Source organism: Tiliqua scincoides, chromosome 1 (genome assembly GCF_035046505.1).
Source record: "Tiliqua scincoides isolate rTilSci1 chromosome 1, rTilSci1.hap2, whole genome shotgun sequence".
Taxonomy (NCBI): domain Eukaryota; kingdom Metazoa; phylum Chordata; class Lepidosauria; order Squamata; family Scincidae; genus Tiliqua; species Tiliqua scincoides.
The window spans coordinates 125,912,305-126,056,483 of NC_089821.1; the positions used below are offsets into that span (position 1 = coordinate 125,912,305).

Below are 144,179 nucleotides of genomic sequence, written 5' to 3' on the forward strand. Positions count from 1 at the left end.
CTGCTCCAAATCACTCCCTCACAAAACCATTTTTCACTACCAAAAGTTGATTCGAATTCTCAAAATGTGAGCAGGAAAATGGAAAAATCAGAAATCTTCCAATTCCCCAATAAACAGTTCTAAAATCCTGGGTCAGGCCTCCCTGTAAATCTGGGTGATTCTTATGCCAAGAGAAGCACAAGATGCACCCTAGTATGGGCCCTCTTGCTTCTGATGTATGCCTTGATTTGGGACATAATAAGCAAACAGCCATCCTGTTGCAATGGGTGTACTCCAAGGGCACTGGAGCCCACTTCTTGCTTTGGTTGTCAACATGAAGAGTTAATAGGGCAACCCCCTGTTTTTCACAAGCTTTTGGTTTCAGCAGGGTCCTTCCCCCAGGCACCTGAGAGCATGCTGAGTGGGCTCATGTGGGCTGACTTCCCTTTCTTGTTTGATCTCCTTGCCTCGGGCAGTCTGAGAAGAAGATTGAACTCCATCAAGCAAACCATCTGTCCTTGTTTTGGTTGTACTTGAGGAGGCTTAAATGGTTGTTGCATGACTCAGAAAGGATCACTAGGACTAAGGTTGTGGCCCCTCCACCCTAAATGACCAAACTCCTTTACAAATTTGTTCAGGAGATGCCAGTTCAGCCCCACCTCATTTTAAACCATGGATAGAATCCCTGAGGCAATTCAAACCACTGGATAGAAGCCTAATCTATAAGTCCTTATGGCTTTCCCAGTGGGAACTGAAGCCAATGCTAATTACCACACTAATTACCATTACTAATTATAATTTAATTAGCATAGCATAAATTTTTGCAAAATGAGTTATTTTTGCAGCATGATAAAATGCAGAAGTGAAATTCACTGCAATTGGATCTCAAAATATGTAACATTATTACTACTGTGCTTGTAGACAGAGAGCCATAAGAAGGGCATAGTAGAGAAGCCATAGAAGGCAGCACTTGGCCAGGACTTTTGGAATTCTGTATGAATAATCCTATATTCTGAGACTTGAAAAGTTACCAGAATATGTGATGCAAATTAGAATAAACGGAGCAAATTACAGTTTTGCAAAAACGTATTTTGTTACGAATGCACAGCTTATTTGGGTTTCTTTGCAGAATTTGGAACAGTGGACTATGAAAGATGAGAGGGAATCATACCTCAGTGGGAGGTCAATAAAAGCTTATAGAAGCAGAAAGGGAGAGGATAAGGCTGTAGGAATGAGGATGAGAGCTGATACTGAATGAAAAGCATTGATCCTCTCCACAAATCATTCTTTCCACTTCATTCCCCCTCTAGTTCCCAAAATTGTCCATATGCTCTTAAGGGCCTCACTCATGACAGCTAGAAACCTGCTTTGGAAAACAAAAAGAAAATTCAGGTTACTGTGAACCCTTGAGTCAACAGGCCTCCATTAAACAGACATCAGAAATAATGAATGTTATCTGTACCATTAAAATTAGCCATATATGTTTTGTGCATGCACTGACACAAAGCAGGTATATTATCATATATTTTTATTTAATGGATTCTTGGGAGTAACAGACACCCCTTTCTTTTTATTAGTTCAGTTAAATTGAGGATTCGCTGAATTACAATTCTATGGCAGCTAGATTATGCGGTAGAAGCCTTACACTGTGGTCTTTGATAGCCAGGAAAATTTCTAGATGTCTTTGGGTGTCTTCCAGTTCCTACACCACAAATCAGTCATAAATTAGCCTAACCCATTTTCACTATTGAGCAGATATTGTGCTGTGCATGTTCAGTAAGTCCAGCAGGATGGCAGGAAGGTGTTACCAGTTACCAGGAGAATCTGGAGAAATCAACACCTCCAGTTAATCCTGTTAGGTCCGTTCTTGACCGAGACTGTTTTGGTTGTATGAACACTTCACTTGATTTTTGCATTCTGACCATTCTGTGGTCATGAGTTGATGTTCATTAGCAAAAAAGAAGGTAACTCTTTATACAAACATGCAATGTTTAAATCATTGCCTATAAATGTACTTCTCAGAGCAGAACTCTGGCTATAGCAGAAGATAATTTTCTCTTCTCATGCTGAAATGTTATCACCTCTGAGGTAGGAGGACAGTCCTAATGCTTTTGTACGTGACAAGATTCTCTTCAATTCAAATGCAGCCCCAATATACCTATATTTAGGTAAGACATCCTCCAGTGCAAAACAGGAGGTGAAAACGGAGGGACTGAGGTTTGTCTTTCCTCGTGATGACCTCAGGAATGATTTAATTAAACCCATATTTCAATCTCAATTTATATTCTGGAAAAGCACCCTGATGGCAGCTGCTCCTATGTGCTATGTTTTCCAAGAAGCTGAAATGCATTAAGTCACATTAAAATGCTGTTCTAGTTTCTACTGCTGCCATGAGATCATCCCTGACAACACATTTGCCTCTGAATCATTACTGGTAAAACATTCCTTTTAAAAAGTAAATTAATATTAACAGACTTTGCTATTGTAGTTTCCCTAATGATTTTTACTGAATACTTTGAAAGCAAACTCACCAAAGACCATGATTCAGAGACCATCAAACCCTTTATTTTATTTTCACTGTACAATTACTGACTTTATAAAGATGTTTTCATTGCCCCCATGAAAACCCTGGGGAAGGGGGGGGGTAGAGAGATGCAGTGTTAGCATAGTCATATTCCACATGCTGCATCATCTGATAATTAGCGACTGATTTGCTCTGATAGTACAGTGGTCATGAGTATGTCAGCAAGTCATAAACCTTCTGGCCATTACTGGCTTAGCTGCTCTGATATCATTGGACTTCTCAACAAACAGCTGTGAGTTAAAGGAATGGAGAGACTTTGAAACTTGAACTCTAAGGTCCATAAAAAGTCTTTGGAAAATTAAATCACACTCATCACCCCCTAACCACCCTCCAGATCACCACCACCCCAATTGCCCCCACTATCCCCAATCACGCCCACCACCACTCTTGGCCTCCAAATCAACCCCTACCACATTACCTAAAATGCATTGTTTGTGCCTTCCATGCTTTTTTTTTTTTTTTAAACAAAATAGCAAGTTTAGGAGGCCTGATCAGATTGAGATGCAACATGGGGGGAGCAGAAGGCTTTGCTCCACTGTGGTCTCAGTGTGGATCAGAGGTCCCAGCCATGCTATTTACTGAGGGAGAAAGCTCCCATTGGTGCATGCTATTTCTGCTTAAAAAAACAAGCACAGACAGCACAAACTACATACTTCAAGTAATTTGCCGCTTGACCCATAAGACTCAGGCAGTCTCCCTCACTTAAAGTCAACCAGGAAGATCTTGCAACTGAACACCATTTACTTCATTTCCTTTCCACACCTCCTGCTTTCAAGACCATCTATCAGTTCCACCATCCCAAATCTTGCCCCATAATAGCAACCAGGCATCAACTTCCCAAAACCTATTAAATCACCAAAACAAAACTGGATGTGTTTAGCTCACAGAAAATAAGATTAGAGAAGGACATGATAATGTTTTCAGCTATCTAAAAGGCATTGCAGCTGTTTATCTGGGCCACTGAGAGGAAGATAAGAAATAATGGGTTTAAGCTGCAGGGAAAGTTATTTTGCAAAGGAATAAGTTGACCAGGAAAGATCTCTTTCGCTGAAGGACTTTTAAAAGGAACCAATAAGAGTATCTGTCACGCCATCACAGACTATGTGCTTCTACAATGCTTAGAGTTGAAGAATAATATGATATAGTCTTGCAGGGACTTTATAACTTCAGATTACAGGTAGAAGACTTTTTTTTAAATGTAAGGATAATTAAAATGTAGACTCCTTGCATTTGGAAAACTAGCATGTCAGGGAAAGATTAAGTTAAAACCCCTTTTTCCAGAAAGAAGGCTAATTTAAACTTTTTCCACATGTCTTTTAAACAGAATTGTTGTTGGCAACCTTCAGTCTCGAAAGACTATGGTATCGCGCTCTGAATGGTGGTTTGAACCACCACCTTTCAAACAGAATTAGGGAATATTAAAATATGCAATCTCTCTGCAATCTGGTATATACAGTCCCAGCAGAGACACACCACATAATTATTCTGAGGGTATAACTTGGTTGTTACATTTGTCCTGCCCTGAGCATTAAAGGTTCATCGCAGATCCACATTGCAAACTGGGTATTGTTGGATGGAATTTTCCACCTTCTCTTTCCATAACTTTACATCAGCAGAACAGAGAGAAGGTTAAATGAGTGATGACACAGTGCCACATGAAACAAGTAAGAAAACATTCCTTGTAAATTACCGACCGAGCCCTGGTTACAGGCATTTAAAGTCAGCCCTAATGCTTCAGCTGAATAAGAGCTGGCACAGCTCCCTTTCAATGCACTGTTTTTATACAACATACTCAGGCTGCCCCTTAGTGTTCATCAGATAGAAGTGCACAGCTCAACAATACAGTACAAGACTTGAAATCAGAAACCTTTTTCAGAAAAGGTTCCTATTTACATTACTGTATTTCCAATAGAACTATGCAATGGGTAAATGGTGCCTGCATCCTCCTTTCAAAGAAAGAACAGAGCTTTAATGACTATTATACCTCAATCCTATACTCCGGGATCACTGTTCCAAGTGGCATAGGACATGGTGTATGCCCTTGAATGTTGGTGTAATGACAGCTCGGGCTTATGTTGGGCCTCTCCCCCATGACTGGTGGGTGGTGCCAGAGTTTCCAAAAATACTGGAGGGCTAAGCCACCATGGAGTTGTCCTGGTTCATGTTTCCCTCTCCCCCTTTGCGGTGAAGGGGGAGACAGATATGTCAGCAAGAACAGTTGTTGCGTGGACATTGCACCAGAACAGCAGAGTCACACTGCTGCTTGGGCACAGGATTGCAACGTTAGGCAGCAATCCTATACACACTTACCTAGGAGTAAATTCCATTCAACTAAATAGGACTTACTTCTGAGTAGACAGGACTAGGATTGTGCTTGTTCTCACTCAATCTTGATTATTCCCCCCTCCCTTTTTTCAGGCCTTTGCAGCTATTCCCCAGGCAGGCAAAGCCCCATGCTGTGTTCCTGGGTGCTCCAAAGCCTTCTGAGGTCTCCACAGTGCCCTTAAACGCTACTTCAGGTTTCATTGGAAACCTGGAAGTACTGTTTAATGGCACTCTGGAGGGCAGGCTTTCAGAGTGCTCAGGAACGTTGCACAAGGCTCTGTACAGCTGGGAGGGGCACAGTGTGTTGCAGGGAGGGCGGCATGTTGCGGTCCTATGCCCCGGGGCACCACAGGGGCCAGGTCTGCAACTGTAGATCACTGTCACAATACCAAGCTATGAGGAATGAGTACAGCCTAATTATATAGCAGAGGCTGTCATATATAGCAGAGGTTTTATATATTAATTATACAGCAGAGGTTTTCAGACTGGGGAGTCGCAACACCCCAGCCTGAGGGCCCTTGCCTCTGCCCCCTTAAGGGGCAGTGAGGAGGTGGCGGCGTGCTCAGGGGGCTGCAGGGCCATGGCTGCACTTACCAGAGCCTCCTGCAGCCTTCTGGGGGTGCAGAGAGCCCTGCGTGACCATCTGCAGGGCTCCCCAATGCTTTAGAAGTGAAAGTGGAGCAATCGTGCCCCACTTCCGCAAAACCGGAAGTGGAGCGCGATTGCTCCACTTTCACTTCTAACGGGGCTGCAGGGACTGGGGTGCACTCACCAGTCCCTGCAGCAGTCATCCTGGGGTGCAGGGAGCCTTGCGCGAGCATCTGCAGGGCTCCCCAGGTCAGCAGAATGCCACTTCCAGTTTTGCGGAGTTGGAGCGCGATCACTCCATTTTCACTTCTGCTGACCTGGGAAGCCCTGCATACGCTCGCGCAGGGCTCCCCGCACACAGGGATGGCTGCTGCAGGGACTGGAGAGTGCACTCCAGTCCCTGCAGCTCCCCTGAGCGGCACAATCCTAGGGATCACATCGCTGCCTTCCCTTGCCCCTGCTGCCTCCCCCCCGCCCCCGCAAGAACTTACTGCGGGTTTCAAACTCCCAGAAAGTTTGAAAACTGCAGTTATATAGGAACAGAATTATATATTATTAATTTGGGGCCTGTGCATCTGTTTTGATAATTTCCCCCCTTGTGTTTTATTTATAATGTTGATGCAAGGTATAAAGGACTGGTAGTTATGGTATAGGATGCTTACCTGAAATGTAAACAGCATGGTTTTTGATCTCTCTCTCTCTCTCTCTCTCTCTCTGAATGTTTACAGTAAAATGAAAGTCACGCTGGTGGCTGGACTTGGCAGCATGTTCAGTGTTCCCGGCACAACAGATAAGATGCAGGCACAATGAATAAGTCCTTTGTTTTCAAACCACAGAAAAAAAAATATATTCCAGCAGTTTGAACTTTTCGGTTTGAAGGCTTCTTCAGAGCACCACTTGCACACATAAATACTAGAAAGCAATATATACACCAGATCTCATATAGAAAGACACTAGTCAGCTTAGCTCTCTTATATTTTTCTTGTTCTTCATTTTAAAACCAGTTTTGGTGCATACACAAGTGTGACTAGCAAGTAGTAATATTTTAAGTTAGTAGTCTAACAGCATTAAAGGTTTAAGACAACATATCAAAGCTATTTTCTGGTTCACAGTAAAGTCATTTCTGGGTTAAACATTGCACAGGTCAAGTTCCCACAGAAAAGCAAAAGACAGCAGTTTTTCTGTTTCCAAAGACAATTATGTTGCATTTCACGGGCTACAAACGAAGGCCAGAAATAAGTCATGTGATGGTTATGGGTGAGGTCATTTTGAGCGAAACTGAAAGTGCAGTACCCATCTACTGCCTGCACAAAATCTGTATGATGTTATGCATGGAATCGCCTATTATGGAACACCTGGTGATTTGTAACCGACCAATGAATCGTCTCCAATGCGAAATGTATGTGTTTCAAGGAGGGAACCTCAGATTGTAATAAAAGTGAGCTGGAGGAGACGCACAGGGCTTCTTCCCTTCTCCCCACTTCTGATGCTCGCAGTCTCCTTTGGAGACGTTGATGGATTTTACAATAAAGGCCTGGGAATGATCACCACTTTTGCCTGCTGAGTTTGCTTTGGAACCTGGGAATACTTTGCAACATCTAGGAATATCCTGTTACATCTTGGATTACCTTGCAACATTGTTGGTGGCTTTATGTGTACTTCAAATAATTTTAATAAACAAACACATACAAAAAACAGAAGTCCTATGAGGAAGGTTCTGAAGGCAGGGCATGTTTTTATACTAGAAACTGGCAGATTAAGATATGACTTTAAAACACATCTCTGACAGGCAGAAACAATCTGGCTGTCCAGAACTGCACAGCCTCAACACTAAGCGCACTCTGTCTGAGAGGACTGAGGGGACTTTTCCCTCATCAGTTGGGGCAGTTATAACTCCCTGATGATGGACTGTTCAGGTCAACTGACTAAGGGCACAATCCTAACCAGGTCTACTCAGAAATAAGTCCTATTTTGTTCAATGCAGTGTTATAAGTGAAACTTGGCCTTGTTTGTCTGTGCTCAGTGCAAGCCCATAGTTACTGAGTTTGAGCCAATAGGCTAACTGTTGCTGAGCAAAGTAAACTGTATGACCCCTGGAGACAAGCCCTGAGATTTGGGAGGGGCTGAGCAGGAGGACTTGGGTGTCGAGTGCAAAAGTGCTATGTGCAAAAACTAGAGGACCACTGCAAAAATTGGTGCATGTGCAGAGTCACTGAGGCTATAAAAGGAGGCTGCCTCAGCAAGAGCTCTCAGACCGCCAGGGAAGCTTGACTGAGAAGGAGTTGGGAGCAAGCTTGGAGCAGTCCACCAGGGAAGCTCGACAGAGCTGAGGAGCGAGATTGGAAGAGCTGCTGAGAGGAGCTGGAGAAGCAAGCTTGGAAACCACAGAGAGAGCCTTTTGCTGGAGCTGACTTCCAAAGAGGGGAACCTCTGTCAAGTCTACAGCCCAGTTGCCTGCTTCAAATCCAGCCTTGCCTCCAGCCCACTGCCTGTCTCAGGTCCTGCTGTCTCAATTGGGTAATTCAGATAAGGTTCCTATTACATTTGGTTCAAGGTTCCATTCCTTTATATAAAGGGTCTTGAAACATATTTTGGTGTCAGTGGTCTCTCCTTTGATTCTGGTATAACACCTCCCATATCCATCAGGGTTCTGCTCCAGAACCCCCGTGGTTCCATGGATATGGATATGGAAACCATGGATATGGGCAAATGCCACCACTCACCCTCTGCAGGTGGGGACTCCAAAGGGTCCTCTGAGCCCAGTAGAAGCCGTGGAAGTCCTTCCATGGCCTCTGCCAATCTCAGACTGAGCTTAACAGCTAAAAACACATGACCTCTAGTTTCCCTGTGAAACTGGAAGTGATATTTTTAATGCTTTATAAGGCCCAGGGAAGCTTTGGAGAGGTGAGGGGGCGGGTGATGTGGACCCGATCCACCGATAACTGAATCAGTGGATACAGGATCCACAGATACCCCCTATATAAGGGAAAGGGGTGAGAGTTGGAATTTTGTGAAAGTGTTTTGTTTTTTATTACCTATACCTTCCCTGTCCTTATCCTTACTTTGTTTTGCTTGGGTTGAGTGAATAAAGATCTCTAAAGTTTTAATGCTCATCTGCGTCTGGTTCCTTCTTGTTCGGGATGTGGATGGCTCACATTGCACACACTCTCAGTTGCAATAGTCTCCTTGGGAGTAAGCAGGAGATTTGAGCAACACAAGTAAGGCTCTATCACACCAGCCTGCCTCTCCATGAAGGTACTCGTCTTGCAATGAGTGCTGTCAACAGCCCCAGTCAGCATCCCTATTGCTTCACCAGTCTCAAGCCTCATGGTCATATTGTTCACTCCTGGTTGCTGCTGCCCTTTCCATGCAAACATCCCATGCTGTTGAGAAAATGTATTTTGGGGTGGAGAGATCAGGTTCATTCCGTATTGTCCCCTATGGTGCCAGGGGACAGTGGGGAGCACAGCATTGATGTCACACACCCAGGAAAAAAAGAAAAGGATGAGAGGAACAGGAAGACATTCTAGGAAAGGAGAACTTTGGGTGGTGGAGAAAAGCAGTTGGAATGTTTGGAAAGAGCAGTTAAAAGAGGCATCTGGAAAAGAATGAAGGGGAGAGAGATAGTGGCCCTGGGGAGTAGCTGCTGAGCAGATGGTTGAGAAGGGCTGAGGTATAAGAGAAGCATTCCCTCAAGACCATCTGGAAAGTCCCACTGAGGAACAAACCCCCAGTAGAATATCTATTAATATTTACCTCGTTGTAGTAAAGTTTATAGTAAAATTCTTTAGAAGAAATCCTACTGTGTCAGTGTTTTGACGGGGATCAAGCGCTTAACCTGATAAATCCAGTGATATAGAAAGTGACCACAGTAACATTACCAGTGAAACTGAGTTTCGGGATCCCTTTGGCATGACACACGCCATCAAATCTCTGTCCTGGAGGTGGTTGAGGGTCTCTGTGAGCTCATCCCTCATTTCTCAGTTTGCCTGCAACAGCTCCCTGGAAAACTCAAAACATTGCCCCTTCTGCCCGTTCCTCAGATGCCACATCCACTCCACCTCGGTCATACGAGGTGCTCAATTTCATACGAAATTTGGTCAATTTCGTTAGGTCTTACGAGAAATTGGCTCAATTTCTGCAAAGAAAAGCGTAATTTCAACTAGTACAGCACCTGCCTGATTCTCACTGAAGTCAGTAGTAAAAGCATAGAACACATCACTCCCCTTCCAGCTGATCCTGCTCCTACTTGACTGGCACCCCTTCCACAAGTTTCCAATTTTTTGGTTTTAATTAGTTCAGAACTTTTCTGATCCTTACGGCGGTCAGCACCAAAGGAGGGAAAGGCATCAACACCTCCCTTTCAGCTCTCCCTGCTCCTACTAACTGCCCCCCCCAACAACTTTCCAAATTATTAGAGGATAGGAAGTAATTGCCTGCTTCTGAAGATGTCAAGGGTAAACAGCAGTAAGCTGGAACTCACAACTTGGGACTAATGACCCAGTGAAGAAGGTCCTATCTTCTTTAGGCTCAGTGGGAACCAGATTCAAGACTACTTCTTCCCTGCCATCCACTTCTTCCCCTGCATCCCTCACCATGGCAGTGCACCTCCTCTGCTGCATCACCTGAGTCGCTCATGTAGGATTACAACAGCCCCACACAGTCTGAGCCAAGGAACTTGGCTAGGATCAGAGAAGGGCATGCTTGTTCTAAAGCACCCAGAATGGCTACCGCTCTCCACCAGTTTGTAAATCCTCTTCACTTTCTTGGCTTTGCTTCTCCATGCATCAAGTTCCATCCAATAGCCCATGTTCTTGATCTTCTCTGAAACATAGCAGAACTGCTCCACATTTCAGTAATTTTTGACCAAAGCTGCCTGGAAAGCCTCCTCCCACAAAGCATCTATGAAGGCTGTCAACCTTCACAAAGAATTCCTCGGATAGTGAGGAAGCCCCTTGCTGCTGGCAAGATGTAGCTAGAACAGTTGGAACACCAGTTTCCTCCATCAGGGAGTAACCAAAGATTCTGAGTCAAAATCCAAGTCAAGTTCGGCTTTTGTGCCTATCTCTCCTACTCGCCTCAAGCAAGGGGGAAGGAAATGACTGCTTTTTTAAAGCTGAAAACAAGAAGTAGATGAGCTGTGGAGAAGAAGAGTTCGACCAGGAGACAATCTAGGATGCAATCTCACCTCATCTAGTGACTCAAAACTCATGGATGTCAACCATCATGTGAGTTTTGCAATCGTACATTCAAAACCTACATAGAAGATTCAGAACTCATGGAATAAAAATTGAAAAGTAGTATTTGGTTTATTCCGTGGGAAAACACTCAGGGATAATGGAGCCCACATGGGTTTTGCATCCATTTTCAATGGGAAATGCTCCCATTTTCAATGGGAAATGCTTATTTCCATATGGATTTTTGCTCTATAGCTGGTGCAAGTCCATGTTGACCCATGAAGGTGAAGCAAGCCCAGGAAGGGGGTTAGGATTCATTGGGCACCACTGCCACTGAATCTGCCCCCTTCCCATGCCTGATCTCCCCTCCTCCCTGTCTCATCCCCTGCTGGTTCTACCCACCCTCACCCAGCTCCACTTCCTCCCTCCCTGCCTCCCTCCTACCACCAGTGTGGCTTAACCTGTAGCAGCAGACATCCCTAGTGTGCCGCTCACACCAGCAGCCAAGCCACATTCATCAGTGCTACTGCTTTTCTGGTGGTGTAAAGGCCCCCTTAGGATTGGTCTGTTAATTAGTTAACACTAATTAGTTAACAGTTACTCAAGGCCTAATTAGATAAGAACCATGATTGTATCTCCCATTTCTTTATATTTTAGCAAACAGCAACTGAGCTGGTGGCATTCAGATCAGTACTGTGGTGCTGGGAGCAGGGTCAATGAGAGGGGGGTGTAGTGGGTACATCATACCTGAGCCCAAGGTCAAAAAGGGGGCCTGGGAGCCAAAGGAGTGGAGCTAGAAATTTTCTGGGATCTCAGAACATGTTTTCATATATTGTGTGAAGACCAACATTTTCCTGTTGTGTAAGGGCCCAATCCTATCCAATTTTCCAGTGCCCGTACTGCTGTACCTATGGGGTATGCACTGCTTCCTATGTTGGGGAGACAGTCACAAAGACCTCCTCAAGATATGGGAACATTTGTTCCCTTAACTTCAGGCTTGCGTGGCGGCTGTACTGATGCTGGAAAGTCGGAAAGGATTGGGCCCTAAGTCTACATAATTTTATATATCATAATTCGCAGAAATGATGATCCAATGATTGTATGAAATTATGAACCAATGGAAAAGGGAAGGGGTCCAAAATAAACTTTGTACAAATTTTGTACCCCCTGATAAAATTCCTCTCAAGTCACGGGCTGGGAGGGTAGGGAATTAACCCTTTCCTTCAGCACCATTTTCCCCAGTGGTGGCACCAGGTTGCTGTGGACCCTGAGGTAAACTCTGGCCCTGGGTCTGCCCATGCCACGGCCAACTCCGTCACCAGTTATTGAGAAGACAAAGGAGATTATCCCATTATGTATCTCCACTAGCCACAGTGAGTTAGCTAAAGAAATGATGGAGACACAGGTACAGTGTGGAAAATAAGGTTACTCACAAATGGTAAGGGCAAACCCATGAAATACCCCATAGACTATCTACACTACAATAAGTAGGTGCCAATGAAACTACTATACGATTGTAAGTCACTTGAAAATTAGCACTTAAAGAGTCACAGATGAACTGTGCACAGGTATTTTGCCTCCTGTAATTCAGTCACTTTGGGTTGTACTTTTGTAGGATTTGCCACCACACCTCACCACCACCCCCATTAATGACTGTGTCTGTTTGGTTCTACATGCTTCCCTCTCCAAACGGATCCATATTTCAAGCAGCAGGGGTTCAGCAAAGCGACTAATTTCCTCTGACGAATCGAGCATGCAATTTGCCTGCTTGTATTTGGCCAAGAGGATTTATTACACTGAGCAACAATAAATGTTCCAAGCGCTGTTATGGGGTGGACCTGGGCCTCAGTTCATTAACTTAAAAGGGGGAGGTTGCTGAAGTACCATTTCTATTTCGGGCTACTTTGTTTCAAGTTCATTATGTATTTACAGCTCCCAAAGCAATAAAATGCCTGAGAAGTTTGCTGCAGAAACTAATTTTGCATGAGTGTTGCTAACTGCGTGGGAGGGTGTTTTTTTCCCCCATGTTCTCACCTTGAGAAGTTAGCAGCTCCTGCTGCACCTCAATACTGCTTTTTTCACAAAGGAACCTGTAATGTGAAATCTCAGGTTCACCACACTGAAAATGAATGCTCAAGATTGTGCTAATATTTTATTCTGGATCATGTAAACTAGAAGCATGTGGCTGAAAGAAATTGATTATTTTGTGTAGGCATGTTTTCATTTAAAATGTTTGGATCTAATTCAGGGGTGCCCAAACCCTGGCCCGCAGGCCATTTGTGGCCCTCAGGGATCCCAAATTCAGCCCACCAGGAGCCCCAAGTCTCCAACGAGCCTCTGGCCCTCCAAAGACTTACTGGAGCCTGCACTGGTCTGACACAACTGCCCAATGTGAACTGTGGGCCAAGTTTTCTCTCGCTGCTTTGCTGCTTCACGTCTGTGAAGCAGCAGTGGCAGCAAAGGAGAGGCAGGCCTTGCTTTGCACAAGGCCTTTTATAGGCCTTGAGCTATCAGGAGATTTTCAGGTCTCACAGGCCTATAAAAGGTCTTGCACAAAGCAAAGCCAGCCTTTCCTTTGCTGCCGCTTCACAGACATAAAACAGCAAGCAGCAGAGGGAGCCCTATACTGCCCCATTGCCAGCGCACCATCAGCCACAGATTCTCACCCACCACTGCCTCACGCCCCAAGTAGCGGGACTGAGCAGGAGTGTGAGAGCAGCAGGGGTGAGCCCTCCACTGTGGCTGCCACCTTGTGCTCTCTGTAGCTGCTGCTTCTAGCTCTATGGGGCCATTTGCATGCTCAACACCCTTAACTCTACCTACGGAGAAGAAGGGTGAATCTTGCTACTCTCGAAGCACATCCCTAATTGTCCCCCGACTGGCATTATTTTAACCACTCCCTTATCACATGTGCAGCATTGCCTCTGAACAATTAATGTTTTATTTCTGTGCAAGAGGTGTATAGTCGGGTGTTATGTTAACCCACCCCCCTTTTCTGGCTTAGTCTCCAGGGTTGGTAAAAGCACATCCTTGATTGTCCCATGTGCATCACTGCTTCAGTAAAATTCATTCATTCATATAGGTTCCATCTCTAATTTATTCATTTATGTAAATTTATTCAAATTTTAAATGTAATATAATTCTTTTTTTCCTGGCCCCCATCACAATGGCAGAAACATGATGTGATCCTCCTGCCAAAAAGTTTGGACACCCCTGATCTAATCATTCCATCTTTAAAACAGTGCCCAAGGTGGCTACAGTACCATACAAAAAAATCATTCATTCATTCCATTTTTATCCTGTCTTTCACCAAAAGATTCCAAAGCAACTAATATCTTATTGTAAAACAGAATAATACAGACATATTTTAAAAAATCAACATTGAAATTCTAAATACAAAACTGTGACAATAAGACTAGTATCAACCAGCAAAAAAAGCAACAGTAGTAGACCACCTCCAGGCTACTTTTCCTGTCATTATACACCTGAAACTGGAGGAAAGGAACTTCATGCATCTCCCACAGGAGGCATTCAGAACCCAGAGGCCACCAACCAGAAGGCCCTGTCTCACGTAAATTTGCATTCAGTGGACATCAGGGAGGACTGGCACATGGGAGTGCAGACTTCTTCAGTGACCTGAACAAAGAGGTAGACTTATATTGCAGTAGATGGTCCTTAAAGTATCCAGGGCCCAAATCATTTAGGGCTTTAAAGAACTGTGAATTGAACTCAGAAACCAATGGGTTTCTGGGCTAGAGTAATGCACAAAAGCTCAGTTATATGCTCTGAATGTAAGGCTCCCACTAGTAGTTATGGACCTGGTCCCTCTGGCACCCCGGGCGCAGGTCCATAATGCCACCCCCAGCATCATGCCGCCCCCACCCCACCCCCAGGATACTTATCTTGTTGCACTGAGCCTCGCGCAGCATTCAAGACCACTCTGAAAGTCTTCTGAGGCTTCTGATACAGTCTTAAACAGTACTTCTGGTTTCCTGGAAGTACTACTTAAGATTGTATTGCAAGCCTTTTGGAGTGGTCCTGAATGCCGTGCAGGGCTTCACCTACCCTCAACTATCACCATGAAAGCAAAAGTTAAAAGTTCAAAAAGACATCATGATTATGCCTCATCAGGCAATGACTTAACATAGACACAAAGATGCTTGAGGCTTATAAAACATGACATTCCAAAGATTAACAGGATAGTCCAGGCATCCCAGACCCATCTTATCAAGATGACTCTCACCTTATCAATAGTGTACCACAATGGTTTGTCACTACTTCAACAACTACTTTCAATTTTATGCTTAAGGAAATTACAAAAATTTGGTATGCCATATCTTGGTATACACTGCCCTCTGGTGATAATATGGTATGAATCAAAAAAGCTATTACTGTACCTTTAAAATTCATCTTTGACAGCAGACAAATGCAGGACCAGTCCATCATCCAAACATACCCCATACAACAAAATCAAATCAATCTTAAATTAAACGTTTACAATACATTAACAAATTTATTTAAGAGTTAGAACCCTCCTAACTCTCCAAGCAGTTGCTTATCAGTTAAAAAAAAGTCCCCAAACAGCCCAAAGGGTGCAATACTAGCCACACTTACCCAGGAGTAAGCCCCATTGACTATCATTGTTAAAACATAAACATAGTCACCTGTTAAAGCACAGATCTGTATTGCTTCCCAAATGCAGTCACATACCGCATACTATCAAGTCTAATATTAAAAATAAAATGCACATTGAAATGAATGGGGACCCACCTGAAACTGGCTCGTGACCCACCTAGTGGGTCCTGACCCACAGTTTGAGGAACACTGAAGTAGAGCAAGTATTGAGAAGAACGGTAAGCTCAAGCACAGGTGCACTACTCCATCACTTTCCTCTTCTTTGCTGACCTACATGGTCCTTTTGTAACTCATTGCTTAGCATGCTGAGTTGTGGGAAAATTCAGCATCTACACACTTGCTCTCACTTTTCTTTCAGGCTGTATACAGGGCAAAATGCACAATTTATGCAGAGTGGTTTGGGGTCAGAGTTTCCTACAAAACAGCAATTGCTTCAAACACTAGAGATAAGTGCATTGCAGATGCCACAAAGGGCCTAGCAGGCACAGAGGTAGGGCCAGCCCATCCAAGAGGTCAACTGAGGCAGTTGCCTCAGCCAGCAGATTAGTAACAGGCACCCACCTCTGTTTATCCACTTAAATCCATTGCTTCTCCTCCAACACTCTAGACTGAAAAAGAGGGGGATGGATCAAAAGAGGAAGTATGGAGGACAGTGATGGGTTACTAACCATTGAAATCACTCTAGCCCAGTGTTTCTCAACATTTGTCCTCCATTGTACTACTTCATATGGTCCACCTATTCAAAGTACCACCAAAACGGGAAGCCGAGCACGATCGCCCCACTCTCACTTTCCCTGACCCGAGGAGCCCTGCAGGTGCTCATGCCCAGCTCCCCACAACCAGGGATGGCTGCTGCAGGGACTGGAGGGTGCACCCCAGTCCCTGCAGCCCAGTCAAAAGGGAAAATGGGGCAATCGCGCACCACTTCTGGTTTAGCAGAGTGGGGCGCGATCGCTCTGCTGACACCTTCCCTGACCCGGGGAGCCCTGCCGAAAGTCGCACAGGGCTCCCCGGACCCCCGGGGGGCTGCAGGGGGCTTGGGCAAGTGCACCAAGCCCCTGCAGCCCCCCTGAGCGGCACGATCCTGGGGGTCGCGCCGCTGCCTCCTCCCTGCCTCCTGGCTGCCCCCGTCCCTTAAGGGGAAAGGGACCAGGACCCTCAGGCTGGGGCGTCACGACGCCCCAGTTTGAATACCACTGCTATACATGACTACACAGAAGTCACAGTCTGTTCCATAGGGCTTACTTCCAGGAAAGTGTGTGAAGAATTGCATCCTCAGTTTCTCAAGTCCAGTAAGAAGGCCTTGCAAGGCCTAGAAAAGACCCGGCCTGAGGGGCAGTGGAGTGGCAGGTCTTGGCAAGAGAGCTGAACCAGGATCTTAAAAGAGCTGAAATGCTCTTTCCATTTTGAAGGAAACAGCCTGAGATCCAACTTGTTTTTTGATCCAGCCTTTTAGCAAGGCCTCCGACAGCTTGAGCTGCACCACTCTATCCCTGGGCCTGTTTGTTCTATAACTTCATCCTGAGCAGCTGCTGATGGGACTATGGATGATAGCTTGTAGCTAGCATAGCTGAGACCATCTTTTGAGATTCGATCTGGAAGGGTAATGTACTAAAGTTCTTTAGATCTTCTTTTCTAGTTAATACACTTTTCCATCTATTGCTGTTAACCTTATGTCAGTGCAGTTCTTGTTGTTCCGCGTTGCTCATGAGCCTATCTATTCTGGGATGACCCAAATCTTCCCGACACAAGTGACTAAATACAATGGAGGACAGAATGCCTATACCTTTAACCATTGCATAAAAGAGGGAATTTTGGCAGGTGCAACTTTTTAAACCCTTCCATGTTGAGCTGTACCTTCCAAAAATCCCTCTTCTGTACAATGGTTAAAGGAATAAGCACTCTGTTCTCCACTGTATCTGGTCACCGTGCATTAGAGGAACTGCACTGAAAGTGGAATAAAGCTGTAGCGGAAATGCAGCCCAGGTCTTCCCCATAAGCACCAATATGTATTAATTCAAACATGGGAAAGGAAACTTACACCTTCAGACCACAACTACCAGGCCCCAGAAGTAGTTCACTGAATTACTAGACCCCCAATAGTCAGCTCCATCCCTTCTCCTAGTGTGTGTCTAGAACATATGGCCTTGAATAAAGTCTGCATGTATTTTGGCATTGTTTAAAGATGAAAGTAACAGTATGGAGTATAAATATAAGTCTGGAGCACAGAAAAGAAAAAAAGGGGAAAAAAGAAAAATCAAAGAACAGGCAAATTTATTTTACCCAAGGCCTGTTTCAAAAATTATCACACAGTAATGAGAGAGATAGTGAAAGTCAGTCCTCAGATGCCCCTTCATTATTAGACTTTGCTGAGGTAGAAGAGGTATCCCCCGGGGGATGGGGACAAGAATAGGCCCTCAATTTGGCTGTACTTGTCGTAAGAGGCAACCAAACAGCACCGGGTAGATGGGACTTGTCAGCCTGGGAAGGCAGCTCATCTAAGAGAAGGAAAACTCTGACCTCAAACCTCCACTGCCTTGTGACTATATCCAGTTGTGGAAAAGGCTTCAGAAGTCAACCTCGAGGTAAAATCCAGAGCCGGAGACCCTGAGGCTGTTCACGGCTGTACACAGTCACGCTCTGGCAACTCCTGTGATGCCGCTCTAACCAACCGTATTGGCTTCTGCCTTTCCATTGGACCATTCCAGCGATGTGGAGAGGGGGGATTTGCTGCATGGGTAACAGCTTATCCTCCATACCTTCTTTATCCAGGCTTCACGCACTGGAGAGGACACTCCAACTTTGTCATACGGCATTGGCACAACACGGGAAGCAGCAGTTTGCCAGTTATAAGTCTTCGCTCGATTGGCGTAGAGCATGATGCCAGGGGCTGCTTCCGATGGTGGGAGAGATCATTGCATCTCAATGGGCAGCTACCACCCGCCTTAAGCTGGGCAGTCCCCAGCCAGTAAGGTGTTGCCTCGCCATAGTCTGTTAACCTCACGGGGTGCATGGGCTTTAGGGTGAAAACCAACAAGCGGATCGACAACTCTGCACCATGCAACAGAAAACAGAAAACTCATGCCCTAAAGCTGGGCACCTGGAACATAAGGACATGACACCTGGCTTCTCTGATGACCTGCAAGAAATAGACGATGCACACAAAACAGCTGTCATTGACATGGAGCTGAGCAGACTGCAGATGGACATCGTCGCCCTTCAAGAGACAAGGCTGCCAGATTCCGGATCTGTCAAGGAAAGAAATTTCTCATTTTTCTGGCAGGGAAAACCACCAAACGAAACCAGGGAACATGGCGTTGGCTTTGCGGTCAGAAATACTCTGCTGGAATCCATCATCCCACCTACTGTGGGAAGTGAAAGAATTTTGTCCCTGCAGCTCCAGTCATCAGCAGGACCTGTCACTCTCATCAGTGCTTATGCACGACTCTGTCGTCTCCAGCAGAAGCCAAAGACAAATGCTATGATGACCTGGCCACCACTATCAAGAAGATCCCCGTAAAAGAGCCATTGTTCATCTTCGGCAATTTCAATGCTAGAGTTGGTGCTGATCACAGTTCGTGGCCCACTTGCTTAGGTCAGTTCGGCACTGGGAAGATGAACGAAAATGGCCAACACCTGCTAGAGTTTTGCTGTCATCGTGGTCTCTGTGTCAGCAACACGTTCTTCAACACGAAGCCCCAACATAGAGTCTCTTGGAGACACCCAAGATCAAAGCACTGGCACCAGCTAACCTGATTCTCACCAGACGCTCCAGCCTTCCCAGCATCAAGATCACACACAGTTATCAGGGTGCTGCCTGCGACATTGACACTCCCTGGTGTGCAGCAGAGTGAAACTGCAAACAAAGCGACTGTATCACATGAAAAAGGAAGGAAGACCTCACATTGATACCAGCAAGACCCGGGATCAGAGAAAAGTGGAGGAATTTGCACGAGCACTTGAAGAATCTCTTCCAGGCCCGGCCGATGCAAATGCATCCAACAGATGGGAACATTTCAAGAATGCTGTTTACAACACTGCCTTGTCCATATTCAGCAAGAAGACCAACAAGGCGGCAGACTGGTTTAAAACCCACTCTGAGGAGTTGACACCAGTCATTGAGGAAAAGAGGAGAGCTCAAGCAGCATACAAGGCCTGTCCCAGTGAGCGCAACCTGCAGGTCCTCCAAGCTGCTCGCAGCAAAGTACAGCAGACTGCCAGGAGATGTGCTAACGACTGCTGGCTCCAACTCTGTTCCCAGATACAGATAGCAGCTGACACGGGCAACATCAAGGGGATGTATGATGGTATCAAGCAGGCCCTAGGTCCAACAGAAAAAAATTGCCCCTCTGAAGTCTGCCGCAGGCAAGGTCATCCAGGATCAGGCGCAGCAGATGGAACGCTGGGTGCAGCACTACTCTGAACTATATTCCAGAGAAAATGTCACCGAAGAAGCGCTGAGCAACATTGAGTGCCTGCCTGTGCTGGAGGAGCTTGACAGTGAACCAACCCTAGAAGAACTTCACGTGGCCCTGGACTCCCTTGCCTTTGGCAAGGCACCTGGAAAAGACAGCATCCCTGCTGAAGTCCTAAAGTGCTGTGAAGAGATCATCGTCACTGAGCTGCATGAAATCCTCTGTCTCTGCTGGAGAGAAGGTGGAATACCTCAAGACATGAGGGATGCAAACATCATCACACTGTATAAGAACAAAGGCAACAGGGGTGACTGCAACAACTACTGGGGCATCTCCCTCCTTAGCGTTGTAGGAAAGCTGTTTGCCCGAGTTGCACTAAAGAGGCTCCAGGTACTTGCAGAGAGTATCTATCCAGAATCGCAGTGCGGATTCCGAGCCAAGAGGTCCACCACCGATATGGTATTCTCCCTTAGACAGCTGCAGGAGAAATGCAGGGAACAACGACAGCCACTCTTTATAGCCTTCATAGATCTCATGAAGGCTTTCAACCTGGTCAGCAGGGATGGCCTCTTCAAGATTCTTCCCAAGATCGGATGTCCACCCAGGCTCCTCAGCATCATCAGATCTTTCCACAAGGACATGAAGGGCACTGTTGTCTTCGATGGCTCCACATCAGACCCCTTTGACATCTGAAGAGGTGTGAAGCAGGCCTGTGTTCTTGCGCCAACCTTGTTTGGGATTTTCTTTGCTGTCCTGCTGAAGCATGCCTTTGGAACTGCAACAGAAGGCATCTATCTCCGGACCAGATCAGACGGAAAGCTATTCAACCTCTCCAGATTCCAGACCTCTCCAGAGAGCAAAGTCCAAAGTCCAGCTGAAATGTCTGCATGACTTCCTCTTTGCCGATGATGCAGCTGTCACTACCCACTCTGCCAGAGATCTCCAGCAGCTCATGGATCGTTTTAGCAAGGCCTGCCAAGATTTTGGACTATCAGCCTTAAGAATACACAGGTCATGGTTCAGGATGTGGACTCACCTCCCTGCATTACAATCTCTGCGCATGAACTGGAGGTTGTCCATGACTTTGTGTACCTTGGCTCAACGATCTCTGACACTCTTTCTCTCGCTACCGAGCTAAACAAACGCATTGGTAAAGCAGCTACAATGTTTTCCAGACTCACAAAGAGAGTCTGGTCCAACAAGAAGCTGATGGAACATACCAAGATCCAGGTCTACAGAGCTTGCATCCTGAGTACACTTCTGTACTACAGCGAGTCATGGACTCTTCGCTCACAACAGGAGAGAAAACTGAATGCTTTCCATATACACTGCCTCCGACGCATCCTTGGCATCACCTGGCAGGACAAAGTTCCAAACAACACAGTCCTGGAACGTGCTGGAATCCCTAGCATGTATGCACTGCTGAAACAGAGACGCCTGCGTTGGCTCGGTCATGTCGTGAGAATGGATGATGGCTGGATCCCAAAGGATCTCCTCTATGGAGAACTCGTGCAAGGAAAGCGCCCTACAGGTAGGCCACAGCTGCGATACAAGGACATCTGCAAGAGGGATCTGAAGGCCTTAGGAGTGGACCTCAACAGGTGGGAAACCCTGGCCTCTGAGCGACCCGCTTGGAGGTAGGCAGTGCAGCATGGCCTTTCCCAGTTTGAAGAGACACTTGGCCAACAGACTGAGGCAAAGAGGCAAAGAAGGAAGGCCCATAGCCAGAGAGACAGACCAGGGACAGACTGCACTTGCTCCCAGTGTGGAAGGGATTGTCACTCCCAAATCGGCCTTTTCAGTCTCACTAGACGCTGTTCCAGAACCACCAGAGCACGATACCGTAGTCTTTTGAGACTGAAGGTTGCCAACTCATGAGGTAGAAGAAAAGAAACACAGTAGCACTACTCAAGGTAAGGAAATTATCCCATTCTGATAAATGTTTTCATTTACTGTAGTTTCAATCTTGCTCATGCTAAGTTAAAACTGTTGATTAAAAACGTGTTTAAAAAATTTAATAACATCTGGTTTGAAGGAAAATTTAGGAAGGGGGGCCTAACCAAGCATCTTGCCATGGGCCCAATGCCAACTCTCAGTGGCCCTGTTTATACAGCACAAGAAGGTAGTACATCCTTCTGACTTTAATTCTGCTTCTTAGCTGTCACAGGCTATTAGGGATTCACAGTACAATTCTATCCATGTCTACTCAGAAGTAAGTTCTATTGTGTTCAACTGGACTAACTCCCAGGTAAATGTGGATAAGATTGCAGCCTTAATTAGATAAGTTCCTCCCCCTTTTCCTTTTCCTTGAGCACACTGACAGTGCAAACCATTGGTGGTCTGCAAAAAAAGTTACACTACAAAATTCAACCTCGAACAGGAATGTTCTTCCTTAGTGTTCCAACCAAAGTGGAATAAGAGTCCCAAGCTCGCGGTGGGTCGCATGTGGCCCCCAGGCCGGGGTTTGGAGACCCCTGCTCTAAAGTAAACTGCATTTCTCAAACTGTGGGTTGGGACCCAGTAGGTTGTGAGCAAATTTCAGGTTGGTTGCGTAGCATCTAACTCAGCCTCCATTGAAAATACAGAGCTGAAAATACAGGGCAGAGAGCTGCTGTGCAGGATGGGATCCCGATGGAAGAGAGGCATGGTGCTTTGCCCTGAAGAGGTGGAAAGGGGGGAAGGCTGTGTAGTTGGAGAAGGATCCAAGTCTGTGTTCTGCTTTGACTCTGTATCTGGAGTGTTTGAACTCCAAGCTATGCAAAATAACAGCATGAGAACACTGTTAATGAAAACTTTAACTGATTGCGGCTTAGGTTTGAAGCCTAAATTGATGTCACTTCCAGTCATGACATCATTTACAGGTTAATGACATCACTTCTAGTGGGTTCCAACAGACTGTCATTCTAAGAAATCAGTTCCGGTGCTAAAAAGCTTGAGAACCACTGCTCTAAACCGGTGATTCTCAAACTTTCACACCCCGCAACCTACCTTCAGTGTGGAACTTGGGAACCCAGAAGTGTTGGCAGTGATGTGATGACATCATCCTGTCACTGCCAGGAACACGTCCTGGTTGCCAAGCGTTCACACTTTTTAATGCGAAAAGACGGCCTCTGGAGCATGTTCTTACTGACAAACGCATATTCATCAGCAAGAACATGACGCAACTTGTCCTGGAGTAGGCCAATGACTGCCAGGGAGAGGCCGCTCCAAGGCTCCAAAGGTCAGCTTTTCACATTATAAAAATGTGAAAGTTTGGCAACCTGGAAGTGTTGATGATTCTGGGTGGCATTCCAGAACCCACCAGATATGGGATTGCAACCCACAATTTGAGAAACACTGCTCTAAACAGTTCAGAAAATGGTACAGGGATGTTAAGTGTGGTTCCAAAACACAAGTGCTCATAGCTCTTCTGCAACCACATGCTGCATAATAATAATGATGTATGGGGGGGAGGTATTTCAGAATGATCAAGGGGATAGTGCTGCCAAAAAATCTACCCTTAGCTCAGAGTAATCTTGGATAGGCAGAGCTAGGATTGTTAGCTGGGTGAAGTTTGGTCCACAGTGACTTTTGAAGGACACGAGCTTTTGCTACCTTTTTAACCAGGAGAATTCCTTTCCAAATTCAGAAAATCTTACTCTTTCAATGGAAGCCATCATTATCACAGACTAAAGCTGTAAGGCAGGGGTCTCCAAAATCTGGCCTGCTGCAAGATTTTATCCGGCCCGTAGCATGTTCCTGTAGAAGCCTTAAACTTGCAGCCCACATCAACCTGCTAATGATCTGGGTAACCGCAGAGCTTTGCATCAGGGAGATGATTCTGCTGAAGATTGTCCCAGAAGGTTTTATTCCTGCAGGGATTCCCTTAAGTCAGGGATTCCCAAATTTGTAAAAGCCATGGTAGGTATGTGCAAGGTAGAGGCAGGCTGCCTCAGAGTGCCAGATGCAGGGCAGGGCACTGGGATACAGGTTGTGACTGTTGTCTTGTGAGCTCGCTCAGGCATTTGGTGGGCCACTGTGAGATACAGGAAGCTGGACTAGATAGACCTTTGGCCTGATTCAGTGGGGTTCTTCTTGTGTTCTTATTATGCTGATTACAAAAAAAATCCTGCTAAAACTCGCTCACTCACTTAAATTTTCAGGGGCCTGCAGAGTGGATTAAGCCCATCAACAGCCTTTTGTCTTCCTGAGTTTTTGTAATCTCACCTGGGAAGACCAGCCCCCCTTCAATCAGCAAGGAGGGAGGGAGGAGGAGCTAGCTAGGGGTATAAAGCTAGTGCCTGCCACCGCGTGAGCCTCGCTGCAGAAGCATGTGTGGCCTTTGGGACACCCAGTGCCTCTGAGAACAAAGTGCCAGGTAAGGCAGCGCGAGTTTAGCATCTGGGCAAGTTCAGCAGCCGAGTGAGGACGCCAGGGCCCCAGACACCTCTTCCCTTGAGAAGAGGGGAGCAAACCAGTGTAGGGTTTTTTAAGTACCCCTAAATAAAAACAACAAAAAAAGCTATGCAGTCAGACAGCCAGCAGCAGGACGGGGGCTATCCAGTGTTTTGCATCAAGTGCCACATGTATGACTATATGCCTCTGAGGCATAAGTCATGGGTGTGTCCTCGGTGCAAGGAGCTCCAGGGTCTCAGGGAATGCATCCACTCCCTTGAAGCCTTCATGGCCGACCTGGAGAAGCAGAGGCAGGCAGCTCCTCAGCTGCCCGGGTGGGAAGTCTCGGGGCTGGAGGATGTCATCCTGGAGAGGAGGGAAACAATCCCCTAGGGGGACCCTTTCTCCAGGGGACAGGCCAGTATCTGAACACACTCAGGATACTCCTCGGCGGGAGAGGAGTCGGGGGCTTCTTGTAGTGGGGGATTCAATTATTAGAAACATAGAGCGGGGGGTTTGCGACGGATGTGAGGACCACATGGTGACTTGCCTGCCTGGTGCGAAGGTTGCGGACATAACTTCCCCTCTAGACAGGCTGGTAGACAGTGCTGGGGAGGAGGTAGCGGTTGTGGTGCATGTCGGCACCAACGATGTGGGCAAGTGTAGCCGGGAGGTCCTGGAGGCCAAATTTAGGCTTTTAGGTAGGAAGCTGAAAGCCAGGATCTCAAAGGTAGCGTTCTCGGAAGTGCTGTCTGTTCCACGCGCAGGGCCAGCTAGGCAGGCAGAGATCAGGGGTCTCAATGCATGGATGAGATGGTGGTGTAGGGAGGAGGGGTTTAGATTCGTTAGGCACTGGGGAACTTTTGGGACAAGCGGGGCTGTACAAGAGGGACAGGCTTCACTTGAACCAGAATGGAACCAGACTGCTGGAGCATAACATTAAAAAGGTGGCAGAGCAGCTTTTAAACTGATCCCTGGAGGAAGGCAGACAGGAGCTGAGGGGCATCTGGTTCGGGACTCCTCGGATGAGGATGGGGAGGTTAGAGAACAACAAGACAGAGTAAGAGAAGAAATTGGGAATGGTAGTGTGATGGGATGGGATAGACGGTTTGGCACAATAAGAGGATGCAGAGACAAAGGAGCAAATAAGCAGCCCATCCTGGGGCATTCCATGTAAAAATGCTTTTATGCAAATACCCGAAGTCTCCAAGCGAAGATGGGAGAACTGGAATGTCTGGTGACAAGGGAAAACATTGACAGAGTGGGCATAACGGAAACCTGGTAGAATGCGGAGAATCAGTGGGATACCGCAATCCCGGGCTATACACTCTACAGGAGGGACAGGGAGGGGCGTGTTGGAGGTGGGGTGGCCGTTTACGTTAAGGAAGGGATAGAATCCAGCAAAGTAGAGATTGAAGGTGGGTTCGATTCCATCGTAGAATCTCTGTGGGTTAAATTACCAGGCCTGTGGAGCGATGTAATACTGGGGGCGTACTATCGTCCTCCAGACCAGAAACTGGAAGGGGACCTTGAAATGAGGAAACAGATCAGGGAGGTGACAAGGAGGGACAGGGTTGTAATCATGGGGGACTTCAATTATCCTCATATTGACTGGGTCAATTTGTGTTCTGGTCACGAAAAGGAGACCGGATTCCTTGACATGCTAAATGACCATGCCTTAGAGCAGCTAGTCATGGAGCCCACCAGAGGACAGGTGACTCTGGATTTAATACTGTGCAGTACTCAGGACCTGGTTAGAGATATCAATGTTATGGAGCCATTGAGGAACAGTGATCATGCTGTGATCCGTTTCGACATGCACGTCGGGGGAAGAATACCGGGCAAATCTCTCACAAAAACCCTTGACTTCCGATGAGCGGACTTCCCTCAAATGAGGAGGCTGGTTAGAAGGAGGTTGAAAGGGAAGGTAAAAAGAGTCCAATCTCTCCAGAGTGCATGGAGGCTGCTTAAAACAACAGTAATAGAGGCCCAGCAGAGGTGTATACCGCAAAGGAAGAAGGGCTCCACTAGATCCAGGAGGGTGCCCGCATGGCTAACGAGCCGAGTTAGAGAGGCCGTAAAGGGCAAGGAAGCTTCCTTCCATAAATGGAAGTCTTTTCCTAATGAGGAGAATAAAAAGGAACATAAACTGTGGCAAAAGAAATGTAAGAAGGTGATACGGGAGGCCAAGAGAGACTATGAGGAACGCATGGCCAGCAACGTTAAGGGGAATAATAAAAGCTTCTTCAAATATGTTAGAAGCAGGAAACCCGCCAGAGAAGCGGTTAGCCCTCTGGATGGTAAGGGAGGGAAAGGGGAGATAAAAGGAGACTTAGAGATGGCAGAGAAATTAAATGAGTTCTTTGTACCTGTCTTCACGGCAGAAGATCTCGGGCAGATACCGCTGCCCGAACGGCCCCTCCTGATTGAGGAATTAAGTCAGATAGAGGTTAGAAGATGTTTCAGACCTAATTGATAAATTAAAGATGAATAAGTCGCCGGGCCCTGATGGCATTCACTCAAGCGTTATTAAGGAATTGAAGAATGAAGTTGCTGGTCTCTTGACTAAAATATGCAACTTGTCCCTCAAAACAGCCACGGTGCCAGAGGATTGGAGGATAGCAAATGTCACACCGATCTTTAAAAAGGGAAAGAGGGGGGACGCGGGAAACTATAGGCCAGTCAGCCTAACATCTATACCGGGTAAAATGGTGGAACGCCTCATCAAAGATAGAATCTCAAAACACATAGATGAACAGGCCTTGCTGAGGGAGAATCAGCATAGCTTCTGTAAGGGTAAGTCTTGCCTCGCGAACCTTATAGAATTCTTTGAAAAGGTCAACAGGCATGTGGATGCGGGAGAACCCATGAATATACATCTGGACGTTCAGAAGGCGTTCAACACGGTCCCTCACCAAAGGCTACTGAAAAAACTCCACAGTCAGGGAATTAGAGGACAGGTCCTCTCATGGATTGAGAACTGGTTGAAGACCAGGAAACAGAGAGTGGGTGTCAATGGGCAATTTTCACAATGGAAAGAGGTGAAAAGTGGTGTACCCCAAGGATCTGTCCTGGGGCCGGTGCTTTTCAACCTCTTCATAAATGACCTGGGGACAGGGGTGAGCAGTGAGGTGGCAAAGTTTGCAGACGACACCAAACTTTTCCAAGTGGTGAAGACCAGAAGTGATTGTGAGGAGCTCCAGAAGGATCTCTCCAAACTGGCAGAATGGGCAGCAAAATGGCAGATGCGTTTCAATGCAAGTAAGCGTAAGGTCATGCACATTGGGGCAAAAAATCAAAACTTCACATATAGGCTGATGGGTTCTGAGCTGCCTGTGACAGTTCAGGAGAGAGATCTTGGGGTGGTGGTGGACAGGTCGATGAAAGTGTCGACCCAATGTGCAGTGGCAGTAAAGAAGGCCAATTCTATGCTTGGGATCATTAGAAAAGGTATTGAGAACAAAACGGCTAATATTATAATGCCATTGTACAAATCGATGGTAAGGCCACACCTGGAGTATTGTGTCCAGTTGTTGTCGCCACATCTCAAAAAAGACATAGTGGAGATGGAAAAGGTGTAAAAGAGAGCGACTAAGGTGATTACTGGCCTGCGGCACCTTCCTTATGAGGAAAGGCTACGGCGTTTGGGCCTCTTCAGCCTAGAAAAGAGACGCCTGAGGGGGTACATGATTGAGACATATAAAATTATGCATGGGAAGGATAAAGTGGATAGAGAGATGCTCTTTATGCTCTCACATAACACCAGAACCAGGGGACATCCACCAAAATTGAGTGTTGGGAGGGTTAGAACAGACAAAAGAAAGTATTTATTTACTCAGTGTGTGGTTGGTCTGTGGAACTCCTTGCCGCAGGATGTGGTGACGGCATCTAGCCTGGATGCCTTTAAAAGGGGATTGGACAAGTTTCTGGAGGAAAAATCCATGACAGGTTACAAGCCATGATGTGTATGTGCAACCTCCTGATTTTAGAAATGGGCTATGTCAGAATGCCAATGCAAGGGAGGGCACCAGGATGCAGGTTTCTTGTTATCTGGGGCAAATGCCCTGGGGCATTTGGTGGGCCACTGTGAGATACAGGAAGCTGGACTAGATGGGCCTGTGGCCTGATCCAGTGGGGCTGTTCTTATGTTCTGAGCGGCCAGGCAGAGGACGGGAGCTGCTACAGAGAGGTTTCAATAAGGAAACTGCACGTGCTGCTTCGAATGGGGGAGGGGCAGGCAGGGCAGGACGGAGGCGCTTCATGTCAACAACCAGTAGTAGCAATGAGCACGAAGCTCCCGACTCGAACAGCCACTGCTCGGAAGCGCGCCTCAGTCCGCGCGCGGCCGTCGCTGCGCCCCTGTGGGCAGCAGCGCGCGACCCCCGCGGAGGCTTCCTTTTGAACGAGGCCGAGGGGGGAGGCGGCTGCGAGCAGCCCGCTCTTGGCGCCGGGACCCGCTCTCCCCAGAGGCTTCTACCCCGCCCGCAGCCGGGCGTGCCGGGGCATGAGCGCCCCTGGCCGGCCCTCGTCGCTGGGCGCGCGGCTCCCCTGAGGAAAAGGAGGACGCGGCCCGTCGGCTCGCGCTCGCTCGCTGTCCGGCTGTGGCGCGAGCACAGCGCCCGCGCGCCTCCCGGCCAGGCTGGGCGCGCTCCGCGTCCCGCCGCCTGGGCGTCCTTCGGGCGTTTCCGCGGAGCCGCTCGGCTGTTTCCGCGCGGCCGGGAGGGGGCGGGGGTGGGCCGGGCATGCTCGGCGCTCGCTCGCTCCCTGGCTGGCTCCTCGCAGTCGGCCGCCGCTGCCTGCCTGTCGCCGGGCTGGGAGAGCCGCGAGGAGAGCGTTATGTGAGTGACGCGGCGGAGGTGTAGTTTGACGCGGTGTGTTACGTGGGGGAGAGAATAAAACTGCGGCGAGAGGCTCGGCGCGAACGAAAGCAGTGACGGAGCAGCCCGTGGCCGGTAAGGGGAGAGGAGGGCGCAGAGAGCAGCTCGCACACCGGCCGCGGACGGCGAGCGGGGCGCGCGGGCAGGAGCAGGGCAGGCGCGGGCGAGGGGGCCCCGCCGAGGCGCGGCTGCTCGCCTGCTTGGCGGGCGGGCGGCGGTGGGGCGACGGGGGGAGAAGCCGGGCCCGGCCTGGCGCCTCCTCCCGCCCCCCATTATTTTAAAGATGGAGCCTCCTTCTCCTCGCCCTCGGCCCCGCTTTCCCGCTCCGCCGCCCCCCGCAGGCTCTGCACGGCCCGCCGGTGGCGCCGCCGTACCCGGCCGCGATCGCCGCTGGCGCGCGTAACGAACAAAGAATAATGGCGGATGCAGGCGGCGGCGGCGGGGCCAGGCGAGCCGCCGAGCGCTTCTGTCTCCGCCGCCGCAGGGAGGGGGCGGCTCGGCTGCCGGCCGCCGTTCTGGGGGGCGCCCGCACACGGCCGCCCTCACCCGCCGCCGCGCAAGCGGGGACACGGCCTCGGCGGGGCTCCCGCGGCTCGTGACCGGGCCCTTCGCCGCCGCGGATGAGGACGAGGCGCTTGACCTGAATCGTGATCTGCAACATGGCGGGGGGACCGCGACCCGCAGAGCGGGAAGCCCCTTTGCTGGGGGGGGAGAAGCGGCACCTCTTCCACCCCCCCTGCCCGCTGCCCCAGGGCCAGAGGCCTGCCTATGCCCCTCCTCCGTCCCCATGTGCAGAGCGGCCCCTTCCCCTTCTTCGCCTCCGGCCGAGGAACGACTTAGCCGCCCCACCCCGCTCTACCCCAGTGGTAGAGGCGCTCGTTTCCCGCCCCTCTCGAAGCAGGGAGTTCCCTGGCACTGTCGGCGGAAGGACTGCGCGGCCCAGCCTCTGCTGCTGACAAGCGGCCCAGTCCCAGCCATGCTTTCCCGGGAGCAAGCCCCGCGGCTCTGCCGGGACTGACTTCTGAGCAAGAGCCTCCTAGGAAGCACACGCGCCCCATGTCCACCATCTCCCTGCCCCACTCTTCCTCCACCCAGTCCAGTGCTTTGGCTTGTCTGTGGTGTGCTTTGAAAAGAAGAAAAAAAAGCTTTTGTAGTTTTTTTTCTTTGAAGTGCTGCTTGAAAAGCATATTGAGGTTCAAAGGCCTTTAAGGTTCCCAACAATAAAGTACTTTCGATTAAAACTGTGTTCTCCAACACTTTGTTTTCCTATCAACTGTGCTTGGATATTGTGAAGGCCTCCACACACCGAAGACTACATTTCCCATGCACCACTCCAGTTGCACTTTCTGCAGTTCATTTACTCAGCAATGTTTTGTACATGATCACAGTGCTTCTGATGATAGTTCTATTAAATGAAGCAGTTCTTCCTTTATGATTAACTACGATGTGTACAGTTATTCTTAGGTTGTAAGAACTGAGCATGACTCACTGCAGGCAGCAAAAATGAGAGACCCCTTGCCATCAAAGGGCAATATTAAACCTGTGGGGAGGGGGAATAAGGGGAGATACATGGGTTAGCCAGAGATAATTACATTGGTTTTCACTCATACAGGGCCCAATCCTATCCAACTTTCCAGTGCTGGTGTAGGCACAGTGCAGCCCTGAGGAAAGGGAACAAACATTCTACATGGAGGCCTCTGTGGCTATCCGCCTACCACGGGATGCAGTGCGTGTCTCATTGGCATGGCTGCACCAGTGCTGGAAGGTTGGTTAGGATTTGGTCCACAGTTTCAGTTGAAGATAAGAACTAAGGAATTAAGCCAGAGGCTTCATGGAAGAAATGGATTTTGAACTGGGGTTTGATTTTTTAGGCTTCTTTGTTTGGTGGTACAGTTTGGTGGTACAGTTAATACAGATATTTCACAGAATTGCCGAAAGTGAAATGGCTAGGTTGTTTCCCTGGTTGCAATATCCCATCGTATTGGCTTTCAGGAGGATCTTGATATTGAAAACACTACTTTAACCATTTCTGCCCAGCATTGTATATACGCAACAGGGATCAAATGTGTACACCTGTGGGCCAGGCAAAAATGGGTTAAAGGCTTGATAAGACATAATACTAAATCATTGTTTTCTACAACATGAACAAGTAAAGGGGACCTGTGGGTTAATGCTTTCCTCTTGAAAGTATTCCATTAGAATTCTCATTTAATGGAGGGGGGAGTTGCAACACACTTTCAGTATAGTTGTAAGCAGCATGCCTGCCCATATGCATTCTTGCCCATATCCATAACAGCGAAAAGTAAGTTTTATCATCTTATAGTGGAGAACTGATAGTAGAAGCTTCTATAAAATATCATAATATCATGTAGAAATTCTAGTTTTCAAGATTGTGCTTCAGATTATATCCAAAATACAATTATTTCATGTAACTTTAACTTAAAAAAAAGTTTTCTTATTTTTGGCATTTTGAAGACTTACATACATTGTGGCATAGGCATTCTTGGGTCAGATCCTACTTCATCAGATGCATGTAGTGCTGTAACCCTCCCCTGGTAGATACATAGATATAGACAAAAATTCTAAACAGACTCTTGTGATATTTCTGAACTAATTTTTAAAATATCATTTTTCCTTATTTTACAATATGCACATCACATGTTCACCTCCTCCAAAATCAGTTTCTCCAAAAATCAGCTATTTGGAAGAAGGTTGTTTTTTTTTTTGGGGGGGGGGGGGGGTATCTGTTTCAAGGTTTTTAAATGCTTTGTAAACATGTTGTATAATGAGAGGGGGAAGTGCTTTTCTTCCATCACTGCAGTAGTTGAAGGGCCCAAACCTATACAATTTTCCAGTGCTGGTGCACTTGTACCAGTGGGGTGTGCACTGCATCCTGTGGTGGAGGGGCAGTCACTGGGGCCTTCTCAAGGTATGGGAACATGTGTTGTTTTACCATGGGGCTACATTGTGGCTACACTGGAGCTAGAAAGTTGACTAGGATTGGGCCTGAAATCTCTTACAAATTCTGATAGAGAAGGACAATAGTTTTGGAGTTTGCATCTTAGATCAGTTTGATGCCTCTATCAAGAAGGTATGTCCTGTATGGTTGTATTTGGATATATTTCTTGCATCGTTCAAACCCAACGTTTGGAAGAGGTTTGTCCTCAACCAAAGGAATCCAAGCACCAGACACTCAGGATGCATTCAGTTGTGGTTTTTCTCCTCTCGCACAGTAACTTGCTTTTAATTGTGCCTTGATGAGATATATGGGAATTTGGCTGTGTGATACATCCAACAACAGTTAACAAATTTTCAATACTTAACAGATCTTGTTTCCCAGTATGTAGCTGAAGAAACTTGAACAGATCTTGCACATAGATCTCATCAGGGTGACTAGAAAAAATAGTTGTGGAAATCCTCCATTTTGCCAGAATGAAATTTTGCTTATAATCCAACCATTTGGATTGTTTCCTCTGAACATACACAGCCAAGAGTTGGTTTCAAGTTACTTTTACTTTAGGGTATGTTTCGTATAAAATGGCAACCCAGATTACTGGCAGATTAGCAAAATAGCAAGTGCAGTGTCGAGAAGCCCCATTGTGGGGCTTGGGGCTTTCCCTGGGGCAAGGGGGCAAAAGTCCCCTTCCCCTTTAGGAGTCCGCCAGCAGTCTTGGTGGTGCCACTGGATGTACTGGATCTGTTTTGGTGTCTCTGCGCCCAGTGGCACTGCCAGCTTTAGGATTGGTTGACTTTGCACGTGTGCTTTAAACCACAGTATGTTAGCTTTATGGCAGCAAAGTGTGATATCTTGGCTTCGCTGTATTTTTGGCTGACTGATATAAAAATCAGATACAGGGGGCCCCCATATCTGTGGATTCACATATCCACAGATCGGGTCCGGGTGCATCCACGTGTGCACTCCTTCTGGAGGCGAGGGGGGCAGAGCTGGAGGGGCCTCTGAACTCAGCAGATGCCAATGACATCTGTCCCTGAAACCGGGACAAAGTGAAACCAGAGGTCACATTTTTTTTAGCTTTAGAGCTCAATCTGAGCTTGGCAGAGACTGAGACGGATGTCCTTGGCCTCTGCTGAGCTTAGAGACCCCCCCCCCACAGGTGAGGGGAGCCCTTGCCTCTGGATGGGGGAGGCCGGGATCGTGGGGATGGGCATTCGCCTGTATCCAGTGTCAACTATCTGAGGGGGGTTTCAAAATGGAACCCCCACAGATAGGTGGGCACACCTGTATCTGTTTTTTTTGAAAATCTTCTCATTTGCTTAGAACCCTACAAATTTTTTATCTGGGATTTCCAGTAACAACTTAAAACATTCAACTTGCTGTCTATCAGTGGAAAACATGCAAGAACTAACTAAAATTTGTTTAAAATGTGAACAACACAGTTAAAATGTGATTAATAATAGTAGTCAATTCTACAAATTTTACTTAGCCGTGTCATTATATAGAAGAAAAGGAAGAATCTTTGAGCATATTTACACTGGCTGTTTTTCTTCTGGAACTAGCTATTGGTGCTTGTACCCTATTCATCCTTCTTTTGGAATTCTGTTCTTGCTCTTTGCATATGTGCAGTTTGCACCAGTGGAAAGCATGGTATGAATTACTTAGGAGTAGGCACCCCAGCCTTCCGTTTGTAATGGTAGAATTGGGTGCGTACTTGGGTTTAGATTTGCTGGCAGGGAGAGCTTGAAGCTGAGCGTTTCTAGACATTCTGTTGCTAGATCTCATTGAATACCAAGTTGGTGGTTAGGAAGGCCTCTAGCATGCAATTTCAAGTAGCAAGCATCCTTCCTGCCACCTGATTTGTTCATGATTAAGGACTCACACTTTCTACTTAAAACATATGCATGCTAGAATGCTTACTTGTGAGCAAACCTTATAGTCTTCATGATGTTTCGATAGACATCATGGGGTATAGATTATTCTTGAACAAAGCTCTTCTCTCTTTGTACTCAAAGTGGAGTACTAAGCAATGACTCCATCCTGGGTTTGGTGCAAAGGGTACAACAGTTTTCCGGGACAAGCTGCAATCCTAACCACACTTTGCTGAGAGTAAGCCCCATTGAACATGATAGGACTTACTTCTGAGTAGACCTGGTTAGGCTTGTGCCCCAAGTAGAATAGAATATTACAAAAGATATGAATTAAAATTATTCTGCCAATATAAGTGCATCAAGATAAAGACTCAGTTATGTTTTTAAATGCTCACCTCTGGAAAAAAACAAAACAAGACAAGGCTTAATGCAGTGTGATAAGTCTGTAAGCAATACTGCTTTTTACAACTTGCATTTGTCCTTTATTCCACCCTACTGTTCATTTCATATTACATTAGAATCAGTTATTAACCCTGGCTTCATCTAAACAGCAACTTGACTGATTTGGATTGCGGTCCTGTGCATGTGTTCCCTGGAATAAGTCCCATTGAATTCACTGAAACTTGTTTCTAAATAGAGTAGGATTGGGCTGTTAATGCTATTAAGCATTTAACAAGTAGGAAAAGGTACCACAAGGAAGAGAGGAACACTAGTGCAGAAATTTTGCATGGTAGTAACTATTTTGGAATGTGTTGCCCATGTTGATTCTGAACCATAGTCTGCCTTTTTGGACTAGCAGGGGTCAACATGGAGATCAGTACATTCTTTGTATGACTCATCAGTATGCTTGCCACTCAAAAAAAGCTTCCATCTGGCAGCAAGATTATGTCAAGGGGTGATGAAATGCTCCTTCAGTTTGTAGCATAGCACTTATGATGATTGGGAATAAGGCAGCACCCTAAATCTCAGGAATAAGGCAAGTGAAAGATTCAGATACAAAATGTGTTTGTTTTTTTTAATTTTTGAGTAGCCTACTAACAAGAAATAGCTGTGTGAACCTTGTAATCTAGTCATGTCATGCTCCTTTAGCCAGCAGCTGTAGTTCTTGCTTTTAATAGCTATTAAGACAATTTGGGAACATATCAGCATATGGATACAGTGTTTTAGGGCTGTAAACCCATTTACCTATATATAAAAACCACTTCTGCCTTCTCTCTCAGCATTCTATCCTGCTCCAGTGTGAACAAAAGATGAATTCAGGATGGGAGTCATAAGTTAGTAAGGCTTGGTTTGTAATGAATGTGATCACCAGACCCCTACCCTAATTGTGTCCTTGGGTGCCCATTTGCTGTCCTCTTGTAGCGGTTGCCATTCATTCCAGTGAAGAAAATTAAAGCACTGCCTCTGGTGTTCTATGACATTGCCTATCACATTTGATACTGACTTGTTCTACTGCCACCAATAGAAACATGGGGTAGAGTGGGGTGGGAGAGCCATGTTCCTCTTTTAGTTCCAGGACTGTGAGGCAGTTTTCAAAACTACCTTTTCCCTCCAAAAGAAGTCAGATTAGGGAGAAGGAAGAGGCAATGCAAAACATTGCTTTCTTCCACTGCAGCCTGAATTTGGCCATGTCTCATTTGAAGGAATGGGAAATGGCAGATTTACAACTGTTTCCTGGAGCAACTGCCAACATGGATGAGGAAGAGTAGAGGAACAGGATTGGAGGAAAGACTGAGGCTCTCCATCTCTTCCCAACCTTTTACCATCATTTGATGGGTTTTCTGCTAGTGTACAGAAAAAAAGCTGATTTGAGGTTCCATCAGTCTTTAGTGTGACCAATAAATGGACAGTTGAGTGTGTTGGTGTAGATGAGAAGATGAGGCTGTGCAGAGCCAGTCAAGTTCAGTTTCCAACAGCCATTGAGAACTGTGAACAAAATAAGCAAATTGCAATCTGGGATGCAGGCGATAGGGAGCAGTACAGCTATGTAACAGGGCTAACCACAAGTGCACCCCAGATTAAACTCTGCAGCAGTGAATGTAAAAGTGGAGTGATCACGCCCTATCTCCGCTAAAGTGGAAGTGGAGCATGATCTCTCCACTTTCACTGCTGCAGGGAGCCCTAGCAAAGGTTCGCACCGGGCTCCCCGCACCCTGGGGAGGCTGCAAGAGGCTTGGGTAAGTGCTCCCAAGCCCCTGCAGCCCTCTGAGCAGTACAATCCTGCAGATCGCACCGCTGCCTCCTGCCTCCAGGAGGAGGCCTCCTGCCTCCTTAAGGGGTCAGAGGCCAGGGCCCACAGGCTGGGGCGTTGTGACACCCCATTTTGAAAAGCCCTGGTTTAAAGAATGGCCGCCATTCTCTCCTGAATTATTAAAGCACAGTGTCTATGGGATCAAAAGCTGTCCCTCAACTCAACACCAGAGCCTGGGTTCCACCAAGAACCTTATAAAGGGAGCAAGGTGCGTCTTTGAGATCCCAAATGTAACCCCATCACTATATGCAGTTCAAAGTCATGGGTAACCTATCTACAAGAAGTATCTTGGTATATAAAACAGACTTGTCACCCACACTGCCACAACACGTAGATATAAAATTAAACATTGTCAAGCATTGTGGACCAATTTAATGAAAGTTGTATAAGCAATAGAGTATTTTAATATGTAAGGGTTTATGTCATCCCTAATACTAGACATAATAACCACGTGTGGAATTTCATGTAGAGTTTGATTCCTCATGTGAATTCTCAGCCCTTTAAAAATATTACCCTTATAGGAGTAAGTTCAAAAAACTTATTGCAGGTAGTGTCTGAGAAAGACTTGACTGTTCAGGAAGTTTTTAACCCTTCATGATGAAAACATGATGCCAACCAACTGTAACTGTAAAGAAGCACTGAGGGTTGAGAAATGGGACTCTCACATGCCCATCCACCGAATGCCTACTGTCTCAAATGCAAATTCTCCTATCTCATTTTTTCTTTCTGTAGCCAGCTTCCAAACTGGAGTTCAGATTCTAGATTTTAAGAACAAACCCTGGTTTATTTTAGCTATGGTTCACATGAGATGTGAAACTGATCTAAGGGGAGAAGTAAAAACAGTACACTGCAAATGGCAAGAGAAACTTTTTATAATGGGAAGGTGCTGAAGAAAAAAGCATGCAATCCCATAGGCAAATTCTGATAAGCAATAAATGAATGGTGAACTTCAAGCAGACACCAAAGGAAAATTTAATACAAATGCACTGGATGTTTCAACAAATGTCATCTTCAGGTGTAATTGGAAATATAATTAAAGGTAAAATTTCTGTAAAAAACAGCAACCAAGAAAAACATATAAGAGACTTGACATTCATAAGAGAACCATCAAAGTAATAAAGAAAACTTGATAAAACCAAAGACTGATATTATGCAACACATAGCTATCTTGATACTAACATACGGCAACAATATCTGGATTCCCTTGAAAAGAGCAGATGTATAAAAGGAGTAATTGCCAAATAGCGTTCCAAATTTTGGTCCAAATTCATGTATGTATGATGTATAAAAGACTAACAGTGCAATCCTATATATGATTATCCAGAAGTAAGTCCTGCTATAGACAGTAAAACTTAGTCCCAGCTAAGCATGCACTTGATTGTAGCCTTTTGGACTAAAATCTCTGGATATACTCAAAATAATCCTTTCCACCACACTTCAGAGACACAAAATACTGATTTCCACCTCACTCCAGATACAAACCAAAACATAATATATAATGCTAACTATACAATGCAAACATTGTAAAGGCTAGCACAAAAGCTCAAGCAGGCAGAAACATTTCTAGTCCATTATGTTAAATAACAGTTGTTGTTGTTGTTGTTGTTGTTGTTGTTGTTGTTGTTGTTGTTGTTGTTGTTGTTGTTGTTGTTGTTAATAATAATAATATTATTATTATTATTATTATTATTATTATTAACAGTATTTATATACCGCTTTTCAACTAAAAGTTCACAAAGCGGTTTACAGAGAAAAATAAAATAACTAATAAAATAACTAAGTTAAAACTGCAAGGGTTAGTTCAAACTCTAAAAGCTCATCCAAAATCCTTTTATACTTCTTAAAACTATAAACCCATCACTTATTCATGCTTCTCCCCATCATGCCACTAAAAAAAAATTTACAAATAGTACAGACTTGTGTAGGATTAAAGAACTGAAAAGACAAACTTCTGCACAAAACAAGCAAGGTTCATATACTGATATTCATACTTTGTTTTAAGAGTTTTGAGTTCCTGTATGTAGAATTTTCATTGACTACAGTGTAAAAATATAGTAAAGGCACATTTATGCCATGGCTTTGTTTATAAGATGTATGCTGAATATCTGATACTGTAAAATCACATGACTGCCTGTGAATAGTAATATGTTGGGGAGGGGATTCCCTTAATGTTGTTTAAATTAATGTAAACTGAATATATATAAATAAGCTTCAATATGTAATTCCTTTGTTATAACAGTTGATAGCAAACAGGAATCTGGGATTCCAGAAGCCATCTGAGTGTTTCCATTGGCAGACGTACAGTAATAGCTCTGCCTCGTGTCCTCTTCCAATGATATACTCATCTTGGCCCCACAAACTTTTCAAGTTCCATTCTTGAACCTCACTGTTGCTCAACCTCACAGGAATATTCTGGAACCATGGCAATGCCACCTAAGAAAAACATGAGAGAGAAGGTGAGGTTAAACACAGCAAGAAGTGGCTCTGTAGTTATTCCAGTTACCTTGTTGATAATGCCAACAGAGGATGAATTCCCTTCCAAGTAGGCACTATAGAAAGAGAACAACCACACAAGCAGTTTGGACTATGTCATGATAGTTAAAATTTTGATTCCTGATACACAATGCAGTCCTAACTTGCGCCAGTACAGTCAGGCCACACGGCACTGTATACAAGGCAAGTTTGAAAGAGTCTGGTGGTCACCTCGGGATAAGGCATTATAATTATTATCCTGAGTAGCACCCCAGCCTATCCTATAGGGCTGCTTGGATCTGTGCCAGCTATTTAGCTGGCACATATCTGAGAAGCCCATGTAGGGTTACCCAGGAGTGAGTGTTAGGATACGGCATGTGCTGTTGCTGCTGATCCTACCCACCTCCCAAGCCCAGTTGTCTCCCCATTCTGCCCTCCTCATTCAGAAATATTCCATGTTACCATCCCACCACCGTCTCCTACCGCTCATGCCACCCGGTGTACAGTTACCTGTGTCAGCTGGCACAGGGACTGGATCTGGTGCCGAGAGTCTGGCGCTCATCTTTGTGTAGGTGCTGCCAACTCTTGAGTAGCTGGAAGCATGCTTTTTGGCATGTTTGTAACACTTGGAACCAGCACAGGGAGACCCACACAATGAAACATTTTGATTGGGCTGACAGTCTTACCATTTATAGTTTTCATATCCTTAGCATTTCATTTCAGTACTAAGTAAAAGCATTCTACACAGTACAAATCACCTCATTGTTTAACAGAGTTAAACAAAATTCATTTCTAGACTTCTATCTTTGTAAAATATGCAATAATGACAATTTTTACCGACCCATTATTTGTTTTCTACTTGCAAGTACTGTTTAGCTTTTAAAGTAAGCTTAACCTGTTGTCAAAATTATGACACTTCAATAGCAATTTTAAAAAGTAACTAGGTTTGGTAGAATAAGTAGCTGACATGCTTTGTAAAGTTGTAACAAAGTGGTTTGAAGTCATACTGCTAAATCTAGGTCATTGTTTCTCAACCAGTGGTAGTTATACCACTGGTGGTACTTGAGGTGATGTCCACTAGTACTCATGGGACCCCCAGGCCCCTTTCCACCTGGTAGTGAGATAGGAGACTGTGGTAGGAGGCTCAACTTGGCTGGCAGAGCTCCAGTGTGGCCTTTCGCTTGCTCAGAAAAGCCCTCCCATCCACCCTAAGCCATTTACCGGTATTTATTCCCTTGCATCTGGCCTCCCAATCTGAAAGTGACTGGTGATGACATCATCACCAGTTATTTCTGATGGTACTTTCAGTAGGTGGACCATGCAAAGTGGTATGATGGAAGACAAACGTTGAGAAATGCTGCTCCGCGTCATACAGGCACAAGATTTTACTTCACCTTATCTTTTTCAGTTACCATTGGAAACAGCTTGCTTACATGTAGTTCTACTGAGTTGTATGTGTATATTTTGTTGTATGTGTATATAATTGGTCTAGTGGTGCTGGCATTTTTGGACAGTGAAAACATAGTAAGTTTTGCTTTATGCTTAGAGTTGAGTTCAGTTCCATGTCTTTCAGTAGGAAAGATCAGTTCATCATTAATGTCTCAGTTCTTAAATATATTCGTGTTACTGAAAATCATAATTTATTTTGTTGGATCAATAATACAACACCTCATAATTATTCTGTATTGTAAAGCATGAAGGGCTTTTGTGGTGTCTTGTTCCATCAATTCACTGAGTTGACGTGGCATTGTAGAATGTTTCTAACCATTCTGTCTGCTAAGGAAAGTTGTCAGCCATGGAATGTTTGTGTTCAGTTTTGTGAATGAACTGTCAAAAGGAGAGTTGGGCTAAAAAAAACCCTTTATGCTGGCTGAGAGGCAGGTGGAGTAGTATGAGCAAGCTGGGGGGAAGAAGTTGTAGGAGATAGAGAAGTTAAGAGATAAAAAAGAATCTGAGTAGGTGGAGAAAAGACGTTAGCGCAGAGCAAGTAGTGTAATGGAAAAACCATAACTTGAGGGAAAGGTAGGAGAAAAAAACAGATGAGATGGAATGGGAAGGAGTCATTCTGGAGCCACTTGTATCTTCAGAGGTGATCTAAAGTCATTCCCAAACCTCTTCCTCCTCCCCTGCCCCACCTCAGTGGTTTGAATTTCTTTCTTGTGTCATCTCAAGTTCCCTCCTGGGAACTGGGTTTCAAATCCCAGATCAGCCTTGTTTGGAGCATGGACAGGCTATTGAGCAGAGTGCACTACTTAGTTTTCTATATTTGTTAAAACAACAAAAAATGAAAATTATTGTACAAGCTGTCATTTTGAGACTGTGTGCTCTCTAAGCAGAGTGCTGGAAGTTCCCAAGACTCTGGTTCCCTCCCCCCCCCCCCAAAAGTAGACTCTGGAAGTCTAAAAGTCTGCCCATCTGTGAGCCAGGGTAAAGAAAAACATGAGATGGAATGAGCTGTATTGGGAAATGGAGGAGGGGAAAAGTCACAAAACTCAAGGATGTGGGATCTTGTTGTCTGGAAGAAGTGAGAAGCAATGAATGGTGAGCAAGTAGGAAAGTTAAAGGAAGTGAAAGTAGGCAAAATAAGGTGCACTGAAAAGTAATGACCTTCGGAAACAGTGAGTGTGTTTTGTAGATATATCATTGGAAAAAAGCAGATTTTCAGGAGAAACATGGTCTGAGGCAAACATCATATAGGGAAAAGGCAAGATGGAATGCAAATGGCAGGAAAGGCAGGGGAAGTTAGACTACTGTGAGATGAGAAAGAATCATAGCATTCATAACGTAACATTTGCCAGGTTCAGACAGTGGGATGGATGTTCCTATACCTTAAAGAATTGCATAGAATAACAGGATTGTCTAAGCAGAGTGATTCCTCATTGCAGAAGAAAATACACATTGGTGAAATTTGTCTTCTGTGCAGCTATTAGAGATACAGAGGACTTCTGAGATCATGGAACTTGAACCTTCAAGAAGGCACAAAGTCTACAGAGGCTATGAGGGAGGAGAGAAGAAAGAGAACTTCATAAATTGATTTAAACTAATCTGAAGAGAATGAGAGGAGAGGCAACCCCTGGGATAAGTGTTCTGGGCATGTTCACTTTGTGAAGCGTGAGAAATCAAAACATTAGGAGACAGTAGTGGAATGGTACTTCATCCTTCCACCACAGCAGAGGCAGTTTTGCCTCACCTCCCCCTTTCCTCTTTAGAGCTATAACTACAGGGAGGCCTTTAGAGCTATAACTATAGGGAGGCCTAATTTGATTATGATCAATTCTCACATATTCTTGAATGGTCTATTTTGAGCAGTATAAGAATTTCTGTGCTCATTAATCTCAAATGAAAGTGGAGACAGAAAACAAATAATGGCCTTATTTCACCTGTTCTTTGACTACTAAGTAAATGACCCAACAAGCCCTATGGCCTTTTCCTAGATAAAGAACTTTTCCTCCTGCCTTTGCTTTCCTTTTGGGTTTCCTGATCTCATTTACAAGTTTGATTTAAGTAGACCTTCTTTTTGTACATTTCAGATAGTTGCTCAATTAATGTTTTTCTTCTACTTTTTTCTTTCCATCATTTTATGACCCTTTGAGTCAGGGCTCTGTCTGGTCACAGACTGGGAAAGATTAAAAGGAATATCTTCATAGCAAGTTATTTTCATTTGTACTTGAATGTCAAGGTTTTACTTTTGAATGTTGGGTTCAGTGATTTTCCACAAACTACTAAAAATGAAAGGAAGAAAAACTGCATCAAAACAGTGTGATTTATAGACTATTATAATAATTTATTAGTCATAGGGCACAAGCCTAACCAGGTCTACTCAGAAGTAAGTCCTATTTTGTTCAATGGGGCTTACTCTCAGGAAAGTGTGGTTAGGATTGCAGCCATAGTGCATTAATTTTCTTTACATTGAAGTAGTACCACTTCCAGATTTTGAAGAACCAAACACCTGTGACTATTGTGCAGGGCCAACCCAGAAGTGTGAAATAATATGAAATGAAGTTATGATAACAAAAAAAAAGTACTTGTAAGGATGAACATTTCCCTCATTATAGGAGAATTTTGGTAACATGCCACCACTTGAATAATGGAGGAATGTTTGCACCCAGTGATTTAGAAATAAAATGTTCTAATATGAATGCACATTGTGCAGTAAGCATGCTCAACATATTTCAGGGTGTCCTTTTCTCATTAAACTTTTTAGAACTTGCCTTATCCAAGAATATGTGGTTTCGAAATTCAGTTCTTGAGTTACAAAGGTAAGAATAACGAAATATTTAATAAATACGTTTCTGACCAATCACATAGTGGTGCTGGGCAAGGCTAAGAATCATAGTCTACAAAAAGAATTATCTTCCCAACACAAATCTAAGCCCTTGTTTCAGTGTCCTTTCTAATTTTGATTTGTACCTTTATTTTATTCACAATCTTGCTGAAACAATGCATGGATGTTGATGACCAGTGGTTAGATTCTTCATCCAAAAATCTATTTTTATTTTATTTATTTATAATTTTATAGCCTGCTTTGTGACTAAATTTCTCAAGTTGCACCCAATGAAGAGCCCAATTGTGGTAGCTGCGTACTGGTGCAAATGTGCAGTAAGGCACGTTTGCGAGCCTCACTGCTGGGCTACTGCCCGTGCTAGTGCAGCTCTGGCCTGTGCTGCACAAGCGCAGGGCGGGCACCCAGCCTCCATGGTGGTCTCACGGACTGCCGAGCCGCAGCACAGTAAGTGGGGCGGGGAGGAGGCTTGACGGGGCGGAGGCCAGCGGGGGCGGAGAGAGGGCAGGGCGAAGTGTGACGGAGCAGGGACGTAGCTGGTGGGCAGGAGGCATGCCAGGGGAGGTTGGGAGGGAGGTGGGTCCGTGAAGCTCTGCTCCACCAGATCCAAGGTGCTCATGGAGGGCTTGGCGCCTTACACAAGCATCTTTATGGCAGGGGTCTCCAAACCCTGGCCCAGGGGCCAGATGCAGCCCACAGTGAGCCTCTATCCGGCCTGTGGCCAGCCTCTTGTCCCCTGAAAGCCTGTGGCCCACTTGACTGAATATGGCCTGAGCTGTGCTCTGATTGCATCTGGATGGTGTTCTGAGGGCCAGAGAGGTTGAATGAATGAGCCCATTCATTCATCCAATCATCTAAGTTCCATCTCTAATTTATATAAATTTTATATTTAAATTTTTTCCCGGCCCTCAGCACTGCACCAGATATTTCATGTGGCCCTCTGGTCAAAAAGTTTGGAGACCCCTGCTTTATGGTAAAGTGAGTAGCCCCATTGCGGGGCTGCTTACCTTACCAGGGAGAAGGGGACGAAATTCCCCTTCTCTCAAGGTGCCGCCTACAGTAGCCCGGGGTGCACAGGATCCGGCAGCAGGTGTTCTCCGTGCTGCTGAGTCTGGGCGCCTTGGGCAGCTCAGGGTTGGGCTGTAAAATAAAACAGTAAAATATACCTAATGAAATTATTTAAAGAAATTAGACATCAATGAAACAAAAGAGGAGTTCGTTTTCAAAAGCTGTGACACCCAGCAACTTACAATCCAGAAACACATCTGATATCTGCATTTTTACTGTCTTTGTAAATGGGTTGATCTAATGGACCTTACATTGGGAGGAAATTCCATGACTGAGGAGGGCATTACTAACTAAAAAGACTGGCTCCTACTACCAATCTCCTGCCATAGGAATGAAGCCAACCATAAAACTTCCTGCTTTGTAGATCTTAAAAGCATAAGGAGGTATAGATGTAAAGGTTAATGTGAACACCTGACTTTTGTCACGTGGTAATCACTGATAACTGCTGAAGTATGCTTTATGCAGATAGTCCCAGAGAAAAGGATGCTGCTGTGTTCTAGACCAGCTGCAGTTTCTGAACTTCTTTCAAGGGCAGGCCCTCATAAAGCATATTAAAATTGTCAGATCAACAAGTAACTAGGATATGTACGAGAGGGGTGGGTGAGTCAAGCATGGCTTGACTCAAGTCAAGTCATGAGTCACCCAGAGCATTTTGGTGACTTGTAAAAACTTGAGTCATAAGTCTTTTGTTTTAAAAAGCCAGCTGCTGTTCTGTTGCGAAAACGGAGCTGCTACTGGGCTGTCAGAGTTCTCTTTAACCACTCTTTTGATGTTCCCATCCCATCTGTAAACAAGGTGGGGGGGGTGGAATGCACTGCGTGAGAATGGGAACAGAAGCGGCAAGAGGAAAAAGAATCATGTGTAGCAACTTGGAGGCTTACCAGTATAACCCAATCCTTTGCAGCTCTACTCAGAAGTAGTCCAATTTGCACCTGTTGTTCAGTATGGCTTCCTCCAAGTAACAACAGAGTCCAAAGGAGCCATGCGGTTGGATAGTGTGATCTCTGCGAATGCCCCTCCCCCCGCTTCCCTGCCTCCTCTCCCTCCCTGGGCTTCTCCAGCCAATTCTAAGGCAAAAACCCTCTTGGGCTCCTCCTCCTGTCTTGCTTCATCCAAATAAAAAAATCAGACTGCCCATCCTTCATCCAATGATCATTGGTTCCTTTAGAGACGGAAAAGAGAGCCTGCTCCCACTTTCCCCTGCCTCCTGCTTGATGCGAAATACATTAACCCTTCTCTGCCTCCTGGCTGGAACTTCCCTGCTGCTTGCCTAGTCTGAATGATGGCCCCACAAGATCTTTCACACCACAAAAAAAGTAAGCAAGCACACCCAGACAGACTCAAGTCTGCATGTATGGAGACTGAGTGCTGAGTCAGTAGCCTCAGACTCGAGTCAGTGTCTGTGTCATTGACCCAGGTGACTTGAGTCTCACGGGTCAGCAAAAAACATCCCAAAACCAATGTTTTTGCATCTCTGACTCAAGTTCCTGTCCCTCATCTATGACATAGAAATCCTGTGCATAACCCAACTGTAATTAAAATGAATCTGTTTTGAAGAATGCAGAGATCCAGAATTGCACTAAAACAGGTATTTATTGGATATTTGTATCATATTGGCAGCTACAGAAATGACCTGGTTCAGACAATCCCCCAAGCTGTGGTTGGGAGGATTGGAAACGAGCTGGATCCTTATGTACTCGCTCTTCTCCTCTTCTGGTTTCAGCAAAAGCTATTTTGTTTTATATGACAATTGAACTGATAAACTGTTTTTGCATTTGAAGTCAAACTATAGTTTCCAATTCTTGTTTGGAGCACACATACAAAATTCTGATGTCATGTGGATATTATGGGTTACACTAAACAAGAAAGTGAAACAAAGCACAGGAGGGGAGGGAGCACACGAGTGCACAACTCATTTCTGGTCCTTCAAACGAGGATTGCCTGAGCACCTTTGCAAAAGATAGTGAGGCAAGGATGTAATGGTGTACATATAATCATGATTAAGGGGTACCTTTTTTAAGGGACTTAAGTAGTTTTCCTCAAAGTCTGAAGTACTTCATATGAACAAGTTGCCCAGAGACAGAGCCAGGTTCTGGCAGGATACGGACCTGGGGCAACTCATCCAGCGCCCCCCCACCACCACCATTATGGCTGTATGTTGGTCAGGAAATCGTGGGGCCCAGGACAGGTGCCCAGGCTTTGGCTCTGCCCAGAAGTAAGAGCAGACACAAATCCAAATCCATCTTCATTGTGTTTTCATAATCCTTTTGTAATGATGGGGGCTGAAAATATTTCTAAATGAAAATGGGTTTTCTAAGATTTAAACAAAAGGATCAGATGTCTATTTAGCTGATGGACCTACTTAAGAGTCACTTACACAATGCAGAAGTGAAATAGGACAAGTATTACATCCAGTTATCTTTGATTTCCCCAATGCTTTGGATCAGAAACTCTTCACAGATTCAGAGACCAAATAGAAGGAGCCCCAATAACTCAGAAAAATAGTCGAATGTCTTAGTTTGGATTTTAATATTTGTGAAACTATCATCTTTACATTTAGCTATGGTGCTTATATAGATTTGCAAAGTGAACTCCTCACTGATTGCTTCAAATGTCAACACAGCTTTCCATTATAATCTGCAGTAAAATAGCCTCTGTCATTTGCCACAGAAGTTGCTGACACCCAGTTATTTCTTCCCAAGTTTTATTTCTCTTTATTTCAGGGACATTCAACTTTCTTACCATGACTAGTATGCTTGCTGAAATGATGTAAGTTGTAGCAAATATTAATTCCGGTTAGATAAAAAATGTTCAGGTTTGCTGCATATTTAAGCATTAATATGTTATCAGAATTGATTGCTGTCTAGTCCTCTGGTTCATGAATCATCATATAATTTTGGAATAAACTGGATGTAAGGTGAATAGCAATGCTGTGAAGTAAGGTCTTCACTTGGTTACCCAGTCAGTCTTCTAGACTAGAGAATAGTGAGTTGGCTTTTAAAGTTAATATCAGAAATCCTTAGTTTTCTGGTGTTGTAGCTCTGACATGGCAGCTAATTTTTGCCACACTTCTGTAGTTAAGCAATTTGGTTTTTATGTTATTTTTGAACTTTGATATGACTTGAGCCTCTTGTGTTTTGATATGACTTAATGACTTGTGTTTCTTGAATAACATTAAAATAATATGGGAAGCCATCTTAAACACATTTACTAGGGTGTAAATTTCAAACTCAGTTGTGCTCACTCCTGAATAAATATACAATGTCCTGTGCTGTTGACATTTGTGATTCCTTGTTGGTTTGTACTGTTACTTGGATAAAGTCACAATAACCTTTTTGTCTTTTGTGCTTTTTATCACCAGAATTGCAATCATCTCTTTATGCCAAAATCAATACCTATGTAAACACAGGAAAAGTTCTTCTCTAAAGTAAGATGAATGGTAACTAATCTGTATGAATGACTGTTAAATAGTGATTAACATCCTATGCAAATGCTGTAATTAAAATGTAAATGAAAGAAGCAAACCAATAGTAATATTACAAATCACTATCGTTGCAGGTAACTAAATGACCATGGAATCTGGTGCAGAGAACCAACAGAGTGGAGATGCAGCTGTTACAGAAGCAGAAAACCAGCAGATGACAGTACAGGCACAACCACAAATTGCAACATTAGCCCAGGTATGTTTTAGCTGGGCCTGATTGTCTGTGGTGTGGACCCAATCCTGAACAATCCTGTTGCAAACGTGCCATAAGGCATGTTTGTGGAACCTACCACCAGGCGAGTGCTAGTGGTAGCCCAGCACTGGGCTACCAGAGGTATGCTGCTCAGCAGTCGCACAGACTGCCGAGCAGTGAGAGGTAAGTGGGGGTAGGGGGGAGGGAGTGGCGGGAAGGCAGGATGCTCCATTGGATCCAGAGCCTCCTCATCAGGCTCACTGCCTGACACAGAGGCTCTTGATTCACCGCCAACCTTTGGGTTGGCAGTGAATCGAGTAGCCCCACTGCAGGGCTACTCTCCTTACCTGGGGAAAGGGAATGAAAGTCCTCTTCTGAGGAGCTGGTGGCGGCTACCCGGAGCGCATAGGATGCAGCAGCAGCCATTTTCAGTAATGGCTTCAGCCATAATGAAGGTAAAGTCAGAGAGAATGTAAGAGAAGCAGAGATCTGTGAAATTTTGCAGATTTGGTCAGTCAGTCTGGCTACTGGGGTATATCTGTAAGAGTACCAGTGTTAATTAACCTGTCCTTATATGACTCACCATCAGATCTGTAATAGTGGTTCTCACACATTTAGCACCGGGACCCACTTTTTAGAATGAGAATCTGTCAGAACCCACCGGAAGTAATGTCATGACCAGAAGTGACATCAAGCAGGAAATTTTTTTAACAATCCTAGACTGCAATCCTACCCAGGTTTAAGTCCCATTTGCGATCATTGTTAAAAGAATATACATAGTAGCTTAGTTAGAAGTACAGGTCTGTAACATTTCCCCAAATGTAGTCACATACCATGGTAGCATCAAGTCTAATATTGTTGGCAATCTTCGGTCTCGAAAGACTATGGTATCACGCTCTGAATAGTGGTTCTGGAACAGAGTGTCCTCTCCAGTGTGCAAAGCCTGGGCAAAGTAGATATGGAGGATAGACTGTTACCCATGCAGCAAATCCCCCCCTCTCCATGTCGCTGGAATGGTCCAATGGAAAGGCAGAAGCCAATACGGTTGGTTCCAGCGGCGTTGCAGGAGTTGCCAGAACGTGACTGTGTTCAGCCATGAACTGCCTCAGGGACTCTGGCTCCGGATTTTGCCTCGAGGTTGACTCCTGAAGCCTTTACCATAACTGGGTGTAGCCACAAGGCAGTGGAGGTTTGGGATCAGAGTTTTTCTTCTCTCAGATGAGCTGCCTTTCCAGGCTAACGAGTCCCACCTACCCAGCAGCTGTATTGACATGAATATTGGCTCCTGAAATTGGCTTGCGACCTACCTAGTGGGTCCCAACCCACAGTTTGAGAAACACTGTTCATAAATTAGCATAGACTTAATTCATTTTCATTAACAGTGTTGTGTTTTTAATCAACTTTTAAAGATTTAGGCTACTCTGTACACACTTTCCTGGGAGTACACAATGGGCCATACACACACATAGGATTTCACTGTCAGTTTATCAATATCTATTTCCATACATTCTCAATTTCCACATCTCAAATCAAAAGAAAGGTTTATGACACTTTTGTTTTTAAATTAGAAGAATCTCCCAGGTTGATTTGGCCTGACTTGATAAACTGACTTAAGTTTTATTTATATATTTAGAAATGTTTTCAGCATGGAGAGGCACCCAAAGCAGCTTACACAGGCATCAGCTCCTTTGCTTTCTCCCTCACTTTTTGCCCCACTCACTCCTGCACCAAAAGCTTTTCACATGCATGGTGATTAGCTAGAGCAGTGGTTGGTATCTAGATTGTTCTGAATCTCCGTCCAGTACTATATACTAAGTTGACCGCTGCCACTCCAGCCCATGCGCATTTTTCATGGGCACATACATGCACCCAGAGGCCTGATTCTAGTGTAACTACAAACTACAGCAATTACATGGTTTGTTATTATATGCACAATCTATGTTGAAACTTCGGCTTTCCCCACGACTTCCTCCCCCTTTCGCATGTGGGGAGTGGAAATTTAAAACTTCCTGTCACAGATTATAACGGGGTTTCAAACATAAGGCCCACAAGCAGGATGCAGCCCCACAAGCATTTTATCCGGTCCCCTTTATAATTGGGCTGCCCCTGCGTGATAATGGGCTCTCTCATATTTTGAAATTATGAACAAGATTTGCACTTGCATCTTTCTGGCCATCATCTGTTTAATGATGTCACTTCCAGCCCTCAGCAGGCACCATGAATGCTATTCAGCCCACTACATGAAGTGCGTTTGACACCCCTGGTTTATAACAATTCACAGTGTCCATTTTGACCAAATACTGCATTGTGGTTTGTATGCAGTCTTGTGCATATTTACTCAGAAGTACATTCTGTTGTGTTCAGTAAACTTACTCCAAGTACAGTGTCCATAGGATCGCAGTATTAGGGTGCAGTCCTAACCCCTTGTGCCAGTGCTTTCCAGCACTGGCATAGCGGTGCCAATGGAACATGTGCTGCATCCTGCAGTTGGGTATCACTCATGGAGGCCTCCTCAAAGTAAGGGAATGTTTGTTCCCTTACCTCAGAGCTGCATTACTCTTATGTCAGTGCTGGAAAGCACTGACATAAGGGGTTAGGATTGCACCCTTAGTTAACTAACCAGGATCAAACTGATTTGATATCCTGGTTTGTTAACTGCAGGTTTTTTTTGCAAACCATGACCAAATGCTTAAGAAAGTTCCCTAGGAACAAAATGTATGGTTAAGTGGAGAACAGATAGGGTTTGTAAGGGTTATCTAGACAGGGGGAGGAGCGAGAATTTGGTGTTCTTACTGGACCTGTCTCTTAGTGGAGAAACCTTCTGATTTCACAGCCAATAGCAGTAGTAAGCACTTTTCCATACTCACCAATTCATCCTATCTGGGGGTTAGTTTAAATCTGGGGTCTCTAAACTTTTCAGTAGGAGGGACACATCATCTATTTTACATATTTTTGTGGGCTGAAAAAAAATCAGTTTTATATAGGGCAGAGGTGAGCAATGCACAACTCAGTCTCTCATCTGTTGCAAAACCCAGTTTGTTATGATTTGTTTACGCATGTTCAAAAATGACATATTTCGTGGCTGATAGTTTGATGGCATTGTTGAAAAGTCAACATGCAAAAACCTGATCTGTTTTATAAACAGGTGTGAGGTTAACATTGAATAATTATGGTTTGAGGTTCTTACAGCATATAGCCCAGGTGACTGAAATGAGGGTTAGCCAGGATGACAACCATATGGAAAGGAGGAGGTGGGCAGAACTGCACGTGTTAACTGCCCAACTGTGTGGTTGGGAAAAAATATTTTAAGTTGCTGAGGGCCAGTTAAAATCTTGTTGTGGGCCAGATATGGCCCCCAGGCTATAGTTTGGAGACCCCTGGTTTAGATCGGTTCTTACCAACTCATGGTCCATAGACCCCAAGTGGTCCATGAATTGCCTTCAAAAAATGATTGCCTTCAATCACTTCCAGTGTCTCATACTCAGCAAGACGCTTCCCCATGGACCACCAGGGAGAACAGACCACTCGCAACTGCAGTTGGCACTTCCAGTGTCTTGCTGAGCACTTCCCCATGAACTACCAAATTTAATTGTATTAAAATAATATAATAAAATAAAATAAATTTATTTTTTAAAAAATACTTATTTAAAAATAAATAAAATAAAATAATAATAATATAAAAATAATGGTAAAAAAGAAGAGCACCAGGATGGTGTTGTGATTCTGGTGTTGGACTTAGACCTGGAAGATCCAGGTTCAAATCCCTGTTTAGACACAGAGCTTCCGAGGTGACCTGGGACCAGTCACTCTCAGCCTCACTTACAGCCCAATCCTTTGCTTGTCTACTCAGAAGTTCCATCAGAGTCAATGGGGCTTACTCCCAGGAAAGTGTGGATAGGATTGGGCTGAGAGTTGTGAGGACAAAAGGAAGGAAGGAACCATGATTTTACAGACCATGGTTTGTAAAAGTACTGTACACCACCCTGAGCTCCTTGGAGAAAGGGTGGCATAGGAATGTGAAAAATAAAAATAAATAAGTTTGTGTGTGTGTATATGTGCAGTGGAACTGGGGGTGCATGTGGTCCACTTTTGCCTCAGTGGTCCATGGGCTCCTAAAGGTTGGGAACCACTGGATTAGACTGAGAGATTATTATTTTCTCAGCACTACATTGTGAGTGTTGTAGCTGTGAAGGGATGTGAATGTGAGATTTCCTGCATGGCTGACAACTTCAGCACTCCATGGCTGACAACTTCAGCTTCACTGTGAAGCTGATGATATAACTTCCTCTAGGATGGTAGGAGGAGGGGAAGGGGTATTAAGAATGTTTGTATACTGTACTGCTTTTCAACAAAAGTAGTTCACAAAGTAGTTTACATAATTAAATAAACAGTTTCCTGTCCCCAAGGGCCTCCCAATCTTAATTTTAAACAGTCATTGAAAAAGATGCTATGCTGAAGTAAGGATAGTCCCAGTCCCTCCCACTAAATAGAATAGGACACAACTTAAAAGGTGTCCTAAGAAGGAACTTCATACTGAAATTTTGGCATCATAGCTTACCTTTCTCCAATATGCTTTGCCTCTTGTGCATTTTGGACTGCTTGCCAGTTTACAAATTCTGTATATCTATCCAAGAAAATAAGCACTGAATTTTTAATAACTTTGACTTTTTAATTCTGTGGTTATAGATTTAAAACAAAAATTGCCTTGCTTTTTAGCTTGCATTCATCTGTACTTGTGTAAATACACATACAACTTTAGTGACACTTATTCATTACAATCAAAGAGAGCCAAATATAACTACCTAGAATTCTCTAATGGACAGTTTGTTCTGCCAGATTCCCAGTCCAAGCTCTGCCTGGAGAATTATGCCCACTCTTAGCAAATTAGCTCCCCTTCTTTCCTCAAAAAATGACCGTGGTTCTGCCCTGCAGTCCTGCTGGACCCCAACTCCAGGGTAGCTTGCCTGTTCAACCTGCAGAGGTCCTCTCTCCTGCCAGCAGCTTCCTACCACTACAGCAGCCCCTTGGTCCTCAGCAGGTCTTGGGCACAGCAGCCACACACCAAACTCCAGGGTCTCCAGCAGTCTGTTCCAGCAATCTCCAAAGTCCATTCACCCATCAGTTCCTCAATCCATTAATCCAGTCCTCAAGCTTTCCTCCTTCTGCTACCCACCCCAAATGTTCCCTTCATCAGGTGCTTTTATGCCTGAGTGCCTTATTGCCTTCAAGTGGCTGCAGCTGTACAGCACACTCCCTGGAAGCCCAGGCCTTACCCTTAAAGGGGCCACTGCTGATACCACATCTACCTCCTCGCCAGGTCTTCTGCAATTCCAGTACCCAGTTCTCCAGTGGTTCCTCCATGGCAGGGTCAGTCCTTCAGATCTGGGTAGCCTCTTCCTTAGGCAGGCAAGTCAGGTTGAAAGTCTTCCTGAGGGGAGAATCACCCAGAGAACTCCCAGACTGACCTTGCCTCGTGGCAAAGGAGATTGGAAGTAATGCGGAAATGGTTTTCATAATAATTAGTTGCACTGTCTCTTTTTCTTAGGTCTCTATGGCAGCAGCTCATGCAACATCATCTGCTCCTACTGTGACCTTAGTACAACTACCAAATGGGCAGACAGTTCAAGTCCATGGTGTTATTCAGGCAGCCCAGCCATCAGTTATTCAGTCTCCACAAGTCCAGACGGTTCAGGTATGTGTAAAAAAATGTTACAAAACCACATTATCTCATGAAGCATAGAAATGCTGGCCAAATTGTTGTGTACTGGGCTTCATTAGTCAGCATGTTCTTTGAAATGATTGACAGGAGGTTCTAAACAATAACTTAATAGGAAATTAACACTCCCTAAAATGAATACAAAGTGGCATGTTCAGGATAAGGTTAGAAGCTTGGAAGCTAAAATGAGTCCACTCCCCATTTCTCTCATATCCTTGAACATTTGAAAATTTAATTGGCCTCACTTTGTTTTATTCTTTTTTCTTGCACATGTCTATGGTCTCTATCAACCGAAATGAAGTTTCTGTACAACAGACAGGCTCTGACTTGAGGTGCACAGATTTGTCAGAAGAGATAGTGATAGTAAACAACAGCTGCTTGCATAAAGAGACCCAGAAGCTGCTGAGTTGGCTTTTGTAAAGGAGCTGTTAAAAAGTATGAAAAAGGTGTAGACTCCAAGATGCTGAATTCTGCTGAGCAACCAGCTGAAACCCCCAAAGTGACGAAGCGAGTTGCCTGGATAACCAGACTATTACCCAGTGAACTGTGAGAGCAGAGTAGAGCAGAGCCTCGGGCTCTGATCCCATTTCTGTGGTAGTAGGAGTGTGTCTTCCAACCTGACTAGATCTTGATGTCTTGTGGGTAAGAGGAAGAGGAAACAGGTGCAGTTTGACAGAGAGCCCTTAAAACCTGGCAGGTGCTGACCAAGGAGGATTCCCCTGCAGATCAGGTAGGAGGCCCGAGATCAGGGTGCTTGACATCATCCTGCCTTCTACATCTGAGGCCTTTGGTGGGAAAGTGGGAGGCAGGGGTCATCCCCACAAGGAGCAACTTAACACAAGATACATTTTTTCCCCCTCAGTTTCTACTGAAATGGTGCATTTGTTTACATGACTAAAAGAATTTGCTTGTGTGAGACTTTGTGTATGTGTGCATCCACACACATACTTATGTTTCTGTTTGTAAATGTACAAAAATGTATGAAAATGATAGTGCAAGAGTTGGTGGCCATTATGATGACTGCACTGTGAAGGTAAACATTTGGAGAAATTGAGGTTTCTATGAGATTTCTCGTGGAATAATGTTGTAAAATCGCATTTAAAAATGGATTTATGTCAGCCTGCCTAAGTAAACCACTGAGTCTAAGAGAAAGGCGGTATATAAATACTGTAGTAAATACATTTACATGTGCATTTTTTTAGTGTGGTCCCAATAGCCAAATTTAGAATTGGTAGTATGGACTCTAGACTACAATACAATTGCCCATCCCCAGTTTAAAATAAAAACTTTTTATTTTACACTGGGTGTTTCAGATACTTCATCTAAAGTTCCAAGTTACTATCAAAGCCCTTTGCTATTAACCATGAAAAAAGAAATAATTGATTGCCCTGCTTTATGCTTCCCAAAAACATCTGACTGGTCTTAATTGGAAACAGGATTCTAGCCTGTAGGGATGCTTAGTTGTATCCAGCAAAGCACTTCTTATGCTCTGAAAAATGGAAGATAAATTTAGGCCCAAATCCTAACCAGCTGTCCTACTGTGACATAGCTGTGCCAGTGGGGCATGTGCTGTGCCCTGCAGTTGGGGGGAAGTCACGGAGGTCTCCTCAAGGTAAGGGAATGTTTGTTCCCTTACCTCGGAGCTGAATTGTCTTTACCTCAGTGCTGAAAAGTTGATTAGGATTGTACCCTTAGTAACTTCTCTTATTGAGAACCAAAGAATCACAAAATGAGCAGATGTCATAAGCTATTTTTTGCGCAACAGTATAAGCAATATTGATTTTTTGTTTCAGTTGACACATCCCTGGAACAATATACTAACCATTGTTCCCCCATGAGCAATTCATGAGGCACCTTTCTAGTGCCTATATCATGTGCCTAATCATTAAAGCTAGATTTCAGATTTACCCTGTTTGATATGTGAAACCCACCAGTGTTCAAATGGCTTGCAGAATGAATGTCTTAACTGCCATGAAACAAGATAAGAAACAGATAGCAAAAGTGTTTGGCATTCAGAACAAGAAGTTTAAAGGCAAGAATGCAGTAGGAATGTTGAACTACTAAGTCAAATGTTTCACAATCCTTTGTAGTTCTTTTGAATAAAGTTTAAACTGACTGTGTACCTGCAGATCCTGAGCTATATATGTCCCAGAGACTTTCTGGGTAATGAGAGTCCTGCCAAATAATGCAGACATTATTTTGTTTGGATTTTGATAAATGGCTTGTAGAAATGAATGTGACAAATAATTTTGTGATAGGAAATTTCATATCCTGTCTAGGCCTGAATACGTTTTATGTATAAAGGATGACCTATAAATATAGGTTGCTGACTGCACTATCACCTTTAAATCTGCCCCTTGTTAAAAATATTTAAAGTGGTAACATGACTATGCTCTTATATCTAGATCTCCACTATTGCAGAAAGTGAAGATTCACAGGAATCTGTGGATAGCGTCACAGATTCTCAGAAACGCAGAGAAATTCTTTCCAGGCGGCCCTCCTACAGGTAGGAATTTAATTTCTGCTGTGGGCATAGAGCAAGTAGACAAATGCAATATTTACTAACTACCCCTAGGGATGTTTTCCCATAATTAGTATATCATGATATGCCAACCAGAAGTAATTTCTGCAGCATTTATAGTTTTTTTTAACCAGTTACGTTTTTGCTGCACAAAACTTTGCAATATCTGCAGCCATAATACATAACAACTGCCAATGTTTGTAGCAGGTTTATTTATGGTTAGGGGGTTTTGGGGGGGGGGGACGACCAACAAAGAACACGAAATGATGAGAATTTCTGCTCAGATTGCAATATAAAATGATCTTAAGGTCAAAATACTAAATAACCACTCATTTCACAAAATAAAAGAGACGTGAATGGGTAGGATACCAGCACTTTACTGTAATCTAGAGGTGAGGCAATTGAGTTCTAAACAGTGATCTGTATGTGATCTTTGATCAGGTGATTGTGCTCAGATCTGGATCTCCCCTCTGCCACAATCCACTCTCTGTAAATGCCTTTTCTGGGGCTTGTCTGTGCGGTGCTGCACTTTTGAGAAGCTTGGAAAACCAAGCAAGGCTCAATGAAGCCTTTCTCTAATTTTTTTTTATTGTACTGTACCTTGAACTGTCACTTTTTTACACATTCTGGTATGCAAAGAGGGATACTATGATTTTAAAAAAATCTGCTTGTCTGTGTCGTGCTGCACTTGGAAAACCAATGAATATATGTATGTTTCATAACGGTCTAAAATGATACAGAGTTCACAGTTGAAATGCTTTTTGTGCTGTTTGTACAGTTTTGAATAAGAATTTGGATAAAAACACATAACATCACAATTTACTATTTTAATTAAGAAATTTTGGAAAAATTTTCACACACCCCCCCCCCCAAAAAGGCACCTCTCCCAAAAAGGCATCCCTATTTTTGGTAGATATCTGTCAATTTTTAGATGAAACCTTGTAGTGTGCCTCATACTATTGATGCTTGATAAATCTGAAATACTGCATTAATATTTTATTGGGTTTACTTCTTTTAAAGTAGTTCTTGTATGTTTTAAAAATGTTTAAAGCACAAGACAGTGGGTACCATATGGAAAGCATTTGCTCTCACATAGTAGTTGGCATCCTTCAGTCTCGGAAGACTATGGTATCGCACTCTGAATAGTGTTCTGGAATGGAGTGTCCTCTCCAGTGTGCGAAGCCTGGGTAAGGTAGATATGGAGGATAGACTGTTACCCAAGCAGCAAATCCCCCGTCTCCACATCGCTGAAATGGTCCAATGGAAAGGCAGAAGCCAATACGGTTGGTTCCAGCGGCGTCGCAGGAGTTGCCAGAACGTGACTGTGTTCAGCCACGAACTGCCTCAGGGACTCCGGCTCTGGATTTTGCCTCAAGGTTGACTCCTGAAGCCTTTTCCATAACTGGATGTAGCCACAAGGCAGTGGAGGTTTGGGATCAGAGTTTTCCTTCTCTCAGATGAGCTGCCTTCCCAGGCTGACGAGTCCCATCTACCCGGTGGCTGTTTAGTCGCCTCTTACGACAAGTACAGCCAAACTGAGGGCCTATTCTTATTCCCAGCCCCCAGGGGAAAGCTCTGGGGGCATCACATAAGCATCTGATATAAACATTTGGTTGTATCATTTTATACTGCTGGCTGAGGTCTGAACCGATCTGGCAGTGACTAACTAGGGACTAGGTCTTAGAATTGTGGTGGCTAGCTGAACAAAAACTTCAATTTAGTGTTCCGCAGCAATAAAAAGCAAATTCTGTCATAAGAATTAAGAGAATGTTTGAAAGAAAGTTGCCAGTATTATGCTGCTTTTATGTAAATATGTGTTGTGGCCACATTTGGAATACTTCATGGTATGAAGTGAAGTTCATACACTTCTAGGTGCCTCATCTCAAAGTGGATACCGCAGAACTGGAAAAGGTACAGAATAAGTATTATCAAGGACTGGAACATTCTCTCCCTTACGAGGAAAGCCTAAAGTGCTTGAGACTTTTTAGTTGAGAGAAAAAGCCAATGAGGAAGACCATGTCAGAGCTTTATGAAATTATGCATAATGTAGAAAAAGTAGGTAGAGAGACCTTTCTGCTTGCTTTCCTATAATGTTAGGCCTTGGAGTTACCCACTGAAATTCATGGGCAATAGATTCAAGGCAAAAAAAAGAAAGAAAGTTTTCTTCACATGGCATATAATTTTATTGATTGCTTCTTAAGATTTGTACTTCACTGCCATGAGCTTTGATGATACCACAGGGTTAGATAAAAGGGATTAGACAAATTCATGCATCATTTATTATAAGCTATTGTTGCAATGAGTAAATAGAGTCTCCATGTTCAGGGGAACTGCTGTCGAGGGGAACATCAGGAGAGAAATCTGGGTTTCCCAGAAGCATCTAGCTGAGCACATTTGGAAATAGGGTGGTTAACTAGATGGAATCTTGGTTTGATGCAGCAGAGCTCTTCTTATGATGAAGTCAACCTATGTGTTATTCTGGATATTATGCAAAATTCGCTTCCCTGTATGTTACTACATAATTTGGCAAACATTGTGATCTTCCAGCACCACTAACCTACTAGAACTGACTAAAATTGCTACAATATGCTTTCTCTTTTAGAAAAATCTTGAATGACTTGTCCTCAGATGCCCCAGGAGTGCCAAGGATTGAAGAAGAAAAATCTGAAGAGGAAACAGCAGCACCTGCCATCACTACTGTCACGGTGCCAACTCCAATATACCAGACAAGCAGTGGACAATACAGTATGTGATTTGTATTTCTTATTTGGCGGGGGGAGGAGCACATCTAAGCCTTAAGATAAAAAAAGAAAGAAAGAAAAATTATTAGTGTTTGTATAACACAGTTTAAGTGCTCACACCAAACGGAATGTGTGGAAAGAAGCCACAGACAATTTCCCATAAACACTGCAGCTGAATAGAAATGTGAATAGCAGTGATTGCAAGCTTTCCACTGCTGCCAAAGGCCAGATCCAATCCCAGCGGTACAGTTGTGCTGCCAAAACTCTGATGAAATGCAACTATGGCACACAAAGGCAACTTGAGCTGCACCAGAAGGAAGGAAGCAGGACTACTAAAGTCTGTTTATGCGCTATCCTAAAATAATTTGTTCATCTACATGGAAATTTAGAACAACCTGGCCCAGCTAAAGGTATGATCATAGAATCAAAGAATGTCAGGATTGGAAGGGATTCTGAAGGTCTTTTAGTCTAGGTCCCCGCTCAGTGCAGTCACCTGCTCCAGCATCCCAGGCAGGTCGGCTGTCTAACCCCTGCTTGAAAACCTCCAGTGAGGGGGAGCCCGCTAATACACAAAGTAGGTTGCTCCAGTGCCAAACAGTTCTTGTAGTTAGGAAATTCATGCCTAGCCTAAATTACTTAGTTTCAGCCATTAGTTCTAGTCCTGCTCCTGGAGCCATAGAGAGCCTTGATACTAACAGGAAGAAGGCTACTGTTACATATGGCAGATAAGAGCAGCTTTGTCCCACTTGCTTAGCGTAGGGTGCTATGTTAGCCACACCTGCTGTCATGACTATCTTGGGTCTGTGAGCATGAGCACTTGAAGTGATAATTATCAGGTGAGAAAAGTTAATCAGTTCTAGTTTACCTTCCATTGACACTGGTTCTGTGATAATTGCTGTGCAGTAGCTATTGCATGTGAGCACACTTCCACGTTCTGGCAGCAGTTATCATGTGAGAAGCATTGCCATGTGGATGATCCTTGCTTGGTAAACTTTCAAGGCTGGGAGGGAGGATTGAGGGCATAGTGCTTGTGATTATTATCTTCTCTGGTCCCCAGTGTGGTCCTGATTTTTTTTTAGGGACTGGTGTTGCTGATATCCACCATCAATATGGCAATGCTGTGCATGCAGGTATTGTCTGCATGAATGGACTGGTGTATATGTGACAGAGCAGAGGAGACTGTACTAGAAGCAATGAATGAAGGACCGCGTGTGAACAATGTTCCTGATGCAGTCTGAATGAAATGTAGTGGACTGAGGAACTTCATGAAAGAGAACAGGCATTAGTAAACTATAGTGAGAGAATAAACTGAAGAGGAGAAACTGTATGAGAAGAACAAAAAAGAACTGAAATGAAGTGACAGTAGGGAAGGACATAGTAGAGTGGAAGGTTGATGGAGAAAAGAGTGTAAATAGAAGGGCAAAACAGAGAACTGTAGAAAGCAACATGAAAAATTATTAACCATTAGAGTGAACAGAGCTTGCCCTAATTATGTCATGTTATTTGACATTAATTTTCTATAAAGAACAATGTATTTTTTCACATTAGTAGAAAGTTCAGGAGTCACACAATAAATGGTAGGAAAAATCAGAGTTCAAGGAGTTTCACTTGGACTGTTGAGTATGAATTGTAAATATGAAATATCACACCAGTCTAGTTTAATGTGCACATCAAATTATACTTTTTTACACGTTGAACAGAAATGAAAATGTCCTTCTTCGGAAGTGTGCTATTCAACAAAATGTGGAACAAAATATTCATCATTGTGGAAAATATTCCACAGTGTGGACTGTGGAAGCTGACATTTACTGATCAAAAGCCAGATTTACCAGCTCATCTTTCCAAGCCAGTTTCAGAAGTGAAAAGAAAAGCCAGCTACATGTATTTCTTGCATAATAAAAGCTTTTCTTTAAAAAAAGGGGCTTTCCAAAAATGCATGGGCAGACTGAGCTCCAGCCCTGGTGTGAGAAACAAAGACTCAGCATTGACAAAGCAGTGATATTGTGCTTTACTGTAACCTGCATAGCCATTTCCCATGTGAAATGCTGGATTTTAGCACCAGGGCAGTGTCCCCTGTATGGAGTGCTGCAATGGATGAAAATGATTCAGAGCATAAGTATAATCGTATACAAAGTAGGGCATGGAGCTTGTAGCAAACTGACTTTCAGACTATTCTTCTGACAGAATGACTACATGTTGGAAGCAGTTGTGTGCATGATGTTAAGAAAATTAATATTCTAACTGCTGGCTCACATCTGCCTGGTTTCAGTTGCTATCACCCAGGGAGGTGCAATACAATTAGCTAACAATGGCACAGATGGAGTACAGGGCCTCCAGACTCTGACCATGACCAACGCAGCTGCAACCCAGCCTGGTACCACCATTTTACAGTATGCACAGACCACTGATGGGCAACAGATTCTTGTACCTAGCAATCAAGTTGTTGTACAAGGTAAGATAAGATAATTACTAAGTGAATTGCACAAGACTAATACCAGCTGCACTTAAGTTGTGAAATTAATATATCTCTTGAACAGTGGTTCCCAAACTGTACTGCATCACCTGAGGTGGACTCAGAGGGGCACCACAGGAAGTCCCCTGCGGCCTCTTCTTCCTGGGCACTGCCATCTTGGATCTCGCAAGAATTGCAAAAGATCTCGCACAGTCTAAGTTGGCGGCACCTGGGAGAACTGGGAAGAAGCGGCCTCTCTGTGACCACAGTAAATTTGGGAACTGCTGCTATTGAGAATCATGTTGTTTATATGAAAATAGTGAAGCATAACACTTTGAGCAAAGATCTGTTTCTGAGAAGGGTGCAGAATATTCTATTGTCTCTGGAAATATTGAGCTTTATACCAAAACTGTTAGTCTTAGGGCACAATCCTAACCCCTTATGTCAGTGCTTTCATAGCACTGACATAAGGACAGTGCAATTGAGGTAAGGGAACAAACATTCCCAGACTTTGAGGAGGCCTGCATGAGTGACACCCAACTGCAGGATGCAGCACATGTCCCATTGGCACCGCTAAGCCAGTGCTGGAAAGCACTGACATAAGGGGTTAGGATTGCGCTCTTAGTTAGACAATAGATCTGAATGCTGCTATTTAGAATCTGGACAGTAGTCCATAACTGAACAAGATCGTTGCATTTGTCCTTTCCAGTTTGGTTTCTAGTACTGCCAAGGAGTGTTTGGGAATGATTACCTATTAGTCATGAGAACATTCTTTGCTTTTGAAGCCATGAGTTTTTGAAAAGCTAGTTTGATAGATTGGAGTAGCCACAGTGGATAGAACCAGTCCTGCTGTTGAGATTCCTATGACGTCCGTTAAATTAAGGTGAACTAAATGTGGCCATTCACTAACAGAAAACATGCTCCAACCAAACTTCAGGAGAAAAAAAGCCATGTGTTTGAAGAAGGTGGAAAATACAGAGGCAGGCATATAGTGAGAAGACAACCACCTTGCCAGTCAAATGTGGAATAAGAAGGGTGCAGGCAGCAGGGATGGGCACAAGTCCTGAAGACTTGAGTTGCGAAAAAACATATTTTCTGTGACTCCTTTCAACTTGAGCTACATGCAACTTGACCTGACTTGCTACTCAGGCTCTGACCCAGAAAACAGTCATGACTCATGACTCATGTCTCTGAAAAGAGTCATGAGCAAGTGTGATTGCTTCCATTTTTATTTTTTTGTTGCCCCAAAAGACTTCATGGGTGATTTGAAAGCCAGTATTCAGACCAGTGCAAGCAGCAGACTTGGTTGAAAAGGGGGAGGTAGGCTCCAGGGGCAGGGGTTTTAGAAGGGAGGAGGGAAGCGTAATGGGGGGAGGAACCAGAAGAAGACAAGGCAGCCTGGGGAGGGGGGCTCTCCTGTCCATCTTGGAAGGAATGGTTGATTGATTGGCCAAATGAATGACCCAGTTTTTTTCTCTGGATGATGGAGGGAAGAAGGAGGAGCCCAATGGAGGGGGGAGGGGGTTCTTGCAATAGGAACTAGTAGCTGGATAAGTCCAGGAAAGGGGCAAAGGAGGCAGGCAAACCTGGGGAGTGGCATTTCCTAGCAACAGAAGAGGAGGAAGGAAGCCCCATTGACAGCAGCGGGACTTCTGAGTAAACCTGCAAAGGATTGGGTTGTAAGCCTCCTGGCAGCTGCAAGGAACCCTCCCTCCTACCTGCCGCTTCTGTCTCTTTGTGCTGTCCATCCTCTCCCACATTGCTGAGCTCTGATATCTCCCTGTTGGTCCATGGCATGCTGCTTGGCACTCCTTCTGAAAGTGGAATCTGGAGTCATGATGTGAACGAGGGGGTGGTTGGGGTTGTAAGGAACCTTTCACTGCACTGCCACACTCAAATGACAGCAGAGCTTTCGTTTACATCAGGGTTCTCCAGACCCTGTCCCGTGGGCCAGATACATTACCGTGCCTTTTCCCTCCCCCATGTGAACAGTGCTTACCATTCTGCAGGAGAGCTATCTTTCCCCACTGCTCATCTACCCTAGACTGAACTCCAGCCCGCCGCTTACATATTCCGTTGCCCCAGCAACCACTGCACCTCAATCTTTGAGCAGGCGGGCAGACTGGAGCTCAGTTTGGGGAAGATTGGCGACAGGGAAAGACAACTCCCTGGTGGAACGGTACGCTGCAGTCATGCTGGGGACGCCTTTCCCATTGCGCATAATATGAAATGGAATGAAATTGAAAGAAAATGGTGGCCAAAGTGAAGGATGTCAACTTAAGTGAGAACGCTGATTCACACGCACACACACCAGCACTTCTGTTTTTTCTGTGGAGCTGCACCTGACTCGTGGCTTGAATCACCTTTCAAAAAGACTCTGACTTGAGTCAAAATGACTCTAAAAATGCCTCTGGATGGGTCATGACAGCCACTTGTTATGACTTGTGAGCGAGTCAAGTCACGGGGATGGAGACTCACGATTCAACTTGCAGCTCGGTGCAGTTACATCCCTGGCAGGCAGGAAGCAACAGCTATGGCTACAGGCAAGGGTGATGGAAGTTGCAAAGAGGACCAGAGGCAAGTTGGACTTAATATAGAGAAGCCAAGTAGGATGTCCTTTGAGAGAGTAATGGGAGAAATTGGAGGATTATTTGAAAGGTGTCAACAGTGGACAGGAATGGGCTAAGCAGCAGAGGAAGAAAGTAGTAAAAAGCAGAGAAGGAGTAGGGGTGGGCAGAAGCATTGCTGGCATGTTCTGAGGACATGTAAATGTAGCCATACTACATGGTACAAGCTTTATACATTTACAGTGTGCATGGGAGCAACATGACCATGCCACTTCAGATAACGTGAGAAGAAGCCCTCTGTCAGAATGGGTGTGTTATTCACACCGTTTTAATAATAATAATAATAATAATAATAATAATGTAGTCTTCCAGAGCTGTTGAATCCAATACTTTTCTCCCCCTTGATGCTTTTTCCTCTTAGCTGCCTCAGGAGACGTTCAGACCTACCAAATTCGCACAGCACCAACAAGCACCATTGCACCTGGTGTAGTCATGGCATCCTCCCCAGCACTTCCAGCTCAGCCAGCAGAGGAAGCAGCAAGAAAGAGGGAAGTTCGTTTGATGAAGAACAGGTTTGTGTGCTGCATTAATGTGGAATCCATTTTCATTTTCTATTTACAGACTGTAATATAGGAATGCACTGTATATCGATGTTCCAGTGAATTAACAACCACATATACAATGGTGGTCCTGCCAAACCCACTGGGCTAGCTTTCCTTCCTTACTGGCTCAACTGGATAACCGGCACTTCACAAACTTTCTGTGTGCACTTTTGCTGGCTCGCTGCCTTCTTCCTGGTTTCCTGGCCCCGCAGTGCATTCTGGAATATTACATGGCTATTGCAAGGCATTCTAGGCACGACTCAGCGGCCGTTAGCATTGTCCAGGCAATGATGGATGCACCTAATGAAGAAGTTTTCAGAGCATAACCCTGTTAAGCAGCACTTACCTGTATATAACTGTGGGCAGCCCAATTCTTACTTGCGCTGGAGCAGGCAGGCCAGCAGACCTGTGCTGCATCCAACACAAGTTTGGGGCCAGAAGTGGTGCAACCCAAGGAAAGGGAAAAACTTCCCCCTTTCCTTATGTCACACTACAGCAGCCCCAGTGAGTCTACTCAGATCCAAGCAGAATGGAGCAGCTAGGGGCTGCGTTGTACTGCAGGTAAACAGGGTCAGGATCTGGCATAATCGCCGGATCCTGGCCCTGTCTCTCTCTCCTTGCCTGTCCACCCTCCCCTGTCCCATGGTTGGCTCTAAGTACTTTAGGATACAATCCTAACTGCGCCTTGGGCCAGCGCAAGTCCCTTGCACCAGCCCAGGAGGGTCACAAATGTGTCATAAAACATGTTTGTGCTTCCTTGAGAGTCGGCTGGGCTGGTGCAGGGATATGCACTGGTCCATGGAGGCTGCATCCAGCCTCTGCACCAATTTGGGAAGGGGGTTGCATCGGCTGAACTTGGCTGACGCAGGAGCCTGGGGTGGGCAGAGTGGAGCCAGGAGGGAGGGATTCCGGGGTGGAGAATGCCACCTCCAGAGGTAGTGCAAGTCCAAGGAGACCCATTGGGCTGGGTGGCTTACCCAGGGGTAAGAGGAACAGTCTCCCCTTGCCTCTGACTGAGCCACTTCAGGTCCCAGTCTTGCACTGTTAGTGAATACTACTTTTTCAAGAAGTTTTTTTTCTTTAGTATTTAACTCTGAAGTAAATTTGAACTCAATAAAAATATATTTTATTTAAAGATTTGTATCCCACTCCTTCCCCTGATGACGGGGTTCTGGGGCAGCTTTACAATATTCATTAAAATATAAAGGTAAAGCCAGAGAAAACACCATAAAAACATGTCCAACAAGGAAGTAAACATAATTTGCAGCATCAGTAATTTTAAAGATCTCTAAAAATAGCAGAAGCTATTTATAGAATTGCATGTCTAGAGAGTCATTTTTACCATCACCCTCAAATTTGTGTTCTGTTCAGATACTTGAGGCTAAAGAACTGAAGTTTAAAATCTGTATCATATTTACATATTGTTCTGAGTTTGCATATCCTGTTTTGTCTGCAGGGAGGCAGCACGCGAGTGCCGCAGGAAGAAAAAGGAATATGTCAAATGTCTAGAAAACAGAGTGGCTGTGCTTGAAAACCAAAATAAGACATTGATTGAAGAGCTCAAAGCACTTAAGGACCTTTATTGCCACAAATCGGATTAATTTTCAATGCCCATTTTTGGTTTGTTAATGTGGGATAAAGACTGGTTTGGTGACAGCCAGAAAGACAAAGGGGACTTTTTATTTTCTAAACATTTCTTTTTTTTCTACGCGCAAAACTGCCTGACAGCAACTGCAGAATTTATTTCATCTGTGCTTTGCATTAAACTGTGAATGTTGAAACACCTGCCTTCACTTCTCCCCCGATTTCCCCCCACAAAATTACTTTCATCACAGTGCATCCTGAGTGTGAAGAAAAAGAACAGACTTCCTCATCTCCCACCCTCTTCCAGGAGTAAAAATGTTCACTTGTGAAGTTAATATGGGGAGGGTGTATTTTGTAATGATTTCAAGAGTTAGCGCTGAGCTCGTCTGAATGCTCGTCTCTCAGTCACTCCAGCTCTGCCCTGAAGTATTCGGTGGGCCACATCCATAACCAAGGTATGATGCCCTAAGGAAGAAGTGGTTGCCAAATAGTTGTGTGGTTTCAAACGTCCATTTTCAAACTGTTAGAGCTGTGTGGTGGGATAAACCCAAAGGTAATTTAGTCAGGTATTTTGGTATGGAGTAGTAGGAGGGAATGATTGAACATACTGGGAAAGGCTGTTATGGTTACCTGAAAGCCCCATTTTGGTTTTTAGAAGTCTTTTCACACCATAAAGATTATTATATTAATTTTGGTTTCATAATTTTCTGTAATTTTTATGATGAAGTTTCATAGATTCAGTCTTCTGGTGCACTTCAAGAAATCACAAAATATCTTTGATAATTCTGACTGGGCATGAACTCCTATGAAGTAGTAGAATGGGAACAGTACAGTTGGAAGTTTAGATGACCATGACACTATCTCAAATAATACATTAAAGCACTGCAATTTTGTTTTTGTTTTATCCAGAGGCAAAGTTACCCAAGGCAACTATTAGCAGAAGCATAGCCAACACAATGTAAACTTGCGTTGAAGAAGGAAAAAATTACCTGGGCACCTCAAATCCTCTTAAATAATTGGCCATCCTAACTAATGCCATTCAAATACTATTTTTTGTAAATTGTATATTGAAAGGCCATCAGTTTTTCTTTAGTGCTTGAAATCTTACTTGATGTGATAGCCTCAAAAAGGAATAAATGATAATTCTTTCAGTGTAGAATAGCAAATGACATGGTACAGAAAAATGTTGGCTAGAAATCTACACATATGGTGCAAAATTTACCCAGGCAACTGGCTCACCAAATACTGTCAGCCAGGCCTTCAACACACGTCAGCTGAGTAAAACTCTCTGTAGCTTGGGAATTGAATTGTAACTATCCAAGTGAAAGTTGCTCATTGTAAAGATGTACATAGACCCTGAAGGAGCAATAATGGAGCAGAATTTCCTTTGTTTATAAACAAAAGATATATGCTTGATGGGGAGAGTAACCGTATCATTAGATAATGTGCATTTATTCTAAATCTTTACTCCTAGCAGTTTTTTGATGCTCTTGTATACAAGTAAGCCATGTATACAAACTTGCACTGATTCCTGATGGAATATTAGTAGATTATCTAAAGGGTGATTAAAAAACAACAGGACATATTTGGGATTTTTCTTCAGTACAGTTGAACATCTGTAGCAATGTTAAAGGCTAATCATTATATTTTAAGGAGGGTATTGGTTTTCCATGAGAATTAAGAGCAAAGTTTAATCCTCATAGTTATATAGAGTCGGGATACCTTCAGGTCAAATTTTGTTTGCATAAACAGATGTTACAAAACAATAACTTCTTAGAATTTGAAAATTTACATGTTCAAACCTCATATTTTAAGCAGCCTATTTCTATTTGCTTGGCAAAATTGTTTTTCTTTTTTTAAAAAAAATAGAGGTATCTTGAACGTGTTTGTAAAGTATTTTCTGTCTGGATTGTGAGCCTCCTTAAACAAGCTGGATGAAACAGGACATAAATGTACAAATTAATATGTAAGTGAAGCAGTTGGGAAACCTTTTGAATTGCACATAATGATCCTCCAAATAAGCAGATTCTTGCAGTGATTTGGGAGCAACAATTATGGAGAACTTGAATCCACAACTTTTACCTGCATTGTGGGGTACAGTTGTGTGTGCGGGTGCACGTGTGTCCCTGAAATTCTGGTCAAATCATGACCTCTGTTGATTTTGCAGGTGTGATTCTTATATTGCTCATCTCAGTGAAAACCACTGTATGTGACATTCTTGGTTTAGGAAATTTTGAAAAATCCTCCAGTTAAAGCTAAATATTTCTATATCAAGCACTCTGTATAAAATGATGCAATAATCCAAGATTTATATAGACAGTATAAAAAAAAAAGCCACTGGAAAAATCTGCACCATTTTAGCACCCTCTATAATTTACTGAGACATTTCTATCTCAGCAGATAGTCACCAGCAGAGTAGGTTATTGTGGAAATGCCTATCCTAGATGTGTGTGTGTCTTTCCAATATGCAGTTTGTCTATAAAGGGGGCTCAATAGAGATATGTTTGCAAAGTATCTGTTGTGGCAGTTCTATAGGTAAATTCAGGGTTTAATTCTGGAATCTTTCACCAGCAATAAGATAATATTTCAGTCAATTTTTACTCATTCAGTACTGAGATATCTGGTCATTTGGTTTTCTTTTGCATATACTAATGGTGATTTCATTAACCCATGTACAGAGCTAGTTAGTTTATCTGAAACATGCTTTGCAGTTCTAACACCCAAAATGAACAGAAGACAGTGTTTCAAAACAACCCAACTACTCAATTTCTGTATTACTAATTTATTGAGTTAATGCATAGCTGTGTTAATTCAGCTATTGTACATTTGGTCCCTTTGCTGCATAACAGAAAATGTTGCTAACGTATTCTAAGTTTGTTGTCAGGCTTAACTGAAAAAGAGGCATAGAAAGGGCTAGCTCCATTACTGTCATCATACACAGAATTGGTTTCAAGTACAGTTTCTATACTTTACAGAAGAAAAGGTACCACAAAGGCAGTTAAGATATTGCCCAAGGTGTTTTCTTAACTTAGATATTCTTGGGAAATGCTTATGTATAAAATATGTACATATATAAAATATATATACACAGTATATAATCTATAGCTCTGAGAGCTTTTAAGTCAGGAATGCTGAGTATTATAGTATATTGAGGTCAGAAAAAAGTTTTACTGTGTGTGTGTGTGTGCGCGCGCGCGTGCTTAAAGGTTACCCTCCCCCAGTTGTTTGAGCTTATTGATTTATTTTGTACTGTTGTTCAGTTATGCATTTTCACTTTTATTTCATGGTGATTTGTCATTTTTTTAAAAAGATGTTGAATTATGAAACAATATCAACTGTTTAAAGTTCCTCTTGTCCCCAACATCTTCACTTTATGCTTTGTCTCTTTGGCAGCTAGGCACTAGGGCAAAAACAATTGGAAAATATTTGGGCTCTGTGAAGGGAACTAATGAGGCCTTTTGCTTTTTTTTTTTTTCACTTGCCCCTTTAAGAAAAAGGATTAAGATTTTGTGTGATTCTGCAGCAGCTTATCCCAGACTTTAGCAGTTGTCAGTAGCATTGGTTGAATGTGAAAGTACACTTGTGTCAAAACAGGTTTGGTGGTTCGAGTAATTGTTTCAGAAACCACTGTCTTACCTGGTACTAAATAATGATGAGAAGGGGGATCAACATAAGCAAAACTGAGAAACACAGTTGGCATCCTTGCATGATGTTTATACTGCGGGGCTGTACATCAGGCTGCAGGTTGGGGACTGAATGTTTGAATGCCTCCTCAAGTAAAGAAGTGCAGGTTATTACCAAAAAACAACCTAGTATATCAGAGAGAAGATATATATCAGAATATATATCTAGTATAGTCTTCTTTCTGGCTTCCTAGTTCTTTTAACAGAGAATTTTTACTTGTGGGGGCAGTCAAGCACTAAGTCCCTCACCGGAAGCATTACAGTCTAATATATATTTGAGGCCACTAATCATGTACCTTGGCTTTTATTTCATCTGATGAGTTTCTAGCATGGTTACTGCAGACCTGCTATCTTTCTGAATCTCATCACTCTTAACTAATGAACTGGCTCTCTCTCAGGATAACCCTTGAAGCAGGTATTCTTGCAGAGGAATCTGCACAAGGCAGTACCAAATATTTAGGTGTTAGAATATTTGGAGAAGATTCCCATTATTCTAATGGAAATGGAAATGCAATGCATACTAACACATGATTAGAGGGGCAATCATAAAGAGTAAGGGAAATTAAATGTCAGTGATGGTAGCTCCATATTGTAGTTATAATTGGATTAGTTATAATTCCATGGAAAAAAATAGAAAATGATCATGTGTGCTTTACCAAGGGATGCAACTGCATATCTTAACTAATCAGATATTTCTTAAAGCACAACTCCTGAATTTTCCCAGTGGCAATTGAGGCATGTTAATATTAGCTATACACATTTTAATGTAAGATGGGGTTTTCTTTGGACATGTACCGTAACCCATGATTTGTGTATGCTATGAACAGATTTTCTTGATTCTTTCAATTTACTAGATAAAGTCCCAGTGAATTTTAAACATGTTCAGAAGCACAGCTAGTTTGGGACTGTTAAACAAATGAATGGTGCTGAAATTTTAGCGGTCCACTGCTTAGTGATACATTTGACTTCCATGCTTAACATAGCTTAAATAATTACATGATTTTATAGCAAAATGAAAAATCAATGTTAAGAATGTAACTGTAAATAGTTCAGGCTGAAATGTTTTGTTTTTTTTAATGTGTGTAAAGCACAGTCCAGACTAGGCAGGCAAAATGTTTAGCACAAAAAACATCTTTGTTTTTGGTACTGCAAGTGCAGGCCCCTGCCAGTCTAAAGTAAGCTTTCATGCCACTTTAAGGCTTGTTTCCACAGTCAGGAATTCCTGGGATTGATTCAGGATTATGATTGTGAATGTTGTCCCCTGTTTACTTCTGCAAGGAACCTTATGACACCGTGCTGCACCTTCTTGCTCACTTTCTCAGGTTTTGTGAACATATAACATTTTACCATTATGCTTCTGTATCAAGTGATATAGAGCATTTATTTCTGGGATTCTAGATTTAGAGTATCGGGGGGGGGGTCTGCAGCCTAACTCAGTTTTATGAGAAGGCTGATGACAACTAAGCTGGACTAAAGCTAATTTAGTCCTGGGTATATGCTGCAAAACCTAAGCATCAAAGTCTTGTAGTTACCATGCATTTGCAGTGTGGCCCACCCAGTCATAATTGCGTGCCCTCAATAATGACTGTGATGGTGTTCGTGTGTGTCCACTTAACTCCACAATGAAACAGAGGCAACCCACACACCCTAATTATTTGAGGGTTTTTTTTAGCTCCACTAGCTTTGACCTGTTGATGATCATGTAAAGAAATCAGAGAATGATGCAAGAGTTCATTTCAAATATCTCATCGTGTCAACAAGCATTTGCTATACTGAAAATTTTTATCAAAGTCAGTCACTTGAGTCTCAGTCTTACCAGATATCTATAATGTGAGGGACAATCTGAGAGAGAGTGAAAAAGGAGAGGAGGGGAATGGGACGATTTGGCTTTCATCAGAAAGTCCATAATAAATAATTGAGGGATAGTTTACAAAACTGACACCAATGTCTACACGCTGTACTTTGCCACTCCATGTTTGTGTAATACATTTCTTTTCTATTTTGAAATAAGAAGAAACTAAAGTGTAGCCCTTTTCTTCCATTTAGAATCTTATTCTATTGCATATATAAAGGAGCACTATGGTGTGGAGGGAGAAAGTTGTGCAACTTGAGCACCTTTTTCTGTAAAGTTTCTGATGTGCTCAGATAGAAGTCTTCACATTAAGAATATACAATGTGTGAAACATCTTTAGAATAATTGGGAAGTTTCTGGAATGGGGGCAACTGTGTTCTTTTTATTTAATAGAAATGGCAGAATTTACCCTCTCTGCATTTCCAATTCTTTATCCAAAACAATCAGCACAAAACAGGGTATTGAACTTAAAAAATACATTTTGTTGAAATCAAATTACTACTCAAAAATACGTACTGGAGTTGGATGGAGTTCATTCACAATTCCCTACATTCTAGAAACATACTTGTTTTAATTTTGTAATTTATCCTTTGTGCTTTGGGTTTTTTTTTAAATGTCCTGAGTTCTATTGCATTTTATTAACATTGTGTACATACTAACTGCTTTGTGTTTCAGAATGCTAGTAATTGCTTTGTATATTAAAGTGATCCTTGTGAATTTGTGAATTATTGTCATAAAAGTGCTTTTTCTTACTGTAAAATTTGTGGTATAAACTGTCATAACACCCTTTTTACACATTTATGTGCCGACACATAAACATGCTTTTAAAATCTTTCCAAGTCTCTTTTTTCAAAGGGAGGGGTCACTTGTTTAGATGCTGTGGCTTTAGCAACAGTTGCCAAGCAGCCCATTAGAAATAAAATATAGAAATAAAAATACTTTCGACTTCTTTGAAACAAGTCAGAACAGTTTTGTTCCTATTTTTCTAATGGGATGCTGAGGTGCACAAGAACTTTGTAGTTCCACGGAGCTGTTGGACTTCCTTTGATAGCCTTTCAAATTCCATACCAGGAAGATAGCATAGATGGGGGTTAAGCCTGCAATCTTTTGCACTCTTGCCTGAAAGGAAGGCCTGCTGAGTCAACATGCATAGGATTGTGTTGCATGTTACTTCAGTGTTCCACTCAAACGCCCAATAAATAAAACATAACCAGTATAGAGATTGCACATGTAGACCAGGAATTTTCTAAATGTGCTCTCCTGATCTGTGAAGACCTATTTCCGTTATCAGTTATCACTTAGCACAGAGAGTGAGTAATGGGCAGCCCAGCTGGCCCAGCAGGGCCTCATGGTCTGCACTGGATCCAGTGCTGCTCAGGGGATGGCTGAAGGTCTTAGGGTAAGGGGACATATTTTCCCCTTTACCCCAAGTAAAGCCCCAGCCATCCCTATTGGCTTCTCAGATGCATGCCAGCTATGTAACTGGTGCAAATCTGGAAAGCCCTGTGTAGGACTGCCTAGCCCCAGAAGGAGGTTAGGATACAGGAGAGGAGGCCAATCCTGCCTCCAGGCCTGTCCCACCCTGTTTCCCTACCCACACACCCCAAAATGCCTTCACCTCCAAAACACTCTCCCAGCACCCATGCTGCCCAGCACAAGCCTACCTGCTCCAGCCAATGCTGCTCTTGGATGCAGCATTCACAGGCCAGTACAGGTCATTAAAAAAATTTTAAGTGTTAAATAAAGCACCATGATTCCTCCTGGCAGCAGGTTCCTAACAGATTCCATGGGGTTTTTTTTTCCCCTCAGTGCCCAAGATCTGCCTAATGCATTGTGGAGAAAGCCATGGAGGCTGCCAGGACAGAAGCCTTTTATAGTTGTTGTTTTTTTCTTAGAAAGGAAAAAAAAATGTTGCTGCTCTGCCATGCTACCCATCCCCTCATTATGAAAACAAATGAGGTCTGAATGAACCAAATGGTTCATATGCTGTTTGGGGCCCCATAGGCATTTCCTTCATAAAAGCAGAAAATGAGACCCAGTGGAGTCCATTTGGTTCAATTTTCCATTCATTCTTACAGCCCAATCCTAATCATCCTAATCATCCCAGCTCCTGCTGGATCAGTGGGACCAAAGTGGCTACTGCTGTATCCAGCGGGTGCAGGGAGTCTCCTTGGGGGAAGGGGACTTTTGTCCCGCAATGGGGCTTCTCAAGTTTGCACCAGCTATTTTGCTTGTACAAACTTGAGACACTGTCGGGCTTTTCAGGCTGACACGGCGTTCAGGATCTGGCAGAGCAGAGCTCTGCCGGTCCCACCTACCTTCTGCCCTGCTTCCTCCCCCACCCCTAGAGATTGCACTGCCACCTGGCGGTTTCACTTACCCCCCCCCCCGTGGCAATGCTTCCTCCTGCTTGTGCTGGGCCCAGCATCTGACTGGTGCAGGCCCAGCACCAATGCTCCCTGCTCTCCTGGTGCTGTAAATGTGCTTTAGAGTACATTTATGGCACACAGCATCGGTACTAGGGCTCTGTGCCAGCGCTAGGAGGGTTCAGGTTTGGTCCCTTAGAACCCAAACCTGTGGTTTGGCAGCACAGAGCTGTGCTGCCAACCACAGTTGCAAACGTGCCATAAGGCACGTTTGTGGGGCTCCCACCAGTGCTAGCACAGCACTGCCTGGTTGCCCAGCTTCCACAGCTCGGTCTCCTGGAGAGAGGGTGGAGGGAGGCGTGTCGGGGAGGGAGGAGGAGGATCTGCGGAGCTCTGCTCAGCAGGATCCAAGGCACTCGTGCAGGGCTGTGCACCCTACACGAGCACCTTTACCTTACCGCCCAGCTTTTGGTTGGCGGTAAAGTGAGTAGCCCCATTGTGGGGCTGCTTACCTTACTTGGGGGAAGGGGACGAGCATCCCCTTCTCCTGAGGCACCTCCCGTGGTAGTGCAGGTGGCGTAGGATTCGGCAGTAGCCCTTCTCGGTGCCGCGAAGCCTGGGCACTTCAGGCAGCTCAGGATTGGGCTGCCCATCTCTAATGCTGCTTTCCTCTACTCTTCACAGTTCCCTGTTGTTATCCATGAGTTCATGCTGTCACCAGTAGGGCTCATCCGCTGTGTTCCTCTTATGTCTTCTGAGCTGCTAGTGAAACGCTGTGGATCACTGGAATTCTAGGTTGTTTCCCATTCCAAGCTGCTCTCTTTTGGTGTTTCCAAAACTGAGTGAAGGAAGAAGGGGAAAAGTGCAGCATCTAGTGCAGGGGAGTCAAAGGCATTTCATACAGCAGGCCAAATAGCATTCATGATGTCTGCTGAGGGTCAGAAGTGATGGTGTTATTAGGCAGGAAGTGATGTCATTAAACAGGTCAAAACCAAAAATAAGCATTCTGTTCTAGTGTAGGAACTCATTATTTGCAAATGACAGAAGAGAAATACACAAATCTTGATCATCTTTCAAGATACAGGAGAGCCCAATTATCATGCTGGTTGTCCCTTCAGCAGTGACACTTCAGCATTGCTCAGCAGCTAAGAGTCCAAGGGCCAAATATAAAGCTGCTGCGGGCCACATCCAGCCCCCCTGGCCTTATGTTTGATAGCCCTGTCTCCCTTACTCAATTTGCCACCACTTCCTGGTCCAACTGAGATACTGGGTAATTGGTAGCCTTCCTAGTTTTCCAACAAAGGTTAGGAAGACAAGGCAGAAGGAGGTTGCCTTGGGGAAGCCCTCCATCCCTGACTCACAAAGACCCAACTGTCCCTGCTTCCAGCCACTCACTCTGCTGCAAAGGCAGAAGATCAGGGACCAGAACAAGACAGGGGTAGGGTGGCTGTTCAGGCCTCTGCTCCTCCCTTCTTCTGGACCCCATCCTGCCCCGTCTGTTCAAAAAGCAGGGCAGGCAGCTAGGAATGGGGGGGGGGGGAGCCTGGTGATGGCAATTGCCACCACTGCCAAAAAGGAAGAAAGGGAAGGGGGAGCCAGAAAGAAAAGGATGAAAAAAGCAGGTGAACCTATCAGAGGCTTTTGTGCACATACTTCTCTCAGTATAGCACGTGGAATGCCACAATGGCAGAGAAAAACCTCAGGTTCTACTCTCACAGAATACCTTATCTCTGCTCATCTGACTGAGTGAGCCAGCAGAATCAGGAGTCTCAACAGAAGGTGAGTCACAATTGGCCATTGTTCTGCTTGAGCCTCAATGTTATATTTATTTGTACTGCTTTAAATCTACGTTAAGCCTACCTAAACCTATTCACACTGATATGGCTGCAAGCAGAAGTACTGTAGGAACCAAAAAAACCCCTACTTTAGTTGAGTCTTCTTACCTGAATCATGAATAGAGTGATTTGGAAAAATAGTAGAATTAACAGTACCAGTTCCTCAGCCTCCCCCCATCAAGCCCTAGCTGAGCAGCCATGCCACCCACATACATGGGCCCTTCTCAGCTGGCCCAGATAGATCCTATGGTGAGCTAGGATGGGCATTTGGCTCATGTTGTCTCAAGTCGTGCAAAAACACTGTTTAGGGCCAGTGGCTTGACAAAAGAGTCAGGACCCAAAATGCCTCGAGTCCAACTTGCTTACTTACACACCTCACTACCACCCTTTTTCTGTACATTTTTTCTCAAGGACTCATGACTCAAAGGACTTGAAATTTTTTCAAGTCAAGTCATGGCGGGTGCATGCTTTGATTGATTGCGGTTGATTGATTGATACTCCGCCTTTCTCCCCGAAGGGCACCCAAGGCAGCTGACAAACAATACATAAAAGAACAATATAAAATACAAATAAAAATATTATAAAAACAATAAAAAAAACTATGCTATGATTTGCGAGTCAAGTTGTGGGGTTACTAAATCATGACTCAACTCACCACTAAGAATCAGTGACTGGAGCACATCCCTGTGGGAAGCATCCCTGGGTGTGGGCCTCTTAATCTTCTGTTCTATCCTCTGCCTTTCCAGTCCCAGGTCTTGCAGTGGCATCGTACTCTAGCAGGAGGAGGAGGAGCTGGAGCCCCCCCCACCACCATATCCTGAACTACCTAAAGGAGCAATTGTTCCCTGCTGGACTGGATAGGTATAGGGCACGCTTATCTACTCCAATATTTTCCAGCAGCCCAGATGCCAGCTGAGGAGCTTGTGTAAGTGGCTGTGGGGGCAATGGCAGCCCCCTAGTTGGTGATCTAGCCCCCCTGCTGCCATGTGCTCGTGGGCTCAATCTGGTCCCACTGCTGCTTGCTGCTGTGGCTTCCCTGTCAGGCCACACTGACTAGGCATGCATGGAGGGCAAGCAACTATGGCAGCAGGCAGGTGATACGGGATGTGAGGGCCAGGGCCAGGTCATGCAGGTTCTGTGCCAAGAGAACATTCTTGTAATCATGGCACTGGACTGAGAAGAGGAGGTGCATCAGAAGCAGGCCCTGGTAGATGTCATTGCCCTGCTATGGTAACCATAGTCTTTCGAGACTGAAGGTTGCCAATACAATACAATACAAAGCTATGGTAACCACCTCTTGGGCATCCTGGCCAGGGTGCAGAATAGGGCAGCAGCTGCAGGCATGACCATCCACAATAGTACCCTGCAGGTGGGGTTAGTGCTCAACACCTGTGTCTACGGACCTCTGGTTGCAGAGCCAGTAGGTTGGGCCCTCCCATATTTTTCCTTGCCTCTGATCCCTTCCTCCTCCCCTACTCCCCTCATGAACCCCACGTGCAACCTCTCCGTAGCATGGGGATGGCAACACTTGCTGCAGGTGGTTTGGTAATGTGCTTTTGTTCTCAGGCATTAGTGTCTGCCAAAGTGTTGATGCCATATGGGTGTCCCTGCAGCAAGTGGTTAATGCACAGGGTGTCTTGTGTGTAAGCCTCCTTGTTTCTGTGTGATAAAATGTTCTGTATATACACAAGTTCAGAGTTTGTTTCTGAATGCAGTATGGGTGTTAATAGCCTGTGCCCATGGGTTAAGCTGTCATGTTGCTCAGTGACATTGATTACACCTTCATTGGTTGCTTGGCTATCTGATGCTGCACTTGCCAAGCAGGCATGGGTGGGTTGCCAGGTATGTCTGGACTGGTTGCTCTCTGTTGGCAACCTTCAGTCTCGAGAGACTATGGTATTGCGCTCTGAAAGGTGGTTTTGGAACATCGTCTAGTGTGGCTGAAAGGCCAATTCGGGAGTGACAATCCCTTCCACAACAGGAGCAAGTGCAGTCTGTCCCTGGTCTGTCTCCCTGGCTATGGGCCTTCCTTCTTTGCCTCTTAGCCTCAGACTGTTGGCCAAGTGTCTCTTCAAACTGGGAAAGGCCATGCTGCACAGCCTGCCTCCAAGCGGGCCGCTCAGAGGCCAGGGTTTCCCACTTGTTGAGGTCCACTCCTAAGGCCTTCAGATCCCTCTTGCAGATGTCCTTGTATTGCAGCTGTGGTCTACCTGTAGGGCGCTTTCCTTGCACGAGTTCTCCATAGAGGAGATCCTTTGGGATCCAGCCATCATCCATTCTCACAACATGACCGAGCCAACGCAGGCGTCTCTGTTTCAGCAGTGCATACATGCTAGGGATTCCAGCACGTTCCAGGACTGTGTTGTTAGGAACTTTGTCCTGCCAGGTGATGCCGAGAATGCGTTGGAGGCAGCGCATCTGGAAAGCGTTCAGTTTCCTCTCCTGTTGTGAGCGAAGATTCCATGACTCGCTGCAGTACAGAAGTGTACTCAGGACGCAAGCTCTGTAGACCTGGATCTTGGTATGTTCCGTCAGCTTCTTGTTGGACCAGACTCTCTTTGTGAGTCTGGAAAACGTGGTAGCTGCTATACCAATGCGCTTGTTTAGCTCAGTATCGAGAGAAAGAGTGTCAGAGATCGTTGAGCCAAGGTACACAAAGTCATGGACAACCTCCAGTTCATGCGCAGAGATTGTAATGCAGGGAGGTGAGTCCACATCCTGAACCATGACCTGTGTTTTCATAAGGCTGATCGTCAGTCCAAAATCTTGGCAGGCCTTGCTAAAACGATCCATGAGCTGCTGGAGATCTTTGGCAGAGTGGGTAGTGACAGCTGCATCATTGGCAAAGAGGAAGTCACGCAGACATTTCAGCTGGACTTTGCTCTCAGTCTGGAGAGGTTGAAGAGCTTTCCGTCTGATCTGGTCCGGAGATAGCAGCTGACACAGGCAACATCAAGGGGATGTATGATGGTATCAAGCAGGCCCTAGGTCCAACACAGAAGAAAATTGCCCCTCTGAAGTCTGCCACAGGCAAGGTCATTAGGATTGGACGCAGCAGATGGAACGCTGGGTGCAGCACTACTCTGAGCTATATTCCAGAGAAAATGTAGTCACGGAAGAAGCGCTGAACAACATTGAGTGCCTGCCTGTGCTGGAGGAGCTTGACAGTGAACCAACCCTAGAAGAACTTCACGTGGCCCTGGACTCCCTTGCCTTCGGCAAGGCACCTGGAAAAGACAGCATCCCTGCTGAAGTCCTAAAGTGCTGCAAAGAGATCATCGTCACTGAGCTGCATGAAATCCTCTGTCTCTGCTGGAGAGAAGGTGGAGTACCTCAAGACATGAGGGATGCAAACATCATCACGCTGTACAAGAACAAAGGTGACAGGTGTGACTGCAATAACTACCGTGGCATCTCTCTCCTTAGCGTTGTAGGAAAGTTGTTTGCCCGAGTTGCACTAAAGAGGCTCCAGGTACTTGCAGAGAGCGTTTATCCAGAATCACAGTGCGGATTCCGAGCCAACAGGTCCACCACTGATATGGTATTCTCCCTTAGACAACTGCAGGAGAAATGCAGGGAACAGCGACAGCCACTCTTTATAGCCTTCATAGATCTCACGAAGGCCTTCGACCTGGTCAGCAGGGATGGCCTCTTCAAGATTCTCCCCAAGATTGGATGTCCACCCAGGCTCCTCAGCATCATCCGATCCTTCCACAAGGACACGAAGGGCACTGTTGTCTTCAATGGCTCCACATCAGACCCCTTTCACATCCGAAGCGGTGTGAAGCAGGGCTGTGTTCTTGCACCAACCTTGTTTGGGATTTTCTTCGCTGTCCTGCTGAAGCACGCCTTTGGAACAGCAACAGAAGGCATCTATCTCCGGACCAGATCAGACAGATTGGTTGCTAACCAGCCACTAAATGTGCATACCTCTGTTGCTGCACCAGTGCAGTTCTTGCAGCAATCTGCTATACTACAAGGTACTTGTTGGTCATTTAGTTTGCTTACTTACAATGGCAGCCCATGACTTGCTCTCCGTGCATAGGATATAGTGCCACTTGCTACATATCATATGCCAGATGCTGTAAGGGCACAATCCTAACCAGGTCTACTCAGAAGTAAGTCTTACTGTGTTCAATGGAACTTACTCCCAGGAAAGTAATGTTAGGATTGCAGCCTAAGTGTCCATGTAACATTAATCTGGAGTTTTGTAACTTTTCACAGTTTTCACAAACAGTGGCAAATTTTCAAATCTTTGAGGTTGCTAGCTACAAGACCTGGACTGTAAAGAAACACGATCAACAGAAAATAAACGATTTTGCCACCTGCTGTCTACGTAAAATAATGAAAGTTAGGTTATGGCAGCGATGGAGAAATAAAGATTTATGGACCCAAGCAGATGGGAAACCACCTTCAGGGCAGATTTTAAAATCTAGGTTGCGCTGATTTGCCCATATACTGCTCATGAACAACCCCCATCTAGCCAAGCAAGTATATGATGCCAAAAGTAGTGGAGGAAGACCAAAGAAGAGGGCTTAATAACATCCTAGAGCAGGGGTCTCTAAACTTTTAAGCCAGAGGGCCACATCAAATATCTGGCATGGTGTCAAGGGCTGGAAAAATAAATAAATTTTAAATTTAAATTAATACATTAGAAAGCCTCAGAAAGCCTAAGATCTTCAGGCAGTCCAAAAACATCACTCCTGGTTTTTCAGGAAAACCAGGAAGTGGTGCTTTTAGGCCTTTAGAAGGCATTGTAAGTGGAGGCACATGGTCTCCCTGGCCCTCAGAACACCAGACACAATTGCAGCACAGCTCTGGTCAAATGTGGTTGCTGAGGGCTGCATCTGGCCCCCGGGCCAGAGTTTGGAGACCCCTGTCCTGGGGCAACATTTCTCAACACTGCTCCCCAGATGCACCACTTGCTGCCGTGCTGTCCTTGGAGGTTAGCACCAGAAGTAACTGACAATAATGTCATCACCAGTTACTTCCGGCGGTACCTCCGAGGACTGCATTGGTACGTCGGAGGCATTACTTCCGGGTTCGGAGACCACGTCGGGAGCTTCCAAGGTCAATAAGAGGGTCAGGGTGGGCGGGGGTGAGCTTTTTATTGCACTTGAAACCGTGCACGAGGGCTCTTGGGCTTCCTATCACAGCTGGAAGCTCCCACTGCGGTCTCACTCTGGGCAGTGGGTGCTGCGCGTACCACCCAACACCGCCCAGCATGCCACCGGTTGTCCTAGAGGACTTGAGACACGCAAGACGTGGCACGCCACCTGCCACAAGAGTTCATCAAGATGGCTTATGGTCACTGGAGTCGCACATTCCATGGCAGTGGACAACACGCAGAGAGAGATGTCACCAGTGTAGTTGCTACTAACAGAGAAGAGCCTTTCCAAGTAAGGTGGTGGGTGACAGCCCCAACCCAGTCCCAGCCCTGCCTCCACTGCCCTGACAAAGGCTCTGCTTCCCCTGCAGGTGATCTCCTGCGATGACCAGTCCACAGCTGGCTCAGAGCACGCGACATGGAACGACCCCACCCAACTATGAACGTTCCAAGCGCTGCCACGCCCATCGCGAACATTCGAAGGTGCCTGTCAGTCACCGCTCAGGCAAAAGCCACGCCCCCTTGGCAGCCAACAAAGGGAAGGGCGTGGCTTACATCGGCGGGGCGTGGCTTCGAGGACCATAGAGAAATGGACAGGCTAGAGTTCCCAGTCACCTGAACACTTATGAGAACTTCCGGTCCACCATTCTAAATCTCATTTCTCGCCCCCGCTGCAAGAGTTTAACCAGCGAGTCCTGCGGGATAGAGCGGCCTGGCTACGCTGCCCATCGCATGTCGCGGCCGATGTCGGTTTTTTTTAACCGGGCTGGGCTCGGAGCGCAAAACCCCGCCCATCACGTGGTTCGGGTGGCACCATCGGGCCCGTGCCCCTCCCCTGCGATACGGCGGCCGGGGTCACGTGGCGGCACGAGGCGCGGCCGGCGATTGGGCGGCGGTTGAGAGAAGCGCGAGGACGCCGCAGCCGAGCCGCGGTGGCCGCTGGGAAGGCGGTGTCGGCGGCTCTGGGCTCCCACTGTGGCGAGCGGAGGGACGATGAGACGGCGCTGCGGTCACCGTGGCCGGGGCGGCGGCAACGACAGCGGCCTCCTCCTTCGCCTATAGCCGCCTCAGCCCGGCCCGGGCGGCGTCAGCGCGGCCACCATGGGCAACACCGTCACCTGCTGCGTCTCTCCCGGCGCTAGCCCCAAGCTCGGCCGCGGCTCGGCGCCGGCAGCCGCCCTCGCAGGAGCGGGAGCAGGAGGGGGCGGCGCTGGCGCGGGGGCGGCGCCGGTTCCCCCCGGGCGCCATCGGAGGGGGGCCGCCTACCGGGAGGCCACCGAGGCGGAGTCCGGGGACTCAGATCCCGGCGGGGGCGGCCCCCACTTGCAACACATCAGCGACCGCGAGTTCCCGGATGGTGAGTGGTGGGCGAGCTGGGGTGGGCGGATCCGATCCGATTCTGTGCCTGTCTACTCGGAAGGAAGTCCCATTGGAGTCAGTGGGGCTTGCTGCCAAGTAGGTGTGGACGGGATGGCAGTCTGTGAACCCAATGCTGTGCCTGTCTACTGGGAGGTAAGTCCCATTGGAATCAATGGAGCTTACTCCCAGGAAAGTGAGGAAGGGATTGCAGCCTAAGAGCCCAATCCTGTGCCTGTCTACTCGGAAGCAAGTCCCATTAGAGTCAATTGCACTTACTCCCTAGAAAATAAGGATAGGAGTGCAGCTTCAGTCTGTCAGTGGCTGCTAAAGCTGAGGGTGTGGGAACAGATAGGCTGGGTGTTCCCGAAGAGAGGCTTCTCTCAGCCAGGGGAGGAGAGGCAGTGGGAGGAAGCTGGTCAGCAAAAGTCCTTCCCTTGATCCCAGTAGACTTGCAGAAATACTTGCAAAAGGATGTTCATTCGGCACACTACAGCAGTGATCTGCTGTAGTTTTTCAACTCACAACGCACTGACAAGGTGCTAAAAGTGGCAAGGCACACCATCAGTTTTTTGTCAAAAGCACACCATGCTGTTGGGTGGGGGGGACTCACATCTCCCAATGGCCCTACTAATAAATGACCCTCTGCCAAACTCCCACAGCACATCTGCAGACCTTTCACAGCCCACCAGCGTGCCATGGCACAGTGGTTGAAAATGGCTGCTCTATAGAAAAGAAATTGAGAAAGTGGCAAAGGAGGTTGTGAGAGGAGGAGATTCCCCGTGATAGGAGTGTGTTGTCTCCTCCCCACGTCTCGGTGCAGGAGGTGCCCGGATACTTATAGATTACCTCTTATCCAGACTATTCTAAAATCCAGACATTTTGTCCAAGACATTTTTAAACTTTCTGTAATATGAACCCTCGAAGGTCTCGTGCTCATTCTCACATACAGTGTAGATACAGGCTTTAAGTTCTGCTCTCTGCTCTGTGTACCTGTTCAGACTCTGTTGAAAAATATCAGAGGCCAGTAGACACCCATGTTGGTAACAGTGAAAAGAGCAAGAGGAAGCATTTCTCATTATGTTTATGTAGTTATTCCAAAATCCAGTGAAATCTGAATTCCAGGCACCTTCCCATCCCAAGCAGTTTGGATAAGGGATAATCAACTTGTAGTTGGGTTCTGCATCCCTGGCATCTGTCTTGCATTGGGTACATCAGCACTGGCTTATTGTTGGAACTATTGCTGGATTCTCTTGCCACATCTGTACAGTTTGAATGGTAACTTGGTGGTAAATTGCTGCTATAAGATTCAGTAGTTTATGTTTGAATAAACCTGTCCGCAAACTCCTGCATTTGTCGTGCTTCCCTAAAACATGGGGAATGTAGAAATACTGCTGTTCTTTTAATGAGTGCAAAGCTGAGAAGCAGTGGGTTAAGTTCAGCTGAAAACGTATACACAGGACTTCACTGCTGAAGTTAATAAACTATTGTTGCTTGAAATGATAAGCATGAGTATATCCTTTTCAAGGAAGGAAAGAATTGATCATAACAAACAGTCCAGCAGAGCAAATGGGGAACTTGTTTCCTTATCTCTCTTTGGTGTTTACACAGTTTCCACTCTAAATTGAAAGAGATTAAAATGTCAACTCTACAGTGTTGTTACCTGTTCATATCCAAATGGTGGTGATCAGTTAAACTATGCTGCTTCATTGTGATTTGTGCACCTTGTGGGATGATACATATAATCTTGGGATCTGGTGCCTCCCATACTTTTGACCACACTTATGTGTATTCTGGCACATGTCTGGAAAATGTCCATCTGTTTTGTCAAGAAAGCTTAAAGGCACAAAAAGCAATCACGGTTGCTGTAAAATTAGATGTGATCAACTGCCTTCAGGAAGGAGATATGTATCTGATGTTGCCTGCAGGGTTGGTTTAAGTGGGTGTACAATTCATACCATTCAAGACTGCGCTGAGAAGATAGCATGCTCAATCAGGGACATGTGCAAGTTTCAAGAGAACCTTTTGAATTTTATGGCCATTATACCCAGAGGTTTTTACTATGTGTGCTAAAACTCTCTTGTGCTCAGAGTTCTATAATGGAATAGATTCCATGAATGAATGAAATGTATGTAGCATTTTCATACACTCTTACAGTAAAAATACTTGTAATTATGCTTTTTTGAGTTACTGCTTTTCATAAATATAATTTCCATGTAAAATGAGAAGTATTTGTGTAGTGTTCGGTATAATTGTAATCATAAATCTATATATGTTCAGATTTCAGAACTTTGGTGCAGAAACTTTATTCCTCTGGATCAGCATTTCTCAACATTTGTCCCCCAATGTACCACTTCACATGGTCCACATATTGAAAACACCACTGGAAGTAACTGGTGATGTCACTGCCAGTTACTTTTGGATTGGGAGGCCAGACACAACACAACCAACACCAATAAGAGGCTCAGGGCAGACAGGAGGGGTTGTTTGCACGCATCAAAAGTGCACACTGGATCTCTACTCACTGAGACTCCCACTGCTGTTAGTCATGTTCCATTGCTGGTCTTGCTGCCAGGTGGTGGTGATCTGGGGGTTCTGCATGTATCATTGGACACCACCTCAAGTATTGAGGTTGAGAAACACTGTTCTAGTAGCAGAGTTGCTCAACCCTGGCTACTCAGTTTTGAGACCCAAAGCAGAAGGGATACTGTGTCTCCTTCTATTTTAGTTATTTATTTTATTTACTGTATTTTTATCCTCTTTCTCCTTCCGAAGGTATCAGAAGATGCCTTCACCCTGAATCATATTCTGTTTGGTATTATGCTAAAGCCATTTCTTTTGTAAGCACTTGGGAATGTGAGAAATCATAATCTTGTCATTCTTCTGAAATCTAGACCAGTGGTTCCCAAACTTTTTAGAGGGCCTAGTGGTTGCTGCCTGACAAGGGGTGTGGCTAGAATGGTGATTGGGTAGCAGTGCTTCCCCCCCCCCAAACAGCAGCTTGTTTAATGCTTGATGTGCATAGCCTAATCTGCCCTGTCAGTTTCACAAACCACCAAAAATTGGATCATAACTGGGGGTCCTGGACCTACAGTTTGGGAACCACTGCTCTGGATTGTTCATCCATTCTCTTGCTAGGTATTAAGTCTTAATACCAGTAACCTACCTTAATACCTTAAGCTGCATGTAAACTAATAAAGCAGTGGAGATTGTGTGGTTCACTTAAAAACTAGAATACTGTATTCCAGTTAAGAGGTGTTTTGTTTAAGGAATTGTGGAACAAAACCAGTGTTCCAGTATCCCTTTAAAAGTAAAAGATGGCTATCAAGATAAGCTTTGAATGCTTTACCACAGAATTCCTTATCGAGAGGAAGGAAAAGGGTGGTGGAACATGCAGATTCTGGAAGCTGAGCACAGTGTGAAACTATTATGACTGGACAATGGCAAACTATATTCAAACCAAAAGGAAATTGACTTATGAGTGGTAAATTCAGATATCAGTAACCTACTTCCACCCAGCTCTTGTTCTGTACAGTATTCCAATCAAGTTTTAGTTACAGTATACTATATTTTTTGCTCCATAAGATGCACTTTTTCCCCCCAAAAAAGTGGGGGGCAAAGTGTGTGCGTCTTATGGAGCGAATACTGCAAAAAAAAAAAAAGAACTCCGCCCCAGCCCTGGCCCCGCCCCCTGCCAGCTAGCTCTGCTCTGCTTCCCCGGGCAGTCAGAGGCTACTCAGAAGTAAGTCACAGAGTCACTGGGGCTCACTCCCAGGAAAGCGTGGGTGGGGTGGCAGTCTCGCTGCCCAATCCTGTGCATGCCTACTCTGAAGTAAGTCCCATTAGAGTCAGGGGGGCTTACTCCCAGGAATGCCTCTCTCCCCCCCCCCAAGCCTGGAGTATCACAGCCTCTCTTTCCCCCCCACCCCAAGCCTGGAGCATCACAGCCTCTCTCTTTCCCCCCCCCCCAAAGCCTGGAGCATCACAGCTTCTCTTTCCCCCCCCCCAAGCCTGGAGCATCACAACTTCTCTGCAACACAAACACTTTTCCCCCTCTCTTACTCACACAGATGCTCTGCCCCCCCACACACACTCACACAGCAGGGGAGGGCCGCTTTCACTCACCTCATCCAGCATCTGAATGTAAGCCCCCCCCCCCATCACAAAGAAAAAACTGTCTCCTTGGTCAGAATGCCAGTGTTTGCTTATTGCACAAGCCCCAGGTAAGGCTAGGTTCTCACCATAAATCCAGAGGTTTGTTGTGTCTTGAGAATTCAAGTTGTGGTTGGACTTTCCACTTGTTAATTTGTATTGGAATCAGGAAGAACTGGCAAGGAGGTAGATGTGGTGTCAGCAGTGGCCCCTTTAAGGGTAAGGCCTGGGCATCCAGCAGAGTGTGCTGCACAGCTGCAGCCACTGGAAGGCAATAGGGCCCTCAGGGATATAAGGAGTACCTGAGGCAGAAAGGGTTTGTGGGTTTTGAAGGAGTGCAGGTTGGAGGTAGGAGAGAAGACTGACTGGGTTTATTGAATTTGGAATCTGACTGTGGATTGTGACTGGACTTGGATACCCTGATGGATTTGACTGACCTTGGACTGTAATTTGGCTTATTGGCTCTGGACTCTGATTTGGCAACTCTGATCGATGGGACTGATTTACTTGGCATCTGTGGACTGGAACTGGACTCACTTTTGCTTGCTGCACTGGTGAGTTGCACAAGGGGGACTGATCAGCCTTAAGTAGGCACAAGGCCCAGTGGATTGGGATTTGGCAGAACATCATTGTAGCAGAAAGATAATGTGATCCCCTATTTGTGTGCACCTGCTTTTGTGAGCTTCATAAATTCTGACTCTAGCGATGATGTGTTTTTGGGGTTTCCAGAAAACTAGAGTACTCAAACCTTTAAGTCTCTCCATTTGTTAATGACAGTGATAATGGTTCTTAATGCCACTGTTGACTGCTGTTCACTTTACATGGTTCAAATGTTGTTCTGTTATAGTTTATTAAATATTTTATTACACTGTTTGGTTCAGAATTTTTTTTCCTGTTTTCCTCCTCAAAAAACTAGGTGCGTCTTATGGAGCGAAAAATACGGTATTTGCCGCTTGAACTAGGGAAACTGTATTTAATGTGGATGTGCTGGTACAAGACTACTGCTGTAGGAAAAACTTGTTTGCCAACCTATTCAATTATATCCCTTCAGAAATGATTAGCAAATGGTTGTGATAGGTTCTGACATTACTTATACCCATCTTTGTGCAGTAAGTCCCCAACTTGCATTCTGGCTTTGTTTCTGAGTCTTGTTCAGAAGTCAGAACAGTCATAAGTTAGAGCAGCTGGCTGTTGCGGATTCAGCACTATCAGTTGTGGGAAAGCACCAGAACAGACAGGTGGGTTATGCTTATGTGAGGCTTGGCCATCCACACAACTCGATTATTTGTAACTTGGGCATCCAATATACTCAAATGTGTTGCACTAACTTTCTAGCTCCATCCCATTCATATAGGGTAACTTAACTTGGGAATTTGACAACATTGATTTGATTGCAGATAGGTGAAAGTCAGCTAAGTAGAAGGATAGAATATAATAAAAGGAGACTTATTGCTGTAGGAGCTTTCCCTGAACCCAGTCTCTTGACTGTTCAATCCCATACTCTGAAACTCTGCGGGCCCTAGCTCCAGCCATTATATACAGTAGCCATATGGTCACCTATAGAGCCCTGGCCCACTTAAAGAGGGCCACAGACTGAAAACTTGAGAAAGACATTTAGATTTATCTGTTCATGTTTTATCCTTGTTTGGGGGCAGGGGGGGCTAGAATCTGAAAACAAATCATAAGGGGAACAACTCAAAGAAGGTTGAGAATGGCTGCGCTAGACAAAAATAGTTGATTTCATGGGTTCTGCCCCAGCCAGTTCCCAAGAAGAAAAAATGTATTCCTGGGGGGCTTTATCTGTTAATGAAACCAATGAGTGTTGATCAGAGGGAAACCAAATTTTCCGTGTTTCCCTGATATCGACACTGCTTTCAACTACAGAGTGTATCTAGAAGAGCTTGAAGTCATGTTGAGGAAAGGGGCAGTGGCTTGTCCAATGAAAGATTTTGATTGTATTCCTGTCAAAAATGTAAAGGGGGAGTGGTCTCTTATGTTCATTCCTTCCCAGGAGGGAAGCAGAAGAATTGAATATCTCCCCCTTTTCCTTGTTGAAGCTTTCTCTATACTTTCTGTCTTGGGGAAAGCTTACAGCTATTGGATTTTTTTCATATCATACAAGCTTTTAGGAAACGAGGCAGCATTTTTGTCCATGTTGAAATATGTTATGCAAATTCTGTAATGATAAAGCAAATATCAGACATAGTGCTACCAAAAAAGTAACATTCTCTCACAGTTTGCTAGGCAGGTGACAGGCATCAAGGAAATATGAGCCTGACTTTCAGGTTTGCCCTGGCTGCTTGTAAAAGATGAAACAATGATTGATTCCACTTTTGAATTTGAGGTGTGAACATACACGGTGAAGTACTTGACTTGAGTAGCAGTGTGGGAGCATAATATTCCTGGTTGAAAAGGTTGGTACAAACATATCTGTCAAGGAAAAAGTGACACTTCTCAAACCTCAGTTGCTGACTGCATAATGGCATGTACTCTTTGGGAGTCAGTCTTATTGATTGGCTGAACAGAAAATGTGCCTTGCTAAAAGTGACTCCATGTTGTTGCCTTGCCATGCAGTGAGTTTTGACATAGCCTCCCTCCCTGGTGCAAACAGGGCCTTCAGTCCATCCTATGCCTTTTGGGTTCAAAACAAAGAATAAATTTTGAAACCTCAAGTGTTCTCTTTATTTATGCAGAATATTGAGTTGACTGTATCCCTAAAGGCATGTGAGCAGTGTAGAACAATTAAGTTGGTACAATTCCATACTAAACAGTGTGAACATGAAAATCCTATGATTCACGTAGTTGGCAGGGTAGCAATGGAGAGTTAGAATTACAGGCTAAAAGAAAGCTTTAAATGCAGCAGTCACAGTGATGAAACTTGGTACAAACGCATAATTGAAGTATTGGCCTAAAAGTAGTTTTAACAATATGAGCAATAAAAAGAGTAGGACATGATAAAATTAACTACAGTGTTGCTTCTGAAAGGAAGTAGGAATGTTCCCCATTAAAAGGTGGAGTAATTCTAACTTTGCTGCATCATAAGTTCATTCATTTGTAATTATTATTAGGGATGAGGAAGCAAAACTAAAAGCTTTTGTTGATTTCTGCTATCAAAACTTCCAAGGACTGTGCAGCACAATTTTATTCATCTTTACTTAGAAATAACTCTCACTGTTCAATCCTGGGTACCTGTGCAGAGTATTACAGTTTTAATGACTAGAGTTGAATATATTTTTATTGAAGTAGCCCTGTCAATACTGGGAGTGAAAAATGCTTGTGTTTCCTCATTGCCATAGAGCTGATGCGAAGATCTATTTCTTAATTGTTCTAGATTGAACTCCAAATAATACATAAAACTACACTCTAAATTTACAGTAGCTTATCCTGTTACCCTAAGAGTATTTGTACTGAAATGATTGAAAAGTCCAAAATTGGTGATCTTCAGCTGGAATGCTGTGCTTTCTTGGCCTTCTGGAGCAGGATGCAGATGGGGTGTCTAATGTTTTGAAAGGGAAGTACCCCCCCAAATGAACTGGTTGATTTTGAATACCTGGTAGTCTCCTACAAATGCACAGTACATCCTTCTTTTAAATTAACACTTTTTAAAAACCTCACAATGGCCTTGTGAGCATACACAACTTCTGGAATAATTGAGGGTTTTGAGCCAGAATAACAATAGAGGGAGAGGGGGGAAATTGGTTTGTTCAGGGCTCATGTCTGTTCTGGCTGGAACTCTGAACTGAGCCCTGCCAGTCAAAGCTTGTCAGCTTCTGAACTTCCGAAGACTAGCTCCTTTTTTGAAGATTTCTTCGATCTTCAACAAAGAGAAAATGTGTAGATCCTTATTTGAAAGTATTTGTCAGAGGGCTGCTTGGTTTTTTACTCAAACTATCTTTCATGCATATAGGACAGTGTTTGCAACCTAAAACATTAAAAAATACATATGTTCATGGTGGTGGTTTTTCTTTGTGGGTTATCGCTGTGTGGAGAAGTGAGAGCAAAAAGGAAAGGTGACATCAACACAGGAACAACACCTAAAGAGGCACAAGATTTTTTACTGCCCTGTGCATTTTGGTTACATACCTTCATCATGAAAGCACTTGGTATTTTTCTCAGGCAGTTACAAATCATAACCTGGGCTGGGTTCAGTTATTTGTCAGACAAGGGGCACAATCCTAACCAGGTCTACTCGGAAGTAAGTCCTATTTTGTTCAGTTAGGCTTACTTTCAGGAAAGTGTGGTTAGGATTGCAGCCTATGTGAATGAGTTGATTGCTTTTATAAAAAAAAAAAAAAGATGCTTTGAAGAACAAATTCAAAATGCTGGCCAGATTAAAGGAGTATCTCGTTAAAACAAAAAGGAAATTTGAATTTACCCATTTTTGTCCAGCCTACAGGTGTACACATTTGGTCCCTGTTGCATATATGCACTGTTGGGCGGAAGTGGCTTAAGCGTAAACATGGTAGTCTACATTTCTAACCTTTACATTTACTGAGAGCAAAAGTCTGAGTCTCCAGACTGAGAGCAAAATCCAAAATCCAGCTGAAATGTCTGCGTGACTTCCTCTTGGCCGACGATGCAGCTGTCACTACCCACTCTGCCAAAGATCTCCAGCAGCTCATGGATCATTTTAGCAAGGCCTGCCAAGATTTTGGACTGACAATCAGCCTGAAGAAAACACAGGTCATGGTTCAGGATGTGGACTCACCTCCCTGCATTACAATCTCTGAGCATGAACTGGAGGTTGTCCATGACTTTGTGTACCTTGGCTCAATGATCTCCGACACTCTTTCTCTCGATGCCGAGCTAAACAAGCGCATTGGTAAAGCAGCTACCACGTTTTCCAGACTCACAAAGAGAGTCTGGTTCAACAAGAAGCTGACGGAACATACCAAGATCCAGGTCTACAGAGCTTGCGTCCTGAGTACACTTCTGTACTGCAGCGAGTCATGGACTCTTCGCTCACAACAGGAGAGGAAACTGAGCACTTTCCACATGCGCTGCCTCCGACGCATCCTCGGCATCACCTGGCAGGACAAAGTTCCAAACAACACAGTCCTGGAACATGCTGGAATCCCTAGCATGTATTCACTGCTGAAACAGAGACGCCTGCGTTGGCTCGGTCATGTCGTGAGAATGGGTGATGGCCGGATCCCAAAGGATCTCCTCTATGGAGAACTCGTGCAAGGAAAGCGCCCTACAGGTAGACCACAGCTGCGATACAAGGACATCTGCAAGAGGGATCTGAAGGCCTTAGGGATGGACCTCAACAAGTGGGAAACCCTGGCCTCTGAGCGGCCCGCTTGGAGGCAGGCTGTGCAGCATGGCCTTTCCCAGTTTGAAGAGACACTTGGCCAACAGTCTGAGGCTAAGAGGCAAAGAAGGAAGGCCCATAGCCAGGGAGACAGACCAGGGACAGACTGCACTTGCTCCTGTTGTGGAAGGGATTGTCACTCCCGGATTGGCCTTTTCAGCCACACTAGACGCTGTGCCAGAACCACCTTTCAGAGCGCGATACCATAGTCTTTCGAGACTGAAGGTTGCCAATACTATACATTTACTTTATCAAGCATGTTATTTTTGGTGCTTACCTGTTCTCTTCCCACATGTGTGCTATGATTTTGTGACTTTTTGTTTGTTGGCAATCCATAGTTTGCATTTACAGATAGATAGAGAGGGAGGAAGTCTGTGTGCCATATATCATGGACACTTTTCATCTCCTGGAAGATAACTGCTGTGTTTTGTAACAACTAGCCCTATCTGGAAAGTTGGGGCACATAAGTCAGGGGCTTCTTCTAGCCAGTAGCAGGGTGGGTTGAATTTAAATCAAATTTAAATTGCCAAGAAAAACAACCCATTTAGTTAGTTTAAACCGTTTTTGGTTTAATGGTCAGTCCGCCATTAAACCTCTTCATATGCACTTGGCGCTCTTCCTGCCAGTTTTCTGTGAGAAACTAAAGGCTTTTGTAAGCAGTAATTTCCTGGACTGTCTGGATTTAGCTCCTGCCTTCTTGAATTCGTTTCTGCTTGCATGGTTTAAGTGTTTTTGCCGCTGCTGTTTGTTTGTTTTATTGTATGATTTGTATCAATGTGTTAATGTTTTGTTGTAAAAACTGTAATTTTTTTACATAAATGATCCAGAATTTAGATAGTGTCTAAAGAATACACTATCAAACCTGGAATTAAGATACTAGGATCATCAAAAGGTACATTATGTGGTGGGCTCTCAGTATTTGTGGAGGATCCATTCCTCCAGCAGCGGACTTGGCATCTGCGAATACTGAAATTCATGGATGCCAAATCTGTGGATAATAAGGGCCAACTGTAGTGTATCACATCATTAGTCCATCTTCTAAATCGGCATTTTCAGCACAGGCTGGCGGTGACTCTCCAAGATTTCAGATTGGATTTTTTTTCCTTTGTCCTACCACGGTTTGTCCATGCCACAGTTTGAGCCTAGAACCTTTTGCATGCAAAGCAGATGCCAAGCTGACTAATGTGTGTTTAAAGATCAAAACTCAGTTGAGTTCCCAACACATGGAGGTTCCTTTTGGTGGCTTGAATTTTGGAATAGTTCATATGGGTGGAGCCCAAGGCTTCTCATTTATATAATGGTCACAAATAAATCCACTCAGTTGTTTCTGAAGCAGGATTGAAAAGCCAATACCTGGCATTAAGAACCAAGAGACTAAATAATATTAGTATGTCTCGAATACTGACTTCCCCCTGTTATGAGCAGCCCTCTACTTTCTGTCAGGTCCCATGAACACTTTCTATAGAAGCATTTGTGTCAAAAGGAGACAAGTAGGAGGAAAGAAACCTGCAGAAGGGAACCTTTCTGCCCCGCCCAGAAGCTGCTTCTTAGAGTACTGTTCCTTGGGAGATGGCATATGGCATAGGGACCTGCAAGGATTAAGTGTAGTTGGGGCAGAGACGCGTTATATGAGCAATTTCCTGAAGCTCCATGCAATACTCTTGTTTCCAAGGGGCCCCCCCAACCCTTAACACTTAAGCGTTATACAACTAAGGAACATGATGTTTTGATGCCTCTTAACTTTCATTAGACAATAATTGTTTGAAACCAGTTAATTTTATGGCATGTATTCACTGAACTTCTATATTTCACTAGTGAAACAAAACATTAACCAAAAATAAGACATTACTGTAACTGTTGACCTTTGTGGAATGGGTCTACAGTACTACCCAAAGGACAAGACTCGCATGCATTCATGTGTGTATCTTAATGATTTCATTCATTCACTTGCTGGTGGGGTTATCCAGTATAAGGTCGTAACTTCAAGGCTTGTTGCATCAGTGCATTGAAAGAGAGTGTGTACAGTGCCTGGGCAGCAGGGATAGAAACAGAGGACTGTTTCACTGTGGCATGAGCATTGGCCGGTATATCTGCAGTGTAAATTGCTCAGAACAGCTGTTCATCCTTGGCAAAAACCTGAGCTATGTGCTTGTAATTCTCCACTGTGGTAGGCTGCAGTGTATTGTCTTGGTTTGCATCTGACCCTGCATTTTCATAGCATAATAGGCCATTAGCCACCAACCTTCTTGGCAAGTCCACTACAAGTCACACCTAGAGTACAATGATGTCACTCAGTCTAGTATGTATATGAAGTATACGGTTTCTAGACCCATATCCATATGAACCCACTCCTTGTATGGTTTTGCTCTGCTGGCCGTTGAGTTGGGGAGAAGACCGTGTGACTTGGGACAGGTACAGCTGAAATAAGAAAGATCCTTACAAGGAAATATGGTCTTTCTTTGACTGTTTTGGGGAAATTGGTTCAGTCTCCAATTTCTTTTCCTTTTCTTGCCTTCTGTGTATGTGTGTGCCTCTTCTACTTTCCACCATTTTTTCCTTCCAGTAGCCATAGATGAGAAATCAACCATATTTTGGCTTTTTGTAGACAAGGGGTGGGGAAAGGTGAGTTGCTCTTAACAGAGTGCTATTTTGTGACTATGCTATAAACAAGAAAGATTTTGGTTTAAGACATAATCCTTACCCAAGATGGTTTTGTAATGCAGAAAGGCCTCAGTAATTTTTTATTTCTGTGTATTGCGTCTGTATAGACAAGTTTTTTGATGTCCTGTCCTAGTGGGTATAATGTAATCTAACAATAAAATATTTGACTTTTTTCTCAAACCTGGATGATTACAGTGTTTGAGATTCTTGGAGTTGTCTTGCAGACATTTTTAACTATATCAGACTTTTAGATACAGTTTTCCCTTCCCCCCTCCTTTTAGATAGAAAACTAAACTGAAGTTGAGTTGTTAGATAATGTTAAGAAATCGCCTAACATTTGCTTATTCATACTGATTACTTGAAGCGGCCTATTTGTGGCCACCTGAATTACATGCACAAATGACTTCATAACCTCAAAGTTGTGGCAAAGCTCTGCTTAGATGTTTTTGTAATTTTGAGTTTTGGTACAATTGGGGTAGTAGAGGATAACTTGAAATCAAACAGGATGGGGCAAAGTCCCAACCAGATCTGAGTTCAGTGTGCTGAGCAATAGAGTATTATAATCATCACTTTGTAGATAACTTATTGTGATCTATAATAGGGTATTTTAATGGTTCCATTTGTGATGCTTCTTGAATTTGTGAAATGTAATGTATAGATGGTAATCATGTATTGGTATACACATGAATTGTGTGTAAGAAGTCAGTGGGGCAGGGAGATTCTAGGAATTGATTCAGTCTGCTTGGAGTTTTTAATGGTAGGAGAGAGCAGCTTTAGTCAAGCTAGGGTTTTTCCTCTGCTATTTGCTGTTCTCCATAAACCTCAAGCTGAAGAAATATCTTTTCATGATCTTTGTTTCAGATTTAGCTTTGGAGTCAAATCCATCTGACCATCCTAGAGCAAGCACAATTTTCTTGAGCAAATCCCAAACAGATGGTAAGTTAACATTTGCTCTTGATTTTAAAAAGGGTGTGTGTCTGTATCCATGCAAGAAAGCTAGATGGAGTGGGTATTTATATTTTAATTAAAAAGAAATCCCACTGTATTAAGTTCCTTACGCTTACTGATTCTTGCTTCAAGAAGTTTGGTGCTTCAAAATGTTTTGCTGCTCTTCGGAGTGCTTTTTAACGGCTACTTGTACAAGAAACATTTTGTAATCTTAATGCTTCTCATTCACTCCCTTGGAACATTCCCATAGAACTAGGAAGGGTTGTCTTCTGTATCTGAGAATTTCTGGCAGTTGGCAATAGCTGTCTTATGACTAGTGCTTGAAGAAAAATCTGCTTAAAGATTTTTTTCCTGACTGATTTGGTTTGCTGTACAGCTTGAAACTCAGTAGCTGTAAATGGCACAGTTCCTAATAGCACTTATTTTTGTAGTCGCATGTTCCTGGTGATTAAATGTTTGGTTCAGCTTGGATTATTTCTCAAACTAGCAATGAATGTATAAGAGAGTACAATCTAGTCAAGCTTTACAACTTCTTCAAATGATCAGTATTAAATCACAGTTCAAGTAATATTTTTTTCCTTTTCCATGAAGTGCAGCACCTTTACCTCCCTCTCCCAATACTTGAATATCTCCTTCATCTTCTAAAGTTGGTTGTCTTGTTAAAATGTATGTTGAATTTTCATTCCTTGTGTTTCTAGTTGATAGGATGAACTACAGTAGCACACCAGTTGTGACAGTATTATGTGGGAGCTGGTCCTCTTGACTGAAGTGGTGCTTATTCTGTGTAACATTTAGAATTGGGGTCCATGTTAGGCTGCCACAAATGCGAAATACCTTGAAGTTGATGGATTTCATTCAATTTAAGGCTGTGAACTATTGTCATAGTCAAATTTAAAGTTTCACTGTGTGCTTGAGGGATAAAAACTTCCAGCAACAAAGCAGCTGCAAGTTTTCAGAGCACAATTTATTTTGAGATGAGAGTATTTATTGAATTTGTTCTTCCTTTTTAGTGAGAGAAAAGCGAAAAAGCAACCACATCAACCATGTAAGTATACCTAACCAGATTTTTAAAAGTGTATGTCGAACTAGTCAGCTAGTTTTAGAAAAGAAACTGCTGTAGTAAGCTTTGGTTCCAGAATTTTGCTATTTACCTTTCTAATTTGTTTTTATTTTCTCATTTTTGAAATTAGTGGGATTTGAAAAGTTAAGCTGACTCATGTCTTTTGTTGCTCTGTTTTAATAGGAAGATGATTGTTCCAGTCAGCTGGAAAGTTAATAGAGATGGCTTAAAGTCTTAAAGCTTGCCCCCAGAATTTTTGTTTTGTGAGGCTTGCCCTCAGAATTTTCTGTTTTGTAGTGTGGGGCAGACCCACTTGGAGCAAAAAATTATATATATACTTGGCCTTACGTAAGAAATGGCAAATAAGCATTTATAATTGCAAATGAGTGAAATCCTTGCTCTGGTACTTTTAAACCATTCAGTGCATAGTAAAAACAAGATTCCTTTTTTGAAAATCCTCTTTTTGGTGCAGTCGAACACCATTCCATAGTATTTGCTTGGCTGCTACACTGTATTGCAGAGGAAGCACATCTACAGTGGTGCCTCGCAAGACGAATGCCTCGCACACGAAAAAACTCGCAAGACGAAAGTGTTCTTGCGATTTTTTCTGGTGACTCGCAAGATGAATTTTTCTATGGCCGTGCTTCGCAAGACGAATTTTTAAAATTAAAAAGTTGAAGTTTTGTGCTTGAAATTTTTGAAATCCTCTGTACAGTATGTATGCCTTTAAAGAGCACTTAATAAACACTTTGTAAACCAAATTTGACTTTGTTCTGACTTTTTTTGCCCATAGGAACGCATTAATTAAATTTCAATGCATTCCTATGGGAAACCGCGCTTCGCAAGACGAAATTTTCGCAATACGAAACGACTTGCGGAACGAATTAATTTCGTCTTGCGAGGCACCACTGTATTTGCATTATGGAAATGAAGAATTAAGGTTTCAAGTGCAAATACTTTAGTGAACAGGAAATTCTTCAACTTAGTTAATACTATAATGCTCTTCACTAACTGTGTGTAGTAATGAGAGCTAGAGTAGAGGGGAGAAGTCCACCTGAGATAAATGGGACTATTGTATTTAGTCGCTACCTTTTTTCCCAATGCTACTTCATTTGAGTGCTGTTTCCCAGCCCTGGTAGAACAAATGTCCTGTCTTTCAGTTTCCAATAAGTTTCAGTTATATTTTGGTACCAGTGTAGGAGGGCAGAAGGTGATTGTGGACTACTGGCCAGTTTCTGCTCAGTGCAACTCCATTCATTTGCTGAGGTTCTTACAAAGAATTTTGGATTAAGGCGATCTTGATCTATCCTGTCGAAGCTCATTTTACCTTGAGCAAGAGGATCGCATATCCAGCATTAGTTATACCTAGTGGGGATATAACTTAAGGAGAATGTGATTCTGGTTGTGAGCCTTTGTTTTAATGCTGCATTTATAGTTCTTACTCTGTTATTAATCTGCTCATGTGAGATTGTTTTCAGTTGGTTTTAGAGTATATTGTGTTTTTTAAATTTTATATAACTGCTGTATTGTGTTAATTAGTTTAAACTATGTTGTGAGCTGCTTCGAGCCATGGAAAAGCAGCATGAAAATCTTTTAAATAAAAAAAATTTCCTTTTAAAGAGAGCCTAAGGAGACATTATCTCTTCGTAAATTTAAAGAGATTATTGGCCCACAGATATTTCGATAAAATTAGATTGTATAAGACTGGTTAGCCTATTCTTTAAAGTACTTGCCATCAGTTTTCATAGAAGCTTTGATAAGTGATCTGGTGCCTTAGTCAAGTACCTGGTCCTGGGGGAAGAATCCCTCTGCTAAGGCTCCCTTAGTGTTTGAGCATGCACATATATGCACATGGCCCCTGATTGAAGTAGGCACTCTACCCTGGGTTCACTGTGTGGGTAAACTACGTGGATTCATAGTGTATCTCTGTATTGTTTCTCAGATCACCAGTATTCTGGTGTTCAAAGTATTCAAAGTATTCTGTTGCTTTGTTTTATGTGTCTGTCTACTCGCGGGAGCTTGGGAGAAGGAGGGTGCTGACTAATGATAAACTCAGAAATCGAGGTTTTGGAAGCAGACTTTTAAACACAAACGCCCTTTCTTTCATTGTAGGTTTCTCCAGGGCAGCTTACAAAAAAGTATAGTTCATGTTCAACAATATTTATAGATGACAGCACAGTCAGCCAGCCTAATCTTAGGAGCACAATAAAATGGTAAGTAGTGCTGGGCCTGGGAGTCTATTCTTATGGATCTACTTGCATAATTCTCTGGATGAACTTCAGATTGTGGCAGAACTTGACCAAAGTGGAGAATCTTGATTTGTATGATGGGGAAAAGGGAAATTACCCACCCCAAGTTCTTGGTGGTGAAACAAGGGGCATCCAGCTGGAACCAAGGAGTTATATGAAAACTTGGCTGTGGGAGAACTCCATGTGAGACCTATGGTGGTGGCCTGCCACCTAGTGGCATCCAGTTAAACCTTACCTAGTTTTGAAGCAACTGAGCTTTATCACCCTCTTACCTTATAAAATCCTAATCTGTCAGAGGCAGTGCAATTGCTATAACCTGATTCTGAACAGGGATTAAAAAACAGCCCTGATTTGTCGTAGGCTGCTCACTTAACTCACATTGGTTGCAGATACGTGTAAGCTTGTTCAGGTCAAAAGTGGTGGATGTGGCCAGAGTTGAAAACACCTCCTGTGGGGAAAAATAGGTTCACAACCAGAACTAAGGGAGATTGTAAGTGTAACATAAAGAATCCTATATAGCCCTACCATAGAGGATACATAGATGATTTAGTCAGGGCTTTTAGTTTAGCAGTATTTAGGAAGAATAGAAGGTAATCTTCCTTTTTTATTCAGTGTTCTTGGGCTAACTCTTTAATTTGTAGTGTGCCCAGTTGTTGGGGTTCTGCATCTCATGATTCTCCAATGCAGAATTAATGAAATCATGTTGCAGCTTAAAGTTAGATGACTTTCATGCACTATAAAAATTCTGAAAAGTTTTGCTTAAGTGTACCATACACTGTTGCAGCTCATCAGTCTTCCCAAGCAAGCTATTCAAATACAGGGCAAGCTTCTTAAGGGATAACACCATGTAAATAGATTTAGCCCATTATAGGCATGGTCCACTTGAAAATTAACATGCACTGTGAACCCCTCACATTCCTCCAAAGAGCAAGTTGTTCAGGCTCTGTGGACCATGATCATTAACATTCTCCAAGCTTTCAGATTATCTGGGTAGTGAAAAGTTGACTGCACAGTGGATGTGTGGGGCATTGGGGATTCCCTTTTTCATTCAGCTAGGGCTGTGTAGTGTGACTGGCCTTATGAATAGTTTGTACTTCTGCAGTATTCACTTTGCTCTCCTCCCTCGCCTAATGAACCCTACCCCTTCCCACCAGTGGGAGTGGAGAGTGCCTTTACATCAGCAGTGTCAAGAAGCTGATGCGTGTGCTTGCTGTTCTGCCTATAGCATTGCCTATCCAGCAGCTTGGTATAGGAATGAATTATATTGAAAACTGGCCCTCTTCTAAACCCATCATTGTCTCTCTCCCCCCCCCCCCCCCACTTTCCCTTGGTCTTATAGTGGAAAAGAAGTGACTGGAAGATTTTACCTGAGCTCAGCAGCATAAATTGTAATATTAGGTTTATCTTCCTATGTCTTCTCTGTTAAACGCCTTTGGCTCGGGTCAGACTTCCTGTAACCCTGACGGTCTCTTTCCCAACTCATGTATGCATCCAGATTGTCATTCACTCTTCATGAAATGACACATCTCTTTAACCCTGTGAACTATCATTTGTGATCTACTTGCTGGCATCATTCTTTAGCAGTCAGCCTTGCATTAATATGGTTAATAAGACGTACGTTTAAACTAAGCTGCTTTAGAATGAGTACAGTTGAAAATGGGCCTTCAGAAAAAGAACAAGTTGATAAAGTGGCTCTAGTTATAAAAATCTGTTTTTGTCCCTAACAGCAATCTTGCATCAACATGGAATTCATAGAACCGCTTTGAATGAAATTACTTTTTTTCCTCCCTCTCCTCACAGTGTGACGTTAGCAATATACTATCACATAAAGAACAGGTGAGCACTGCTTAAAACTATTGTCTGTAGGTCATTGCAGTGATGATGTCTGTAGTTTAGCCACTGGTGCCTGAAGAATCTAATGCTGTGGCTGATGAATGGGCCAGTAGAGTTAAATTGGGGTTCTAGAGACTGAAAACAAAATGGAGTTCAATTTGGGGCTAATGTGTTACTTTATTTTACAGTCTCATGCTTGGTGCAAGCTAATGCCCAGATAAGAAGGGCATTTTACAAAAATGGCAATGTCATTTTACAAAGATGGCTGTAAAAATATCAGAGGCAGAAACTACATAATGATGGAATGTGATCTTTGCATTCAACACTTAAAAGTTTCCTTTATATCAGGGGTCTCCAAACCCCAGCCTCTATCTGGGGCCCACGGCAAGCCTCTATCCAGCCCGCGGCCAACCTCTTGGTCCCTGAAAGCCTCTGGCCCACTCAACTGAACATGACCAGAATTGTGCTCTGTTTGTGTCTGGAGGGTGTCCTGAGGGTCAGAGAGGTTGAATGAATGAGCCCATTTATTCACTCATCTAAGTTCCATCTCTACTTTATTTATTTAAATTTTATATTTAAATTTTTTTTCCGGCCCTCAAAACCATGCCAGATATTTGATGCGGCCCTTTGGCCAAAAAGTTTGGAGATGCCTGCTTTATATGAAGGAAGATGACTCATAGCCACCTTGTGTAGCTCTGTGCATAGTCATTTACCGAGTCAGAACTGGAGGCAAGGGATGCAACTATCATGCACCGTCCTCCACTCTGAATGATGTTGAGCTATTTCACTGCAAGGGATTAAAATTAAACATAGTTCACTGGTGATGAGGGGAATCTCTTAAAACAGGGGTGCTCAATAGGTGGATTGTGATCTACCGGTAGATCACGAGGCAAAATGAGTAGATCGCGGCGTGCCGACCCCCCCCCCTTCAGGTGCCTCTGGGAGGAAACGCCGGGAGTAAGGCCCATTGTACTCAATGGGGCTTACTCCCAGGTAAGTGTGGCTAGGATTGCAGCCTCACAGCCTAATCCTAGGTATGTCTACTCAGGAGTAAGTCCTGTTATACTCAGTGGGGCTCAAGGTACACCAACATACATTGTACACATAAATGTTATGTTATGATGGCGCGAACATTGTAAAAAAAACTCTGGTAGATCTCCGGGCCTTGCTGGGTTTCAAAGTAGCTCTCGAGCCAAAAAAGTGTGAGCACCCCTGCCTTAAAACATTGGAGCCACAGTATCAGCCCTCATGAGTCACAGATTTGACTTGTGTTCTGATTTCTGCAACTTCTGCATGTATAAAATTGTGCTGTATGTACATCTCTTTGAATCCCTTCTGAAGAAACAATTCAAATCTCTAAGCCTCATGATCTGTGGCAGGGGTTTTCAAACTGGGGTGTCGTGACGCCCCAGCCTGAGGACCCAGGCTTCTGCTCCCTTAAGGGGCAGGGGGCAGGGACGTGGCAGGGACGCAATCCCCAGGATCGCGTCGCTCAGGGAGCTGCAGGGGCTTGGCTGCACTTACCAGAGCCTCCTGCAGCCTCCTAGGGGTAAGGGGAGCCCTGCGCGACTGTCTGCAGGGCTCCCCAAAGTTTTAAAGTGTAAGTGGAATGATCGCGCCCCACCTCCGCAAAACCGGAAGTGGAGCGTGATCGCTCCACTTTCAGTTGTTAAGCTTCAGGGAGCCCTGCAGACAGTTGCGCAGGGCTCCCCTCACCCCCTAAAGGCTGCAGGATTTTCTGGTAAGTATAGCCAAGCTCCTGCAGCCCCCTGAGTGATGCGATCCTTGGGATTGCGTCGCTGCTGTCCCCGCTGTCCCCCCTGCCCCCACAAGGGCTTAGAGCAGTTTTCAAACTCCCTGAGAGTTTGAAAATTGATTTATGGAAATATATTTTAAATAAGTGGATAGGAGACATTTTGGGGGGTCGAGTGTCAGTGTACCCCATATGGTGGTTTTTAACACCATCTTACATTTGGTCTCCTTTCACCACATTCTTACTGTTTACTCACCCAGTTCCTTTCTCTTGCCCCCACACCAAAGCTTCCTAAAAATTCCACATTTTGCAAATCTACACAGGTTACTAGGCTAAAAAATGTTTTGCTTTTCAGTCTGTTCACCGTCAGGCATTTTTATGGCATATGTGATCATCTTAAAAAGTAGAAATCTCTTCCTCCAGCTCTTCCAGCTTACCTCAGGTTCCTGTCCCTGCTAGAGGAGTTTAGCCACTTACCTGTGGCATCTAACAAGTACAAGACTGAAATATCAGTGGCAAAATCAAAGCATGTGAAATATTAGCAGTTATCCTAACCTTTATTTAATTATTGGTTACATGTGTTTTCCATAATTTGTGTAAGGAGCCTGGCTGGACACTTTACTTTCACTACAACCCTGTGAAGCAGGTTAAGTTGAAATGTGCCTTGTTCGACTTCATGACTCTTAACTTCATAGGTGAGCAAGACCCACAGCTGGGTTTTGCTTCTGAAACCAAAGCGTTAGCCACAACACCATGTTAAATGCGATACAACGATGCTCCAGAAACTTGCGAAATTTGTGTTAAACACTTAGAACAGTACTTTGCAGAGGGATGAGAAAGGAGGGGGGCAGGCGTTAGGTATGCTTTGCCTCTGCTACACTTACTGTTGATCAGGATGCTTTTTCAGCATTGTCTTGGGAATCTTGTCTTGGGGAAAAGCTTTGCTAATATGAACACTGTGCATCTTGTTTTGTTTTAGGGATTCAGATAGATCACTGGATATTTTTGATGAGAAGTCGCATCCACTCACGGTAAATTTGACTTTTTAAATCCTAGTTTATCTTGATTGTTTGAGGGCATCTAGTGTGAGCAGATAAGTGCTTGGTTCCCAGCAGTAAAAACGTTTGTTTTCAATTTGTTAAGGTAAGCCAAGTTTGATGAACAAATAAAATGCTTCTGTTGCAGCTTCTGTCTCTCTGGTGTGCAAAAAAGTTTTATTTGAAACTTCAGATTACCTTTTGGCTTTCTGGGCATTATAGTAAATGATGCTGCAGGCTGCTGTCTTTGGGTTTTTCATTCCATACTTGATTCTGGCTGTGTTTCAGGTGGCAGCTAGAATAGTGGTTGAGTCATTTTGGAAGAACTATACTGTACTAATATACCACTTGGTTGGATCAGGAGGTGCTTGCGTGCAAAATACTTCAGCGTACAAAAGGGGGTTTCTCTTTCCATGTGGCTCTCAAATCAAAACACTGCTTCAGAGTGTTCTGTGGAACTTTTGAGAACAGTGGGGAGAAGAGAGGCTGCAATAGAAACAAAGGCTACAAAGCCGCTCTGTGCTCACACAATACTTTGGAGCCCAGTCCACATATATAATCAGTTAGAAGTTATTAATACAGGGCACTTTGGCAGAGCTTTCAAAGTTGAAGTCATATTTTGCCTTTTTAAAGTTCTTCTCACTTATGTCCTGTTTTAGCGAGAAGAGGTTCCAGATGACTACTACAAGCATGATCCTGATCACAAGCACATCTATCGCTTCGTACGTACTCTTTTTAGCGCGGCACAGCTGACGGCTGAATGTGCAATAGTGACACTGGTAAGAAGTCCTTAACTGCAATATCCTTGTATTCTCTTTTTTGTGTGTGCAATGTGAACTGCATGTACAGTACTAGAATTAAGCAGGCCCCACCTAATGACTCTTTAGTCAGTGGTGGCTAAGGTTTTGTTGCCTTGAAACAGAGAACTTAATGTCAGAAATAGAGAACTGTCCATTATAGCAACTTCATAAAGCTTCCACTAGAGGAGCCTGTTTAGTTGCTGTCACCTAAATCCGCTTCAGAAGTTAAAGAGGTGCTTCCAGGGTCAAAATGGTTTTGGACACGTTAAAACCTTGCTGTCAGTATTTTTGCTGTTATGAGTACAGATGTGCCCCAGTATCTGCAGGGGTTCCATTCCAGACTCTCTTGTGGATAACATGAATCTGTGGATACTGGGGATGCCCTTTTTTTAAAACTAGGGAAATGAATAAAAAAGGCAGAAATTCTTTTTTACCAGTGCACAACAAAACCTTCCAAGCTGCCTGCAGCCTCTTCCTGGTCACTCCAGGACTCCTCCCTTCCCCCACTGTCACCCCAGAATGCATCGTGACCAGGAAGGGAATGCATCACAATACTTCTGGGGTGACGTTGATGGGAAAGGAGCTGCCTCGGAGTCACTAGGAAGAGGCTGTAGGCAGATCGGAAGGCTGCCTGGAGCCCTGATAACACAATGGTTTCACTGCACTCTGGTAAGGAATCAGTTCTGATGTCTTTAATTCACTTTCCCTACTTTTTAAAAGGATGTCCATAGATCCGCAAATAACTGAAACCGTGAATATCAGTGCCCACCTGTTATTAAGTCTCTTTGCTATAATGTTTGCTTCCAGGGCTTTTAGAATGATCCATTTACAGACTTGCACATAGAAGATTTTACATGACTTTGAGAAATTATTCATAAACAAGAGTTATGAGGAACAAAGTTTTCATAAACAAAGAGAATCTGAATAGTTTGCCTCCTGACCTATCCTGCAATATTGACATGCATAACCAATTCCTGTGTGTTTCCATGGGAATCCTGAAAGTCCCACATGAAGAATTGACCTTTAGGAAATGCTTTCTCTCCAACATGAAGTTCTTCTGCCACTAGTTGGCACTGTTTACCACAGAAAGGAGCAAATATTGCTTAATGTAGCCTGAGGTTCTGAAATTGCTTGTTACAGAAGTTGCCAATTTCTATCCTAAACACTAATCATTCAGTCATCTGGAGTGGGTCCTTTTTGCCTATGTACATGATGTTAATGCCGAACAGTAAAAATGTGTTGCTGTTATAAGGGTGTGTAGCTCTAGTGCCAACAGACTTCACTTTAAAGTTGTGATCAGAAACTCCATAGGTGACTACGTCGTGACAGAACTAATTGGAACAATTAAGTTTTACCTTAGGTGGCAACATGGACTCAGTAGTATTGAAGGTACAGTTGGCTCATGCAGTGAAATATTGTCGAAAACATGCACTACAAGGAGAGGAGAATGGGGGGGAGGCTTATCAGTAATGAGGTTTGCAGTGATATTCAGTAACATTTATTTTGTCCAGCTTAATCTGCATTTTGAAATATCTTGAGAAATACTAGTTCAGAGTAAGGTTCTTGGGCTTCAGAGACTGAATTATATTTGGTCTGCTTTAAAAGGAGAATACTTACGGAGAGTACAGAAAAATGATGTGTTGTATCTGAAACATTTGCAGCATTTGTTCTCCAGCAAAAGTTTCAGCTGGGAAGCCTTAAGAGCAGTTTTCTCTCTGCAGGTTTACTTGGAAAGGCTCTTAACCTATGCAGAGATTGACATCTGCCCAAGTAACTGGAAGAGAATAGTCCTAGGTGCTATACTGCTGGCTTCTAAGGTGTGGGATGACCAGGCTGTGTGGAATGTGGATTACTGTCAAATACTGAAGGATATTACTGTTGAAGACATGTAAGTCACAAGGTTTGGTTAAATTTTGCTCCTCTGTCTTTTCTGGACTGTTTTCAAAAACCTGCCATTACAGCAGGCCCTTCTTATCCTTGGTTTCTGCACCTGCAACTTTGACTTAATGCAGAAGCCAAACCCGTGTCAGGATGGCCTCACAGAACCTCCCAGACGTGGCCAGAAGTGGAACCTCTTGAACATTACTCAGGAAGGCTGTGTACAATTTCCCCATGCCTCCGAACAGGGACATGACCAGAATGCACTTCCGGTAGTATCCAGGAAGTTGTGTTAGGCCTTCCACCTACTTAAATATCCATGAAAATTGGTATTCGGGGGGGGGGGGGGGGGTTCTAGAACGGATCCTCTGTGGATACCAACGGCCCACTGTACTCTCCACTGCCAGTGGAGAAAAAGTCTTCTCTCTCTAAAATATTTTGGAATCTTTTTTCCCTGCCCCATCCATTCATTAGCTCATCACTAATGCTGTTCTCTAATCTTTTGTACTCTCAACTTCACCTAGGAAGTTCAAGCTTTGTGAACCAGTAACAGTGACCCCTGTATCAACAATGCATGTGCAAGTTGCTGGCATGTGTCTAACACATTTTGGCCCTCTCTGTTTGTCTAGTAAATGGTGGAACAATGAAGTTTTGTTTCCCTCTGGTGTGTTCATTAATGCCACACCATTTAACAAAGGTGTGTGTGTTTGCATTTTCCTTCCCTTTCCCCTTCTGTACTAGAAGAGCTCACTAACACTTCCTTGAGCCTGATCTTTAGAGAGCCTTAGGACTTCCACAGACTTCATAAATGCAACCCACTCCCCCACTGGAATTTGTCCTTCACTTCACACTTCCCTCCTTTCCTTCCACATCTTCACCCTTATTACATATTATATCTGTATGTACACACCTTCAGTAATTGACATTGGGTTCTTAAAATATATGAAAATCATATTTTAAATTTCTTTCATTGGTTTTTAAAAGAATACTGTGGAGTCTCTACACCTTGGACATGACTCTAGGTATTTTGTAAAGGTGCGAAAGGAGCAGATTATGGGAGAATAAGTTCCACACCGAGAGGTTTACTTTAATGAATTATGATAGTTCTTAGCATCTGCAAAGTGCTTCACATACACTGATGTAGTCGTTACAAGTACCCTGTCAGGTAGGTAGAGTTATTATTGCATAATATCTGAGGGAGCTGTGTGTGAGAGGGAGCGACTTGCCATTTGACTTGCCCAGCTGGAGGAAAGTATTGAATTGCAGCACCAGTTCTCCCTCCCTCAGTAAAGGTCGGACACCTTGCCTGAAAGGTGAAAGCAGGATCCCCGGTTTTCATTTTACATGAGTCACCTTGGTTGTTCCATCTGGACTAGAGTCTTTATCCATGTTTTCTATCATGTTGTTTCTCTGTCAAACTGAAATCCAAATAAGCTTGAGTTTATTTTTTAAACTGAAGTCTTCTAATAGTTTTTGAAGAAGTTTTTGCAAAACTGAGAAATTCTTTTCTGCTTCTGTTAAGCTTCACAAAGTATAATTTTAACATCTGAATTGGATTGTAAGCTTATGATCTAGTAATAAAACTTCTAGACAGTGTAACTTTTCTGTAGCTACCTGAAATGTAAAAACTATTTTCATTTTGGTCTCCCATTTTTACGCTGAATGTAAATAAGAGCTCTGTAGTTGGGGGGAATGAGCTCTTAGCTAGGAGCTTTCCAGCAGAAACAGGTAGCTCTTTTCTCGGGGGGGGGGGGGTGTAATTTGGAAACATGATTCTGAAGCACCAGAGTGCTTAATGCAAGAGACCATTGTTTCCATGAGTAAGGACCTGAAGTTCTTATATACAATTTATACTTTGGGATGGGGGAAGGAGTAACCTGCCATTGGCATAATGCAGGGGTGTCCAAAGCTTTTGGCAGGAGGGCCACATCATCTCTCTGACACTGTGTTGGGGGCCGGGGGAAAAAGAATTAATTTACATTTAAAATTTGAATAAATTTACAGAAGTTTACATAAATGAATATATTAAAGATGGACTTATATTAATGAATGAAGATTTTACAATAGCTCAAGGCCTACAAAAGGCCTTGCACAAAGCAAGGCTGGCCTTCCCTTTGCTGCCACTACTGCATCACAGACATGAAACAGCAAGCAGTGGAGGGAGACCTCATCCCACAGCTCACGTGACAGGTCAAACAGTTGCCCTCACACTGAAAGCAGTTGTGTTGGGCCAGTGCAGGCTCCAGCAAGTTTCTGGAGGGCCAGAGGCTCATTGGAGACTGGGGGCTCCCTGAGGGCCACATTGGGCCACATTGGGAGTTTGGGCACCCCTGGCATAATGCATCAGAATTCTGATTCTGTTGAAGGAAATTGTAATGGAAACATACAAAAAATTTAGTCAAACCTGCAGCCACATTAATACCAGCTTTAATGGAGTGCCTTAATCAGAGTGGGAGAAAATCCCAAACCATGCAGCTGCTAATCCTGTAGATTATGCATAAAAGAGGGGCCATGCTGTCCAGTCTTGGGCTGCATGAGATAGTAAATAAAGCAACACAAACACATGGGGCCTTTTTGCTTTCCTAGGTTCTAACCCCCCCCCCCCATTAATAGACTTGTAAATCTGCCAAAGTATTGTGTGTTAACACAATTAAAATGTATTAGCAAGGCCAGTACAAAAGGGGTAAAGGAAACCCTGATCAGCTGATCATCAAAATGTTATCTGATTTACATTTCTGTAAGCTTTATGAGCAGGAAATTAATTCTGGCAATCGACTTAATGGAACTTCAGTCCATCCTGCTAGAAACAAACCACACAAAGCTCCTGTTCAGTTTGAGGCAAGCCAAACAGGAGAAGCAGCCTCCTAGGTTAGTGGTTCTTGTGTTCACCTTCTGCAGGTAAAATGTCAACATTAAGAGGGAAAAATCCTAAAGGTACTTCTGTGTGCACACACCCTGACCCCTCCAAGAGCAAGTAATTGAAATCTCGATGTACATCCCAGCACTTGTGAGTTACGCAACTTCCATTTCTAGGAATAAAGCTCTGTTGTCTGTGGATTAGGAAAATATTTGAAATGCATTGTGATTTTGGCTTCCAGTTTGACATTAAAACCCTTGGAAGTTTTCTGGCACGTTCATGCTCAGGTTTGAACACCTTGCTTCTCATCCTGTTCTTGACAAACTGTAAAATTGGGTAAAGAAATGACTTTTAATGGAACATCAGCTGTTTTGCTGCACTAATGGTCTCTTAATTTAACACTAGGAAAAAATACATTTAAATGTACTATACTGTAAAACTTATGGTGTCCCATCCCTCTTCATGTTTGGCTTTTTGAGGTCAATGGCTTTGAATGCCAAAAAAGGCAGCATCAATATTCTAATAAGGATTAAAACATTGTGTGATCTACTTGTGTATCTGAACAAAAGGAGAACCGTACCTTTTGACACAGTGCTCTTGGGAGTTCCAGAGGGTGTAAGAACCGATTCTGACCTTGCTACTTACCAACCCATTACGAGAAGCAGTTCATCACATGGGCAAAATGTTACGCTTTTCTAAACATTCTGAAGCTGGGTTAACCTGTCCCTGAATGCACAGGGATGGGTGTCAAGAAAATAGTGTCAGCGTCATCCTTACTGTCCTCCTCGTGCGGATAGAGCACCTCTTGGGATTTTTAGGGTAGAGAACTTCTCCTACCTAATGCTGCTTGCTTGCTTATTTATTTATTGCTGGAGATGAATCCATGTTGCCTCAAGAGGCTTTTTACTCAAGATAATAGCAGCGGCTCTTCAGAGATCCATTTGTTGCCATGGTGATATGCCTACTTCTTTTGTTGGTCCCCCCTCTACTTCAACAAAACCCCCTTCCTGTTATCAACCTGGTGAAAATGTCTGCAAGTTCTTTAGAGCTAATCAACAGCACACATCATTCTTTTCATCTGATAACTATAGCACAGGGCCCTGTAAGAAGGAGAATGGAGTATGAATTGTGTACAGCTGTGCTAATGGAAGTCTAAAGAACAGTGCTTCCAAGTCAGAAAGTGAGTGCATGACAGAGCACAACCTTTCCCCCCATGCTGGAATTGAGATTGCACCCTGCCTCTAACATTAATACATTCATATTGTCCCTTTTTTTAAAAGTGATTTGGTTGTGACTGGCAGTAATTTTCAGTAGGAGTTCTGTGTTTGTCTGCTTGGTTTTGACTTCATATCAGCTTAAGATCCTTATTTTGTGCGTGTTCCACTTCACTTCCTTTTCCCCCAGGAATGAGATGGAAAGGCACTTCTTGGAGCTGCTGCAGTTCAATATCAATGTTCCTGCCAGTGTTTACGCCAAATACTACTTTGACCTTCGCTCCTTAGCAGATGACAACAACCTGAGCTTTCTGCTGGAGCCCCTTAGTAAAGAGCGAGCACAGAAACTGGAGGTAATGATCCGAGACTTGGTGTGCTGGGGTATTTTGTTTGCATAACAGCAGCTTCTGTTGCTAATCACATTAGTGTGGTTTGTAAAGCTTTTTGGTTTGGCGTATTTGAGTATTAACCTCTTAATGGCAGAAATTAGAGGAAAAAATGAGACCCAGCCAGATTCAGAAGCCCATAAACACCAGGTGCATATTCAGAGAGTAAGTATTTGTCAGTTTTCAAAACCAAGAGACTCTGTGGTCTGTTAAGTTTGCCACATGCTGTTTTAGGCTGCAATTCAGACTATCTGCATAAAGAGACTGTATGTTTTTGGTATATTGTTTCTATTCAATAATTTGTAGAAGAAAAGGGCATGTGAATTAGCTAACATCATGTTCTTCTCCAGATTCCATCCTCTGCCATATTTTTATAAAGAGGTTCTGGTACTTTTAAAGCTTTGAGTCCCTTCGGGGAGAAAGGCGGGGTAAAAATAAAAGTTGTTGTTGTTGTTGTTATTAAATACTTAAAGGCATCTTAATTATTTGCATACAGTATGTTCTGACTGAGCTCTTGTGTATCGTGTTGGAACTCAGTAACTCTGGCTTTGTAAGACATTAAGTTCACACATCTTAATATGTTTCAAGTGAGGATATTGAGTTGTCCTTTAACTCTTCATGGATAACACGTCTAGAACTAAACTAGAATCCAACATGTTCTAATATTTGGTCTGCTCTCCTTGGGGTGTGATGAGTGCCTATGACTGTCTGAGAATAATGAGCTTGCAAGCAGGCCCGAACCTGGAATATTGGTTTGAATATTAAAAATAACTTCTACAGAACATGCATATATTTCAAAAGGAGTCTGGGATTCAGTATAAGTAAACCTTGTTTGAGAGTTCATGCTTCTCTGAAGGGAGCAGTGGATTTTTTTCCTGAAAAGGCACATCCGAAACCTCTCCAAACTGTGATGTAGTAAGTGTGAGTACATTTTGAGTTTGTACACTAGGATGCCCTTTGTGGCACCGTAAAATTGAAGAATGTCATTGTTCAAGGCTTTAAAAAGCTAGTGAGTAGATTTGCCTGGTTACTGAAAAAGAATTGAGACTAATATAAGCGTAGTAGTTAATTGGTTATGGATAAATATCAATAAAATGCACTGGGGTGAAAGGTCATGCAACTGGATAGGTGCTGATCACAGGACATCATGTGATATGCTTCTGATCTTTCATACTCAGTGCCTCCTTTAAAATGTTTGGATGCTTCCGGTGCATGCATGCATTGATTCTGTCTCCACTTGTTTTGTAGGCTATCTCCAGGCTGTGCGAGGACAAATACAAAGATTTGTCAAAAGCTGCTATGAGACGATCTTTCAGTGCTGATAACTTAGTTGGTATTCGCCGTTCTAACGCCATCCTCTCCTGAGCAAGATGGAAAGCTGCAATGTTGTGGCACCAGCACTCTTGTGGACCGGGAATACCATCACCACTCCAAGCTCACTAGTCAGCAGTGAAGGTGTCTTCCAGCCCAGAGTACAGGGTGAGCAAATCAAACTAAGGAAGCCCAGAGACAGAGGAGCATAATTCAATAGGGGGAAGCGATGAGACCTTGTCAAATCGGCAATGCCCCTTGAAAAATCCAGAGGTGCAAAAACTTTTGTCTTCTTCCTTCCTCCTCTTCTCACTCCCTTCTCAAATCCACAGATGTTTGCTTACTGTGTAGGCCTATAGCTGTGAACTGTGAGTTTTTAATAATGACTAGTTTTAAATTTTAGAATTCAAACATTAACCCAATGATAGTCACAATGGTTGTTCCCCCTCCACCATGCAGGACGTCACTGCAGTTGTCTTTTGGAGCCAGTGCAGTGTTGATGCAGGACTCTTAACACAGTATAAAGCCACCCCGGAGCTGATGCTGTAGCATTGACAGTGGATGGGTGGTTCTTCCCTCCCTCCCACACACTTGCTAATGAGGCTGTTGATGGCTACATTGGTGTTTAACTTAAAGCCCAAGGAAGTGCTGAGTAGCAAGCCATGTGCAAACGGTGTAAGCATCATTTTGCCACTCGAGATATCTAAGGGATTGATCACGTTTTGAGTCGGGAGCAAGGAAATGGTGTGTTCACTAGTACAAAAGCAAGTTGATCAGGGTCCATTTCTCATCAACGATGGTGCTTCTCATGTTCTTGTTCTTCTTCTGGTCAAGCCCTGGGAGAGACAGTCTGTTCCACACTTTTTTGCCTGAGGTGCTGAATAGAGAGCTGCAATGCAAGCTTAGCCCGAACAAATGTACTGACTTTGCAATGGACAATAAAGCTTCTCTACTAAACTCTTCCACTACAGACAGTTCATCTGGGGCAAAGCCTGCTTTTGTCCCAGGCTTCCAAAAGGCTTTATTAAATTAACAATGAGAAGACTCTGGAAGATCCTGGAGTTGTTGAGAGGATATGATGATCTTTAATTGACAAAATGGCTTAAATTTTTTTTTATTCAAAGCCTTGTAGTTAATGCCCCTTTCTTTGGCAGTGAACTCCTAAATTTGGTTTTCCTGAAAATTAGGCTGGATTTGCCAGAAAGGGTATCTGTGCTGAATTAAATTTGCCTTTTTTTTTTAAAGTGGGAGTAGAGTTCCTGAGTTATAAACCTTCACCTTCACATTTTCAGATCAAAACATTTAAATGGCTTGTACTTTAAAACATCTGGTGTAGCACAAAATCTTATGTAGCTCCTCTTGACAGTCTGATTTCTCCATTAAATTTCTTATTGAGGCCAACTTGCTGCTTTGAGTGTTCAATGGCACTTGGACTGTTAGTCTCATGCAGTATTTTAATCCACCAGCTCCAGGCAGGCATCCTACACGGTCTGTGGCTCCAGGTATTGATCACAAGTCAATTTTGACACAAATGCTACATTTTCAGGTGGCTTTCCTTTCTCATGTTTGTATTAAAAGAGACGCTAATAATAAAATCTATTTTAATTAAGTTCAGGTGTTTGTGTGCTTTGTATTTCTGCGTTTCAGTTTCTGTTCCAATTGAACTGAAGTGTATAATGAACTCTTGACAAGGGGCCAGCCCAGCATATGTTGCTGTTGGGTGTCTTCTGCTCAGTGCAAAGAGGCACATAGAGAGTTGTGAACAAGGTCCATTGAAATGTGTAGAAGTGCTGTCTAGATTGCACCAAGTGTGTTTAATGTTGGGGAGAGAAGAAAAAGTGTCACCTTGTCCCAAAGGATATTCCCAGTCAAGATTCTTACAGTTCATGCCCCAAAGCAGGCACATAAGGGTGGTTACCCAAGCAACTGCTCTACACTCCTTTCATGCCCACACTTAGCAAAGATCTTGGTTCCAAAAATTATTTAATGTATCAAGAATGTAAAGAGAGCTTAAGCTGATTTTGCTAGGCTCTGGAGGGCCATATTGATGGCACCACTGTACCCACAGTCAGCCTACTGATTAGGTGACCTGGGTTGCAATCTTATGCTTTTGTGGGGGTAAGCCCCATTGAACATGGTGGAAGTTACTTCTGAGTAAGCATGCATTAATAGAGCAATGCTTGTGGCATGTCCCTCCTTCTCTCTCTAGTGGGGGATTGAAGCACTGACAACAGGAGCTCCATTGATGTTCCTAAAGGGGAACTTCTTGTCTTCCCTAGTCCCAGTATAGTTCACAGATCAAGCAAAAGCTGCTTTCACTGCCCTCTCTCCTACTTGCAAAGAGGTGGATTTGGGTGCCCTTTAAAACTGAAACCAAAGAGCAGGTGGACTGTGGTGAAGGACACCTCCACCAGGAGCCTGTGAAGGGTGCCATCTCACCTCCTTGAGGACTCAAAACTCAGACTGTAAACCATGTGAGTTTTGCCACCATGTGTTCAAAAAACCCCATGGAAGACTTGCAACTCACAGAATAAAGTGAGAAAGGTACTTGGCTTGTTCTGTGGGGAAACACTCACTAGATAAGGAAACCCACATGGGTTTTGTATCCAAATGTGCAATTCTGATGGAAATGCTCATTTCCCACATGGGATTCTGAATGTCTGAAGGCTGTATTTGGTTTCAAGATAATGTGCCTTACAGGCTGATGCTGTGCACATTTGCTTGGGAGTAAGTCACCTTCCTAAATTATTCCTGTCATATGAAGTGATATGGAAGTGGAACTATTCAGTGTCATGCCAGGCTTTTTAAATTTTTCCGCTTGAGACTTTTAAACAAAAACCTATGAAGTATATTACTGGTCTCCCTTTGCTCCATCAAAGTGCATACAAGATTATCCAGCATTCTTCAAGCTGGTTAGAGGGAAACTGGATTATGCAAGTGGACAGTTTCCTTAGCATTGAAGCACACCTTACACTTCAATTTTCTCATTGAAAATTCCCTGCTGGCTGTTCTCGAATGATATTTTATGCAAAATATATTACTGCATTCAGTGGATGAGTGAATAGGATTTTAGCAAGATGAAAAAGGGGGGCAATGATTACAGCCCTGCTCAAACTGTCTCAAACTTTGCAGCAAGCTTTTCTTTCTCTGTCTCTTAAAGGGACACCTCTGCATACTTGGATTTCACCTTCACCAAGCCAGTGTGCTGGTCTTTTCCTCCCTTCTGCAGCCCTCTCAGCTCTTAAAGGAGCATCATTTCTGTAAATCCTTACTGGTTTAGAATGAGTGTGTGCACTGTGGTCTGGGTTGTTGGAAGTGGATAGGAGGAACATGCTTAACCTGCTGTCTGAATTCCCCCAATACAATTGCCCCAGCCCACCACATGTGCCCCCCATCTATAATCTGCACAGGCAGTCTACGTGCCTACCAGTAAAATGAGCTTGTAGCTCTCAATGGCAGCCAGTGCCGCTATCCCCACCACTTGCTCTAATGGCCATGGATGGAATGCCTGGCTTCCAGCACTGGCACTGAATGCTGAGAATGAGAGAGAAGTTGTCCCCATCCTCTTGCATGCTGCTACATGGGAAGAGGATGGAGCTGGTTCAGACTCCATGGAGGCAGGAGGCTTGCAAGGTACCCCCCCCCCACTATCACCACCTGATGCAAAGCGTTCAGATTGTGTAATGGACAGGCTACCATACTGGTTTATATGTGTGCAGAACTGCATACCACTCTACAGGTCCTGTTCCAGCCTTAGTCGGTGCAGAAAATTCCCTCTTGTAGGTTGTTTCATTGTAAAGCCCAAACTTTCCAGTCCCTAACCCTGACTTTTAAAGGAAACCCTCTGTATGCACCCTGTTACATAAGAAGAGCCCGGCTAGATCAGGCCAAAGGCCCATCTAGTCCAGCTTCCTGTATCTCGCAGTGGTCCACCAAATGCCCCAGGAAGCACATAAGACAACATGTTAGATTCAGCTTTGTTCTCAAAGTGCAGCGCAGTTCCAGTTGGATGTTATTTTCAGTGTGATAACAGTTTCTCCTAATGGTAGCAGAGGGCTCTTGACAGCTCGGGGTGAGCCAGCCAAGTACGTGCTGGTTTCAGTGCAAGCCATTTCCATTATGCTCATTTTGCTACATGAAAACTTGAAAAAAGGAGCCCAACCCAAGTATTCATTCGTACGCATGTGCTTGGTTGGACAGTCAGTAGCTGGTCACGATTCAAAAAGGCACCAGCTCTCTTGAGTGCTACCTATTTCCTCTGTGTATATCAGAGTGTGTTTCGTCTCCAAGGCAATTGTATATTGAAACCTCTCCAAGTGGCTCTGGCAGGCAGAAGACATGCACTCAAGCAATGGAATAAATGTTAAGAACCACCTGTTGCTGCTGAATAAGCAGGTAGATGTAAAGCAAATTTAAGGAGGAGAGGTGAGTGTTCAAGTACAGGTGGAGGGGCACATCCTCCAAGGTCAGCTTCAGGCTCTGCCATTAAGTTGCTCCTGCATTGATCCAGTTTGTATCGTTGGGGGAGAAATTGCAGGGCCTGGACATCACATCTGCATCTACGTTTGAGCAAGGAATTGTGTGGGCACATCAGGACACCTGGATTCTGTACACAGAGCATGGAAAGATGGTAAATAAGATCCACCTAATAAGTGGGACAGTCTCATGCCTATTTAAGAAACAGGATGTGCATACCTTTATAAAACCACATAAATTTGTGGCTTTTTAGTGTATATGCAGGTACCTCTCATTTTACACCGGCTTGCTTTTTTGAAAAGCAAATGTGCAGGCTGGGACAGCAGCCCACCCAGCCTGCAGTGGAGTAAGTAGAGTGATGGAGGGGTGGGAGCCAGGTCCAGCTAGGGGCATGCTGAGGGTCCCAGCATGGGCATATCCCAGCTGTGCAAAACTGCTGTGCCCCAGGCCTGACACACCTCAGATTTATACCACCAAGAGCTGGTGTGGGGACTACTACCACTACTCTGTCACCATTGGGGACCAGGGAGTGACACAGTAGGTAAGTACAACATTTCTTTACCTCTCCATCACTGACTAGTTCCCAGCTGGCCCACAGCATGTGGCAGAGCTACATCAGTACCGCTTCACACTCTGGGCCTGCCTAGGATAGGATTGGACTGTAAGCTACCTTCAGTTTAATGCAGTGTCAGGTTGGGGGTGGTGGTTTTTTTTAACCAGACTGACAGTCTCAATAATAAGTTCACTTCTGTTTGCTGGTATGTAAGCGGGTATCTGAGAAATTGAGGCATATATTGTACTTTTTGCTTCCTATTCAGGCTCCGTAAGTATCATGGCCCATATATAATTTCATATGGAATGTGAGATCTTTGAATAGAATTAAAAACAAACCAAACCCAATTTCTAGATCTCATGATCTGGGAAGATATATCTGAGTAAAAACATCCTGTGATCTGGGGATGGTCTATGGTACCAGCCCTTGCCTCTGACTCAAATAGTTTTCCCTTAACAAGTCTGGTTAAAAATCCTGGATAGGACTGGACTGAAAGTTATCTTCAGTTTTTGGCAATGACAGGTTGGGTGGTTGTTTTCTGTTTAACCAGACTGACATTTTTAACCCGGTTGGCAACCTCAATACTCAAGTTTACTCTTGTTTCCTAGTATAAGCATGTGAGTAGATCAACTGAGAAATGGAGGCATATACTGTAATTTTTGCTTCCTCTTCCTACTCCTTCAGCAAAGTCTGACAAAGCAAGTCTTCATCCCTTAGCAGAGATGTGTGGGAAAGGAACACCACTGTCATTCACTGCTATTGATACCCTCCCTGAAAAGTTCTAGGCACTTTCTGACCCCCAAGCCAGTTCCTGTGAGCAGAACCTCTGCTGTTTGTGAAATGGTTCCTTTCCAGATAGAATAAATTCTTTTTTCCCCTGCTGTCTTACACCGTAGCATTTAGTTTTCTGGTCATCATAATCACAAACTGAAAAAACACACTAAACTATGCTTTGTCTTGGTTTTCTCGTAAACCCACTCTGTAAAGTCTCTAAACACAATCTCAGGTTTCCTTCTTTTCCTAAAATGTAATACACGCATGCAATCGTCTTAAAACTGTTGCCCTCAGAATTAGACACAATGAAGGTCTTTTTAAAACCACTTCTAATTGACGGGTTGTGGTTGTGTGTCCTGGTCTGTACATAATTTCGTATGGAATGTAAAATATTTGAACGGAATTTAAAAACAAAATAAATCCAATTTCTAGATCTCTTGGTCTGGGAACATATAGCTGAGCACATGCAGAACATACAATGTCCTATGATCTGGGGATGGTCTATGATACCGGACCTTGTCTCTGTCTCATTTTCCCTTTTGTCAGTACCTGCATATGAAATTATCCATGTCTTAATTCTGCAAGTTGTGACTAAAACATACACATAGAAAAATCATGCAAAAATAGACTTGTCTAGCTCTTGGAGGGTGTGTATAACTGTTCAAAATGTGTATCTCACTAGATCACCCTTTGCATTTTCTTTTAAATAGTCCCATTTTTGGAGTGTGTGCAATAGGAAATGGCCTGGCTACAATACCACAGGATGCTTGCAAAATACATTTTTTTAAAAACTGGAACCAGTTTCTCATATTAGAGAATCATATTTTAACCACAGTTGCAATTAGCACATCTAGACATTTCTTAAGGTGACTGTTTGAAGTTGGTTTATTTTTCTCTTAAAGCTTTTTTTACAGAATCAACTATGTCCATGTTTTTCTTTGTCTTCAACCCTCTGTTGGCATGGTACTGTTAATCATATTGCAAGGAGTATGTAAAAGCTTCATCTACACAAGGCACAATTGAAAGAGCAGCACAATCTAAACATGAAACCAACATCAAGTAAAGTGATTTAATGCCCTGGGCTCCCAGCATGTGATCTCTGTCCCAAGCTGCCTCACTGTTGGCAAGAAAACAATCTGCTTCCAACCCGTATCAAAAGTTTACTAGAGATTCAGTATATACAAAATTAATTCTTTTAATACAACTATTTACACTCAGTGGTAACATGATGCAATTCCACCTTGGATGGTGCCAATGTATGCAAATGTTTGGGATTAAATGAACCCTGTGAGTTTCAATTAATGATAACTTTGAGCCCAAGCCTATGCATGTCTACTCAGAAGTAAGTCCATTATAGTCAATGGGGCTTACTCCCAGGAAAGTATGGATAGGATTGTAGCCTTTGCCATTTTCTGCCTTTTGGAATAAAATATCATGTGCTGCATTCTGCATCATTTCCTCTGGCAGTCCTTCTCAGTTAGGTTTTCTTGCACTGAGCAATGATGTCTGTACCAAAAGCAAGACTTTGGTTCACCGGAATAATGATGTCACTGTATTAAATAAGTTTGAGTGACAGCTAGCAACCACTGGCTACATCAAAGTAGACAAGAAACAATGGTCCACCCAGCTCAGCCCTAGGGCTTTGAAAAACCTCTTGTTTTTGCCTCTTGCCTAGGGCTTCACACAACAGGATTGTCAACCAGCTGGCAAGATGCAACACACAGCTGGTGGAGGAGGCAGGCTGGCAGGCGACACATTGCTCAAGGGACATAGTGATGGTGTGGAAAAGATGCTTTGCTGGGGCTTGGCACACTCCAAACCACCTCTGTTGCCCCATGGATGCCTTTCCCAAGACCCCAAAGTCAGTGCTGGAGCTGCTTGGGACAGGGGGAAAGGGAGGTGGCCACAATAGAGGCCACTTGTAGGATCGGGTCAAACTCAGCCCTAATGGCTTGTGTGCATCTGCAGGCAACTGGGGCTGTCACTCATTCGGCTCTCAAGACACCAGAAGCGTTTGATTGGTTACAGTATACCCAGCAGCTTCATTTACTGAGTGCCAAACACCAGTGTGCAACCTTTGCCTGTCATCGCCAAGCACAAGTTTTCCTACCTTTGCAAAATTGCCTGCTTTGGAAAAGGAAGCAATCCCTCCACAGCATTCCCCCCACCCCCTCCTCCTTGTCATGGAGCTTACTGAGTGTCAGGATCATAGGGGTGGATCCCATACTTGGAATGAAAAGCGGTTCCACTTCTGCCTGTTTGTGAAGGGGAGAGCTTTTATCTGTTGTGCCTACTAGCTTTCGTCTTGCTGAAAAGGTAGTCTGCTTGGGGAAGGCTTTTTTCTCTCCCCATAGCACTCTTATCACTCTGCCAAGGATACACACCCTTTTTACTTTGTTAAAATTGAGATCTTATTCACAACTTTCTCCCTGCCTTTTGAAAACCTAGATTGACCCACAGATTATGAGAGTTCCATAATTGGGCCCATACCAACTTTGAAGGCGCAAATACACTTTTACCATTTATCACTGGTGGTAAGAGTCTTAAGACAACTAACCCTTTTTAGAGGGACTTTAATTTGCAAAAAACACTGAAAATTGGGAGACTTATTACTTATGTTGACTGGGATACAAATGCATCACCAATGCAAATGGAAACTGCAGCTGGGATATCTCTCTACCTGTGGCTGGATTTTTCTTCACAGAAAAGACATGGTATCTAGTTATACTTTGGATATGTTGTGTAATAACTGCTGGGGACAAAAGGGCAAAGCTGCAGAACCACTAGCTTCCACAGTCTTGCAAGAGATATGCATCCCTTTCTCTTTATAAAGAGAAATTGCATGGTAATATTTACGATGAAAATAGCCAAATTGAGTTCAGTTAGATGCATCCTGCAACAAATCTTCCTTGTACAGGAAGCAGGCTAGGTTTACAAAAACCTGAAGCACTGGAGATGGGCTCTAAATGATCCCACTCCCCATGCTGTCCTGACTTCCACTATTACATTAAACAAGATTATCACCTAATCTGCCCCAGACAAACAGGGTGTTTACCTCAGAAATATGGAGATGAAAAGCCACAGGTTTGAGGCCATATGGCACAAACCTTTTTCTGAGCTCTCCTTTATCTTTCTATTAAAGTTACCCCTGAACTAGCTTCCTGATCCACTTGTCTAGCAAACTGAGGCCATTTGAGGGGAACATTGGGATGGAAACCAAACCCACAAAATTATGAGACTGAAAGAAGCCACAAATGTCAGCTCTTCCTTCAGGTGGACTAATATGGACTAACAGTACAGTGTCCTAAATAGGAGTGAAGGGACAGCACCACATGAAGGGGTGGTGCACAACCAGAGAGGGCAGGGGCTAGGTTCAAATCCTCCAGTTAACCCTACTTCACAGGGTTGGTTCAAGGATAAAAACCTGTTGTGTGCCAAGTCACGGTCTTAGAACAGAAAGGGAGGGGGAACCAAGCTCAGAAAACTTCTTAATAAAAACCTTTAAAAAAAACTGCTAACTAACTTTGGGCACAATCCTAATCTCTTATGTCAGTGCTTTCCAGTCAGTGCTTTCCACTCTTATGTCAGTGCGGTGCCAATGGGACGTGTGCTGCATCCTGCAGTTGGGTGTCAATCACGGAGGCCTCCTCAAAGTAAGGGAATGTTTGTTCCTTTACCTCAGAGCTGCATTGCCCTTATGTCAGTGCTGGAAAGCACTGACATAAGGGGTTAGGATTGTGCCCTTTACCAGCAGATCATGCCCTATCTGACAACACCTGCTCCCCCAAAGAAAAATATAGGATCTGGTTCTACCTCCCCCAGCAGCCTGACTCTACCCATAGCAGACTTACAGTGCAAATGCCTGCATGCCTACTCAGAAGTAAGTCCCATTGTGTTCAATAGGGATAGGAAAGTGTGTAAAGGGTTACAGCCTGAGCATCCTTGAATTCTCTAACCCAAATGTTTATTCCTTCAAAGTCTGAGCTGTTCAGTAATATTTTGGGTTGATGTCAAAGCAAAAAAATCTGTACCAATGAACAAGGCTTCTGCCTGTTGGAATGGGTTGGGGTGAAGCTCTCCTGTAGATGGGTTTAAAATGAGCAGTTCATAAAACGTGAGCCAAATGGACTTGGAACGTCTGCCATTATACCTTCCTCCACTTTAAATGAAATCAAGAGGAAAGGAAAAATGGTGGCAGTGCTAGTTCAGGCAGCAGTAGCTTTGGCCATATTCTTATAAGCCACTTGACTCGGCCTCCTTCTACAGGATATGCATACAGTATTTAACATGTGACACCCTCAACGGTGCATCCAACTGGTCCAGAAACTGACCCTGACAATACCAAGCTGCACACTACCTGTCAGCAGCAGCAACAGTTTTCAGCAAGTGAGCGCTGAGACTATCAGTTGAAGACTTGGGTCTTGCACAACCTCCGCAGCATGGCAGCCTCCCTCTCAAGGTGCCACAGTGGGACCAGAAGTGCTATTGCGGCTACTGTTTTGCTGGAGCACTGTATGAACCCAATCCAGTCACAGTTTCCCCCTAGCATGAAAATGAGATCAGTACCCCTGCGGAGAAATTGCAGTCGCTGACAGTCAAGCATAAAGGCTTAAACATGAAGCTGCCACAGGCAGAGGTGGAGATTTTTTTTGGGGGGGGGGGGAGAGAGTCAGTTAAAAGTTTTAAAGTGCAGGGCGACTACAGATGAATAAAGCACCTAAGGGATGGCCATGTTAAAAAAAAATCGGCTAGATTTGCATTGCTTGCTCAAGCATTAAGCTTGATTTAGCCAAATTGAAGCACTAATTTCAGCAGAAGATAAAGTTGATTAGTGCTTAGTTTATCCATTGAACGGATCTCATAGTGGTGCCTTCCATAGGCAAGACCAGGGCTGGAGGGGGGCACAGAGGGTAATCTCAAAGTCCTCATTAAGGGGGTGAATGGCCCTGCTTTGTTCCCTCACATTAACTCCAAAGAGGCTGGGGTTTTCTCCAAGAGTGGCCTGTTAGTCTCAGAGATCAGCAAAACTTGCCACCCTCTTTGCAAAGCAGATACAATATGCCATCAAATAATCTCATTAGGAAAAATGTGTCTGTTTTCATTTATAATTAAAGTGCAAACATTTGGCATGGGAATTGGTGCAGCCCTCTGAACCGTTGTGTTGGACCCATTTAATACCATTTTATTCTAGTGGGGAGTTGTCAGCTTAAGAGGGGATTTAAACTTTCCTTAGAAGGTGCCCACAGCCCATGCTTCAACACCCAGAATGTGATAGTCTCTTCTGATTGTCCTTGCCTACCAGTTTTTGGCACAACTAATTCATTCACAGGGGAATTAAATCCAGGGAGGCACAAAACTATATCCTAGAGATCTATGTTAACAGAGATTGTACAATACTGGCCACATCTTGCTTCCACTGAAAACAGCAGTCAGATATTAAAACTTGGGACCAAAGAACCAGCTTACCAAAAAAACAAAAACAAAAAACTGCAAATCAGACAGCAGACAGAAATCAAGCTAAAGGGGAGGGAACTTTGTGTGTTTCCAGTGTGCGTTTAGTGCCTTGAAGCTGCAATTCTATACACACTTACTTGAGAGTAAGTCCAGTTGTATTCAGCGAGATGTACTGCTGATTACCCTGCCATAGGACTGCAGCAACAAGCTGTCAATTATTGTTTGGGGCCCCTGAATCACAAGGCAGTCAGCACTCAGCTGAACTCTGAGAAAACCTGTTACTTGTTTTACAAGGCTTAATTGTCATGAACTAGGAAGCTCTCATTTCCCATCTTCCAAATCTTGAGGAGGGGCCAATGCCCCAAGGGATAGGGCAGAAGATAGTACTGTTTAAAACAATTACTCCCAAAAGTTTAGGATGTTCAGAAGTTGCTTCCAAGCACAAGAGTGAATGAATGAACATGAACAAGGACTTTTTGCATGTATCTCCATCAACACAGCTCTTTCTCCTTTCTTGTATATGCATCCTTGCAGCTGCACAGGAGAAACTAATACACCAATAACGTCTTCATGTGGCTGTCTGGCATTCACTTTGGGAAGGCGTTTGAAAAGAAATGGACGGTGGTGGCCTTATGCCATCCAAAAATAAAACCCTGAAACTAGACTCTGCCTAACCTTGCAACCCACCCATTTTAAAAGTAGATCCTCCCTCCAAATAGGTTCTCTTTATATTTTATCTTTCGTAGCATGTGTATTATTGAAACAGACAAGACAAAGTGATCAATTCTTCTACCAGAAACCAGTGAACAACATTTGCCTCCCTGCAGGAGCTTGGTTCAGCTAGTGGAATGAGCCCTAATCACTCTAAGAGTAAATGCACCTCTATGACCCAAACTAGATATTAGACTGGAGACACCAGGTATCAGTCTCACACAAAGAAAAGCAGCTGCCAATCAAGGGCAAAGAAGCAGTGGAGAATGGGTACCTTAACCTTTTCACTTCCTGACATTTGTCTATTTGAAAATCACCCAACCTGAACAGGAAAATGTATGTTGAGTGGAAAAATATCTGGAAGGGAAAGGGTTAAGCAGCCCCTTGTCTTACCATTCCTTGGCTGACAGTTGCAACTCTGAGGCTTCTTTTCATGGAAAACAAAAATAAACCTGTTGGAGACCAATTCCATCCATTCCCATATAATGCATAGTTTGGCCCTAAGGTGCTTCTCACTCACTTAGCAAGATGGGACGCAATTGTACACAAGGCTGCAGCATGGTAAACCCTGTGATCTTACAGTATGGACAAGGGGATTCGTGTTCCCATAAACGCACGCACGCACACACACGCACACACACACACTCCCTCCCTCCAAAAGTCAAGGTGAAGCAAAGTGTCTGTCTCACAATGAATAGAGGAAACTCCAGGGTCATTTCCAAACCTTTTCCAGTTGGGAGCTCAGTCCTGTCACACTTCCCCACTCCCAACTATGACCATGCAAGGTGCCTTTTCATACATGGGACAGCGGGACTTGTTTGTGGTAAGAAGCAGAACTGGGCACCCCAGTCCTTGCAGTCAGGGCCGTGTGGGCTTCACTGTACATGGTTGTACTGATGGGCTTTCCACTCCTGCAACAGCGACCTGTGAACCGCCTCCAAGACTCCAAAGTCTTGCCTGACCAAATCCAGACCCCAGAGGTTATCCCCACAACCAAGCACATGAAGTACTTCAACATGAAGACAGCATAGTCAGGCTTCAGTTTGTGTTTGTCCCCTGGGCAAGAGCAGTTCTGAGCCATCTCCCACCTCTCCCGATAGTGCTGTTCGTAAATGTAGCAAGCCACCACTATAGTGGCTGGCACAGTGTAAAGGACGGTGAAGATCCCAATCCGGATCATCAACTTCTCCAGCTTGTCTGTTTTTGTGCCTCCTTGCTTAATAACACTCCGGATCCTGAAGAGGGACACAAACCCAGCCAGTAGAAACATGGTCCCAGTGAAAAGGTAGACCACCAAAGGCGCCAACACAAAACCCCGGAGTTTGTCAACGTTCTGATTACCCACATAACAGATGCCAGCCACTGGGTCGCCATCCACTGAGCTCAGAGCCAGAACAGCGATGGACTTGACACTTGGAATAAGCCAGGCTGCCATGTGGAAATACTGGGAATAGCTCGCAATGGCCTCATTGCCCCATTTCATCCCAGCCGCCAGGAACCAGGTGAAAGACAAGATGACCCACCAGATGGAGCTGGCCATGCCAAAGAAGTAGATCAGGAGGAAGACAATGGTGCAGAGGGCAGGTCCCGTGGTCTCATAGTGGATGTGGTTGTAATCTTTGTTGCAGGCCACATTTGCATGGCCCACCACAAGCCGAATGATGTAGCCAATGGACACAAAGAGATAGCAGGAGGACAAGAAGATGATCGGACGCTCAGGGTACTTGAATCGCTCCATGTCGATCAGAAAAGTGGCCACCGTGGTAAAGGTGGAGATGAAACAGAGGACCGACCACAGGCCGATCCAGAAAGTGGCAAAGGTTTTCTCATCCTGGGTGAAATAGGGCTGAAAACAAGGGACGGCACAGTTGCGGACATGTCCAGTCTCAATTTTGTTGTACAGAGGATGCGTTTCTTTGGAAATGAAGACCAAGGGCTCTTTGCACTCACACGACCGCTTGCAGTCCCCACCGGGAGGATGCTGGCCAGCTAACGGGATGAGGTTTTTGTGGGTTCCTTTGGAGGGGCGGGTGGGTTTTGCAAAAAAGGGGGGCAAGGTGGTGGCCTCTGTCCGGTTGTAATCCATGCACAGCATCTCCGTGTCCCCCAGGATGGGTAGCTTGTCACAGTTCATCCTCTCTGGCCAAGCAAAACCATACTGCCTCATCAGAGGCGAGCAGCCTGCCTTGGCCCTTTCACACACCGACCTGCAGGGAGGCAGAGGTTTGGCATAGTCCAGCAGGCAGATGGGGGTGTACATGCTGCAGAGGAAAAACTTCAGGTCCGGAGAGCACTGGATCTCCACCAGGGGCCAGAACTGGTGCACTTCCAGCCCGGCCTCGTCCTGCGTGTCGTGGTTGAACTGGTTCGGCATGTACGTCAAGTTATAGCCAATGCCCTTGCACATGGGCACGGTGATCTCTTGGCAGACGATGGCTTTGGAAGCAGCAAGCACCGGAGTTGGCACCTTTAGCAGGAACAGCAACAGGCTCAACAGAGCGTCTCCCAGGCTGGGGCTAAACCCAGCCATGGCAAGCAGCAGCAGCACCCAAACAGGAGACCAAGGTTGACTTCTTCGGTCCAGTTGGGATATTTTTTTACCCCAGTAGAATTACAGATCCCAAGAAAGCGAGAGCTGTGGAGGGCAGGAAATCTCTCCCAAAGTAACTTGCAAGGCACACATGATCAGACCCCCCCCCCCCCAGTCCAGTCTGATCCTCCTCGCAGCCTGGGAATCTCAAGTCCTCAAACTGGCCCAGGGCTGGTTCCAGACTCCCCGGGAGGTTCTGCCCTCCTGCAGCGCAGGTGCCTTAAGGGGGGTAAAACCCAGCAAAGCAGCAAAAGACCAACTCCATGACAAACCGGCTCGGAGTCGCCGTGCTCCCATCCCAGGCTGCAACCCTGGCCACACTTTCCTGAAAGTAAGTCCCATTGACTAGAATGGGACTTACTTCTGCGTAGGCATGCATAGGATTGGGCTTCCAGGCGGCAACCCCAGCCACGCTTTCCTGGGAGTAAGTGCCAGTGACTCTGACGGGACTTACTTCTGAGTAGACAGGCACTCAGATCAGTCTCTGCCTGCTGGGCAGCTCAGCGCAGGGTCCGGATCGGAAGGTGCCCGCGGAGGAAAAGTTTGCTGGGAAACTCTGAAAGTCCTTCCTGGGCGGAGGATCGGGCCCGGCGGAGGGAGAGCGCGGCTTCCTCGGGCGATCACTTTCCCCGCAGCCCAGCCGGCCGCCGGGGCTGTGCGTCTGGGGGTCCCGCTGCGGTGCCGGCCGCGTGGTCAGGGAAAGCGGCCCCCATGCCTCGCCCCGCTCCGCGGCGGGCTCCGCGGGCGCAGCAGACCGGGCAGGGCCAGCGAGAGCCCCGGCCAGGCGGGCGGGGAAGCAGCCGGCAGCGCCCGGGGCGAGAGGAGAGGAAGCACCGGGCAGCCCCTGCTGGACGCGCACAGCCCGAGAAGCGCCAGAGTGCAGCTCCCCGCCGGAGCCACCTGCGCTCTAATGCCCGGGCTGCGGGACCGCCCACGGCCCGCCCACGCGCTGGAGAGCGCCCGGGACCCGCCCCCGCCGCCGAGAGAAGCCCCGCAGGGCCAGCCCGGGGAAGGGGAGGGGAGGGGGCAGGCTCGCCCCTTCGCACGGCCGCGCGGGCAGCGGCGGCCTTGCGGGGTTCACGGCCACCGGGGGTGGCCCTGGCTGCAGATCGGGTCTGGCGCGCTCAGGGAGCGGGTGCGGCGTCGCCATTCGGCAGGAAGCGAAACGAGCCTCCGCGTTCAGTGGCAGTCTACCTGTCAGCAGCCGGTGGCGGGGGGCGCGTCAACCACGCGTGGGTCGCCTTCCTGCCCTGTCTGTGGGCTTCCTGAGCACGTGGCAGCGGGCCCGTTGGAAACGGGGCGCTGGGCACCCCCAGCGAGACTCTTCTGCTGCTTGGGGGGGTTTGCAGGCTCAGACTGGGGGCATCTTGCAAGTACAGGGAAACTCCTCTGGCTGCTGATCCGGGTAGTGGCCTGGCCATCAAGTCCCTTCCATGGCGTTTGGTTGCAGCCTTTCTGAAGTGAAAATTTCACTTTGCAGGTGTAGCCTTAACAAGGATGGGTTTTGCAGTGCCTGAAAGACTCAGGGCCCAGTCCTGTCCAACCTTCCAGTGCTGGTGCACCTGTGCCAGAGGGGTGCGCGCTGCATCTTGTGGTGAAGGGGCAATCAATGGGACCTTCTCAAGGTATGGGAGCATGTGTTTCCTTATCATGGGGCTGCATTGTGGCTACACCACAATGTAGTGGAGCTGGAAAGTTGAGTAGGGATAGGGTCCAATCCTATCCAATTTTCCAGCACCAGTGCAGTCATAATGCAGCCCCTAGGTAAGGGAACAAGATCCCATACCTCTGTGACTGCCTCCCCGCCACAGGATGTAGTGTACACCCCTTCAGCACGACTGCACCAGCAGTGGAAAATTGGATAGGATTGGACCCTATTCAGTTTTCCGTTGCCAATGTAGCCATACCAATGGGGCGTGTGCTACATCTTGCAGTTGGGGGGGGGGCTAGTCACAGAGGCCTCCTCAAGGTATGGGGACATTTGTTCCTTTACTTTGGGGCTGCATTGTGGCTGTGCCGGTGCTGGGCAATTGAATTGGATAGGATTGGGCCCTGAGTCTTTCAGGCACTTCAAAACCCATCCTATTCCAGCATTCATGAAATATGTTTTCATGCAATACAGGCCATGTACTAAGGCATGAAAAAATCCTCAGTAGGTAGGCACAGTCACAGAGAGAGAGAGAGAGAGAGAAATAGGGGGGAAAAGTGGTGATAGGTAGGGTCAAAGGGCTCCTATGGGATGGGGGAAGACAGTGACCATTATTATGACATCAAGAAGAGTGACAGTTCACCACTGAGAGTCCTGCTGGCTGCGCCAAGTCAATTCACTCAAGTGCGCAGACAAGAAGGGGTGGGAAAGGGGCTTTAGACATCTGTATTAAGCAGATGTATAAAGCAAAAAAAACCTTTGGTTGTATGCAACGCAACAGGTATTATTTTGTTACATTTTTTATCTTTGGATCCTTGGCATCCACAAGTGTCTTCCAAGTGTGGAGCGCTTTAAGCAGGTGCTCCTGTGAAGCTGAATGGAATTAGTCAAACCAAAAAAGAAGATTCCCTCAGAGAAGTGCAGTCCTCATTTGATCTTAAGCATTCACATCTCTGAAGCGATTAGGCTAGTGGCTGAAAGGGAAAGAGCAATACATCTTTCTGCACACTTTTCAAACACGTGAAGTCTCATATGGAAGCAGAACGAGTCCTGAAATTGCAGCTTTTGGAGACACTGACAGCATGTCAAACATATGGTTGTTTCATCTTCTTATAAACCCTGAAGAATAAGAACTGCAGAATAGGGACAAACAAGTTGGAGAGCTGGAAGGACTCATTGCGGAGGGGTTGGAGAGTCCCTTCTCCTAATGGCCACTGCAGGGCTCCCCCAACCTCCCCTGCGACACAGTATCTCTACTGTGCCCAGCCTCAGGTGCTTACATGTGTGGCCATGCTGCAAATGTCAATACATTTTTCTTACAGTAAAAAAAGTATAACTTGTGAAGAAAAAAAACTTGGCAGATGTCACCTTCTGCCACTCAGTTGTCCTCTTGGCAGAGCAGAGGACACATTGTGTGTGCTACCCATATATACCATATCAGTGGTGGTATATGCAGTGGACAACTGCAGGAGAAATGCAGGGAACAACGATAGCCACTCTTTATAGCCTTCATAGATCTCACGAAAGCTTTTGACCTGGAAAGAGCAGGGATGGCCTCTTCAAGATTCTCCCCAAGATCGGATGTCCACCCAGGCTCCTCAGCATCATCAGATCTTTCCACAAGGACATGAAGGGCACTGTTGTCTTCGATGGCTCCACATCAGACCCCTTTGACATCCGAAGCGGAGTGAAGCAGGCCTGTGTTCTTGCGCTGACCTTGTTTGGGATTTTCTTCACTGTCCTGCTGAAGCATGCCTTTGGAACTGCAACAGAAGGCATCTATCTCCGGACCAGATCAGATGGAAAGCTCTTCAACCTCTCCAGACTGAGAGCAAAGTCCAAAATCCAGCTGAAATGTCTGCGTGACTTCCTCTTTGCCGACGATGCAGCTGTCACTACCCACTCTGCCAAAGATCTCCAGCAGCTCATGGATCGATTTAGCAAGGCCTGCCAAGTCTTAGGACTGACAATCAGCCTGAAGAAAACACAGGTCATGGTTCAGGATGTGGACTCACCTCCCTGCATGACAATCTCTGCGCATGAACTGGAGGTTGTCCATGACTTTGTGTACCTTGGCTCAACAATCTCCGACACTCTTTCGATACTGAGCTAAACAAACGCATCGGTAAAGCAGCTACCACGTTTTCCAGACTCACAAAGAGAGTCTGGTCCAACAAGGCTGATGGAACATACCAAAATCCAGGTCTACAGAGCTTGCGTCCTGAGTACACTTCTGTACTGCAGCGAGTCATGGACTCTTCGCTCACAACAGGAGAGGAAACTGAATACTTTCCACATGCGCTGCCTCCAACGCATTCTCGGCATCACCTGGCAGGACAAAGTTCCAAACAACACAGTCCTGGAATGTGCTGGAATCCCTAGCATGTATGCACTGCTGAAACAGAGACGCCTGCGTTGGCTCGGTTATGTCGTGAGAATGGATGATGGCCAGATCCCAAAGGATCTCCTCTATGGAGAACTCGTGCAAGGAAAGCGCCCTACAGGTAGACCACAGATGCGATACAAGGACATCTGCAAGAGGGATCTGAAGGCCTTAGGAGTGGACCTCAACAAGTGGGAAACCCTGGCCTCTGAGTGGCCCGCTTGGAGGCAGGCTGTGCAGCATGGCCTTTCTCAGTTTGAAGAGACACTTGGCCAACAGTCTGAGGCTAAGAGGCAAAGAAGGAAGGCCCATAGCCAGGGAGACAGACCAGGGACAGACTGCACTTGCTCCCAGTGTGGAAGGGATTGTCACTCCCGAATTGGCCTTTTCAGCCACATTAGACACTGTTCCAGAACCACCATTCAGAGCGCGATACCATAGTCTTTCGAGACCGAAGGTTGCCAACAACCCATATATCCTCCCTTGGAAAGGGAAGGAGAAACCTGCTGGGATACAGCACTGAAACTTTGACAAACAGCCACATGCATGCGGGGGAATAATGTTTTCCTCACATGGCTTTGGAGCCACAATGGGGTATTGTTTAGTGCAATCAAGCCCTGAGAAGAGGTGCTAATCATCTTCAACTTGCAGCACTTAGCACCTCTTGGGTAGGTGCTAAGTGCTGTTAATTAAAGAGCTGTTTGGAAATCGAATTACCTGTGGAGTACACTGAGTGTGCAGAAGCAAGCTGGGGCATCTAGTTCATTTGCAGCATCTCTCCCCACCCCCCATTCCTTGAAAGGGAAATGCCATTACCAACAATAGCATCTCAATCAGAAGACAGTCCTGAATTTCAGGGGCAGATCCAGATGGCATCTGAGGAAGCAGATGAGTCATCCCTGGGCAATGATTTATCATTATAAATGATGCCTACAGCACTTGACTAGTGCTATCTAATACTTGTCTCACGAGAATGACTGCTGAATCATAATTGTGAATACCAACACTCTGCTGTGGACACCTGGGCCACAATCCAACACAGAGATAGTCAATCAGTGGGCCTCTGTGTCAAATTGTAACCCTAACTCGGGAGCCAAGCCATTGGGCAGGATCTTCTGAAGACACTCACCAGCTCTTTCCTAACATGTGTCCTAATTTTGACCAGAACTTGTCATTTCCAGCACAGCGTGTGCGTTGTTTCATAATGCACACACTGACGGTCACTTCTGGAGCCTGTGACGCTTCAGTTACACATTCACCCATGTTAACCTTGCCCTGCAGAAGCAAAACCTGGCATGGCCAACCCAGAAATGGCAGAAGGAATGGAGAGATGAATGGTGCTGGCATGCTGTGAAAAGTCCTCAACCCTCTGGGCTTTCACCAGAGGATTCCTGCTTGCTGCCCAAACAACCTGCAGAATTCCTGCTAAATCCCGGCTTTTTTATTAGTTGAAGCATGTTTTTTCATCTGCTGCAGATTTTTTGGGCTGTGTGAGTAGCAAGTGGACTCTGCCAAGCCGTGGTCTCTGCCACAGGGATGGTGGGCTCAAAGCAGCCACTCACCCAGGCATACATTAATGTAAGCAGTCTATACGTTTCATGCCTGGACAGTCCCTGCTCACTGTTTGGTATCTCACTTTGATTTGTAGGTTGCCCTGTCACTAGGGCTTGGGGTGAGTCATGCTGACATGTTCCTACCTTAATCCTCACAGTTGCCATGCAACGACTGTCAGGACTGCTCCCATTTTACAGGAGAATAACTAAGGCTGACTTGCTCAAGGCCACCCATCGAGTGCCTGGCCAGCCTGGGATTTGAGCACACATCTCCCAAGTCCAAGCTGAAGGAACCTCACTATATATGGAGCGACATAGTCTTCTCCATGGAACATACTTTCCAGTGTCCTTCCCCGAAGGAAGATTAAAGAGGAATCCTCTTGTTTTGTCAGTTGGTAAAACATTTTTTAATAGTCCCTAACAATCTTCCACCACGTGACACATCCTGATGCAAAAGCACTATGTCAAAGAAGGGCCCACTGGTTGTATTCTGTGCAAAATAGTGTTACGAAAGAAAAAGCCAGTGTAATTCACCTCCAGTGTGTAAACAGCTTGAAATAGGCTTAATGCGACATCAGCCTGCTTTTTATGAACATGCTGTCTATTATGTGGGGAAGCTGGTTTCCAGCGGCCTCAATAGGAGAGAAGGAACACATCAAGCAAGCCAAGTGGAAAGGCTAAGGTACTGTATAACCTATTAACCTTTCAACATGTGCCTTTGTCCTGCCTAGTCTGTTGTAGAATATTAACTCTTTCCCCGTCCCCCATTCCCCCCTCCCATTCACCACTGAATTGTCACTTGCCCAAGGGTTTATTTTCTGCTTGCTCCCACATGCCTGGCCAGTCTATTCCCATTTTAGGGGTGCTTCTTTATTTGGCATTCATTGAGCTGCTTACCTTGAACATCCCACTCTGTTTATATAGCTTAAGTGGGTCATATTGTCTTTTGCTTCAGTTAACCTCACAACTACCTTGGAGAGTTGGTGACTGCCCTTAGGGACACTGTCACTCTCCTCCTGCCAGACTGTCTAGTCCCATGGACATCCCAAGACCTCCTGATGCCTGAGGCAGCCTGCCAAATGCTGCCCCCCCTTATTTGATGATCTGCCAGCCTCTCCCACTCTCCAGTGTTCTAGCTCAGCATTCCCCTCCCCTACACATTTTCTCTTTCTCTGTTCCTCTCTTCCTTTTCCAATCCAGAGAGTGGAAGGAGAAGGAGGAGCAGTGAAGGCAAGTAGGTGAACAGAAATGGGTTCCTCCTACCAATCTGTCGCCTGTTGCGACTGCTTGAGTTGGCTTCAAGGATGGGCCAGCACTGTAGGCCTTAATGATAAGGCTGTGTGATAAGCAAAACGTAGCAAACGCCCAGCCATTTTCTCTGACATGGGTGTGCATTTGTGGGGAAGGCTACCTGTTGAATTACTGTCATCCAACACAGCTCTTAAAGGCACCGATGCCCAGCCCGAAAAATGTTCTTATCCCCATTTTACAGGCGGGACATGGCTGGTGAGTCCATATAGCACTGACAGCAGACTCTGCATATCCCTGGACCAAGTCTGACACCCAGGTAGTAAAGAAACAATTGGTTATCAGGTCATCCAGTTAAAACATAAAAGCCCTGCTGGATCACCCGACAAAGGATTCATCTGGTCCAGCATCCTGTTCCCTACAGTGGCCACTCATAGGTGCCCAGGAAGCCCACAAACATAGCATGAAGGCAACAGCCTTCCCTCATTCTTTGCCCAGCAATGAGGAATCAGAGCTATACTGCTTGGGAACATGGAGGCTTCAGTTTGCTAGCATGATTAATAGCCATTAATGAACATCTCTTCCATGAATGTTGTCCAGGCTGAAGGTTAAATAGCTGATACACATGGAAATCTTTCATGCTATTTCCTTCTGCTTTTGCATAGAAGGACACATACTACATTTCAGGTTCTTGCAGTTTGCATATAGGTTTTTCCAGTCCGTGGGTGGCACAAGTCCGAGGAGAGCGGAGCGGCTTGAAGCTGCTCCGTTCTCCCTGGGAACGAGGGTTGGGATCCGGCGTAACTGCCGGATCCCAGCCCCACCTCCTGCTTCCCACCTGCCTGCCCCTGGGCCACCTTCCTCCCCCCGCCCAGGAACACCTCCCTTCCTCCTCATCCCCGCCCCCCCATGCCTACCTTTCATCCTTACATCTCATCTGAGCCAATGCAAGGAGCTGGGGGGAAGCTGGCACGGAGGCTTCCATCAGCTTCCACAGGCCGGTGCTTCTTGGAGCGCCAGCCCGGCTTCCTCCCGAGGAGGCGCAAACGTGCTTTACGGCATGTTTGCGACCCACCCAGGCCAGCCCAAGGGACTTGGGCCAGCATAGGGCGCAGTTAGGATTGCGCCCTAAGTAAGAATAGTCTCTAAAAGTATTACTGTATGGGTTGCTGAAGTAAAATCTGGAAAACTCTTACAAAGAAGAAAAAGTTCCATAAACATTGTATTATAAAGGAGCACAACATTTAATCAATTTATTTCTGGTGTCAAAATTAGATTGTTTGTTTGCTGCTGGTGGGGAGGGATCTGGTCACCTGAAAGCATGCATGAGCCTGCACAGGGAGCCACATAAAAGGACAGGAACTAGAAGATCCAAGAGAAACACTGAAAGGGCTTGGAAGTGCATCAATTTCTGTCAAGGTAAATGGCTAAGACATACATGTGGGTCTTCCAGGCAGTCAACTCAGCCCCCTTTCTGCCTCCGAAGTATTGTACTGTATTCCCAATACACTTTCAAACATTGCCTCACAACCATGTGGCCTAGAAACTTGGTCTTTAAAACAAAAAGAGCTGTTGGTCTAGTTCTGGATCAGAAAATCAGATCCTATTCATACTAAGGTCCCACTGCTTATGATCCGGGCTTCTGGGAAGGGGGAAAAGGCAACAAAATACTTCTCCTTTCACTAATATCTCCTTTGAGTCCTAATAAACCCCATTTCCCTTGTTGTGTGAAAATGCCACAAGATATTTGTAAAATTCACTTTAATTTCCAGCCCCAGCCCGAAATCCACAACATTGCAATGGTCAAATGATTTCAGAGAAAAGGCACTGACTAGGGAGCAGACTGGTGTGGCAGTGGTCACTGTTTACCTTGTAGCTGTTGCCTTTGCGCAAGTTCAGTCCAAAGATCAGGGTAGTGGCTCACATACGCCCACTGTGACCAACTCCATACATGGAAGAGCAGGAGGCATCAATCCACCGCCAGAATGTTTACAGCATTCCTCAGACTTAGGAAAACTAAGCTATACGTCAGAAAAAAGAAAACAAGAGGATGATGTGTATGCAGTGACCTATTTCTTAACAGCCCACCACAATTATCCACTCCTCACACTCACATGCTCAGAGGCAAGGGCACCTTTATTTTATTTATTTTCACAGATTTTATTTGGTTCCTCCCCTCCTTTTGTCCTCACAACAACCCTGTGAGGTAGGCAAGGCAATCGCAGTGCGGATTCTGAGCCAACAGGTCCACCACTGATATGGTATTCTCCCTTAGACAACTGCAGGAGAAATGCAGGGAACGACGACAGCCACTCTTTATAGCCTTCATAGATCTCACGAAGGCTTTCGACCTGGTCAGCAGGGACGGCCTGTTCAAGATTCTCCCCAAGATTGGATGTCCACCCAGGCTCCTCAGCATCATCAGATCTATCCACAAGGACATGAAAGGCACTGTTGTCTTCGATGGCTCCACATCAGACTCCTTTGACATTGGAAGCGGAGTGAAGCAGGGCTGTGTTCTTGTGCCAACCTTGTTTGGGATTTTCTTTGCTGTCCTGCTGAAGCATGCCTTTGGAACTGCAACAGAAGGCATCTATCTCCAGACCAGATCAGACGGAAAGCTCTTCAGCCTCTCCAGACTGAAAGCAAAGTCCAAAGTTCAGCTGAAATGTCTGCGTGACTTCCTCTTTGCCGACGATGCAGCTGTCACTACCCACTCTGCCAAAGATCTCCAGCAGCTCATGGATCGATTTAGCAAGGCCTGCCAAGTCTTAGGACTGACAATCAGCCTGAAGAAAACACAGGTCATGGTTCAGGATATGGACTCATCTCCCTGCATGACAATCTCTGCGCATGAACTGGAGGTTGTCCATGACTTTGTGTACCTTGGCTCAACAATCTCCGACACTCTTTTGATACTGAGCTAAACAAATGCATCGGTAAAGCAGCTACCACGTTTTCCAGACTCACAAAGAGAGTCTGGTCCAACAAGAAGCTGACGGAACATACCAAGATCCAGGTCTACAGAGCTTGCGTCCTGAGTACACTTCTGTACTGCAGCGAGTCATGGACTCATCGCTCACAACAGGAGAGGAAACTGAACGCATTCCACATGCGCTGCCTCCGACGCATCCTCGGCATCACCTGGCAGGACAAAGTTCCAAACAACACAGTCCTGGAACGAGCTGGAATCCCTAGCATGTATGCACTGCTGAAACAGAGACGCCTGCGTTGGCTTGGTCATGTTGTGAGAATGGATGATGGCCAGATCCCAAAGGCTCTCCTCTATGGAGAACTCGTGCAAGGAAAGCGCCCTACAGGTAGACCACAGCTGCGATACAAGGACATCTGCAAGAGGGATCTGAAGGCCTTAGGAGTGGACCTCAACAGATGGGAAACCCTGGCCTCTGAGCGGCCCGCTTGGAGGCAGGCTGTGCAGCATGGCCTTTCCCAGTTTGAAGAGACACTTGGCCAACAGTCTGAGGCAAAGAGGCAAAGAAGGAAGGCCCATAGCCAGGGAAACAGACCAGGGACACACTACACTTGCTCCCAGTGCGGAAGGGATTGTCACTCCCGAATCGGCCTTATCAGCCACACTAGACGCTGTGCCAGAACCACCATTCAGAGCGCGATACCATAGTCTTCCGAGACTGAAGGTTGCCAACACACCACACACTCACATGCTCAGAGGCAAGGGCACCTTTATCTTATTTATTTTCACAGATTTTATTTGGTTCCTCCCCTCCTTTTGTCCTCACAACAACCCTGTGAGGTAGGCAAGGCTGAGAAATAATGACTGACCAAGGTCACCCAGGAAGCTTCATGGCTGAGTGGAGATTTGAACCTAGATTTTTCCAGGTCCAAGTTCAACTCCTGAATCACGACACCATCCTGTCAAGGGTAGATTGATATGAATCTGCACTTGCCAGAGTTATTTATTTGTTTAAATATTTCTATCCTGCCATTCTTTCTTACAACAAAATAGACTGGGCAGTTAGGATTGGAACCTACAACCTGTTTTCAGTACCAGTTTCAGTACAGCTGAAAGTCACGGTAGTGTGAGGTAATATTTGATAACGCATCCTTCATAAAGAGCATCCTTCCTATTTCTCCCAGTAACCTCAATAAGCCGCTGCACATCTGACATGGAGATAAGAACTTCCAGGATGGCTTTCAGGCTTCTAGCACCTTCCATTGTAGAATATCAATTCTGACACTTTCTGCAAGCTTTTGGTGATGGTGCAGAGGTGCTTACGTGTCTGGTGTGCATTGTCTTTCCCTTGGCGGGGTGGTGAGGTAGAGGTTCCAGCTGGGTGTTTGTGTACAAGACCTCTTGGGGCAGAATATCTGTGACAAGAGGCAAGTGTTAACATGGTTCTGGCTCCCCATGTTGCGATGGACAAGAGATTGCTTGTGCAAAGTGCTCCCTTTGTGCCCTTTCATCATGCTTCCTATCACGAAGTTCCCCTTTGAGAGACCAGAGATATATAGTCCCTGCTGCACACCTGAGCTTTTGTACAGGGGTTGGTGGGCTGTGATGGAGTACCAAATGTAGTCAGTGCCCTATGCTCTGTCATACGAAAGTGGGTAGGGCATGGGGTGAGGAGAGATGCCGTTTTCTGCTGTTCCTCCCCTCCTCATTTTTCCTTATGGGGTTACTCCTGCCTATAGCAACAAGTCTGTTGTTGGCATAGCATTTTTCCAGGGTCAGAGGCATGTGTGTTGTCTGAAGGGGAGGTTATGATATGTGTACATCATCTCCCCCTCATCCCTCCTACATCTCTCCCACATCATGCCACAGTCTCCTCCCTGTTTGGGGCCCTCTGCTGCTGGAGTTGCCCTGATGTCTGAGCCCCATCAGCATGGTGCTTTTCAGGAGTTGCACTGGCGTCCATGGTGCATCCTTTGGTGGGCAGGGTTCTACCCTGGCAGAACTGTCATTGCACCAGCATACATGGAGATATGCCAGTATACCTGAGGAATGAGTTGCTAGTGAGTTCATGGCAGAAGTGAGATTTGAAATAGGGAAGTCCTGATGTGCAACTCAGTTGCTAAGTGTCAAACTACGTAGCTGTGATCCTAAGAGTGCAATGTGGTCCAATGGGGATTAGTTTTATTTTTAAATGGTAAGTGAGGGTGCATGAAACATGGCAAAACCACAGTGGGGAATCGGGGGCTTTAGTATGTTGTCCCTACTGTGGTTTTGATGTCAATTGCAGGCCCTCCCATGCTATTTTGAGAGGGGAAAAAACTTCAGCTGGCTTTCAGTTGAAATTCTTTTTCTCCAAATGAATATATTTATTTATTTTTCACATTTTTATACCGCCCTTCCTCCAAAGAGCTCAGGGCAGTGTACACAGCTGCTCCCCTCCTTTTGTCCTCACACAACCCTGTGAGGTAGGTGAGGCTGAGAGAAAGTGACTGGCCCAAGGTCACCCAGGAAGCTTCATGGCTGAGGGGGGATTTGAACCTGGATCTTCCAGGTCTACGTCCACCTCCCAAACCACTGCACCACCCTGGCTTGCAGGGGGGCATAATTGAAATCAAAATTGTGGTGGGGATAAAAATCATTTTGTGACACCCCCCCCCCCCGCTTGCTCTTTCAGTACAGTTCAGTTTTATTACGGTCACTGACCAGCATAAAAATAACAATACATTCATAGTATACAACTGAACGAACATACATACAACCCATCACAGCATCCTAACATAGGCTCTTGACAACATAAAATACTAACAATTAATAGATCTAAGTCTAGATAAGACTAAGTTTGGTCTAGTTATTGTGGAGTGAATGGAGTACAGTAAGGTACTTCTGAAAGTCTTCTAGTCCATATTGAATTAAAAACTTATTCAGAATATAAATACTCCTCTGTGAGCAACCTGGAAGTCCACAATCTACTCTCTTCCTCCTGCTGCTAACTGTAGTGGCTAAAAATTTAGCCACCCTCTGCTTTACCTCTGGATTTGCATCTGATAGAAGAGAATGACTGTAATCTTGACCTGGGCATTTGGTGAGCTCTTCTAACAGTGGGGAGATAAGGGATAACCGTATATCCTTATAAAAAATGCAATCCAGCAAAACGTCTGGTGGTTTCTGGGTTGGTTTGCCCCACAAGGACACAGTCGCTCCAAAAATGGGACCTTCCGAAAGCATCCTTCCACTACAGCTGAGGGCAAACTATCACACCGCCCCAATGTAAACGCCCTTCTAACTGGAAAAGGTAGGGAGCTGGGGTAGCTATATATCTGAGCTCCTCCTTGGTACAAAACTTTCTGACATTATTAAGGTCTTCCTGGCGTTCTGTGTCAAAGATTCGCTGCTTAATCCTGACTCCCGCCTGAGCCACTCCCAAGTCAAACAAAAATGGCATGGAAAATTCCAGAGAGGACAGTTTTCATTCCAGCCCTTTAATCCACCTGGATTTGTACTCACCTTGGAGGATTAGGGGAGCAATCCCTAATGGGTGTAGGTGCAGTCTTAACCAGTAAGAGCAAATGGCTACCCAGACATGGGCTTCTATCCTGATCAGGCCTGATTCCAGACGTAAAAAAGTGTTTGAGACAGTACTGGATACATGAAAGGCGGCCCTAATAAACTTAGACTGGACACGCTCCATTATCGTGATGTTGGGAAAAGGTCCCAACTGTGCTCCATACAATAATTGGGCCATCACCTTTGCCTCAAACAATTTAAGGGCTGCTGGCAGATACTGGGCTCCTTTACTTCACATAAATTGGAGAATAGCAGAAGAGGTTTGCTGACCGCTTAACATTACATTTTCTCCATGCACTTTCCTAGAACCATTTGTATGGAATACCACCCCCCAAATATTTAAAGTGGGACACCTGCTCTATTTTATGGCCATCGAACTTCCAGCACCAAATTTTTGGTTTCCTGGAGAAGACCAACAGCTTAGTATTACTATAATTTATCACCAGTTGATTTTCCTTGCAATACACATTCAGAGAGTTGAGAGCTCTTTTAAGGCCAATGGGTATTCTAGAAAGAATAACTGCATTGTCTTCATAAAGTAAGATGGCAACAGGCCTCCCAGCTAATTTACGGGGATGGAAGTTGGGATTTTGTAGATGGTCAACCATCGAATTGATATAGAAATTAAAAAGAAGCAGAGCCAGAATATAGCCCTGCTTCACCCCCTTTTGAGTTGGTACCACTTTAGTGAGGTGACCTTGCAGACTGCATTTCACTTTTAGCGCAGTATCTCTATGCAAGGACTGTATAAGAAAAAGCAGGCGCTGATCAATGTTAGTAGCCAACTCCTCCCATAGTTTAGTTCTTGAGATGGAGTCGAAAGCAGCCTTTAGATCTATAAAGGCCGCATAGAGGGGGAGCATTCTAGAGGACATATATTTCTCTACTAAATGTTGAAGTACCATGCACTGGTCAATTGTAGATCGACCCTCCCTGCAACCTGCCTGCTCCTCTGCTATTTTGTGTGTTGGCATCCTTCAGTCTCAGAAGACTGTGGTATTGCGCTCTGAATGGTGGTTCTGGAACAGAATGTCCTCTCCAGAGCGTGAAGCCTGGGTAAAGTAGATATGGAGGATAGACTGTTACTCATGCAGCAAGTCCCCCCTCTCCACGTCGCTGAAATGGTCCAATAGAAAGGCAGAAGCCAATACGGTTGGTTCCAGCGGCGTCGCAGGAGTTGCCAGAATGTGACTGTGTTCAGCCATGAACTGCCTCAGGGACTCCGGCTCCGGATTTTGCCTCGAGGTTGAATCCTGAAGCCTTTTCCATAACTGGATGTAGCCACAAGGCAGTGGAGGTTTGGGATCAGAGTTTTCCTTCTCTCAGATGAGCTGCCTTCCCAGGCTGACGAGTCCCATCTACCCGGTGGCTGTTCAGTCGCCTCTTACGACAAGTACAGCCAAACTGAGGGCCTATTCTTATCCCCCAGCCCCCAGCCCTCTGCTATTATGTTCTCTTGATTTAACCAATCCTTGAACTTCTCCTGCAAATGCTTCGCATGCAATTTGCTGATAATATTGAGTAAACTTTTGGCCTAAAATTGGAGGGGTCATTTTTCTTCCCCTTTTTGAAAATAGGGACAATAATTTCTACCCCCCCCCCCCGGTCTGTTAGTATGTGACCGGTTTTATCAATATAAGAAAATAGCGAAGCCAGTGCTGGTGCCCACCAATCTAGATTGTTTTTAATTAACTCCGGGGGAATAAGGTCTTCTCTGGGAGCCTTTCCATCCTTCAACTGAGTGACCAAACTATGTATCTCTGATACAGCGACTGGAGGCCAAGGAGCAGTCTCCTCCAGATCACTTGGAGTCTCACTAGGGACAAAGTCTGGGTCATTAGATAATTCATGGAAGTGCTTCTCCCAGATACCTGGCTGTATATAGCAATCAGATAAAGTTGGCCCATAATTAGGTGGGTTCTTTATCAATCTCCAAAACCTACCCGAATCCTTGGCTCTGGCGGCCTGTATTAATCCTGCCCACTCATTTCTCACAGCCACTTTCTTTTTGTAGGTCACCAGCCTTTTATATTGCTTTTTACCGTTTTTGTTGTTGGCAACCTTCAGTCTCGAAAGACTATGGTATCGCGCTCTGAATATAATACCCCATCAGGCCACATTGCTCAATAAGATACACCCCTAGTTTGATTCTTAGCCACAAAGCAACACACGCTCTAAAATGCATTGAAATGCAAACACTTCCCTTTTTAGCTGATGGAATTCTGGATTGTTACAACAATCCACAAGCAAGCCAGGCACAAAATATTATAACTGTCAGAATTTGGGGGTCTATCATCTGAAAATATTATAGACAGGGATGGGAACTTGAGTCAGTGACTCAGACCCAAGTTGCGAAAATGTGCATTTTTCGATGACTTGTTGACTTGTGAGTTGCACACATGGAAGACTCTGAAAAACACTTGAGTCAGGGGCCCCCTGACTCAGCACTCATCCCCATGCATACTCAAGTCTGGGTGTGCTTGCTTACTTTTTTTTGCAGTGTGAAAGACCTCGTGGGGTCATTCTGACCAGGTGGGCAGTTGGTGGTTCCAGCCACGAGCCATGGAAGGGTTAATGCATCCAAGCAGGAAGGGGGAGGCAAGAGTGAGCTGCTTTGCCCATGAGAGGAAGGGAGGAACCCATGATCATTGGACGAAGGATGGGAGGGCAGTAGGAGGAGCCCAAGAGGGTTCTTGCCTTAGGATTGGCTGGAGGGGGAAAAAGGAGGTGGGGAAGCAGGGGGGAGGTAGTTTGTAGCAATCATGCTTTCCAACCTTGTGGCTTCTATGGGCTCTGTTGTTACTTGGGAGGGGGAACCCACACTGAATGACTAGCTGCAATGGAACTACTTCTGAGTAGAGCTAACAAGGATTGGGTCATCCTAGTAAACCTCGCAGCTGCTGCACACCCTCCTCCCTCTTGCCACTTCTGTCCCTGCTCTCTTGCAGTCCATCCCACCCTTTCCCATCCCTGGGATTTTCCTATCCCTGATTACATTTGCATTTTGTCTCACTAACAGCAGTGCCTCAGTACAGCTGTGCCGCAAATGGATGCACTTCTCCTGGTTCTGATTACCTGTTTGGCCAATACTGTTCTTCATCCCAAACATTTTCAAGCTTTTTGGCAAAGCCCCTTGGTAGTTGAGTCAAGACTTTCCACACTTCCCACACAACGGGACGAGCCTGGCACCCATTCTACTGTGAACCTTTGCCCACCCAGCTTGGCGCTCCGCACTTGCTATCTGTAAGTCTTCACTGTTCATCAAGGTACTCCCAGTTTGGCTGATGGTGTTACAGAAAGGATCTGCTGCATTTCCCGATCTTGTTGCCACCCAAATGGCAGCCCATCTCATTTGGTGCCACAGCTGAGTGTTCTAGCCTGGAACTTTCCTTGCACAGTTCTGGAGAATCAAGTGTATGGGTGAGGGTGGGTGTGGGTTACGTTTCTCTGAAAGCATAAATCAAAGTCCTGCTTGTGAAACCGAAATGATAAATTATTCTTGGTCAAGGAAAGTCATTCAGCACGTGTTGTGTAAATACTACAGACTATAAATATGTGAATTGTAGATGCACATATGGAGTAATTTTCCCTCCCACCCCCACATTTATTGCTTCAACAGAAACTAAATGGGTCCTTCAAACCAATTAGGAGCCATTGTTGTGTTAGAAGCCATTGTGTATTTTAGAACTCTTCTTTTTAAGGGAATTTTGCATTATTTACTTAAACTGATACTCAAGAAGTTCTCTGTTAGTGCAAATGCCTTTTAGGCTTGGTCAGACTGCTCAAATATGGGGTGGTGTGGGGAGCTGTCTGTGTTGATTTTTGTATTGCTAGGAGCTCAACTTCCTTTTGGTACAGATGAGAAGAGGCCTTCCTAGAGGAGCACTGATCACTTTTAATACTGGCTGGTGACTACTACATCCTTGAAACTTCACCTGCTTGTGGATGGGGCTGGAGAGAAACAGTTTGCCAGCAAAGGGCAGCAATATTGAGCTGATCATCATATCTTATAATAAATGCATCCTTTTTTCTTCTTCTTTTGCCCTTGTTTGGAGGTTGCCTCCTTCTTTCCTTATTACAGTTGAAAGGTGAAGAAGCCAGAAGTTTAGCACTTTTGCAGCTGGCTGGCAAGAAGGAGCCTTGGAGGATTCCAAATGCATGCGGTTTGCTTTTGAAGGAACCTATCTGGCATGAAAGAGGAACACACTCTAGGTGCTTTCCTGTTTCTATCTGTGTAATTTATATAACTGTAAATAAAATAGTATTTTTTAAGCCTTCTTTCAACACTCTTTTCTCTCAAGGATCACTGAGCTCTTATCAAGCTTCCCCCCCCCCCCAACCCTTACTGGTTAGGGAAAAGGAGATTATGGCATGCTGCCATAGCTGGAGGCCAAATTGTTCCTAGTTTTTCCAAGTCCCAAATCAACAGTGTTTTACTAAAAACAGTGGGGACAATCCAGTCAAAGGTAAGGACTGGTGTGCCCCCACCCCATTATTTCAATCAGAGAGAGAGAGAGAGAGAGAGAGAGCAGAGCAGAGCAGAGCAGAGCAGAGCATGTGCTTCCTGTCCCCAGTGAAATCAATGGGACCAAACAACATTTTGGTTTGACTGGATTGTGCCATCTCTGTATACAAAAAAATGTTTGTGCTTCCGGCTACAGAAAGAGGAAAGCGGCCTTTTCTTAGAAAGAACAGGACAAGGAAAAAGGTTTCCTGAGACAAGGAAAAGGTTGACTCCCTAAAATACGACCCGTATGTCACAATCTGGCTGAAAACCCCACCTGCATAATTGGCTGCAAGCTTTAGAAGAGAACACAATCCAATTTACCTGTCAAAAAAAGAAGGGCTGAATAGGTCACTGCGAAACAGAGAGAGGGGAAAGGAGTGCAGCTCCCTTCCAGCCCCGTTCCATTCCTTTTCACTGTTG

At 44.7% G+C, this 144,179-nt stretch overlaps 3 protein-coding genes across 5 annotated transcripts; 2 read left to right on the plus strand and 1 right to left on the minus strand.

Moving 5' to 3' along the window:
• The first annotated feature begins 28,872 nt into the window (after positions 1-28,872).
• Positions 28,873-72,066, plus strand: CREB1 (cAMP responsive element binding protein 1). Of its 3 annotated transcripts, XR_010794323.1 has the most exons (10): positions 28,873-29,029; positions 47,413-47,534; positions 53,077-53,223; positions 55,653-55,753; positions 58,371-58,513; positions 59,589-59,639; positions 60,779-60,961; positions 63,950-64,100; positions 65,587-66,169; positions 66,624-72,066. XR_010794323.1 is itself a non-coding variant. In XM_066624125.1 (9 exons), exons 2-9 carry the CDS (start codon positions 47,421-47,423, stop codon positions 65,729-65,731), a joined length of 1,035 nt encoding a protein of 344 aa, XP_066480222.1. In that variant the 5' UTR covers positions 28,873-29,029; positions 47,413-47,420; the 3' UTR covers positions 65,732-72,066. The 3 variants fall into 3 exon arrangements, 2 of the variants coding, with proteins under 2 accessions (XP_066480222.1, XP_066480343.1); XM_066624125.1 differs by having other exon boundaries at positions 65,587-72,066; XM_066624246.1 differs by lacking the exon at positions 59,589-59,639 and having other exon boundaries at positions 65,587-72,066.
• A 9,297-nt stretch (positions 72,067-81,363) lies between these two features.
• Positions 81,364-112,975, plus strand: CCNYL1 (cyclin Y like 1). The gene is made up of 10 exons (XM_066636702.1): positions 81,364-81,914; positions 94,902-94,976; positions 95,999-96,033; positions 98,161-98,261; positions 100,098-100,133; positions 102,863-102,914; positions 103,580-103,699; positions 105,442-105,608; positions 109,860-110,022; positions 111,304-112,975. The coding sequence occupies exons 1-10, from the start codon at positions 81,659-81,661 to the stop codon at positions 111,418-111,420; spliced, it is 1,122 nt and encodes a 373-aa protein (XP_066492799.1). The 5' UTR covers positions 81,364-81,658; the 3' UTR covers positions 111,421-112,975.
• Positions 112,976-124,127: 11,152 nt separating this feature from the next.
• On the minus strand, positions 124,128-125,864 carry FZD5 (frizzled class receptor 5). The gene has a single exon (XM_066622004.1). It carries the CDS (start codon positions 125,862-125,864, stop codon positions 124,128-124,130), a length of 1,737 nt encoding a protein of 578 aa, XP_066478101.1.
• Positions 125,865-144,179: the final 18,315 nt, after the last annotated feature.

Bases quoted from the DNA above. Each gene is read 5' to 3' on its own strand.
- CREB1 (XM_066624125.1), top strand. From the start codon at position 47,421: ATGACCATGGAATCTGGTGCAGAGAACCAACAGAGTGGAGATGCAGCT. The intron at 55,754-58,370 runs GTAGGAATTTAA...TTTCTCTTTTAG, and splicing joins TCCAGGCGGCCCTCCTACAG to AAAAATCTTGAATGACTTGT. The intron at 58,514-59,588 runs GTATGTGATTTG...ATTTTTTTTTAG, and splicing joins GACAAGCAGTGGACAATACA to GGACTGGTGTTGCTGATATC.
- CCNYL1 (XM_066636702.1), top strand. From the start codon at position 81,659: ATGGGCAACACCGTCACCTGCTGCGTCTCTCCCGGCGCTAGCCCCAAG. The intron at 94,977-95,998 runs GTAAGTTAACAT...CTTCCTTTTTAG, and splicing joins GAGCAAATCCCAAACAGATG to TGAGAGAAAAGCGAAAAAGC. The intron at 98,262-100,097 runs GTAAGTAGTGCT...CTCTCCTCACAG, and splicing joins CTTAGGAGCACAATAAAATG to TGTGACGTTAGCAATATACT.
- FZD5 (XM_066622004.1), bottom strand. From the start codon at position 125,864: ATGGCTGGGTTTAGCCCCAGCCTGGGAGACGCTCTGTTGAGCCTGTTG.